This window comes from Artemia sp. Qi Xiang Cuo, chromosome 21, assembly GCF_049724085.1.
Source record: "Artemia sp. Qi Xiang Cuo chromosome 21, ASM4972408v1, whole genome shotgun sequence".
NCBI lineage: Eukaryota > Metazoa > Arthropoda > Branchiopoda > Anostraca > Artemiidae > Artemia > Artemia sp. Qi Xiang Cuo.
The window spans coordinates 42,242,294-42,351,003 of record NC_142814.1 but is presented as its reverse complement, the minus strand read 5'-3'; the positions used below and the strand labels follow the sequence as shown (position 1 = coordinate 42,351,003).

The following is a 108,710-nucleotide window of genomic DNA, read 5'->3' as shown; positions in this document are numbered from 1 at the left end:
AGAACAATATTGCTGCAATTAAGAAATGAAATGAGGTTTTTAGCTAGTTTAATGTAGGACCAATAGTTTGCATCCCCTTTTATATGGATTATTTTTATTAACTTCGTCCTAGGGAACATGGTAAAGGCTATGGGATAGCTAATAATGAAATAGTAATGCAAAAGTCTCCTAGACTTAGATTATGCTGATGATTTAAGTGTCCTAGATAAAAAAAAGTTAGCAAAATGAATCGATTTTTGGAGTTTTCGTGAGTTCAGGGCGCGAGAGCACTTTCGAAAACTAGTGTTAAAAAGACAAACGCGAAGACTAGGAATAAACGAAGGTAATATTGATTAACGAGAAGATGGATCAAGGGGACAGCTTCATTTACCTAGGTAGCATAATTAATAAAGGCTATGTATGCAGTGACGAGGTAAAAAGTAGAATAGCCCAGGGATTTTTCACAGTTGAAACAAATTCGGAAGAAAAAGTATACCAACACGAATTAGGATATTGAAAGCTATGGTGATTGCATTGGTTAAGTATGGTTCTGAAGCTTGGGCAATTCGGAAGAGTGAGGAGGACTTGTTATGTGTTTTCCAAGGGAATTGGATACGGATTGTTTTGGGTTCACTTTTCAATCAATAAGATATACAAAAAATGGGGTGATATTACACTTCTAGGGATTTGACAGAAAAAGGTCGAGATGAATAGGGAACTGTTTGCGGATAAAAATTTGCCAAATAAACGATTTTACCCACCCACCTGGGGCCAAATGAAAGACAAGTCGTCCTTGAATGGGACGGGAAGAGGTCATAAGGAAAGATTAAAGTCAATAAGAATTTCTTGGCACGGGGTGAATCCTATGCGTCTGATTGAACCTTAAAGAGTGAGACTTTGAATAGATCGGAGTGGAGGAGAAGTATATTCAGGTGTGTCTACTTTAGGTTGCCAGGTACTTCAGGTGAGCTTCTTCTTCGTAGCTTTGCGAGGTCTGTGGATCCAGTGGGATGTCCATTCACCTGTATGAAATTCAAGGAAAACATTCACTGGTTATGAAGTATTCTAGCCATATTCCAAAGAAAATTTGCTAGTTGATTACAGTCAGAACGCTACTAGTAATAATGACATCTTTCTGAGCTGTAGTTACTTACTTAGGTCCCGGCCATCCTCGTGGGACGTTTTGGGGCGACTCCTCTTGCTAGCTCATGCGTAAGGGCTTGGTACATTGCTCTATCTGAGCTGTAGTAGAAGTAGCATTAGTTAAAAAAAAAAAAAAAACTAAGTGAAGATTCGACATAATGACACATGTCTCCGTCCGTAGTCTATCAGCTCCAAAAAGAAACGCAAGAACTTATTCCCTTTTTTTGTTGGGAATAAAAAAGAAAATAAAAGATGTCAACGTTATGTAATATATGGATGTACAACAAATCAAGATAAAGGTTGCTGGATTTTGGTATTTGATTTAGATACAGTCGTTTGGATCCATTCCTGAAACCATTTTTTTTTTCAATTAGCAAATGGCTAGAATAGGAACAGCCTAGCCCAAATAGCATAGCCTATTTGAAGATGGGGTAAAATTCTACTTTAGCTACTTCTGGCTATCTTAGAATGGGGTTAGGTTAGGAAAATGAAACTTTCAGGGATAGGTCTACAGGCTAAAGTATGTCCTGGGAAGGCATTTTGAAGTACCTACCTCCACTCCGTCTCCCTCTAGAGGGTCCTGAAATTTGCCTACATGACAGGTCTATACCCATTGAAATTTTGACAAAACAACATTTTACCTTAATTTTCAGCTATCAGTCTCTTTTTCTCTGGCTTTAGCTCTGAAAATGCAATTTCATTTATTTGAGCAGAATTTTTGTGCCATATCAATGTTTATTTCCAAAATGTAGGAAATGTATTTGCATATCTTTAAAACCTTATAAATTGGGATTGAGCAAAGTTGTGAAGCTGAAAACAATTTTGTTATACTTCATTTAAGCAGAAGATCTATTTTGCAAGGTTTCACCTCTATAACTCACATATTTTTAAGGTCATCAAAGGTCAGGGCCCTCTAGAGGGAGAAGGAGTGGAGGTAGGTACTTCAAAATACCTTCCCGGGACATACTTTAGCCTGTAGACCAATCCCTGAAAGTTTCATTTTCCTAACCTAACCCCTTTCTAAGATATTCAAAAGTAACTAAAGTAGAATTTTACCGAAGATGGGACCAGGGGAAACTCCTAATCTAAAATTTTAAGTTAACTTGTAATTTCTGTAAAATGTCTATATCAGAATTAGACCTTGAAAGTTGATTATTATAAAGTTAATGTAGCCTATTATCTCAATAGGCATGTGTGGGTTAGCCTAGCCTAATGGCCCTTTCATGTTACTTAGTCAAGCCATTGATAATATTGTGTAAGGTTCTATTCTGAACCAGCTAGGCTATAATTTAAGAAAAAAGTAATAGGCCTATTATTCAATTGACCAGTAGGCCTAAATGCTTTAGCTGGCCAATTTTTACTTTTCTTGTTTAGTACACAGCAACAAGGCTATTTGTTTTCTTGTTTAATTAGATAGCCTAGGCTAGCTGAAAAATGAACTCAAGGTAATTTTTTTGTTATTCATATTGTTGACTTATGAATAAAATAAACATACCACTTGATACATTTTTTTATGTTCTTTCCAAATATAATAATAATTTTTGTCAAAGTTGAATTTCACCCCCCCCCCAACTCTATATAGCCTATACCAGTTCAGGGTATACATTTGCACATTAGAGGGATGGAGGGAAGTTTAACCTTATCTCTCATTTAAATCAGAAATAAAATTTACCCCCATCCCCTAATGTGCAAATATATACCCTGAATTGGTATAAATAAGGGTGGGGTAAAATTCATTTCTTACAAAAATGATTATTATATTTTGAAAGAGCATAAAAAAAAGCATTGAGTAGAATGTTTTCTTTATTTGTGAGTCAATAATATGTTAACACAAAAATTACCAAACTTTATAATAACTGATGAGTAGCATCATTAAATTTCCCCATGAATAGGCCTATTCTTTCCAAATATAATGATTAGCCTAGGCCTATTAGGCTACCATGACAAAAGATGTCTAGGCTTGACATCAAACTCCAAGAAAAGACTATAATCAGGTAAAGACCAAGTACTTAGTACCTTATCTTGGGCAAACATTTAAATAAAAATGTATCTCTTCTAATAATTGACTAAGGCCATGCTATTTAAGATATAGTAAAATTACAGTTTGACAGTTTCTCTGAAGGAAATGTTAATAAAGTAAAAGAAGGGTTAATGAAATAAATTCAAAAAGACACAAGATTACATAACTAACAGAGGGACAAGGTGCTACTTGATTACTTAGCAAAATTCTAGTTTAAAACTTATAACTACCAATCATGTTTTAAGAATCCAGTTTGTCAGTAGAAATCATCATGTTATCATGTTTTCTTCCACTATTATACATTTTTAAAATAATTTCAAGTAAAATTTTGGTAAATAATGCACTCAATAACACAGGGAGATAAATTATAAACTGAGAAGATAACCAGTTTAAAATACAAGCTAGAAGGTAAGACTACATTGATCAGGGTCAGATAAAGGGTAATTGAAGTGATTGGGCCCCCATTTGAAAGGGTCCAATGTTACCATCAAAATAAACAAAAGAATTGAAATTTAAAGCAAATTATTTTTGATGATAAGGGACAAATTATGAATTGTTCAAATAATTAAAAATATAGGTACTTATGTACTATCTGTAACACATGTGAAAAGTGAAGTCTGGTTAATGCTAATGAAACAAAAAAAAATAGGATAAAAATAAATATTTTGGAAACAAATTTCAGCTTTATATTTGCACATTAGGGGTGGGGGTAAAGCATAGCATATATTAAACATGTAAACATACCTAACCCAGCATAGGTACCTTTTTGCCCCTAAACCCCAAAAAACAATAGTTTAAATATTATAAACACACTAACAAATCACAGTTTCCAATTCAATATTCTATTGAAAGAAACCCATTTGACTAGTTTCTTAAGCATCTTCCCTATGTAATATATTCCCTATTTTATAGATAGTACATAAGTACCAAATATATTTATTTAAATTTGTATTTCTGGATAAGAGTTATTAATGCATTTATTATTATATAATATATACTTTATAATGTAGAAAACTGATACCCATAAGAGTTCATCAAACTTATTGAATTTATTTGGGATAGTCCTATATTAAAGAGAATTTGCACTATGTACATGAACTACTTTACATATTTAAACTACTATGCAGATATATTTTATTTAAATAGGCTATTTAATATTTAGAAAGGGCCTCCCCAAAAAAATCTTATTGAGCCCAGCATCTATCTGATCTAGGCCTGACATTGATGTGATGAAGAAAAACTGTATTAGGGCTATATAATGAATTGTCAGACAGGGAGAGACTTTTGCAAGTAAATTTATTAGTATATTTGAAAGGAACATACAAAAGGGAACCATGTAGGCTGGAATGTTGACTTTGTCCCTATGTCAATTGTGGAATCTCATAGTTATTGACCAAAAGAGGTAATCTATCATTAGATTTTGTATTTTATGCTTCTTTTTAGTATATTAGTTGTTATGCTAACAATACAAATCTTATCTAAAATATGAATTATAATATAAGAAAACATTACCCCTTCAAGTTGTTCCTCCAAAGTCATTTTTCTTCTTCATAAAAGACTAGCACATCTTAAGCTCAAAGTTGAATGTCTCTAGCATTCCTGTATTTAAAAATTAAAGTTCTGGAAGATATGCCACTAAAACAGTATCTGGCAGGCTGGACTGGGAAGCTACTGATAATTCATCAGCACATAATCCCTTAATAACACTGTACACTTATTGATCATCAACTCTGGAGCTTCACAAGTAAAAATCCTTAGATTGCCCCAAGCTGTAATTTAAGGTAATAGAAACATGTTGTATATTAAAGAGTAAGAGTTTCATTGTTTTCTTTTAGTTTGTATATATCCTAGGCCCAGGGGTGAGATGGGATGTATTGTCAGGCAGGGTAATGACTATTATGTTGAAAAAGAACATTAAATAGGGGATCTAATGGCACTACTTTTATTTTATTAACATATATGCTTCAGAAGAGTTGCTAAACTGCAATTTTAAGTAGAAAACTAATAAACAATATTCTTTGACTAGGCCTAGGTAGTATTAAGTAAGACCAGGCTATTTGGGATCAGCTAACTAGAATTTTGAAAAACTTGATTCATTATTTAAGCCTAAATAAAAGTTATTTCTTATAGCCTTATAGAAACTATGTTCCAATTTTATGATCCTGTGTCCAAGATTGAGCAGTATTTTCTAAGATTTGGCTTGAACTTTAACTGCGTGTCTACAATGATACTCTACTATTAGATGTCAGGGCATTTATTATAACTAGCATTGTGTATGGCTAAAATGATTAAATTAATAACATGCTTATAAAGAACATTTAGACAAATCTAGTGGGGAGACAATCCAATTTCTGAGTTAACTTTTGATGTGGTGTTTAGCTGTCCAACTACTGGGTATCTTACCTTAATGAAATTCTTACTTTATGATACTGTATGCAGAAATTTGATTGAAATCAGATTTTAATGTTTTCTTACATTTTTCATCCATATTTATTAATCATTTTAAGATAAGGTATTTATCCAACTTTTCAACTGTTCACACTGATGTGATGTTATTAATCAGGGTAATACAAATGCCTGTTTACAAAGAGATTTGATGATCCAAGCAGTGAAAGACAATAGATGAATATATTACTTTAAGCTAGGTCTTGAAGCTCAACCAGTTAGCCATGGCATTTAATAATTATAGCTTTCCTTTATTAGAATTTTTATTTTATTTTAAGGAAATCAGTATGGAATCAGAAGTTAATATGGATAACCCCCTTTTTAGGGTAACACCTGCTCAGCAGATGCTTTCTTCTTGCACTGGTGCATTGATGACTTCTTGTTTTGGTAAGTTCTATTTACTGGTCAATGTCTTAACTGGCTTCACAAAAAGTATCACAAACTCTAAAAGAGCTGAATTTGCTTCTCCTTTGAAGACATGAAAAAAAAAAAAAAAAAAACAGAAACAACAAACAAGCCTCAAAACTAAATAAAATTGAAACAGATGCTTTATCCTTTTATTGGTGCATTACTGACATCTTGTTCTGTTAATTTCTATGGTAAGGCCCATTTGTTTGTCATCACTAACTAGCACAGCAGATGTCTTTGTGCACTACAAACTTCTTGTTTTGGTAAGTGCTGCTTATTCATCATCAGATTACAAAGGGTATGTTTTTTTTTTATTTTGGTTCTACTACTCTGGTCTTGTTTCTAAATTTATAAATTCTCAGGAACATTCTGCTTATGAACACCAATGTTGAGCCTTAATGCAAATCAATAAAATAAAAATTTAAGTAAATTAAAATAATAATAATGAAATAAATAGGCTATTAAATTCTATTGCCAATAGGAATGAACCTATTTTATTATTTTTTTTATTATTGAAAACCATATTTATTTTTGATACTTGTCTGATATAGCGCCTGTTGCTCAAGTTTTGTATTCATTAATGCATTATAGAAACAGTTTTTTTTTTTTATAGTTTCTTTCAGCTTAGTGTGAGACAAAGAGAAGTGACAGAGTAGATGAAAAATATATAATTTGGGCTATAAAATTGCACATTATGGGGTGGGGCAGGGGTGAAGTATTTGGAAAGTGTGAAGTTAGAAAACAATTCTTACTTTATAATATGTAGAATAATTGTACCTAACACATTAGGCATGCAGACCCGCTTTACTCCCCCTCCCCCCTAATGTGCAACTCTATAGCCCAAATTTGTTTCTGAAGTATTGTATTTTTAACATACTTAGGTATATTTCCTTAGGATTGAGAGCATCAGAGAAACATATTAGAAGAATATTAGGTAGGGGCTATATCATCCAAGTCCCTTATTTTAATTTGTTGTTTACTATATTATTTATTGTTATTTTGTGATTGCTATGAAATAGAATTGGCAGAGATGCATGAAATTTTCCTCTCATTTGTAGCCTACACTCAATCCTTGAGTAATATAATTTTGTAAACCACATTGACCTGCCATCACAAAAAAAGAGAAGAGAGCAAAAATGGGCCATCATAAGGCCAACAAAAATACTAGATGCAACAAAAACGGATATTTTGAGAAGACATTTGCTTCCCTTCTTTGGCAATATTTAAGTCTTAAAAGGTCAAGTTCACATTTTGTGAGCAAAAATGGGAACAACTTAGACCTGAAAAAAGAGAATAAAATAAATAAAAAGACAAAAACAAACAACATGGACATAAAAAAAAACAAATAAAAAAGGACAGCTACTCACCCCAAATCTAACAACTAATGATGTTCCCAATTGGTCTAGATTACAGGGAGGGCACTTGTCCTGGGCATAGAAGTTTTAGGGGGCAAAAATTCAAACAAATAATCTAAAGGTTATAATTAGACAGAGGAAATATGAAAGAAAATGACAAATTATTCTTATTCTAGTTACGCCTCTGGATGTTATCAAGATTCGATTACAAGCTCAGCAAAAAGCTTTAATGTCCAATAAGTGTTTTATTTACTGTAATGGACTAATGGATCATCTTTGCCCGTGTTTAAATGGTAATGGGTCAGCAACCTCTCAATGGTACAAAAGACCAGCACAATTTACTGGTACGATTGTAAGTTTTTCTTTTTCTGTTGAGTTTCTTACTGTCAATGACATGCTGAAAAAGCCTCTATTTTTATGTAAATGATTTGTTTTTTTATATTGTGTATATCTATACGTCCCCTTCTTTTAAGAGATTTCTGCGTTGCAACATGCTGTGGTCTGATCCTAATGTTGGAAAATACTTTGGCCTTCAAACATAGCTAAAACCTTGACAAGCACCATGTGTTTGTAATATAGCAATAATAACATGTCAAGTAATCTACTAAAACCAGATGAATTTTAAAAAACATCTGGTAATTTTGGCTTAATTTTTTTTCTAAGTACTGAAGTGTTGCTCCAGATATTCATTATCCCCATTTAAAGTCCAGGGGACCTTAAAGACGTGTAAAATTTGTCTCAGTTTTAATGGGACCTACTATATAATGATGCAAACGAAGATATGCCTGACAAAAAATAACTCTGGGGCCTTGTTTGATTTAGCATCAGAGAGGGAATTTTGCTATTTGATTTGATTCTCATTAAACATGGTGGGCATTTGATTTGCAATACATTGATATTATGTTGGCATTTTGTCATCTTTTGACAACAGAATAAATGGTCTGTTGTTTTCATTGTCAATATGGAAATCATAAATCCAAGTGACAAATTCAATATGGAATTTGAACCATTAATGATGTTTATTTTTAAACAAAAATTTGTTTGTTTTATTCTAGAATGGTAAGGTAAGGAGGTAAGGTCCAGCACCCCATACTTCAAAAAGGATAGCACCGCTGAATCCATGGATGACTCCAGGTCTCCATAAAAGCTGGAAAAGGAAAAATTATTTGTGGAAGCTTTACAAGGCTTCATCATCTGTAGCTCATCATCAACCTTTCAAGACCTATAGGATTATATTTAATTCTCTGTTGGGAGGCTAGGTCTCAGTATTATCATCGGAAATTTTCTGAATGTGGAAAGGTTGTTAGGAAGACATGGTATTTAAATAATTTGATTCTTAGACCTACTCCCCCTCTACCTTCAGTTCCAACAGCGCTGATAGTCGATGGTAAAACCATCCAAGCAGAAGATATTTAGCCACAGCTTAAGTCTTATTTAGATAATACAGGAAAGACGAGTGTTTCCTATGCAAGCTATGAAACTTCTTGTTGCGATTTCAGAGCCTATCTTGGACCCTCATGTTTAAATTCAATGGTCTTGAACTCTGTTTCTGAGTTTGAGGTAGTTCGTATCGTGAATACTCTTAAAGGATCATCGTCTTCAGGGCCAGACACGAATTCCTACAAGGGTCATCCGTGCAATTCCGTCAGCTATTCTGTCACCATTGACTAAGCTTGTCAATCTGTCTTTCGAGATAGGAATTTTTCCTGAATCTCTCAAGCGAGCGAAGGTTATAGTGCTGTATAAAGGTGATTCTGGGGGTGATCCTGCTAATTACAGGCCAATCTCTCTCCAGGCTTCTTAGTTTTCTGGACGCAAAAGAGTTTTTGCATGATTTCCAGTTTGGATTCCGATTGAATCACTCTACAGAGCATGCTTGCACAGCTCTCTTGAATTTCATTCATTCAGCAATAGATTCTGGTCATATACTGGCAGCTTTATTTTTGGATTTTCGTAAAGCTTTTGATTCCTTGTCTCATCAGATTCTTCTTTGGAAACTATCGCATATTAATAATAATAATTTATTTATTACCCACTATAAAAAAGAAGCAGAGTACATCAAGAAAAAAAAAAAAAAAAAAAAAAAAAACAGCAAACTCGCCCCCTTAACAATTATTTATATAAAACGACGTAAATTATGATGCGCAGTAAGATCTGCAGATAACGTCAGCTTTCCCGCAAGCAGTCACTTTTTCCCGTAAATCATGGAGGCCAAATAGCGATATTAGATGCCGGTTCTAGAACCATGGAGGGAGGCATAAAAGGTACCGAGAAAATTTAAAATAATAAGATCGGATAGAATTCAGATACTTAGGCTTCATAATTGGAAGAAAATCAGATAAAAAAAAAGAATAGAATGATTACAAAATGAAGAATACAAATTCCCAAGTACTTTTATATTGTAAATCACTCTATATGCAAACATTTACTAATATCCAACCTGAATTTTTTTTATTTTTGCATTAGAAACTGTCAGAGCCTGAAGTGTTTTTAGATTATTAGTAATTTGAATTCCAAGCCACCGAAAAGAAGAGACACAGGGACTAGTGAAAAAAAAACACAATTAAGAGGGAGTCTCGCACTCGAATTAAATTAAATATATTTGCACTTATCAACGTTCAACATAAACCCAATCCGTCTGAACTGGTCTGAGATCCAGCTAACAGAATGTGAGAGCCCAGCCCTAGAACGATTTACAAGGAAAACATCGTCCGCATAAGCAAGATACTAGACATCAATTCCATGAGAAATGAAAGTCGAAGGCAAGGATGAAAGGATGGGACCAATACATAACTTAAAAATAGTTGGAGAAAGCACACCACCTTGACGGACCCCACGCCGAAGAAACACCTTTGAATCAGAAACTACTCCATTACATTTTACCCGAATAAAAGAGTTAGAATACCAGTACCATAGCAAAACAACAATAGAAAGGTTAATATTGTTGGAAAAAAGGGAATAGAGTGCATGTGAGTGGACTATACTATCGAAAGCTTTCGAAAGATCAAGAGCACAGATATGAAGAGGAGATTTATCATTAACAGATTGCAACAGGAGGGAAGCTAGAACACCATTGGGGTGCTGACATCCAAGCCTTTTTTGAAAGCCAAATTGGTTTCCACCAAAATTAACATTTTCTGAAATGAAAGGGAGAAGAATATATTCAAAAATTTTGCTAAGAGTGCACGAAACAGTAATTGGTCGATAAGAGCTACACTCTAACGAAGTTTTTCCACGCTTCAAAACGGAGGTGACTGTGCTACAGAGAAAACTGTCGGGAACCATAGAAGTAGATAAACATATCTGAAACAGTAGCTGAAGGTGATCTATCAAAGTTGGGCAAACTACTTTTAGATGATAAGAAATTCCGTCTTGATCAACAGAGCTAGATTGCATGTTCATAATAGCTTCACCAATATCAACAGTAGAAACTGGTAATACATTATTCTGAGAAATATGATTAGACAAACACGACTCAAGAAGTTTGCTGAAAAGCTTTTCAACTTCACGGTTCACCTTGCCAAAGATATCATTATAATAGACACCTAAGTATGAACTACTATAGAACTCTCAGAAAAAACACTACTAAGCTTAACCAAATTCATAACATGAGACCAATCCTTTCTCGACGCAGTAAAATCAAAACCAGATACCCTAGACTGCCGTAAACGTTTTTTATAAGCACGCTTGGTACTTTGCTTCAGATCGAAGATAACTCCTCGATTTGGCCGACCGCAAGACACTCATATTCGTAGCCAAAACTTAGCTTTATTCTTTGCAACTTTTAATTCTGGGTCCAACACCCATTCTGGTTTTCTAGTTTTAACTTTAATCTTTTCTAGAGGAACAGCAGTCGCCTCTGCTTGTTTTAAGCACCAAATTATTTTATCATAATATGCATTTAGAGACTGCCTATCATTTGAGAAACGGTCAGTAGCTTGAAGCAAATGGTAAGGAACTTTTGTAGAACCCAATAACGCGGACAACATAGTGATATAAAGTGAGAAATTAGCTCTACTCCAATTTTTCCTGTAAAACCACATAGAACTTTATGCCAATGGTGTAGCAGAACAAAAAGTAACAAATTAAGCATATACCGAATTCGGGAGGTGGTCAATATCACGATTGTCTTCATGAGAAAGAACAGTCGATACATTAATATTTGGCGGGGAAACTACATAGTCAATATTACACAAACTTCCAGATTGGTGAATGTATGAATAATCAACACTTTTCTTGACTATTTTATAAGCAGAAAAAGCATCAAGGACTATATCGGATCGAACTGACTGACTTGTAATATCTGTATTGAAGTCACCAACCACTATGAAAGCATAACCAGTCGATGCAACAGACGCAAGAATAGCCTTAAGATTTGCCGAGGCTTTCATATACGTGTTTAAAGCGGAAATAGTTTTTTTGTTACACGGGAGATACACATTTATCAGCACAGTATTACCAAACCGAACCACAAGGATGAATTTATCACTGTGAAAACACACTGGAGAGAGCAAACTCAGGTTATTCTTAACAATGCACGCGAGGCCTCCAGAAGGTCTACCAAAAGTGACCTCAGCATTAGTTGTAAAAACGGAATGATTACGACTTCTTTTTAACACGTTAATGCTAATAGAAGTCAGGAGGTGTTCTTGAAGGCATACTATGTCAAACTGGTCATACAATTCATCAATCATATGCTCTTTTAAACAAGTACCATTTATATTAAGCGAAACAATCGAAACAGGCACAATCATTTCTTCTTGGCAATGATATCTCTCAGCACTTTGCATCTAATGACTAAAGGAGGCATTATTTTCACCACAATTGGTACATTTTGCATCAAGCTGGTAGGGAGAATCCTTGGTGGAAATATGAGGGCCCGCACAGCGTGCACACTTCGCAACCAAACATGCACAATCAGCTACTATATGGTCTGGCGAACGGCATTTTAGACAGCACCGAGGTGCCGACAGATATTCTTTCACAGATAAATATTCATATCCAAGTTTAACATCATTTTGCATAGCCTTGGCTTTTGACAGGAGTCACAAAACTCAAGCTTAACCGTGCCAGTGTCACCGAGCCGCATAGCTTCCACCACACCTGGATATCCTTGAAAAAATGAGAGGTCTAAGTCCTTCAATATTCCTCTGACTATCCCGAAAAACCGCTTAGTGATCACCTTGGATGTAGATTTTGCTAAAATCACTGAAACGGAGTCTTTGAATTCTTCAGCAGCAGATTTTTTAACATTGATTAGCCATTTGTCACCTCGCAAACTCAGCTTGGTAACTGCATCATGACATCTCACTTTATCGAGTACTTCTTTGCGTTTTATCGGGTCATTTAGTGTTTGCGGCACTTTAGGGACAACAACAGTGGTGTGAGAGTCAGTTGACGGCATCTCACGGGCAGGCAGTGGTGGAAAGTGATTATCATACGAATCGAACTTACTTGAAACAGTCTTTAGGAAGTGTTCTATTCTATTCAATTTCACGTTCAAACTCAAATAAACCAAAGCAGGGATGACAGGTGCATCATTTGGAGAACGAATTACAAACAGCGGTAGGTCCATGTCTTCATCGTCACATTTCTCGAATATACTTAACATATCCTTCACATGGCTTTTCAAAGCCTTCGGCCCCTGTCTTCTCGGAAGTTCAGTCCCAGGTACAGCCGCATCGTAGAGGAGTTTTTTTTTAGCTTCGATCACACTCGGCAAGTCCATAAAAAAACTCCTTTCCAAATTTCAGTATTTAGTTTTCATTCACCCCATTATCACAGTTAAATTGCAAAAAATTTTAAAACCAGCGAAAAAACATGTCCATTATTCATTATTCACTGTACATATCATAAGAACCAGGTACCAATAAGCGAAGGAAGCGTAGTTTCCTGCTACCAGATCCCCACAGTTTAAGGGAGTAACACTCCCGGCAGGTACAACAGCCCTATTATATTGGTATAAGATCAAATGCTTTCTCTTGGTTTGAATAATATCTTTCTGGTAGGCTTATTTCACTTGATCTGCTTTTCCGGAGCCTTTCTGAAGTAGATTATGGCGTACCTCAGGGATCTGTTCTTGGTCCAGTTTTATTTCTGATTTATGTTAATGATCTCATTTCGTCAGTCAAAACACCAGACCTTTAGCATGCTGCAAGCTGTGTCATCCTGATCTTCCTTCATGTTCCAATACTACTTCTAATGAAGATTTTCTCGTTGCTTTTGCTGATGATACCACTCTTGGGACTTTTGGGAAGACGGAATCTGATATCAAGTCTAACCTTGTGGCAATATTCTAGAGAGTTATTTCATGGCTTGATGCTAAGTACTTGACCTTGAATGTTGGTAAGTCACGTTTTCTTATTTTTCTCGAATTGGTATAGCTTTTCCGCAGCTTGCACAACCTCAGTGTCACCTTGTGTAGACCAGAGAATAGGGTGGCCCGGTTTCTTGGTATCCTGCTTGATGAGAACCTTTCATTTAGAAACCATATAGCCATGATTGGGGTTAAGGTCTCACGGAGTTTGGATATCATTCGAAAACTTGGACACACGTTTCCTGGATCTATTCTGAAGCTTCTTTTTTTTCTACCTTGTACAGTCATATGTTTCCTATTGCCCCATTGTATGGATGTCTTTCCTTCTGCACTGCGGTCACTTTCTGTCATGCATAATAAAGCACGGCGTCTGGTTATGGACACCAACGGCTCCTCACCAACACCGCTCTTAAATTTACAGTCTATTAACATTCTTTCTTGTGCTTCTTTTGTCTTTCATCAGCTTCATGGAAATCTTCCAAAATCTCTTCAAAAAACTCCTTTGTTTATTTCTGATTCAGCTCCATATAGCCTTTGATCTTCTTTTAATATCTGCAGTCCTTCTACCCCTACTCTGCGATCGGATTTCAATCCTCTCATTTCTTGTAAATACGTTTGGAATTCCATACCTTTTTAGTGCAGATATCCCACTCGCTCGAGAATTTAAAAGTGATTCTTATGGACCATTTAGTCCAGAATAAACCAGAATAGCATCTCGTTTTTTATTTATTTATCTTAATTTAAAAAAAACAATGTTTTTTTTTCTTTTCTTCTGAGGAGCTGATGTCCCCTGAGTGTTTATTTGATGGTTTATGGTAGTCTTCTTTGCGCTTTGACTCCCAGGCCTCAGGTATGTTCTCTTTTAATCCTGTATGTTTTTTGGCTATTGTTCTTTTTTTGGTTGTTGCGTATATTGTGTTTTTTTTTTGTATCCCCCTTGTATCCCTGTCCATGGAGCCTTTCGAGGGGAATAAGGGTATTCTATTTCCATTTTGTATTGATTGGTGAATAAAAACTCTGAACTCTGAAGGTAAGGTAATGGTAAGGAGCTTTAGAATGAACTGTTTAACTGAATAAAAGCTGAATAACTGAATTGCTCAATTTAGTATTGAAGTCTTAAATCCGAAACTACTGCAAGAAAATGTGTTTTCTATTCCCTATTCCCTGTTGCTATTCCCTGTTGACAAAGAAAGGCAAAAATCGAACACTAAAGAACACAATGTTGACATGATGTAATCAAAAGCAGCTCAGGTCGCCATTGTATGGTCTGCAACAGAGGCGTAATTTGCTATGGCGTTGGGGGGGGGGGGTAACTGCCCTTCCCAGACCTCGGTTTGCTCCACTCCCGGACCCAAGTTTGCCCTCCCAGACCCTAGTTTTTCCTCCCAGCTGAAATTTAGTTTCATGAAAATTCTGGTCAGCACTAAGATAAGCCTGCATAATTCAAGCATCCACAGAAACAGGCCAGTTTTCTTTAGTATATCTTTACCTTTATATCATTGTATGGCTCCTTTTTCAGTTTTCACTTTCATTTTCACTTGTTTAGGGAAAATTGGTTCTAACTCCCCCCCCCCAAGGATTTTGACGAAATTACGCCACTGTTCTGCAAGTCACCGTATGATCTTGTATGGCCAATGGTCTCAGGCATCCAGCTCAATATAGTCAATCGGTAAGAGATATCGAAAGAGAATAATTGATTCCTATGTGATACATAAAAAATAATTAGAGACACATTTTTTTTTATATACAAACTAGAAAATTATTTTCTCTTATCATGTTTAATTCTTCTTTTTTTGGTGCAAGTTTATAATTGGATGTACTGGTTAGATTCTTAAGGGGTGGGTGAAAACGATTCATCATGAGAGGGGTCAAGAATATGGAAAAAAAAATTACAGTTTGGCTAAAATTTTACGGAGGGTGGGAAGAGATGATGTTTTTTAACCATTCTTAGTAGAAGAGAAATGCCCCCCCCCCTCCTGCGCGCTGGCATGTTCATGACAGTTAAATTAGAATTCAAAATTTTATAGAAATTAGAATTGTTCTTGATTCTATTTTTTTTTATTTTTGTTTAGGATGCATTCGTGAAAATTACAAGAAACGAAGGAGTTCTATCCCTCTGGAGTGGCTTGTCTCCAACCTTGGTTCTAGCTTTGCCTGCAACTGTGATATACTTTACTACATACGAGCAACTTCGTGTATATCTAAACGACAAATATGGAAGTTTTAGATCACAACCTATGTGGATACCATTACTAGCTGGTGGTTTAGCTAGGACCTGGGCTGTAACGCTGGTAAGCCCACTGGAGCTTATCAGGACGAAAATGCAGTCTCAAAGGCTAAGCTATCTTGGTAAGTAACGAAAAAAAATATGCTAAGAATTCTGACTAGTTTCATTACAGGCTCTTTTTGTCTCTGTAGTTAAGAGATTTAGTTCGATTCTTTCACGATTCATAAAATATGTCTCGGAAAAAATTAGATTCAATAAGTAGCAGCACCAACTCCTTCACCACCCCCCTTCCATCTTTTTCGCTCTCTCTCATTTTATCCCTTTTTCTATTTCTCCCCTTTTCTCATGTAGACTGACTTGGAAAGTCAGAACATTTTGAACAGGTTAGTTAGAGAGATGGATAAAAATTTCGATTAAAGGGAATGTGGGGATCTTTTCTTTTTGCAAATGAGTATTTCTAAAGTTATTGGTAAGTCTACCCTGTTTTGTTTCGTGACTAGGGGGTTGAGTTGAAAATTTTGAAGACACAGTTTTTTTTTGGGGGGGGGGGGCGAGGTCTTTGAATTTTCTTTCGGGGATAGGAAAATTACTTTCCAATCCTCACAAAAAATATACACTATAGTTTTTTATTCTTTTTTATGTCGCTCGTCGAACCGGCATTTTGGCTAGTAGATAATATTGCAGACGCGGTTAAATTCTGATTATCAGAGCACTATGCTTACTTCTTGAAATCTTTGAAAACCCCAAAATAAAGGGGTTTCATGGATAACTTTTGTAAAGATCATAATTTCATCTCCATATTCCTTTTAAATTTATTTTTTTCAATTGTATGGGATAACAGTTTGCTAAGCAACATTTTCAATTTAAATTGTCTTTTAATTTTCCAATTAAGTTCAAACGACAAACAAACCTATTTTGATTTTGAGATGTGACGTCACTATTCTAATTTGTGGTAGTTTCCATTCGTTTTAATTGTGGCTTCATTGTCAATTGATATTTATGTTTTGGATTTTATTAATTCATTTAGCTGTATTTACTGCTCTTTTAGGTTTAATGTCTTAAGTAAGCTAATTTCAGCTCGTTTAAGTTTTAAAAACGCTCTTTGTTTTTTGGGAATTATTTTTTTCAAGGATAAGTTACTAGGGTTCCTAGACTATGGGGGAATATTGCCTGTGTTCAGTTCCCCGTGATTGTGACACCGGGCACCAATTCACGAATATATACGGGGAAGGACATAAATTCTTTTCCCTATTTTTTACTGAACGCACCAAATAGGGCACTTTCAAAATCTAAGGGGGGAAGCAATTTTTTTGTTTTCAATTTTTTCAACGAAAACACAAAAAAGGTATTTTTAAATTCTAGGAGGATAGATATTCCCCCCTCCCTGCTACCCTTTCCAATCGCCTCTCCTAATAATTACCAAGTTCATATAGAAAAATATTGCTGCAATATGCAGTATTTCTGATTTACTTTAGTGGGCACTTTTAATTGTATCTTTGTTTATATGGGATTGTCTTTTCTCTTATAATGTTGCTTTTGTCTAGGTAAAATCTGAGCAAAAATTAACATGGCTGTTGCTGCTGCATAGAAAAAATTGTCAGAAAAATTGTACGATAGAAGCTGAGTTTATTGAATTCAGTAAATTGCTTGACAAAATGATCAAAATTGCTATAGTTTTCAACTAAATTGCTGTGACAGACGAATTTGGATTGGCATGATGCTAAGAAAGGAGTTGTGTATTTTTTTTTTATTTTTTTTTTGTCAACACTTATCTCTCCCATTGTGTAGAAATTTCTAGAAAGATTGCATAGTTGCCTGATGACCGTTAGACATTTTCAACTGAATAATTGGTTAGAAAATGTAGCTAGCATTGTTAAAGTCGGCAGGTGAATTGCCGCTACAAGGTGAATATTGGTCATGTGTGAACCAAAACTAAAATTGCCATGAATTCTTTCGCTACGTATTTATTGTAACCAGCAGTGTTGCCAATGCGGTACAACTGTGCCGTTTTGGTACAATTTAGAGGTCCTGGTGCAATATAGTATATTTAAAAATTTATGGTACGATACAAGTTTTTGTGTACATTCTGGTTTTAATTGCTCCTTTCTTACTTGGATATTTGTAAAAGTTTTAGTTAATCGAAAATTTTTTTCTTGTTATGGGAAATTTTTAACCTGATGCACAGATGGTACAAATTAATCTCTTGCGGTACGATTTTAATCAGAAAAATGGCATGGTTTATTTCAAAGTGTTGGCAGCCCTGGTAACCAGTCTTACCCTAGGTTCACATAGAACAAAAGTGCTGCAATAGGCAACGTTGATGAATTACATTAGTGAGCAATTTTCATCACTATTATACTCAGAAAAGAGTTACTGTAAAGAGCTACAGTAAAGTTACTGTAAAGAGTTACTGTAAAGAGCTCAGAAAAGAGACAGCAAAGAGTTCTTTACTGTCATCACTGACCTGTTCTGTGGTCATTCTTTTAGAGTAATTTCAATGGCTATTTGTGTTGTGTAGACAAATTTCCATAAAAATTGCATAGTTGCCTGGTAATAGTTATACATTTTCCACTCAATATTTTGGTTGACAAAGTAACTAAAATTGCTAAACTGTGTAACTAAATAGCCTTGCGAAGTCAATACTGCTCTAGTGTGAACATCTTTCCAACAGTTCGTGGTAACGACCTGTATAGTAAGAGCGACTGTCTCATTAGAAACTGAAACTTTAAAAAACAAAATTTTAAAACCAATAGATACATCAAAAGAATCGGATTTTTATCCTGATTTAGAATTTATAAGTTTCATCAAGTTTAGTCTTACTCATAAAAAGGTAGGAGCCTGAGAATATTTGCCTTATTTTTAGAACAAGGGGAAAACATCCCCTAAAAGTCATAGAATCTTAATGAAAATCACACCATCAGATTCAGCGTATCAGAGAATCTTGCTGTAGAGGTTTCAAGGTCCTATCTGCAAAAATGTAGAATTTGTTGTTTTTTTTTTGCCAGAAGAAAGATCACGGATGCGTTTTTATTTTTTATTTATTTCTTTTTTTTTTGTGAACCTAAGGCAATAAGCAAATTAAATATAATCAATAGGCTACTATTTTTTTTTTCTATTAACTTAAATTCGCAAAGAAATGCCTATTTTAATGTAATTTAATACAGATGTATTTGATATTAACTGTAATATCAGTGATAATTAACCGTAAATTATCTAAGTTCTCTCTAGTTCAATAATTACGTATGAAATTTTCTTTTCTTTTTTATTTCTAGCAATTCTTAATTAGTAAACACATGTCTGCTTGATAAAAAGGTGCGAGTACTTTATAGTAATTAATGTAATCTACTTAGTGATTAATTTCTAGGAGAAAAGTTTACATTTCTACTGAGCATTATTTTGTTATAGATGTACGAATAGCTGTCAAAGACTTAGTGAAGATTCAAGGGGTAAAGGGATTATGGTTAGGTCTTGGACCTTCACTACTAAGAGATGTTCCATTTTCAGGTATTTACTTTTTTTGTCAGTTAATTAGTTGAAATTAGTCTAGACTGCAGCCTTCTACTTATTGCCTTAACATTAATAATTTTTCTGCCATCTATCTAGTGGTCGTGAGTTTGTTGTGAATTTCTAAGCGAACTATTTTTTTAAATATAAAAAAAAACAGGTGAATGGTCTTTAAAATATAATAATTTACAAAAAGTTTTTTTTAAATACTTTTGGGAGCGCCAGTGATTTCAGTTGTAAGGGGGGCTGAGAGGGGGTATTAGTCCCTCTATATTGTGAGAAACACCCTTTTCGTGTATTTTAATTGAATTATATATTCTATTTTTTTGGAAGGGGAAGGGGGATATTTTATTGAAAAATAGAACTTTTGTTGTGCAAAGTCCTTTTCTATCAATGCTTTCCTCGATCAAAGCTTGTATATTTTGTAAAGGCTAAGCCTTGGTATCTTTACGTTTATTCTTAAACGCTTAAATATGCCAAGTGTATTATAAATAAGCCAATCAATTAGCCTACAAGGAACTTGTGTGAAAAGGATATATGCAAGGCCTAAGTCTGTAGATTTTAAACCTCTTTTTAAAGACTCAGTTGGTTTGGTGGATCAGTCCAACTGGATTTGAGCTTAGCTGAAACGGTGGTCGCGACTCATGTGGGGTAAGCCAACCTGGCTAAGTGCACCGGAAAGGCAATGAAAATGGCTGAGTTCCATTGACTTAACCTTCAGGCTATGATGAGTCGAATAAGATACATAGCAAGACTCTTAGAGATGTACTGAGCTTGAGCTACAACTAATACCTTTTTTGGCCCCTTTTTTTGGTGAAGAAGTTTTAAGGGTCTCTTTCGTTCTTAATGCCGTCTCAAGAGCCTCTTCTCAAAACCTTTATACGTCTAGCCCATATATTACTGCTGATAACTCACTGCAATACTAAACTACCTGAGAGCAACGTAGCTTCATTCAAGGGTGGATCCAGAATTTTTTTTGGGGGGGTGGGGGGGAGGGGGGGGCAAAGTAGGTTGATCCGATAAACTTGCGTTAGGAACAAGTTTAATTAACGAAAACTTGCGTTAATTAAGTAAATTATACTACTTTAGACTACGTAAGGGGGGGGGGGCTCCCCTCGCCCCTCCTCTGGATCCGTCACTGGCTCCATTTCAGTAACTAGATAGCTCCAGCCTTGGTTCCCTATCATGTAGTTTCTATTTCTGTTCAGTCTTTCCTTATCCCATTCATGACCATTCGACTTTTTTGATTGAGCTAAATTCATACTTCGCCTCAAGTACATACAAGGTAAATGCATACAAAATATTAGTACTTCTTTTTTTTACAAGTTTCCCCATCAAGTCGTATCTTTTTGGTTATTTACAATCCAAATGACTTATCAACAACTATTAAGTGCTGAGTGATTTACCTCAACAAATTTCCCAACAAACAAATTCCTAGTTGTGTTCCTAATTTTCCTCAATAAAGGACACATTCTGCGGATGAAGGATGACAGATTGCCAAATGATCGTTTTCAGCCGACTATCTACGGCTAAACGTAAAGGACATCGTCTCCAAATTGGCTGGGAGGATGTCGAAAGGAAAAATCGAAGGGAAAATTGAAACTTCTTGGGAGGGTGTAAAGAGGAAGACTTTGAATAGATTGGGATGAAGGAGAAGCGTGCGTAGCTGCGTTGGATGCAGGCTGCTTGGTGCTGCAGTGAGTTGCTAGTAGTAGTAGTATTGCGCCAGTCACTCGTCGGCAACCATGGAGGACATATCCTTTCCTCAAAACTCGGAAAGTCAATAGTGTGAACGCGAGTTTATCTGCTCATTGATAGAGCTATACCAGAATCACCGTGAAGTGTGGAAGGTGAAAGTAAAGATTGCTTTAGCCGAAATAAAAGAATGAGTATTTGACAGGAAAGTGCTGGCGTTAAGGTCATCGGAACCAGAGTCTTCTAAGTCCATATTCGAAGCAACGTTGTTTCTAGGGGGGGGGGACTTGAAGCTCCTCCCCCCGAAATTGATGTCAGAAGCGTCAAAATGTAAGAAAAATGCTTATAAACAAATTTTAATGCGTCTTTTAAAGTTTATTTTTGTACAATTTTCATTAAATGTTTTATTTAATCAATTATGATTATACAGATATCTCACAGCAGACACTTCACAACCCTAATCGAAAACTAAAATGAAAATTATTTCTAATCAAGATTAAAGCGTTGATTGAAGCGCACGTTAATTGATTGGCAGAATTACTTGATCAAGCCGCACGCACGACCGCATAGGGCCCATTTAAGACATCCTCTGCTTCTCTGCGCCATCTTTATCGACGCGTCAATTATCAGCTTAAACAAAGGCAATGAATCTTACCTTCTACTACACTCATTTTTCGTTAGTGTACCCATTGTTGATTATAGCATTAACATGCTAGTTTGCTAATGTAACTTCCAAGAACATCATCTGCCAAACTATTTCCAATAATTAATTTCTACTATTTCTACTCATTTTATATGTGACCGTCTTTCGAATCTTCCTCTCAAACCCTTGTCTTGAAGCTTATGAACGTAAATAGCTACTTAGTGGTCAGTTACTCCTCTTAAATTTCAGCTTTAAGTTAACCTTAGAACATATTAGATGGTTTAACATCAGTAACAGGATCATGGTGTTATCACAGTTTCTTAAATCACATTGCCTATTTATAATCGCAATGAATATATATAAAAAACGGGTAAAATCTTTTAATAAGGCAACGAAATAGGAAAAAGGCAGATAAAATATATTAGATCAATGTATTAGATCATTTGTCTAATACGAATGTGTTAGATCAATAGATAAGAATAGTATGTTTGGATTTTTAAAGAAATGTTCAAAAACTATGAATTCCTAAATTGATTACTTTTTGTCTTCGACGCACTTTTGTAAATTACGGTGGAGCCTATAATGAATATTATTTTAATTCCCCTCCCTCCCTCCTTTCCCTTCAAACAGCTCAAAAATTGTTGGTCATATCGTCGGTTCAGATCTCAGGATGAAAAAGGGACTGGACTGATTCAGACTGCCCTCTTCTGTCTCGCGTAAGTCTTCCCCACGGGTGTTTCCACATTTTGAATGGAAGGTCAGAATCGTAAAGAAAATTCTTTCAGGGCTACTTTTTAACAAACATTGGAAATAATCCAGTCATTACAGAGTAGTTTTTGCTGAGCATCTTTCACGAGTTTGCCCAGCCAGAACCGTGGCTGTAAACAATGCTGCAGGGTAGCCTTTTGGACTTGTGCCCCCCGAGAAAATTAGAGCCTACTAAACTACACAGTATTGAGAGAGCAAGTCTCTCAATGCTGTATAATTTATAATCGCAATGAATATATATAAAAAACAAGTAAAGTCTTTTAATAAAGCAACGAAAATAAAAATTTAACACAAAAATAATAATAAAGGTTTGAATGTTCCGCTTCACGTCCAGAATCCTTTATCAACGAAAAAAAGCTAGCTCAAAAACATATAAAGAAAAACACAACCGGTTTTTGTAAATATATTTTAATGAACATTGAACAGGTGAAAAAAAGCAGATTTTATCCGTTTTTTATGTTTTCGTTACAATGGTAAACGGTATTTCGTTACAATATCTTATCATAGTTTCTTAAATCACATTGCCTATTTATAATCGCAGTGAATATATATAAAAAACGGGTAAAGTCTTTTAATAAGGCAACGAAAAAAAAAATTAACACAAAAATAATAATAAAAGTGCGAATGTTCCGCTTCACATCCAGAATCCTTTATCAACGAAAAAAAAACTAGCTTAAAAACATATAAAGAAAAACATAGCCTGTTTTTGTAAATATATTTTAGGAACAGGTGAAAAAAAGCAGATTTTATTCGTTTTTTGTGTTTTCGTTACAATGGTAAACGGATATCCATTATTCTTTGAAAAGTTATCGTTTTTTTGTGTAGTGCCTGTTGTGTTTTTCTTATTTCATGCCAAGAGGTATGAAATTATGTCATTTTTTTTGAAAATTTTTCCATGCTAATCTCTTTAATTTTAAGTTAAACTTCCTAAATTGTAACTTTAATTTAACCGTTGATCACAGTAGATTTTAGTAATTTTTAAGCAAATAATAGCCCAGTGTTGCTATTAAAGTAAAATCAATAACACGTTTCCTTATTGACATCATTAACTGTACTTCTGTCACCATTGTGTTGTCTGTCAATCCTGTCAGTCTTCAATTTACGATAGAAGTCTTTTTCAAATTTCTCAAAATTTGTTTTTGTAATACGATTTTATTATTAAAATAAACCTTTTTAATCGGTATCCTTCTTTTTTAGATATCCTTCTTGGTTATTCAAGATAATAAGAAAAATCTTCAAAATTTTTAATCAAAAAATCTTCCCACTTGACAGTTTTTCTCAAAACGTATTTTTAAACTTCCTGCTATTATTGGCTATAGTTTGCTTTTTACTAAGCGGCAGCTACTGCTACAACCAGCATATCCGATAATATTAGCCCCATTTTAACTTTTTTCCTCCATATTTTATCAAGATATTATAGGTCAAGGCATGCGCATGAACTTTTAAATGCAGAGTCACTGTATTTCAGGCTCTTGAATGTCAAAATTGTGTGCTCCTATATCAGACAGTACCCCATATGTATCAAGTTCGTTCAGATTATTCTTGTATAAATAATTTGTTTAATCCTAAACTAATCATTTAAGGTTTATGTTCTGCTGAAGCGAGCGATTTTGCGACAATCTTGTAGCTTTAAATTGCTCCAAAAAGGAAAGTGCTTTCATAATCGGATTCCTTTGTCCCAGGTCTATCAAACAGTTCGTGGTAACAAACTGTAAGTAAGGAGCGACCCGGCTCAATGGTAACCGAAACTCTAAAAAATGGAATTTTGATACCAATAGATACATCAAAAGAATCAGATTTTAATTCTGATTTCAAATAATTAAGTTTCATCAAGTTTAATCTTACCCATCAAAAGTTACGCGCCTGAGAAAATTTGGCTGATTTTCGAGAAAAGGGGGAAAGACCCCCTAAAAAATATAGAAACTCAATGAAAATCACACCATCATATTCAGTGTATCAGAGAACCCTACTGTAGAGGTTTCAAGCTCCTATCTACAAAAATGTGGAATTTTGCATTTTTTGCCAGAAGAAAGATAACGGGTGCGTGTTTATTTTTTTTTTTTTTTTTTTTTTTTTCCCAGGGGTGATCGTATTGACCCAGTGGTCCTAGAAAATTGTAGGAGTGCTCATTGAAACTGAAATTAAAAGTTCTAGTACCCTTTATAAGCGACCCAAATTATGGAGGGCAACTTGCCCCTCTCACATGCTCATTTTTTCCCAAAAATCACCAAATCAAAACTTTTATATGGACATTTTGTTTAACATAGACGAAAATCCTATATATATTGCTTTGACGATGACTGAATACCCCCCACGTGTCATGGGAAGGACTGAAAATTATGAAATTTGGCCATTGCTTATATGTTCTATTGTCTAGTGGAAAGTATAAAGACATTTTCATGAAGAATTTTTTTCTGGTAGGGGGGGGGGGCTGAAAAAGGGGGTGACTCTGGAGAATCTGTCCGTGGAGGATGTTTCTTGGGAAGCATAGCCATTTCGATGAAAGTTGTGACGGATTTCCAAGCATTATTTAAAATACGATCAGAAATTAAATTTAAAAAAACAAGTTTTTTTCAGCTGAGAGTAAGAAGCAACATTAGAACTGAAAATTAAAAGAAATTATAACGTATATGAGGGGGTTCTCCCCCAAGTCAATACCACGTTCTTTAAGACAAAGATTTTTTTAGTACTTTCATAAGAGCTATTTATTCTAATTAACGGCCTTTTTGATTAAGCGGTCATTTTTAAAGAATTGGAACAAAATTCAAACTCTAGCTTAAAGAATAAGGTATTGATTAGGGGGCAAACCCCCTAATATACGTATTAAAAATATATGAATATAGAAGTTCGTTACGTAAGTTATTTCGTAAGTTACGTATATTTATTACTAATAAAAACGTTCGTAAATAAAATTAATCAAGTTTCGAGAAAGCCATTTAACCAAATAAAATAAAATTAATATGCAAATTTTGTTTTAATTATTCATGTACGGTGAGCCCAGATCAAAACCTGCATTTATTCAAAAATGTTCAAAAATTAAATAAAAAAAACAAGTTTTTTAATCTGAAAGTAAGGAGCGACATCAAAACATAAAACGAACAGAAATTATTCCGTATATGGAAGGGGCTTTCCCCTCCTCAACCCCTCGCTCTTTAAGCTAAAGTTTGCCTCTGTCTCAAAAAATTATTTTTTAAAACAAAAAAAAAACTTCCGCGTAAAGAGCGCGGCGTTGTGGAGGGGAAAGCCCCTTCCATATAAGGAATAATCTCTGTTCGTTTTAAGTTTTAATGTCGCTCCTTACTTTCAGTTTAAAAAACTTGTTTTTTTTTATTTAATCCATTCAATGAGCCAGGGTTTTGATAGATCTAAAATTATCTTTAAAAATAGGAAAATTCTCCCCTTTTCAACAATTTTAGACTAATGCTCAAAGTACATTCATTTTGAAAAATCATGTACACCAGATTTCTAAAATGTAATTCGGTAGATGGATAGAACTGAGTCTCAGCTGTGGAGTGATAGTAAAATTGTTGTCTTTCGTTGATACTTTAAAGCTCTAGAAGAGTAGAAAAGAGACATACTAAATATTGCAAAGCAAACATAAACTGCCAAAATCGGAGCCTTCGACACGCCGAACTTATCGCCATCTATTAATTATCGTTTAAAACTTGGATAGGGAGCAGGGTTACCAGCATGACGGGAATGATGTCTTTTTACTGGATTTCAATGCAGATCATTGGATGACCGCAAATGGTTAAATTATGACAGGATTTAATAGTTTTCCCAGGTTTTCTGCCTTATTGTGAAATTATATTGAAAATCAAATCTCACTGTTTAATTGGAAACTTACACAACCGTAATATAATTGAATAATGAGGAATTCAGTTTTTAATGAAAGAGACTTCCATATGTGATTGTGCAGTTCTTGAAAGTAGTTGCCACCAAGTTTAAAAAAATAAATGTGGGCGAAAAATAAGCTAAAAGCATATGGCAGCAAACAGAATGAGGAGTTGTTGCTTTCCTTTGAAGATGCAGTTGTCTCTGGGAATCCAGATATTTTTAACGTTTGAATTTTTACGGACAAAAATCTTGTCAAGAATTAGCCTTTCACTTTTATTATCACTATTCAAAGTGGCAAAACTGAAACAAATGCAATATTGCCTTAACTTTTGAAATAACAGCAAAAAAAAATACAACTTAGAACACTGCTATTTTCAGGTATGAAGGGACCTAAGATGGGTGAAGGGGGACTTCTACTTTAATATCGTTGGTATTTTAAATGTAGCGTAAATTTAGAGCAACAATTACTTCAGTCCTTATGCCTAAAAAGTAAATTCGTACTGTAGTTACATTGAGTTAGCTCTGAACAACCTAGAATGGAACCTGACATTTCATAAGCTTTGGCCCCCACGGCCCAACCAAATACTATGGCCTGTGTTAACTAATTTTGGATTATAAATTTTGCCCTTTACCAAGCGTTGAATGGAAAGTGAACTGGTTACTTTGTTAGCTCTTTCCAGTCCCTTTTTATAAACTAAGAGAAAAATTCTTACACAATAAAACAAGAGTTTTTTTTTCAAGCTAATTTCTTTAAATAAAGGAACAGGATTTGCATCCAGAAAAATTATTCTTCTTCTTCTATTAATTATATTGGATAGTGGTTGATCTTTACTCCTTTTCTTCAAACAAATATTGGCTGTGTTTTTATTACGGTATGTCTTTTTCGGAAAAACTTGATTAAGTACTTTTTAATTTTATCTGGCAGCTCCAGTTTCAATTGTGACTTTTTAAGGCGAAACTTTTCGCACTTTTGCCCAAAGAGCCCGCGTTTTTTTGCAATATAGAAAGCCAGTTAAGCTGCTTATTTTTTCAAATAGTGTTTAATAATATAATAAATAAGTAATAATAATATATTTACTAAACAACAAAAATTAATAGTGTGTAATTTTTAATATAGAGTTAAACATAAAGAGTGTTAAACTTGTCTCTAACTCGATGTGCAGTGTTGTTAAGTTGAAATTTATCCATTCCTCCTGCGTTAGTTTTGGAGCTTATACACTAGACAACCATACCATTACAGTCATCTTGGGAAGAGTAAATTGTTTAATTTGCATTTCCATTTAGTTGTAGCCATCGATTTTTTAAGGAATTTATCCGTGCCCTGAACGCCCTCAATTAAAGTCTTTTCAAGCTCAGTTCGTAACTGAAAGAAAATAATTACAAAAAAGACCTTATTTTTTTGCTGAATTGGAAAATTAAAGTATTTCCAATATAGGGTTAGGAAAAACATTTCGCACGTCAATCTCACATTTTCTTTGAACAGTTTCTCTTTCTTTTTCTCAACTTTTTGTTCATTTATCGATTTGTTTTCCATACCAAAATGTTCCATTTCAGCAATCTATTGGCTTGGTTATGAGTCTTTGAAAAAGAGGTATATGCCGGATCCGAATCGGTTAGGTTTGAGTTTTTTGTGTGGGGCATTGGCGGGTTCGTTTGCTGCTGTGGTAACGCTTCCATTTGATGTTGTCAAAACACATCGACAAATTGAGCTTGGGGAACAGGTGGTGATTTCAGGTAAGTCCCCCTCCCTCTCTTTTTCTATCCCTTCTCTCTTCTCTCTCTATCTTTTGTCCCCCCTAGAAGTAGGTTGGAATGGCGACTGGCCAAAGTTTTCAGTAAGGGTATCCTTCTTGGGTGGTAGTCTTAGGGGCTGCTTTTTTCCCGACACTTATTCCGATGAGACAATGCAGATTCACGAACTGTTAATCAGTCTTATTTCAAGGTCAATTGAACAAAAGTAAATGTAATAAACAGTTAAAATAATAGCTGAAATTAAACTTTTATCAAACAGTTCGTGGTAACGAACTGTAAGTAAGGAGCGATCCGGCTCAATAGTTATCGAAACCCTATAAATCGAAACCCTATCAGATGTATGGTATGAATCTTATATCTGATTACATGTTTTGTGTCCGTTCTAAACTTGACTTTCCCTAAAAATTAATAATTAATTGACTCATTTTTATCCTTTAAGGCATTGACCTATTAATGAATAATTGTCTAGTAAAATCTTATCAAACCCGGAAGCTTCATACCACTTCAAACTATTAGGCGACTTGGAAGATCCCTCTGGGTAGGTAAGGACCGTGTTGAGAGTTGTAGGGTATTATGGAATAGTTTTAAACAGACGTTAAAACAGGTGAAATTTATAACCCCAAAATTTGAAAGTTATAAAAAAGTAGAGGATTTTCATTCAGAAGTCAAAATTCCTGGGGTGGGAATTGTGCCTCGCCCACTGTGTGTGGCATGGCCATAATTAGAATATAACTTATTAGGTCCAAATAATGTAGTTCTTAAAAGTTTTAAACTTCAAGGGGAAGAAGAATAAAAAAAAAAAAAAAACAAGATTCGTTTTTAGCAAGACAATAAATATAATTAATTACAGCAGGCTATGGTTCTTCATTGAAACTCTATTCCAGTTGAAAGTAAATTCTAAAAATTATCGATAGAACAGTATAATGAATTAGTATAGTGAATTCAAATTCTATTCCAGTTGAAAGTCAATTCTAAAAATTTACCAGCAGAACAGTATAATAAAGTAGTTCGATTAAAATATTTAACTTTCATAGTCTTCATTGTGGATTTCCTAAAGAATCACCAGAAACCGATTTCTTTCACATCAACCCCGAACAGAAAAAAGAATGAGGATTCTTTAAGGGGACAATGAATTCTGCCGCACAGAGAATTAAGAGCACAATGGCACTTATTAATGGAACAACGACAAGCCGTCGTTGAAAAGAATGGCGGCTGGTTAATTTTTTGTGTATTTTGTATTGAGCTAAACTATGTTTTGTTAGAACGAATTGTTGCCTATTGAGTTCTGACGCACGATATTTCAATAGGTTCCAATAAGCCCTTTTGGAATGCAATAATTTTAATAGCTTGTTGAGCGCTAAAAATTAACAAAATAATGTCAGTAAGGCCTTATCTTGAACATGATATACACAGTATTAGATAGAACTAGGCTAGTTCAGATTAACTGACTGCAATCTTCGAAAAAATCTTTTTTTGACTTATAACCTGAAGCAAAAGTTACCTTTACAGCGTTGCCTATTTAAATACTGTTAGTCTTCTTTAAGACACTTGTCTCTAATTCAATCCAATTTGGCTGAGATACGTTGTACCAACTTCAAAACTCTTTTGTGTCTAAGGATGGGAGGCGTTTTCTAAAATTGGGATCAAGTTCAAAACGTTTATTTCTGATTAGGCTCCACTATTAACTATTAATGCATTTAAAGAAGTTAACATTTTAAAGGGTCAAAATATTCAAAAAAATGAACTTTTTTTAACGAAAATTTATCAAATCCATTTGACAGAAAATCAAATTTCTAGGTGGTATAACACAGTTTTTATGGTGATTAGCTTTCCAACTTCTGGGTGTCTTACCTTATTGATATTTTCAGGAAAGACCGTTCGAAGTAGTACATTAGCTGCAATAATGAAAATTTACCAACAATCTGGTGTGAGTGGACTCTTTACGGGGGTGGTGCCGCGGGTGATCAAGGTGGCGCCTGCTTGTGCTGTTATGATTTCTTCATATGAATATGGTAAACTTTTCTTTTGCCGGTATAATGCAAGGACATATGAAAGGACCCTAAGCAGGAAGTTTGAAGAAGTCTAGTCTTGGGATGTGGTAGTTGTTTTATATTTTGTACATGCGGTTTTACTAAACGAAATATTGAAGTATTTATTTTGTTTTGCCTTGTAGAGTCTCTCTGTCACTCTCTCCAGGGTTGCCACTACACCAACAAAAATCACCAATATTTCACAAGAAAAATTACCAACAATCATGAAAAAACAGTGGTGAATAATGATAGAATATAACATTAAAACATTATGTTTTTTAAAGGTCGTCAACCGATTCAAGAAGAAATAGAATTTATACCGAAAACAGAATTTCAGTTTTGTAACCTAAAATGCTTTTTCTGGACAAAAAAAAAGATCCCTTTTATTCGTTTACTCTGTCTTTCTCTTTCTCTGGAATAAAAATCTTAAGAAATTCAAGAAAATTTCATACTTTGGCAATGCCTGGGCCCCGAGGCCCTACCCCCTTACGAACGTCTTGTAGTCTAGCTGCAGTGTTAATTCATCTTGTCTTGAGTCAGTTCAACCTACGAATCATGTTTATGAAACATTCGAATGGCGCAAGGTGTTTGATACGTGGAGATCTCTAAGATTGGTTGGAGATGACAGGATACATTGGAGATCTGGAGTTCGCTTATAATTTGGCGTTTATGGTAATAAAAGATATTTTACATATTCCCAAATTCGATTTCAACTGGCGAGAAGAAGACTAAAAACAACAAAATTATTTTGGCTACTGCCATTATTGACCATTGACCGCTATTGACCATCGACATATTATTGACCAGCTATTAGTGGGCATTTGATTCAGCCAATAGACGAGCTTAGTAAATGTCCTATCCTTATATCAGATAAGTACATTAAAGAGAATAGTGCTATATATAAGAACAATATTGCTGTGGCTAAGGTTGGGAGGAAACTAGCAGTTGGTTTGGTGTTGAATCTGGAGTAAAACAGGATTGTGTCCTATCTTCGTTTGCATGGATCGTTTTGATGGTTTTTGTCTTAAGGAACACGGCAAATCTACGGAAAACTATGGAGTCAAATGAGAAGGTAAAACTCTCCCAGACTTCGATTCTGTAGATAATTCGAGTGTCCTAGCTAAAAATGTTACCAAAATGAATGAATTTTTAAGGTTTTAAGAATTCAAGATGCGAGAATAGGGTTGAAAATTAATGTTGAGAAGACTAGATCGCTTAAACTAGAAACAAATGAAGGTGAAGAGGTGATGTCGGAGAAGGAAATAATGGATCTGGTAGATAGCTTCATTTACCTAGATTGAATTATTTATTTAATTAGTTGAATTATTTAATTAGTTGAATTATTTAATTAGTTGAATTATTTAACTAGTTAAGATTGTGGATGCATTGAAGATGTAAAAAGTGCAATATCCTAGATTCAGGGTGATTTTCACAGTGAAAAGAGTTTGGAATAATAGGAAGATAAGTCTGCCGACCAAAAATAGAATATTGGAAGTTATGGTAATGAAAGTGGTCAAGTATGGTTCTGAAATATTATGCTTCGAAATGCGAGGAAGATTTGTTAAATGTTTTTCAGGGGAATTGTCTACGGAGAGTCTTAGGTACTAGTTTAACCGACTGTATGTCAAATGAAAAGCTGTACGAAATAGGTTGTTCTATCCCACTTTCTAGGGCTATAACGAAAGGAAGGTTGAGCGGGCTTGTACAAGTTTAACGGATAAAGGATGGCAGGTTGCCAAATATTGTTCTTTTTGGCCATCCAACTGGGGCAAGACGAATGGGAATTCTTCAAGGAAGACTTGGAGACAAAAGGCCTACAAGGAACGATTAAAAGGATATTGGAATTTCATAGGAGGGGGTGAAGAACGAAGCTTTGGATAGATCCGGCAGATGAGCGTTGTGTGCATCTGTGTTGGCCATAGGTGGCGAAGTGTTGCAGCGAGTTTTTGGTAGTAGTAGTATTTTTGTAGATAAAGGGCGAAAGTTCTGCTGTAGGGTTCTCATGCCTTTTAATTTTACGGGGTAATTGATCGCTATCCTTTGGGGATTTGTTTTCTTGTTTTTTCTAAGACTATGCAAATTACGTATCTCATGGTAATAACTTTTGTATGCGTCCTTATACTTAATAGTTTTTTCATCTGTAATCAGCGTAAAAAGCAGATTCTGCTGATGCATATATTGTACTGAAACTTTCGTTTTTTAGTTTTGTATACCGCTAACAAGGGCCGCTATTTACTTACCTTTCAGGGTTTCAAATTTTTAAATAATATCATCAGTTTTCTTCTTCCTCTTTAAATGTTGCTGTTAGTCAATTGGAATTAGGAGAAAGCTATTAGGAGAAAAGCTTAGGCATTGCTGAGAGCCCGTTCCACAGTGCTTTTTGCGATTAAGCCAAGAGTGTGCTAAAATTACAACTGTAAAGACGCGTGTTTATTTTGCGTTTTATGGACAAAGCACCAAATAAATCACCAAATATTGGAAAATCATATTGCCCCGTATTATGCTAAAAAAAAATAAAGTAAAAAAAATGAAGTTTTCTCACATTTTTATTGGTTGATTATTTTTTTTTACTTTGCAAAATGCCAAATGGAAACGCAACATAGGTACTTGAAGCCTTATCAACAGCTTCGGCCCCTACCCCCATCTATTAGCCAAGTTATGTAAAAACTGCAAGATTTCTAATCAATATTCAAAATTTCCGCAGAAAAACTCTATTTTTGAAACCAGAAGAAACTTCATTCCTTTATTCTTTTTGGAAAATATTTGCAAGTTCCTTGTCTCCCCTTGCGGTGAAAAGTTCTGTCAATGCCCATGAAACCAGTGCCTTAGCCACTTGGTTTTGCGTTACATCTCCTAACGACACAGTTCTAAGAAAAGATCAAGTTTCAGAGTTTGAAAAATCATTTTATTTTTGATGACTAGGTACATTTGGTATTGTTACTCTTCAAAATATAGTGCTTGACTAGAATACAAATATACGTAAATAATAACGAAATAATTATAATAGTTCACAAATACATAACAAAAACAGATCATTTTTGCAATTACATTTGCCGCAAAAATTCATGTATTTTTTCAAGGCTCTAATTTAAATGTCCCGTATTTATCTATCGACCATATTTCATCATTTAGTAACATCCAAAAAACAACCAGAAGTCTCCTATCCAGTGCCGATTCTGGCCCCTCTTGTGACCGGGAAAAAAAAATCTTGATTATTTTCCTGCTTTTTTTGTAATCTAAAATGTACTAAAGAACAAAATTGAATCCCTGAAAAAAAAATTAAGATGTGTTTTATAATAAACAATTAGGGTAAAAGTTGAATTTCTTGAAAATAATTTGCATTCAATAATTAGTACAATATTTTGTAATGCCTTGAAGAGTCTAGAGACTAGTTTCTAGTTTTAGTTTCTAGTTTACGTTCCTCAAATATTAAAGTTCATCCTAAGCAGTGGCGGTGCTGGCCTTTCTTGCATCCGAGGCAAAATCTTGATTAGCCCCCCCCCCTGTCTCCCAAAAATTTCCAGGCCGAATTTTAAAAAAAATTTCATTTATTAGTATTTTTTTTTAATCTGAGTTTTCTTACTTCATATGGGAAAAATGATAATTTCGAATTCAATTTGCTTATACTTCCTGCCAACTGCGCCCTCTCCTTTATTTTAATAAAAATAAAATTACAAAAGAATTATAAATATTAGATTATTTAGTTGAAATTTTACGCCCCTAAAATTTCCGCGCCCGGGGTAAGGGCCCACTCTGTTCTCCGCTAAGACCGCCTCTGTTCCTATCTATTTACCCGTATCAAGCACAATTTTTAGAATGATTTTGGCTGCGGAAAATAAATTGAAATTCTAATATGAAAGTGAAAGAGACTTCAAAGAAAGTGAAAATACGTGAAAGGTATACATGTTGCACCTTGTTTTAACCGGAATCATTGAACGATCGTAATTGTCATGATTAGATGGCCAAAGTGCCCGGTTTCTCTCAATACTGCCTTCCATTGTCACCTCTTGGTTAAAAGGTAGACAAAAAAAAAACTTTAAAGGTTTACAAAATACTTTAAAAGTGCATAAAAAATTTGCTAATATGAATTTTTATTACGTTTTTACGAGTCGGGCAAAAATGTTCGAAGGGAGAGGGGGGGGGGGCAAACCCCCACCCCACCCCTGGGTATGGTCTTGGCCATTATGTATGTAAAAAGAATGGTGGCAATAAATCCGGTAAAGAGAAACAAAACTAGATAACCGCTTTTACCTGCTTGAAACACCTCTCAAACAACATAGGAAGCTTTTGGTGGTGGCGTGGGAGAAAAAAAGTGCCAGGATCTATCCAGAACACATCCTGTCTATAGTTTACTGTAGCTCAATGCATCTACGATTGTAACATATATATATATAAACATATATGAATCTTCTCTTTTTGAGTGGCGAATAGGAACATGCAGTCACCATGTTTGAGCTGTTCAGAACTAGATCAACAAATAAACAACGAGTATTTGAAGGTACGTTCAAATCGGATTTAGGCGAAAATATGAATTTTGCATTGAATAAAGTTTGTCAATGGGGTTTAAATGTTGCTGATAATTTGACTGTAGCGGGTGGGACTGGCTAGCAGCTGCGCATGCGCTGGGTGAAGTGGACGATATCAGCTGATCTGGTCCGCTAGTTGGTCCTTCGTAGTCTTCAAATCCGGAACTCTCATCAAGAGATAAATCAGAGCCACAGAAACTATCAACAGGACTTGCAGGGAAGTCATCGTCTACAAGAAAAAAGATTAATGTAGTATTTATATATAATAATGGCGTGTGTATAATATTAATGTATTAAATTAAAATTTTAAATGTATTAAATTAATATATTGAATAAATAAGATTAACATATTAAAAAAAATATTAATTTAAAAGTTTACGATTACTTGTGTATAATATTTTAGTTTGCCATCTGAACCATCATGCAAATCCATAGAATTCAGAAATTGATTCTGTATATTTAGGTTGATCATACACCCCGGCTACCCCTCCCCACCCCTCTGCCCAGTGGCGGATCGAGGAGAGGGGAGAGGGGGCGCGCGCCCCCCTAACGTAGTCTAAATTAGTGTAGTTCACTTAATTACCGCAAGTTTGCGTTAATTAAACTTGATCCTAACGCAAGGATCAACCTATTGTGTGCCACCCCCCTCCTAAAAAATGCTGGATCCGCCCCTGCCTCTGCTTGTGCGTGTGGCCGAAATTAGTCGGAATGACTTCCAGAGACAAATAAGAGAATATAGATATACAAATGGGCGACTGTGTAGCTCGGCCCCTTTCAACTCAACCCTCATATACTCAATTCAGTGTAAATCCCATTCACTCTGTCCTGTTCGTTTCAACTCTCATTCAACAGAGCCATCATTCAACTCAACTGTCTGCAAGTCAAGTCATAACCATGCATCTAAACCTTATTGAAACCAAACTGTGTGAAAATTAACCTCTTTCAAATCAAATTTTTAAAGTTTTGTTGAAACGAATAACTCGAGCATAAGAAACAAGAATATTTGATTTTTATACCGTAAAAAGGTTAAATACAAAAATGTTGGCGTGGAGGCAATGATTTTTCAGTTCATTTTTGATAAGGACACAAAAAATCTATTTAAAATCTAGGGGATGGGAATTTTCTCCTATTTTTTCATTAAAAATACCTAAAAGGGTATTTTTCTACGTCGAGGGGGGAATGATTCTGAGGAGGAACAATTGCCTCATCCACCCCCCCCCCCAATAGGGACCCTTAGTTTATACTGTACAAAATATCGTACATTGTGTTGAGTGGCAGTAAAGAGTTAGTGGGGCAATTGTATCCCCAAGACGGCATTCGAGGGTGGATGGAACTTGAGTATTGTTAAATTATGAAGCAATGGTCTTGGCTTGTTTGAAGTCTCATCTTCGCTCTTTACTTCTATCGGGAAAACGTTCGGTACTTGTCTGTTAAAGAAAACACACTCAAGAATTATGCTGTATAAGATCTGACAGAAACCGGTTTGCCTTTCTGAGATTGGTTATGATTTGCTTATTTTGAGTGAGAAAAACTACGATGTATGTATAATTTAATTAGATATTGAATATTTTAGAGGTGGTTAGGAATTAGGTTGTGTTATGTATTTAATATAATGCGTTCTGTGTGGCCTGCTTTCCATAATTCTTTGTTGTAGTATCCATAATTTTGTTTCTACAGTATTATATTATCATCATGTTCTGGTATATTTCATTAGGATTAACTTAACTTCTTAGGTGATTTCCGTTTAGCAGATAAGTGCCAAACATTCATTTCCAAAACCTTAGTAAAATCTATCATTAAGATAATGTCCATCCCGATAACCCATTTATCTTGTATAGACTACGCAACTTTTCAGAAACGAATGCGCTGCCTCGCGGCATTACTTCCTCTGCAACTTGGAAGTTTCAGAGGATGCCACCCGGTCGTTTTTGAAAATCGTGCAAATATTCTCATATTCTTAGGTTTTGATAAGTAGGATCAAAATTGAATTTTATATATTTGGAATCATCATAAAAAGCTTATTTTTTTACGTACTTTAGAGTTTCGGTCACTAACGGCCGGATTTGCTCCTTAATTAGAGTTCGTTACTACGAATTGTTTGATAAGAATAAACCTAACGTAATATCTCCTCCGTTGCCGTTTATTTTAGTGGTATTTCCTAGCCGAACGACCGCAAAGCCATCCAACCCAGGGGATAGCCTCGGTTGCCATGGCTAGCCATTCGATAGCCTCGGTTGGAGGACTTCAAGTCTTTTGTTCGTGAGGAGTTCGAGTCCTCGTGTCCCTGGTTATTAGATTTAGAACGAAGGTCAGTAGCGTGACTCTGTAAGCTCAGCCAGAGTCGACCCAGCTCTAAACGGGATCTGGGGAAGGTAAACAGGAGGGGTGTGTGAAAGTACAGGCGGGCTGGTCCCCAACACCTATTTCACTTCCTGGCTGAAGGGCCATGAAACGGTGATCAACACCGCCGGTAGGGACTGTAAAACCCATTACCGTATTCTTTACCTTTTTTTACGTTCATGTGATGTGTGCATTAAAAAGGTGTTTTTCTTCATTGGACTGAGTTGATACCTGTCCCTGTAACAAAGGGGGACTGGCGTTTACCCCCCCCCGGAAAATATCCCCCCAAGCTCCCCCCTCCGTGGAAAATAAGGCTTTCCAAATTTGATAATTTTATTTGAGTTTTTTTTTTTTATTTCCGGAGGGGGAAGAAATTTTGGTACTTGTGTATTATACGCCACTCACTCAAGTTTACGCTGCGTAAAACTCGAGAACAAATCGGTTTCTTCGTTAGTTTCTTTCAGCTTAACGTGAGACAAGACAAAGACAAGTGACAGAATAGATCGGAAATACATAATTTGGGCTATATATTTGCACATACGGGGGGAGGGAGGTAAAGTATTTGGATAGTTTGAAGTCAGAAAGCAATTCTTACTTCATAATATGCGGAATAATTGTGTAAACCTCTTTTTAGTTCTTTATTTGTATGCCTTTTATATTGGCAGATGTAATGGTTTACGTAAATTCCAAAGATAGACGATAAACGTTGGTACATGGTCTTTATTAAATAACGTGAGAATACACATAGAGAAAATAAGGTAGCACAAGAACAACTAACTACGACGAAGGCGAAAGATGGACTGCCTTTAGAAAAGAACCAAGAATTTAACTTTCCTGTAACGGAAGTTCTAGGCCTGGGAACGACCCCTTTCCCACGAATAGCTTTAGTCTCAAGAGCCCCCCCCCCCTGGACCGCTATCGTTGACACATAAATGCCCAACTAACTAAGAAATGAGATACCCGGAAAAGCTTCTCGAATTGATGTTAAATACTTTACAATTGTACCTAAGACATTTTGCATGCAGATCTGCTATACTTTACCCCCCCCCCCCTAATGCGCAAATATATAAGCTTTAATATAAGCTTTGCTTTAAACAAGACCTTGCTCTTTACGCTAAAGTTTTGATCTTTTGTCCTAATTCTTTAAGATCGATTGCTGAAACGCAATGACCGTTTAATTAAAATAATAAACTTTCTTTTAAAATTCTGTAAAAAAAAAAAAGTGTAAAGAGCGAGGTCTTGAGGAGGAGGCATCCCCTTTCATATACGTAACAATTTCTGCTCGTTCTAAGGTTTTATATTGCTCCTTACTTTCAGTTGAAAAACTTGTTTTTAATTTAATTACTTACAGGTAAGTATTTGTTAATGGGAAAAAAAACTAAAGAAAAGTAAAGAGCCTTATTAAACCAAAAATGAGCAGAAATAAAGTAAATTAATCTTGAAAGTAAAAACTATGGAGTCTAATCGAAAAAAATTATATAAAATATTTTTTTTTCTATGAAAAAGACTATGACAGTAAAAAATGAACATTAATTAATGTAAAAACTGTTTCCGCAAAACAAGTTTGTCAAAGAATAGTTAAGAGCCTCACTAAGCCAAAAATGAGTAGAAATAAATTCAAATACTTTTTCAAATAAAAACTACCTCAAATCACCATCAATAAATGAATTAAACCCAAAACGAACAGAAATTACAATAAATAACCGATTTTCCGATGGGGTATATTCCAGGGGGTATTTTCAACGGGGGGGGGTATTTTCCGGGGGTAAACGCCTAGAACCGCAAAAAAGACCTAACAACTGAAACGATGATTTTACGCCCTATGTGTCAGCAATGGTTCTGGCGGATCTTTATCCTTTTGACTGGTTTGATTCATTTGAGGCTTCAGACACAGAGAGTGTAAATGGAAATATGACAGCTAATATCGTTTGCAGGCTTTACTGAAATCCACTAAGGCTCACAAAAAATAATCCCTCAATTACAGTCAATCACAGTGTCAGTGTCTCTTTCCCTCATAAAAAAAAGAAAAGACAGATTAACTTTTTCCCTTTTTATGAAAATAATTAATTTACCTCGGGGTGAAAATGGGCGTCCATTTGCTCCTCCCTCTCCTGTCTGTTCACCAGAGGAAACGTAACCACCTGAAAACAATATTGTTTGTCACCAGAAGAACAAAAAACTGGGGAACATGCTTTCATATCCAATTATCCACCCCAAGGGGGCTGCGAATCAAGTCTTCACCCTAACCAGAGGCAAAGGGACAACGAGATAAAACTGGAGACATTGACAAGAAGATCGATGAATACCTGGAGTCAAAGAAGGTTTGGTAGGAGCTACAAAAAATAAAGGAAGGGGAGAAGCGGGAAATTTTTTTTTCTAGAAAAGTAAGTTTTAAATATTAAAACAAAAATTTTTATCTTCCAGTGAGACCCTTGCCTGATCTGCTGCATCCTTCCTCCAGGCGGTTACAAAGTAGTTACGTACTGTCTGTCGCAAGTGTAAACCTTCTATAAACTTTTGAATGTAAGTCTTGGAACAGGAAATATGCCACCTGATTTTAATGCAATGTGGGCCAATTTTATTTTGCAATGTATAGTGGATTCTAGAACTCTAATTAGGACACGGGTTTACATAATTTATGATGCTTTGCTCTTTGGAAATGGGAATCAGAAAAACTAGGTTTATAATATCAGAAAGTGAAACTCGGACAATTTTAATGGTACTAGTGCATTATGAGGGCACCGCGAAAGAAGCCAAGTTTGGTTAATGCTAATGAAATAAAATATAATAGGATGAATATATAATAGTTTAGAAACAAATTCGGGCTATATATTTGCACATTAGGGGGGAAGGGGTAAAGCATATCATATTAAATACGTAACCTAACCTAGGTACCTTCCCCCCTAAAATCCAAAAACTAATTGTTTAAATATTGTATCTCATTGAGAAACCATGGCTTTGCAATCATTTATCTATAGCGGTTTCTTGCAAATAGCCGGTTTGACGGGTTTTTTTCAGGTGACTTCAGCATTTCCCGTTTGACATTCCCCATAAAGTATATAGCGGTGCCTGCATAATGCACCAGTACCATTTTAATATAGTAGAACGTGTTTCTAAGGACCTTGGAAATCACTTTATATACGGATTTCCGAAGTGTTTAAGTTAGTTCGTCTCGTGCAGTACTTCTGTAAAGTTCTTTTCTTGTGTTTGTTTTCAAACCATGCAGATAGACTTGGTAGAATAAATGAAAAGTTTATAGTAAAGAGACTCTTCTTCTATCTCCTCTCACGGGAACCCTTAGGTTTGAAAGATTCGGCTACTCGCTTACGAGTACACGCATACCAATATTAGATGTTTGTCAATGGAAACCCAAATATCACCAGAAGGAATAGTAACGGTTTACATTAGTATAAATAATACTTGTGTTAGATTATGTCTCCTGTACATCCAAATTTCAGCCTTTAACCTTGGTCTCCTATTAAAGGTCCTTACGCCTTTACAACTACTTTCAGAAGTGCCCATAAACTCGAGAAAATTTAAGATTTAAGGGGGGAATTCATTCCATGCGGCCGTATCCCTTCGTACGCAGTTATGTACGAAGGGGGAGGGCCATGCGGGATAATCGTGAAATGTAATATGTCGTCATTGGACTTTATGTACAATATTCAGTGCTTGGTCCTATTTACATGCCTCCATTCATTTTCTGCCTCTTTCCGTGGTATAAGGTTTCCGATACCTTTAGAGGACCAAGGGGGCGGGGGTACCCCGGGCCCCCCAAGATTTTTTCTGGCACCCTCACTCCTTGTTTTTTCTATTTTTCACTCTTAAAAAAAATCGTCAATTTGGCCAGTTATTGGCACCCTTGTTACATCCCCCCTCAATATTTTGCTCTAGATCCGGCCCTGGCCGATACAAATTTATCAGTACCCCGAGATTCTTCTGCGAGAAATCGCAAGGTTTAAAAAAAAATCCCACCATGCTCAACGATAATAGTCCATACCTACTCAAATACTAATCGCCAGGAGATTTTCATCGCCAATCCACGTCTCCTTTTTCATCTGGTGTACATAAAGCGACATAATCTTCAAGTCCCTGTAGATCACGCTTTCACGGCTAATTATTCACCCTCCCCGGTAGTATCCATTACATGCATGAAAAACTGACGACGTAATCTTACAACGCTAAGAGTCAAATGTTATTTGGGGGTGATGGAGCCCCTGGGACGATTAGACACGGGGTGATTTATTGGAGGAAGTGTATGAAATAGCCTTAATGGTCATGTTTGTGTTTGTCTTGGGCTGTGTGCTTGTGTCAAAAGGTTTAGTGGTTTGAAATTTAACTAATGTCTTCGACGTTCTGAAACTTCCAATTCAAGAGGTGTCTACTGTCTGGGTAGAGGCGGTTTTAGGGGGGGGGGACTTGCCCCGGGCGTAAAAATTTTAAGGGAAGAAAAATTTCAAATAAATAATCTAATAATTACAATCATTGTTTAATTTTTGAAATGCTGTGTTTATTAAAATTTATAGAGGGCGCAGTTGGCTATAATTATAAGCAAATTGAATCCGAAATTCTTATTTTCCCCATATCTTTTCCCATGTAAAGTAAGCCAAGTCAGATTTAAATAAATGAAAAATTTTTGTTAATGACTGAAAATGTGGTTAATACGTGATTTTTTTTTATAATTTGGCCTGAAGGTTTTTGGGAGTCAGGGGATGGGGTGCTAATCAGGATTTTGCCCTGGGCGCAAGAGAGGCCAGAACCGCCACTGGGTTTAGGCTAGAGATGTGAGGGGGTCCAGTTTTTAAGTAGGTATTTTTTTTTCCTTACAGATTCGCACTGTATTCTACATATTTTGTATGATTACTCAAGTTCAGGGGGGGGGGGGTTTCAAGATTGTAAAAAGGTAAATTATATAGAGCTTTTTTCCGCCATCCAGTTGTTAGGTAACAATGGTAGTTGGTAATTTTGGTTCGAAAGGAGAAACAGTAATTGTTACCTAATAATTCGCAGAAAAATAATTCTGCGAAATAAAATTTTCCAAAAATAAAATTTTTAGAAAATTTTAGAAACAACAAGCTTGGGTATAAACATGAAAATTTCAGGGATTGTTTGTGGGGCAAATAGGAACTTAAGGCAGAAAAAAAATACAAGATAAATTTAAGAAATATTAGCAGTCTTAAATTCTATCAAAGCTATAAACACAAAAACTAGTCATCTTGCTTTGTTGTGTTACCGTACCTAGTTTTTGTATATTGCGCTAGAAATACTGCAACAATTTTGTCCATTAATAATTTGATTTGATAGAGAAAACATTATTTTAAATTTTATAATTAAAAATTTACATTATATTTAATTTTATATCTTATTTTGTTTTTTTGGACGGCGAAAAAAATCCTTTAAACATGATCGGAACGCTGGCGCCAATTCACGATAAATTTTTTTTTGGGGGGGGGGGGGCGGGGAGGGGGGTCAAAAGGGATTTTTCAACGTCGAGGGGGGAGGGGGAAGTTTGTCATTTCTTTTATCGTACAAATCTCTCCAAAATAGTGGAATGCAAAAGAAAGTATTACACAAATCTACAAAAAATAATAAAAAACGCCCAGAAGAGCAAAAATTGCAAGACATTAATAGAAAAAATTAAAAGCCTAAATTTTTAAGTAAAAGCCTATTTCGCTCTTCTTTATAACTAATAAAATATCTTTTCAAAGGCCTTTCATTTAAATAAAATCTATATTAAATTAAAATTTTCATTTAAATTAGAATATGATGTACTATTTCACTTGGGACATAACAATGCACTTTATGCTTTGTGCATATTTATTTTTATTATTCATTTGAATTTATTATTCATTTGAATTTATCATTCAAAACAATATCTTAATTAAATTTTACATTAGAATAAATAATTAAATTAAGATAAACCTTTTCACTTGGGACATAAGAATGCAATCTATGCTCTGTGTATTTTTATTTTATTATTATATGCATCCTGTCTTTGACCTTTTTGTAATCTGCAAATACGTTTCAGTAAAATATTTTGAAAATCTTCTTAAAAATATTTTGAGAAACTTAATATCATTTGTAAGTGTCCATAACGCCTTGCCAATCAGTGTGATAGGACTCCTAGTGGTTTTAGATCACTACAAAAGAGTATACCTGACTGAGGGGGGATTATTTTTTGTCTTTTTTTTGGGGGGGGGGGGTCGAGAATCAGTATTTTTCTTTTATGCCTGGCTTCCGACGGTTTCTTTGGCTAATTTGTTTACACGCAGGAAATGCAGAAACATAATCATGATTGCAGTAGTAGCTGCTATCTAGTAAAGAACAAACCATGGTCCATAGTAGCCGAAATGAAACGGATTTATAAAGCAAGCTGTCTTGTAACTATTATTTTAAAAGCAACATTGTTTTGAAAATATCAATTTGCATTCAGATTAATTTTAACCGTGATTGGTATTTATGAGAAGAATTTTCTTAGAAATTTAAAAAATGTCCAAAACCTCTCAAATGTGATGCCAAATCCAAATAAAAAGTACATTGCTGAAATTATCATTATCAAAACCATAGAATGCAGGTCTACGCGCTCCTACATTGAGCAACAAGCAAAGTACGGAGTTAGGCCTAATATTTCTCATTTTTGTTAGTTTTTTTTCGTAAGGGTAAACATGTAGACCCAGTTGTCCGAGAACATCAGAAGAGGGTTTATTTGATCGGAAATGTAAATACCTAGTGCCCATTTGAATAACGAAAGAGGTAACCCCGTAACAAAGTACTATTTTCTGCTATTTCATGACGCGAAACATCAATTTTAGCCAAGAAAGGTTTGAAACACCCTTTCTTGGGTATTTCAGGAATGCAAATTGGGTATTTCTTGGCTATCTCAAGGTGAAATCTTGGGTATTTCAAGGAATGCAAATTCTGTGACAACCAATTGATTTTAAAATTCAAAGGTTATTTCAAAAGCTCGATTTTAAAAAGCGATTAAATCTAAAAAGTGATTTAAATTTAAAAGCGATTTAAAATTGTTTTTTTCAAAAAGCGATTTTAAAAAGCTTAATTAAAAGCTCGATTTTGAAATTAAAAGCTTAATGTTCCTCGCCTTAGAAACTGAGGAAGTTTAGTCTACACCTTAGCAGGGGTATCACAACTGTTATGTCGTGTCGCTTTTTCATTTTATTTTTCCCAGGGATGACCGTATCGAACCAGAAATTGCACGGGCTCAATTTAACGGATTTTAATAACCTTAATCTCATTTTTAGGTTAACAAAGATTTTGCCAGGTAAATTACCATTTCATGAAAAAATAAACTGTTTAAACAGTTACTACAATTGAGAATACATAGCCACATGAGCTGACTGGATAGTGCAAATGTTTGTTTATTGTGTATAGTTTAGGGTTTATATTGCAAGCGTCGAATAAAGGGATATATTTTTGCGCCGTTATCGCTGGGTAATCTAAAACTACAAGTTAGTATTTGCTGAGGAGCGTCGAGTAGCGAAAAGAGGGCAGTACTGGATAAGTGAAAACTATTGTATCGGTCTGGAATTGAGGAATGGAACCATAGGCTCCAACAGTCCAACCTCTATAAGGAGATACCTACCTATGTGTACGGAAAGATGGAGGACGAAGGACGAGCTGTTAGATGTTTTCCAGAGGAATTACCTACGGGTTCCTTTGGGTGACCATCTCACTGCTCCCATTTCAAAGGGTACCATTTCGAACAACCGTCACAAGCACTAATCGTCATTTCGTCGTCAAGGAAAACCCGTCAGAACATCGACGCGTCAGGACATCGACAGTCATAACATCGACACGTCAGGACATTGAACTGTCACAATCGCGTTTTGTGTATGTGCGTTGTTCTGGCGCAGAGTTGCCAGATGGGGCGCATTTTTGCAATTTAGACACTTTTTTTTGAGTCGGTTGGGCATTGATTTTTCAAATTGCTCATTGCGCCGACTTTTTTTTGGAAAATCGTTCATTCGGCGCGTTTTACAAAAAAATGGCGGTTTTAATACATTTTCATTTTTATGGCGGCGCAACTTTAAACCAGACATCTGGTAACACTGTTTTGGTATTTTTCAGTGCGCTTATGGCCTTAGAAAAGTAAGGTAAAAAATGATAAAACTTACTTTTTTCAGATTTCAGACTATCAGGGTCTGAGCTTTTCGAACTATTTCGATCGGCCTCAAGTTTAGCTTTCCTTTGTAATTTCTTCATTTTCGCTCTTTGATTTTGGAACCATACTTGTACCACCCTTACGCTCAAACCTGTTTCTCTTGCCAGTGCCTCTCTTACCTGTAAACCAATATGAACAATTTATTAGCTGGTTACCAAAATACCGTATCTGTATAGGGTCCTTCTCGGTGTTGCCAACGCGGTACAATTGAACCGTTTTTGGTACAATTTGGAGGTCCTGATACAATACGGAACATTTGGAAATTTTTTGGTATAATCAAATTTTCCATTACATGTTTATTGACTTGATCCTTTCTAACTCGGATATCTGTCCAAGTTTTAGTTTATTGAAAATTTTCTTCTTGTTGCGGCAAAAGTTTAACCGACTATTTAGATGGTAAAAACTAGTGTTTTATGGTTCAATTTTATTTGAAAAACCGGTACAGTTTATTTCAAAGCGTTGACAACACTGGTCCTGCTTAGGAGGAACATAAGATAGTATGCTTTTCCCAACAATCTCTTCAACTCCCCGTAGAAAAAAATTATGAAGGAGTGCCTTTGAAAACAAAAGAAAACGAAGAAGACAACGAATATCGGAGGAGGGGATAGAGAAAGATCCCTAAAATTCAAGAAATATAATGTGAAGATAATATACCATTCGTACGGATTTCTAAGATACAGCTTCTATCAGGACGACCAACAAAAATAACCTGCATCATAGTATTTACACAGATTTGACAGCATGGGGGAATAGAAAAACGAAAAAAAAGAAAGAAAAAACACGTTAGTTTTCTTGTTTGAAGGACGAAATAGCAAATGCGAAGAATGCAAATATGAATAAATATAAATGTGTTGCAATAATATAAATACAAAAAGGAAATATGAAGTATGCAATTTATTGCATCATAATATTTATATAGTTTTGATGTGTTGGGGATTATAAAAATAAACAAAAAAAAACACGTTAGTTTTCTTGTTTGTAAGATAAATCATCAAATATAAGTAAATATAATTATAATGCAAATATAGTTCAATATAATAAATATAATGCAAATATAAAGAATCCAATATATGTAAAAAAAAATATATAAAATTCTCAAATTAAGGTAAAGAAATACTGAAAACGTAAAATATGATTATTCTTAAGAAACGCTTTTTTGGAAAGTTATGTTTTTAAGCAGTCTGTTGAAAAATAAGAAATTTCATATTTTGTAGATAGAGGCTTTAGGGTTCTCGCCCATGTTGGTTTGATCTTAGATCTGGGATACCAAAAATGAAGAATTTGTTACTACGAACTATTTGATCCAAGGCTCTTGTAAATATGAAGGACATTATTATATACTGAAGGACATTATGAAAATAAGAAATAAGAAATATGAAGGACATTATTATATACTGAAGGACATTATGAAAATAAGAAATAAGAAATATGAAGGACATTATTAAATACTGTTAAAACTCGATAAAATTTACCTTGCGGCAGGGTTTAGGGCTAATTTCAAATGAGGCTTTGAACTGTCTTCTCTGTGAGGATGTAAGAATTGTGCGAGGTCGTTTTGGTCCTCTTCTTCCGTCCCGGGAGCGTAGTCCATCTTCGTCATCTAAAATGAGTATCAGAGTAAAATGAAGAAGAAATTATAAGAAGAAGAAGAAGATGGAGCGTAGTCCATCTTCGTCATCTAAAATGAGTATCGGAACAAAATAGAAGAAGAAATTATAAGAAGAAGAAGATGGAGCGTAGTTCATCTTCGTTATCTAAAATGAGCATCAGAGTAAAATGAAGAAGAAATTGTAAGAAGAAGAAGAAGATGGAGCGTAGTCCATCTTCGTCATCTAAAATGAGTATCGGAACAAAATAGAAGAAGAAATTGTAAGAAGAAGAAGAAGATGGAGTGTAGTTCATCTTCGTTATCTAAAATGAGCATCAGAGTAAAATGAAGAAGAAATTGTAAGAAGAAGAAGAAGATGGAGCGTAGTCCATCTTCGTCATCTAAAATGAGTATCAGAATAAAATAGAAGAAGAAATTGTAAGAAGAAGAAGAAGATGGAGTGTAGTTCATCAGAAGAAGAAGATGGAGCGTAGTCCATCTTCGTCATCTAAAATGAGTATCAGAATAAAATAGAAGAAGAAATTATAATGTTTAATTCGCATAAATTTATTTATTTACGCTACATCAAACAGTTCGTAACAATGAACTGTAAGTAAGGAGTGACTCGGTTCAATAGTCACCGAAACTCTAAAAAATGGAATTTTTATATCAATAGATACATCAAAAGAATGAGCTTATTATGCTGAATTCAAATATATAAGTTTCATTAAGTTTAGTGTTACCCGTCAAAAGTTAAGGGAAATTAAAAAAAATAGAAAATTTGCCTGATTTTTGAAATACGGGGGGGGGGCGACACACCCAAAAATTCAAGGAATCTTTATGAAATCACACCATCAGAATCAGAGTACCCGAGAACCCAACTGTAGAAGTTTTAAGCTTCTATATACAAAAATGTGGAATTTTGCTATTTTTGTCAGAAGACGGATCACGGATACGTGTTTATTTTGTTGTTTTTGTTTGTTTGCCTAATTTTTTCAGTAGTGATAGTATTGAAATAATTGTCCTAGAAGGTCAGGAGAGGGCGCATTCGAACGCAAATTAAAAGTTCTAGTGCCCCTTTTAAATGACAAAAATGATTGAAGGATAACTGGCCCCACTCTCACGCCCATTTATTTTCCAAAGTTATCTGATCAAAATTTTGAGATAACCATTTAGTTCAGTATAGTTAAAAGGTCAATGGTTATGTCTCTCCGGGCAAAATGACTCCCCAAAGTCCGTGGAGAGAGGCCTGTAAGTTATGAAGTTTGTCCATTTTCGACGTATAGTATTTGTTATTGGGAAGTATACAGACATATTTCGGGGGAGAAAGGGCTGTTCTAGGGGTTTAATTCGTTAGGGAGAATCTTCCTTGGGGAGGAAAATTTCCGGGGGGGGGGGTTGAAATTTCCAGGGAAAAATTAACGCTGGGGGTATTTGACAGAATTTATATGCGAAATTCTTATTAGTTGTCGTACATTTTCCTTGCCAACCCAATGTTGCCTGTGGAGATGTTCCAAGGAAATTATCCGGAGGCTACTTTCCGCGTGTTCTGATTTCCGAAAAAATTCTACGGAAGGGGGCATTTCCGGAGTGATACAGAAACTAATTAGAGATTAAAGTCTTTTTCAAAGGAAAGTGCTCTAAGGATAATTTTTCAGGCTCAATCGTCCGCAAGAAATTTTACGGGGGGGGGGGGGTTCAGCGAGGATTGAACTGTCTGGTGGGAATTTGCCGGGGGGGGGGGGGGTTGACACTATACTTTGGATAAAATTTTCACGGAGAGGTCTCCCGTGAGGGGGGGGGGGGGTATTTCATGTCTGCTGAACCGGATTTACCTGTATTATTTGAGAAACGAACAGAAATTAAATAAAAAACACATTTTTTTAACTGAAAATAAGGAGTAACATTAAAATTCAAAACGAACAGAAATTATTTCGTATATGAAGGGTTGCCCCCTCCTCAATACCTTGCTCTTTACGCTAAAGTTTTTTATTTGGTTGCATTTTGTTGGTTTTCTTTTTAAGGAGCAATCGCTCAAAATCGCTCCAAATTTGCATCTTACTGAAAAAATATAAGTGTTTTTACTTTTATAACTTTAATAAATCAAATAATATTAACATTTTAGTTACTAAATTTCAGTATATGTATATTAAACTGACAATGCACATTAATTTGTATTTTTCAGCAGAGTGCAAACTTTGTTCTGGCCTTGGGAAGGCATAGGGGTTTTGAGCCCAACTCATGTTAATTTCTGCTCGTTTTGAGTTGGACTCGGTTATTTATTGTAATTTCTGTTTGTTTTGGGTTTCATTTATTTATCGATGCTGATTTGTGGTAGTTTCACACTTGGTAGATTGTTTGATTTTATTTTTGCTCTTTTTTTTGTTAAATGAGTTCTTTACTTTTCTTTGAAAAACTTATCTTGTGAAAAAAGTTTTTTTTAATTAATTTCTGTTCGTTTTATATTGACACAGTCTTTTCAGGGAAAAAGAAAATAATACTTTAAATCATTTCGTTTTTAAGACTTTATAGTTTGGCCTGCTATTTGTATGCTGGAGAAAATTTTCAGCAATTGTCAACAACATACACCCTTTTAAAAATCTGGACACAAATGGTCCTGTTTATTTTAGTTTTATACCTCCTTTACTTAACCTGAAATAGAAAACTTGTTACCGTTGGCAAAAAAAATCTGTTTGATAACTTTGATGGCTTCGATACACTAACGTTATTTTGATTTGCTTAAATTCTAAGGTCAGAAGGACCCCAAAATGTTTGAACATAATGCCCTCATTCGTTCTTGAAATACGGATGAGAGTCCTTACTGGGAATTAGCATTATCACAGAGCATTTTGATTTAATCTTAAGGCAACATTTAGTTTTTAAACATAATGGGCAAATGGGAGGGTGGGCGTGGGAGGGTGGAGGGGGATTAGTAGCCCTCCAATCATTTTCTACTATTAAAAAGGGCATCAGCCCTTTCTATTTTCAATTGAATAAGCCCTTTTCAAAGTTCCCACGACAACTCCTTTGATACGAAGTGCTCTGGTCTCAACAACAACAACAACAAAAAATAATACATTATACCCGCGTCGATCTTTACTATAAAAATGTCAAGCCTTCCAATCACTTTCGAATATTAAAAAGGGCACTAGATCTTTAGATGTACAATTGAATAAACACTTTTGGAAATGATAGGATTTTCTATAAACACCTTATATGCCCCCAGGACATAAATTAAAACCCTTACCCTAAGGTCTGTTAGGGTGGTTGTCATCCTCTAAAACCAAATTTCCAGAACTTTAAACTACGTTAAGCAAAATGACTATCTCAAAATTTTGATTGGATGTATTTGGGGAAATGGTGGTTGTGAGAGGGGTGGTAGGCGTTCGGCGATCACTTCTAATAATTAATTATGTTCCAATCTTTTTCAACTTCAAATCAAGTGAGCCTTTTGGAAGTATCTACGGAACACCTTGACGTCAAAGTCTCTTATATTCCCTGGGCATAACTTACAATCCTTGCCCTGAGTGTTGGGGGGGGGGGTCATTCTCAAAGACCTAATTTCGTGAACTTTCTACTACGTTGAACAAAATGGCTATCTGACAATTTTGATTGGATGTGTTTGAAGGAATGGTGGGCGTGAGAGGGGGGGGGTTAGTTACCCTCCAATTATTTTCGACTATTACAAAGGGCACTAGCCCTCTCAATTTCGAATTGAATGAACCTCTTTTGAACTTCTACGACAACTCTAACTATAAAAACCTTATATGCCCCCAGGGCAGCACTTATAACCTTTGCCCTTGGGGCTCTGGGGGGTTTGTCATCCTTTGATACATAATTTCCACAACTTCCCACTACGTTGAACAAAATGGTTATCTCTAAACTCTGATTGAATGTTTTTGAGAAAATTATGGGTGTAAGAGGGGGGTGAATAACTCTCAGCCTACTATCGACTATTCAAAAGAGCAATTTGGATTTTCAATCAAATAAGCCCTTTTTGAAATTTCTACAGCAATTTTCTATATAAACTTTATATGCCCCAAGGGCATAGCTTACAACCCTTGTACTGACGGGTCTGAAGGGGTTATCATCCTAAAAGACCTAATTTCAAGAACTTTCAACTACGTTGAACAAAAAGGATGTCTCAAAATTTTGATTGGATGTGTTTGGGAAAATGGTGGGCGTGAGAGGGGCGCTAGTCGCTCTCCAATCACTTTCAACTATTAAAAAGGCACTAACCCTTTCAATTTCCAATTGAATGAGCCCTTTTGAAGTTTCTACGCTTTTAATAAAAACCTAATATGCCCCCAAGACATAACTTAAAACCCTTGCCCTGAAGGCTGTGGGGGGGGGCGGGAGGGGTTGTCATCCTTAAAGACCTAATTTCCAAAACTTTCAACTACGTTGAATAAAGTGGGTATATAAAATACTGATTGGATGTTTTTGGAGAAAAGGAGGGCGTAAGAGGAGGGTTAGTTTCCCTCAAAATACTTTCGACTATTAAAAAGGGGACTATTCCTTTGAATTTCCAATTTAATGAGCCCTTTTTCAAGTTTATACGATAAAGAATTCAATAAAAACCTTATATACCCCCAGGGCATAAATAACAACCCTTGCCCTGAAGACTGTGGGGGGAGTGTCCTGCTCAAAGGTATAATTTCCTGAACTTTGAACTGCGTGAAACAAAATGGCTATCTAAAAATCTTTATTGGATGTGTTTGGGGAAATGGTGGGCGTGGAAGGGATGTTAGTTGCTTTCCAATCACTTTCGACTATTAAAAAGGACACTAGCCATTTCAATTTCCAATTGAATGAACCCTTTTTGAAGCTTCTACGACAACGCGTTATGTGAAAACCTTGTATGCCCCCTGGGCATAATTTAGAATCCTTGCCCTGATGGCTGTGGAGATGTTGTCATCCTCAAAGACATAATTTCCAGAACTTAAAACTACGTTGAATAAAATGACTATCTCAAAGTTTTGATAAGATGTGTTTGGGGAAAAGGTAGGCGTGAGGGGCGGGTTAGTTGCCTTCCAACCACTTTTGACTATTAAAAAGGGCACTAGCCCTTTGAATTCCAATTAGCATGAGCCTTTTTTGAAGTTTCTATGACAACGCCTTCTATAAAAAACTTTACATGCCCCAAGGGCATAACTTACAACCCTTGCCCTAAGGGCTGTTAGGGACTGCCCTCAAAAACATAATTTCTATCTGGAAATTAACTACGTTTAACAAAATGGGTATCTCAAAATTTTGATTGGATTTGTTTTGGGAAATGGTGGGCGTTGAAGGGGTGTTAGTCGCCTTCCAATCACTTTCGACTATTAAAAAGGGCACAAGCCACTTCGATTTCCAATTGAATGATCCCTTTTCAAAGTTTCTACGACAACTTCTTTGATACGAAGTGCCCTGCTTTAAAGGTTAAAATTAATAAATAATACATTGTGCCAACATCGTTCTTATATGCCCCCAGGGTATGGCTTAAAATCTGTGCCGTGAGGGTTTTGGGGGAGCGCCTTTCTCTTTACATACTCCTCGTTTCTTGTCTCGTTCTCGAGTGTCCCCGTTCTTTACTTAGGCAGCGCGATCGCGCTGCCTGTGATTTATATAACAACTTTCTATATAGGCCTAAACCTTATATGCCCCCAGGGCATAACTTACAACCCTTGCACTGAGGGCTCTGAGGGGGTTATCATCCTAAAAGACCTAATTTCCAGAACGTTCAACTACGTTGAACAAAATGATTATCTCAAAATTTTAAGTTGATGTGTTTTGGAAAATGGTGGGCGTGAGAGGGACGTCAGTTGCTTTCCAATCCCTTTCAACTATTAAAAAAGGTACTAGCTCTTTTAATTTCCATTTGAATGAGTTTTTTTGAACTTTCTACGACAGCGGTTTCAATAAAAATTGTATATGCCCCGGCGCATAACTTACAACCCTTGCACTGAGGGCTCTGACGGGTTATCATCCTAAAAGACCTAAGTTCCAGAACTTTCAACTACGTTGAACAAAATGGATATCTCAAAATTTTAATTCGATGTGTTTGGGAAAATGGTGGGCGTGAGAGGGGCGTTAGTCGCTATCCAATCACTTACAACTATTAAAAAAGGCACTAGCCCTTTCAATTTCGAATTGAACGAGCCATTCTGAAGTTTCTACGACAACGCTTTCAATAGAAAATTCATATGCCCCCAGGGCATAACTTAAAACCCTTGCCCTGAGGTCTGTGGGGGAGTGTCCTCATCAAAACATATTTTATATCTGGAAATCAATTACGCTGAACAAAATGGCTATCTCAAAATTTTGATTGGATGTGTTTGGGGGAATGATGGGCGTGGGGGGGGGGAGCTAGTTGCCCTCTAATTACTGTTGACTATTAAAAAGGGCACTAGCTCTTCGAATTTCCAATCGAATGTGCCTGCTTTGAAGTTTCTACGACAATGCTTTCTATAAAAACCTTATATGCCCCCAGGGCATAATTAAAACCCTTGCCCTGAGGGTTGTGGGGGAGTTTCCTCCTCAAAAACATATTTTCTATCTGGAAATCAACTACGCTGAACAAAATGGTTGATTGGGTGTGTTTGGGGGAATGATGGGCGTGGGAGGGGGGCTAGTTGCCCTCCAATCACTTTCGACTATTAAAAATGGCACTAGCCACTCCAATTTCCAATCGAATGAGCCCTTTTCGAAGTTTCTACGACATCTTCTTCGATACGAAGTGCCCGGGTATGGAGAAAAAAACCAAAAAAAAACACATTGTGCCCATATCGTTCTTTACTTGGGCAGAGCTAGCGCGCTGCCTATGATGAAGGATGACAGATTTCCGAAGATTGTCCTTGTCGGCCAGCCGTCTTTCTAAACAGGACCATGATTCTGTTTTTATAGTAAATAAACCTTCGTAGCCTTTGCTTTCTAAGTATCAGTTGTACATAAATCCATTAAAACGGCCTAATTCCCCTTTCCAGCGAAGAGATCTGCACTATAGTTATGGAACAGTCCAAATATATTACTCCACATGAAGAAGAGATAATTGTTTAATTTAACTTAAAGTATAGAGATGGACAGGTTTATATTGGATTTTTAAAAACAAAAAATCTTGAAAAACTGTTTGTCAATTTTTTTTTTTTAATTAAAACACAAAATAAAGGTATTTTTTAAAACCTTGCAATCCATTATAGACAGCCCATTATTTGTCATCACAGTCCCGGCTTGTGGGTGCCCTTTCAAGCTTCGCCTTTCTCTGTTGTGACTGGGGATTGAAAACTGCACTTCAAGGGCAATAAGAATCTACTTACCGTGTAGCCCATCTGGTGAGGCTTGATGTAGCAGAAGAAGCTCTCGTTCTAAATCTGCTCGGCAAATTAATTGGCCACTTCGTAGTACGAACTGATCCCCTCTTCTTAACGCTCTTCCACATGCCGTGCACATGAAACAATCCAGGTGAAACGGAAGACTGCCAGCCCGCATCACTAGCTCTTGTGGCATTATTTGATCACCACATCTTCCACAGCGACAGCTGAATATCCTAAAATAATTTTTATAAAAAAAAGACGCATTTTTTTCTATAAAAAAAATAAATTTGTGCTTAAGTGCTTTGGACAACATTCAGCGTATTCGGCTCAATAGTAACAAAAACTGTAAAAATAATGGAATTTTAATAAAAAGAAATCCATCTAAAGAATTGTCTTTTTATGCTCACTCCAAATATATAAAATTCTCTGAGTTTAATATAACCCATCAAAAGCTACGAGCCTTGGTTAATTTGCTTGATTTTCAAAAAAAAAGGATGGGAATCTTCAAAAGTCAAGTGATCTTAATGAAAATCGCACCATCAGATTCAGTATGTCAGAGGACCCTACTCTAGTGGTTTCAAGCTTTTATCTACAAAAATGTGGAATTTTGTATTCTTTGCGAGAAAAATAAAATGACGGATACGTGTTTATTTTTTTCCCCCAAGGGTGATTTTATCGAACCAATGGTCCTAAAAGTTAGAGTGAACAAAAGGATTGGAGGACAACCATCCCTCCCCCCTCTTCCTCTCCTTTTCTAAAAAGACATCCGATCAAAGTTTTGTGCTGGCCATTTGATTCAGCAGAGTTGAAAGTTCCAATGACTATGCCTTTGGGGATGACATGACCCCCTATAATCCTTGCGGAAAGGGCTGTAACTTACTCAATTTGCACATTGTTCACATATAATATTTGCTATTGGGAATGCAGATTTTTTTTTTTGGGGGGGGGGAGGCAATTTCTGCAAGGTGGATTTTCCTCGTTGAGAACTTTCCGCGGGGAAGAAATTTTCCGGGGAAATTTTTAAGGGAAGTTTTACACGGGAGGGGGGGGGACTTCCTGACATAGTTGGAAAAATAGTCAAAAATTAAATTAAAAAAACATGTTTATCAACTGAAAGTAAGGAGCAACATTAGAACTTACAACTAACAGAACTTATTCCATATATGAGGGGGCTACCCCCTAATACACGGAATAATTTTGTTCATTTTCATTTTTAGTGTTGGTCCTTATTTTCAGCAGTTTTTTTCCTTTTTATTTAATTTTATGAAAAAAACAGCCTAAACGGTGTAGGTACACTTTAGGATACGTAGGCTGTATTGTACAAACAGTTTCAATGAAAAAGGGAAAATTTAAGCACTCTAGGCTGGTATGGGATGAGATGAAGAACCGGCACTGTTTCTGTTTTTTTGAAGAAAAACGACTAAATAGTTGGTCAAAAAAGCCTGTTTCAATTTTTTAGAATATGAAAATAAGTGACAATAGCTGGGCTAAAAAGAAATTGATGCATAAAACAGTCCATAGAAACAGTTTTTGTCCTCCATTCTGTTTCGAAGGGAAAATATGGTACTTGAATATTATAGCGATCACACCAATACTTGGGCAGTCGTTCATCTGCTATAAAACCGGTTTATATGTGTTCACTCGGAGATAATTAGCTAAGACTAAGTGAGATAAACTACTATGCAAGTATATTTTATGTTAAATATTTAATATATAGAATAGGTTAGATATTTAATTTAATGCTTTCTCGGCGGCCTGCTTTCCATAATTTTCTGATGTAGTTTACATAGGCCTAATTGTGTTACTAAAGTATTGTATTTTCATCATATTGTCGTGTATTTCATTAAGATTAACCTAATTTAAATTCTTGAGTGTGGTCGCTGTAATAGACAAGTACTGAAAAATTAACCAAAAAGGAATAATGCCTATGCTTCAATGACATTTTAACAAATGACTAAAACCCTTAAGGACTGACTAAAATATTGTTATTCTGCTAACTTCTGGCAAGGCCGTATCCAGGGGGTATAGGGGTTTGAACTCCCTCCCCTCGAAATATTTGTCCGACTCGTACAAACGTAACAAAAATGGATATAAACAATTTTTTATGCGTTTTATGTGTAACCCCCTCCCACCCCCAAAAAAATCCTGGATACGGCCCTGATTTCAAGTGGCTTACATATGCAAGTACTGGTGCATTATGCGGGCACCGCTATATACTGTGTGTGGAATGTCAAAGGGGAAATGCTACAGTCAAACGGGAGAGACAGATACCCGATACTAAAACAGCTGATAGAGTGGAATTGATCTAATATGAATGTTAAAATTACAATTTGGGATTTGCCAAAGACAGAAAAAGAGGCAGTTGATTTTTTACAGGATAAGGCGTTATTGCCCAAGAGTCAGCCAAATGGCAAAATAAACGACACCGAGGTTCTGCCCGCCAACATCTATCAGCTTACTTAACCGAGCACATGTGGCGTGCGAAAGTGAAGTCTGAAGGCAGAGATTATTTTTCAGCGACTGTGAAAGACATTACAGCGTTCTGGGCGCTTAATTGTAACTTGTAATTCTTGTTATTTTGTTCATAAACCATTATAATCAGGTATCTGTCTCCAGGCACGTACGCAGGAATTTGTTTCGGGGGGGGGCCAATTTGTTTCGGGGGGGGGCAAATCCTTCAAACCCCTTATTCTGTTAGAAGTATTAGAAAATTATGGGAAAATGAAAAAAATCGTGAGATTTCAGGCGGGCCAGGCCCGGAGCCCCCCTCTGCGTACGTCCCTGTCTGTCTCTCCCGTTTGACTGCAGCATTTGCCGTGACACTGACTCAGGAACGTTAACTATTATTTTGGTTCATCTTAAAAGTAAAAGTTTATTGCGAAAAGAATTTTATGATGATTTTGAAAAAAGCGACACCCCTCGAAAATGGCGTCAGATCAAAATAACAAATATACCATTGGAATCAACATGGCCAAAACCTTTTACAGGGAAGTTACATTCCCCCTCCCTGAAAAAAAAGGAAAATCACTTTTTTGCATGGGCAGCAATTATCTATCTCCCGTTTTTTTTTTTTTTTTTTTTTTTTTTCAACGGGTCTAGCGGGCTACCAGAACATCATAAAGAGATTCCTAATGTCTCATTCAAAGGCTATTTTTCATATCTATCTGCTTTAAGGTATAAGGAAATATATTTTCACTTTGAAATAAGCTGAGCTTTCTTGTCTGCAACATGGACACGCAGAAATTTATGTACGAAAATTATCTTTTAACTTTTACAATTGCTTTTTTAAAATACATTTTTTGTTAGTTTCTGTAAAGTATAAGTTTATTACAAAAAGAAATTTATGGTAATTAAACCCCTCGAAAATGGTGTCAGATCAAAATAAAAAGTGTACCATTGGAATCAGCAAGGTCGAAGACCTTGTAAAGGGAAATTACAGTCCCCCTCCTTTAACAAAAAGGAAAATTACTTTTTTTCATCGGTACCACTGATCTGTCTCCCGTTTTTTTTTCTATTTTTTTTTCAACAGGCCTAGCGTGCTACCAAAACATCATGGAAAGATGCTTAATCGCTCATTTTTAACCTATTACTGGTACTTATATCTATGTGCTTTTTATCAATTTTACAATCCAAAAGTACCATATAGCACTAAAAACGGCACTTTTGGTGCCACTTCTTAATTGAAAGAGTTTGGAAGCATAAAATGATACCATTGCAATAATTATTGTCCAAGGCCCTTAACTGGAGGCTTATAAGATCCCCTCACATATACTCCCCCTCCAGACCCTCTTAGTAAGTTTCATAAATCAACTAGTCATATTAAAAGTAAAAGATTATTGCGAAAAAAAACTAACTAAAACTAAAAAGTTTTCAAATGAAAACCTACCGAAAATTAACCGTAAATGATCAACAGTTTTGAACTGAACCTTCAAACTTCACGCTATCATGGGGCACGTGGGTTAGTTTTAGCGATGAAAATTAAAAGAATGGGGTTTTTATGCCCCCTTACTTTTTTACCTCTGCCGAGGTTTTGAAAAACACCTTTTTTGGTCATTTCATTGGAAAAGATACTTTTTTCATAAAAAAAAATGGGGGAAACAACCGAAAGTGCACTTTATGGGAATGTGCTATCAAGTTAAATTTATAAAAAGCGACTAGGTATAAATATAAGCTGTTAAATGAGCCCTTAAACAATTCTCTTTTGTTACAGTAGCCTTCTAGTTTTTGCTAGTCAGTAGGTGATTTACAAAGCCGTGTCTTCATTATGGGTTTTTCAGGGGAAGTCAGCCAAGTAAAAACAGTTTTTTGTTCATCGAAAAACAAACATTCCTGAAAAACATGTATTGTTTTGTGAAGTATGGATGATGAACTTTATGTCATAGACTGAAAGTTTTTCGTAGCTGTCAAGGTTGTTTTCAGTATTTTCTATAGGTGTCTTATCTCCCCTAGATCGGTGATAATTAGAAACTACATTAAAATAAATTTTCAACTGAAACTTCGGAGTGTCATTAAAAATTAAAACGAACATACACTATTCCGTATAAATAAATAAGATCATGGCAACGTTGTTTCTACATTAAATTTTAATCAAAAAACAAACAAAGATTAATTTAAAAAAAAACAAAGTTTTTCCGAAGGAAGTAAAGAGCAAAGTTTGAACTTAAAACGTACAAAAATTAGTATTTCACTGCTTATCTAACATATATCAATCAAACTAGTACAAATAAACCAACTAATTATGTTTCCGAGTGTTTCTAGGATTATAGAAAGCTAGTGCTTTACTGAAAAAATAAAAGTCAAGTATAAAAGAACAGGATTATTGATTTAAGAGTCAAAAGTGAGTATGTAGCCTGACAACACTAAACGAATCTATAAAGCTTTCCGTAGTCTTACACCAGTTGTGACATTGGTAACTTTCAGTATACTATTATCTTAAAAACATAAGCGTAAAACTAAATATTTTTTAATAACCGCGAAGTAATTGAACAGCATGCAGAAATATCGGATTGATTTATCAAGCAGCATTTTGTTCTCACCAGCTGTAATACCAATAGTGGGTAATATTCAGTCTTAAATTGTAAGAAATATGCTTTAGTATCACTTGAAATGAATATCAAATAAGACATAATATGAACTCTGGAAATCCAATTATTTTACTCTATACAAAAGTGAATTTCAAGCTGATACAAATTCTAAAGCTAGTCTATAGTCCTAATACTATCAAGATGACCTTACTTCGAACTTGTGTACAAACTAATCATGACAGATTGTCCATGACAGATTGTCCTTTTCAGAGCCAAAACGAAAGCCGGTCATTGAACGGAGCCATTGTGCAGAAGTGATACCAAATTAAACGTAAAAAAATAAAGCGAAATCCTAAAATGGATAGTTGCTTTATCTTAAAAGGAATTAATTCTAAAAAGATTGATAATGTTTTGATTCTGTAAAAAATGTCCTTGATTGGTTTGCTTTTACTGTCCCAAAATTCCTATATTGATTTCTGTTTTCAGTAAAGCGTTAGTTTTGTATAATCCTAAAAGAATAGGGAAACATAATTAGTTGGTTTATTTGTACTATTTTTATTAATATATGTTAGATAGACTGTATGGTAATAATGTTTGTTCGTTTTAAGTTTCAACTTCGCAATTTACTTCCCTCGGAAAAACTTCGTTTTTTTTTTTAATTAATTGAAGATTTGTGACGTGTTTCTTGTATTAATAGTATGGAGAAAATCGCAATATCATAAATGTCAAAATGAAAATTTATCACCGCGTCTTAATGCTCTTCCAAATGCTGCGCAAGTGTAGCAAATAAGTGCAGTGAAGACTGACAGCACGCGTTATCAGCTCTTATCAAGCGCATTATTTCAGCTGTTTTACGACCATAACTAAACGTTTCCAAAGAATTTTTTATCTTCAAAGTCCTTCTAAAACACTTTTTTTTACACCACATGGGTATCAATTCATAAAAATTTAGCAGGGGGTGGGGCAATTTTTTTCTTCCGAAATCTAGGCAGGGGACAATTTGTTTTTCAATTTTGTTGATGGATATACAAAGCAGTATGAAGATGCCGAAAAAGGGCATTTTTCAAATCTAGGGCGCAAAAATTCGGTACTTAACCATTACATGGTCACTTCTATATACTGCTAAAGAAGTCAAGTTTGGTTAATGCTAATTAAATAGAATAAAATAAGATGAATATATAATAGTTTGTAAACAAATTTTGGCAATATGTTTGTACATTGGGGGTGGGTGGGTGGTAAAGCCTGGCATATATTAAATATGTAACCTAACCTAGGTACCTCCCCCCCTAAACCCCCAAAAACAACAGTTTAAATATCGTAAAAGCAATGAAAACCACGCTTTGCATTGCATTTCTCTATAGCTATATCTTGTAGTTAACCCGTCTGGCGGGTTTTTCGTAACTGGTTTCCCTGCACAATATATAAAAGTGACCATCTAATGTTTGAGTACCAAAAATTCTGCACCCCTGAGACTCAGGCACCTGTACACCCGAGAATAAGTTTATAATATACATTTGGAAGATTAAACAGGTTCTTGTAAATATAAATAGGCTCCTTATAGCAGCACTGAAAGCCCAGATTCTTTAGGAGCCCTTGAAATTTACTGCCTTCCTAATATCCTAAACATTGTTCACTCTCCCTAGCCATCTTTCATGTTTAGTGCGTATAAGGCGTTAAAAGCGATGAATATCAACCTCCCAATAACAAATACTAAACATAAACAATGGGCAAACTTCATAACTTACTGCCCTTTCCCCAGGGCTCTGGGGGGTCATGCTATCCCAAAGGACATAGTTACTTATTCCTTCGATGCTAAACAAATTCACTATCTTATATGTTTCAATCGGACGACTTTGGTGAAAGGGGGGTGGGGGTGGGGTGGGGCTAGTTGCCCTCCAATCATTTTGGTCACTTAAAAAGGGCACAAAATCTTTTAAGCTAAGTACCTTGAGGGTCTCATACCTTTGAGGGTCATCCTATCTCGTCCATTATAAACTTTTTTAGTTTGTCTAACCAGACTTTTTAGAATTGATTGGGCGGTCTTGCCATAACTTGTAGAGATCCGAAAAGAGATCCGAAAAAGAGATCCGAAAAGAGATCTGAAAAAGAGATCTGAATAAATGACAGACAACTAAAAGCCAACGCCCACTTTCCCAGAAGTAACCTATTAACTTCTACTGTTTTGTGCCGGAGACAGAGATATTCAGATTCGATCAAACTTACATCATTAGAAAGTGTATATTTTGTTTTTTCGACTGAACGGGGCAGTAGTTCTTTAAATTTCTTTAAAATATCCTAGCACACCTGCTTCAAAAAAATTAAAAATCAATTCAAATGAAGTATCTTTTGGATAAATTGACAGCTATAGAAGTTCGTTGTTGTGCTAACCACATTGATTGAAAGCTTTGCCGACGCAGGATGCATATTATTTATGCCCTACGTACACTGAATAGACAGCGCTTTGCTTAACAATTAGTTAGAGATTATACGTTCTCTTTATCTGAAACTAGCTTCTCATTAGCTTTTAGAGCAGTTGATGCATTTAAGATCCTCTATGAAATTTTACCCAAATTGCTTTGGGAATTCCCTGTGGTGTGGTAAAAATTTACTAATGGGTCCTTTGTCTTTAAGACGGTCAACCGACGCTGAGACTCACAAAATGATTTTTAGGCTGTCCGCCCTTAAAGTTGTCCGCATGAAGAATGAACAGGTAGTCTAAGGGATAGAATACAGGGGGAATTCCTATGTAAAGAATTGAAAAAAAAAATCAATATTTTGCACGGAAATTGCAATAAAAACTGACAAAAATAACAGATCATTTTCGATTGCATACAAAAAAATTTGCAGTCCCTTCGATAAAATTTTGAGGAGATGTGGAAATTTTGCAGCTTAATCTGGAATCCAGAATTATATATTTTGCATTTGGTGAGAACCAAGCTTAAGCGTGAGAGTGTTTGCGTCCTTTTTGAGGCTCTATTTGATTTTTACACCTTCCGCAACGATAATTGAAATATTATCGCTTGTCCTAAAATATTCCTAAACCTTTTCTCTGAATTGAATTGAATTTATTTATAGCTAGTTGAAAAAACAATAACAAACAGAGTAAAAAAAAAGAAGAAGAAGAGAAAAAACAAAAGCAAAAGAAAAAGACAGATAACGAAAAACAAAACGAAAATAAAATTCATAGAATAATCGCAAAAGCATAGTAAAAAACCAAACAATCACACAGTATACATAAGAAGCAAAAAAAATGGAAATGGAATAAGTTTGTTGTCTGATTTTTTTAAAAGCATAATAAGGTTATACAATACCTTTTCTTCTCTTTTCTCCCCCCCCCCCTTATTTTGTACTCTGTCATTTAGGGGCTCTGCGCCCTTTTTTGTTTTGACAGGTTATAATAAATTGAATTGAATATAACATGAAACTATATTGGGAAAAACAGAATTCTCATGAAGAAAAAGAAATATAAAAATTTACAAAAAAAGATGTTAAACGTTTTTACAGGCTACTTCGAATATCACGTTACGATTATGAGAGTGAGTTTGTTCGTTGACCTTGTGAAATATTGTGAAATATTATCTTGTGAAATATTAGCTTTATGTTCTGGAATATTACATTTCAAACATGATTGCAGATGGGTTTTTTTTGACGGGAATAAGCGTCCATTCGTTTAAAAAAAAAAAAAAAAAAAAAAAAGTCAGTTTGCACTGACAAACCAATAGAAAAATATAAGCAAGTCTAAATTCCCACAGGAATAAAGAAAAATTAGAAAAAAATTATTAAAAAATAAATACAGCCAGAGACTAAAATTTACAATTCTTTGATTGTAAAGTTGGACCTTTTTTTTACTTTACTTAAAAATAATTTTAAGAATGTTTAACTGCCGCAACCTCTTGGTACGGTTTAAACAAATATATAGCAAAGTTATAAGTTACAATCATGGGGTTCTAAATTCTTGCGAAAACTTTTAAAATTTAAAGCTGATTCCGAACGGATTCTGCAAACTTTGACTTGAACAGAAAATTTGACTCTTCTGATTTCTAAAAGACGTAATGCCTGATTCTGATTTGGGGTTTTATCCAATAAAAATGATTTTCGTCGAAAATCAGTTTTCTTGAGCTTTCATTTGTTGATTTGTTTCGTGTTTGCCTCTAAAACACAAGATTTTTGTATTTAGATTCAAACCTTGAATCCTAACTTAAAGAGCTCTCAACTGAATATACATTCTTTCTTTTTAACGTAGCACATAGGCTGGTAGATAAATAGAGATGAGACGATATGGGATGGGGCCTGCTTCTTAATTAACGTGCATTTTATTTCCAGGTCTCCGCGTTCTTTTTATTTTAACACCTGGGAAAAATCCATACTGATTCTAGAAACAGAGAGAAAACTATATTTGTGAGATTTTCCTAGTTACATTTACTTTATAGACAAACGGGAAGAAAATTAATCATAGCAGCACAAGAAAAAAATTTAAAACGGAAAAGCCCTTTTTCTTACCTTTTTGCCCTTATTCCTTATCACCTTATGCCCTTATTACCTTTTCTTAGCCCTTATTCTTACCTTTTTCTTACCACATGTTTGATAAAAAAAAAACCTGGTATATAGGTTGATAGGTAAATGGAGACGGCACTACTCGAGGTGAGAGATTGATTCTTCATATGAGTGTTTTTTTTTCAGGCATTTAGGTTGTCAGACCTTTCTGGCGAGGATTTTTATCGCGCATGTGTATTTAAGAAGGGTATAGGTTACCTGTCATAACCAATTCTGCAGTAGAGTCTACCCTGTTTGAAGAAGCAGGACTGAGATAGCCTGTTGCTACAAGGGTATAGGCTACCTGTCGTAATCGATTTTGCAGTAGAGTCTATCCTGCTTGAAGAAGCAGGACTGAGATAGGCTGTTGCTACAAGGGTATAGGTTGCCTGTCGTAATCGATTCTGCAGTAATGTCTACCCTGTTTAAAGAAGCAGGACTGAGATAGCATGTTGCTACAAGGGTATAGGATACCTGTCGTAATCGATTTTGCAGTAGAGTCTACCCTGTTTGAAGAAGCAGGACTGAGATAGCCTCTTGCTACAAGGTTATAGGTTATCTATCATAATCGATTCTGCAGTAGAGTCTACCCTGTTTGAAGAAGAAGGACTTAGATAGGCTGTTGCTACAAGGGTATAGATTACCTGTCATAATCGATTCGGCAGTAGAGTCTACCCTGTTGGAAGAAGCAGGATTGAGATAGGCTGTTGCTACAAGGGTATAGGTTGCCTGTCATAATCGATTCTGCAGTAGTGTCTACCCTGTTTGGAGAAGCAGGACTGAGATAGGCTGTTGCTACAAGGGTATAGGTTACCTATTATAATCGATTCTGCAGTAGAGTCTACCCTGTTTGAAGAAGCAGTACTGAGATAGGCTGTTGCTACAAGGGTATAGGTTACCTATTATAATCGATTCTGCAGTAGAGTCTACCCTGTTTTAAGAAGGAGTACTTAGATAGGCTGCTGCTACAAGGGTATAGGTTACCTGTCATAATCGATTCTGCAGTAGAGTCTACCCTGTTTGAAGAAGAAGAACTTAGATAGGCTTTTGCTACAAGGGTATAGGTTACCTGTCATAATAGATTCAGCAGTAGAGTCTACCCTGTTTGAAGAAGCAGGACTGAGATAGGATGTTGCTACAAGGGTATAGGTTACCTGTCATAATCGATTCTGCAGTAGAGTCTACCCTGTTTGAAGAAGAAGGACTTAGATAGGCTGTTGCTACAAGGGTATAGGTTACCTGTCATAATTGATTCAGCAGTAGAGTCTACCCTGTTTGAAGAAGCAGGATTGAGATAGGGTGTTGCTACAAGGGTATAGGTTGTCTGTCATAATCGATTCTGCAGTAGTGTCTACCCTGTTTGGAGAAGCAGGACTGAGATAGGCTGTTGCTACAAGGGTATAGGTTACCTATTATAATCGATTATGCAGTAGAGTCTACCCTGTTTGTAGAAGAAGTACTGAGATAGGTTGTTGATACAAGGGTATAGGTTACCTGTCATAATCGATTCTGCAGTAGAGTCTACCCTGTTTGAAGAAGAAGGACTGAGATAGGCTGTTGCTACTAGGGTATAGGTTACCTGTCATAATCGATTCAGCAGTAGAGTCTACCCTGTTTGAAGAAGAAGGATTGAGATAGGCTGTTGCTACAAGGGTATAGGTTGCCTGTCATAATCGATTCTGCAGTAGTGTCTACCCTGTTTGGAGAAGCAGGACTGAGATAGGCTGCTGCTACAAGGGTATAGGTTACCTATTATAATCGATTATGCAGTAGAGTCTACCCTGTTTGAAGAAGAAGTACTGAGATAGGCTGTTGCTACAAGGGTATAGGTTACCTGTCATAATCGATTCTGCAGTAGAGTCTACCCTGTTTGAATAAGAAGGACTTAGATAGGCTGCTGCTACAAGGGTATAGTTTACCTGTCATAATCGATTCTGCAGTAGAGTCTACCCTGTTTGAAGAAGAAGGACTTAGATAGGCTTTTGCTACAAGGGTATAGGTTACCTGTCATAATTGATTCAGCAGTAGAGTCTACCCTGTTTGAAGAAGCAGGACTGAGATAGGCTGTTGCTACAAGGGTATAGGTTGCCTGTCATAATCGATTTTGCAGTCGTGTCTACCTTGTTTCGAGAAGCAGGACTGAGAGAGGATGTTGCTACAAGGGTATAGGTTACCTTTTATAATCGATTCAGCAGTAGAGTCTACCCTGTTTGAAGAAGGAGTACTGAGATAGGCTGTTGATACAAGGGTATAGGTTACCTGTCATAATCGATTTTGCAGTAGAGTCTACCCTGTTTGAAGAAGAAGGACTGAGAAAGGCTGTTGCTACAAGGGTATAGGTTGCCTGTCATAATCGATTCTTCAGTAGTGTCACCCAGTTTGGAGAAGCAGGACTGAGATAGGCTGTTGCTACAAGGGTATAGGTTACCTATTATAATCGATTCTGCAGTAGAGTCTACCCTTTTTGAATAAGCAGTACTGATATAGGCTGTTGATAAACGGTTATTGGTTACCTTTAATACTCGATTCTGCAGTAGTGTCTACCCTGTTTGAAGAAGAAGGACTGAGATAGGCTGTTGACACAGGCGAGGATTTTGATCTTGTATATGTACTTAAGAAGAGCATAGGTTACATGTCATAATCGATTCTGCAGTAGAGTCTACCTTGTTTGAAGAAGCAGTACTGAGATAGGGTGTTGCTACAAGGGTATAGGTTGTCTGTCATAATCGATTCTGCAGTAGTGTCTACCCTGTTTGTAGAAGCATGACTGAGATAGGCTGCTGCTACAAGGGTATTGGTTACCTATAATAATCGATTCTGCAGTAGAGTCTACCCTGTTTGAAGAAGAAGTACTGAGATAGGCTGTTGCTACAAGGGTATAGGTTACCGGTCATAATTGATTCTGCAGTAGAGTCTACCCTGTTTGAATAAGAAGGACTGAGATAGGCTGCTGCTACAAGGGTATAGGTTACCTGTCATAATCGATTCAGCAGTAGAGTCTACCCTGTTTGAAGAAGAAGGATTGAGATAGGCTGTTGCTACAAGGGTATAGGTTGCCTGTCATAATCTATTCTGCAGTAGTGTCTACCCTGTTTGGAGAAGCAGGACTGAGATAGGCTGCTGCTACAAGGGTATAGGTTACCTATTATAATCGATTATGCAGTAGAGTCTACCCTGTTTGAAGAAGAAGTACTGAGATAGGCTGTTGCTACAAGGGTGAAGGTTACCTGTCATAATCGATTCTGCAGTAGAGTCTACCCTGTTTGCATAAGAAGGACTTAGATAGGCTGCTGCTACAAGGGTATAGGTTACCTGTCATAATCGATTCTGCAGTAGAGTCTACCCTGTTTGAAGAAGAAGGACTGATATAGGCTTTTGCTACAAGGGTATAGGTTACCTGTCATAATTGATTCAGCAGTAGAGTCTACCCTGTTTGAAGAAGAAGGATTGAGATAGGGTGTTGCTACAAGGGTATAGGTTGCCTGTCATAATCGATTTTGCAGTAGTGTCTACCTTGTTTCGAGAAGAAGGACTGAGAGAGGATGTTGCTACAAGGGTATAGGTTACCTTTTATAATAGATTCAGCAGTAGAGTCTACCCTGTTTGAAGAAGGAGTACTGAGATAGGCTGTTGCTACAAGGGTATAGGTTACCTGTCATAATCGATTTTGCAGTAGAGTCTACCCTGTTTGAAGAAGAAGGACTGAGAAAGGCTGTTGCTACAAGGGTATAGGTTGCCTGTCATAATCGATTCTTCAGTAGTGTCACCCAGTTTGGAGAAGCAGGACTGAGATAGGCTGTTGCTACAAGGGTATAGGTTACCTATTATAATCGATTCGGCAGTAGAGTCTACCCTTTTTTAAGAAGGAGTACTGAGATAGGCTGTTGCTACAAGGTTATTGGTTACCTGTAATACTCGACTCTGCAGTAGTGTCTACCCTGTTTGAAGAAGAAGGACTGAGATAGGCTGTTGAAACAGGCGAGGATTTTGATCTTGTATATGTAATTAAGAAGAGCATAGGTTACATGTCATAATCGATTCTGCAGTAGAGTCTACCTTGTTTGAAGAAGCAGTACTGAGATAGGCTGTTGCTACAAGGGTACAGGTTACCTGTCATAATCGATTCTGCAGTAGAGCCTACCCTGCTTGAAGAAGCAGGACTGAGATAGGCTGTTGCTACAAGGGTATAGGTTACCTGTCATAATCGACTCTGCAGTAGAGTCTACCCTGTTTGAAGAAGCAGGACTGAGATAGGCTGTTGACACAGGCGAGGATTTTTATCGTGTATTTGTACTTAAGAAGAGTATAGGTTACCTGTCATAATCGATTCTGCAGTAGAGTCTACCCTGTTTGAAGAAACAGGACTGAGATAGGCTGTTGCTGCACACACTGCATACAACACATTCCTCATGAAAAGAACACTCGCCTATTCGCATAATGTATCGATCGTTTATGTTCCGTCCACAAGCTTGGCAAATTGTGAAGGAATATTCTGAGAGAGTCTCAGTATCTAAAAAGAAAGTTCGGATTAGAGTTCTATTTTCAAGTTCACTTTACGCGTCTGCTTCATCTAAAAATCAGCACCTAGAATCCAGATCAGTCTCCTTTAGGCTTCCAACAGCTTTTTTTTCTTACTGACACTGCCCAAATCCTATAGGCTATAAATCATGCTAATACTTCTGTATTTACCTCACTGATTCGTATAACCTTTGTTGCAAAGGGGATTATTTAAGGTTTCTCTATAATCATTTTCATCTAAAGTTTCTCAGGCACTTCATCTTTTTTCAAAAATCCTACTCAAACTTTTTATAATTATCTGTAGCTTTGCGTCCACCATTCGATTTATAATTAATTAATTCTTTAATATAAATGTACTATTTCATTTTTGTTAGATCTCATTGCCAAACTGAAATTATACGAGAGACAACCTGGTGTATCATAGACAATCTTTTGTCGAAAAAATAAATGTTCAATGGGGATAAGTCCATTTATTAGACAGTGAAAACAGATACAAAGGTCTGGATATTTCGATCATATACAGCGATCGTCATCAGCAGAGTATTTCTGCTGATGACGATCGCTGTGTATGTGATCAGAATATCCAGACTTTTGTATCTGTTTTACTATCTAATAAATGGACTTGTTCCCATTCGGACGTTTATTTGTTTGTCATAGAAAGGCAGTACGGTCTTGAAAAATGAAAAAGAAAAGATAATTTAAGGATTTACGTCGAAAATCCTTTGTCATTTCTGTGTGCTTATTGAGGCTAATTACAATGATTGCAGTATTTTGGAGGTTATTAAGATGCGAGTTTCGTTTTTTTTTTCATTTAAAGTTTTTTTTGTTCCGTTGTCTTATTTAAACTATACCCATACAGTCCCCGGGGGAAGGGTTGCAAGTTGTGAACTTTGCCCATTGTATACATATAGCATTGTTTATTGGGAAGTATACAGACGTTTTCAGGAGGATTTTTTCTAGTAGGGGGGGGGGGGGTAGGGGGAGAAGGTTACGTGGGAGGATCTTCCCATGGAGGAATTTTCATGGGGAAGGGAATTTTTCATGAAGATGGTGCCAGATTTCCCAGCATTATTTAAAAAAGATAAAAAAAAAAAGTTTTTTTCAACTGAAATTAAGGAGCAACATTAAAACTTAAAACGAATAGAAATTGTTACGTATATGAGGGGGTTCTCCACCTTGCCAATACCACGCTCTTTACGCTAAAGTTTTTTAATGCTTTCATAAGAGCTATTTATTTTAATTAAAGCCTTTGTGATGCAAGGGTCATTCTTATTAAACTGGAACAAAATTCGAACTTTGGCTTAAAGAGCGAGGTATTGACGTGGGGGTGAACCCCCTCATATGCGTAATAATTTCTGTTTGTTTTCAGTTCTATTGTTACTCCTTACTTTCAGTTGAAAAAACTTGTTTTTTTTTATTTAATTTTTGATCTGGAATGGCCACAAACATTTTATATACGTACATTTTTTTTGGAAAACCCAAGAGCCTAATGTTTAATGAACAAGACCTACATACACAGTTTTGATACTTAGCGAGCGCCAAGTTTGAAAATAAGGAAGGTATGTGAAAAATTAGCAGAAAATGAGCGAAAAAATCAGGGCCGTATCCAGGATTTTTGTTCAGGGGGGTTTTACTAATTTTTGACTTTTTTTTGGGGGGGGGGGTTTACTAATTTTTGATTCAGTTTTCGACTAATTTTACTGATTTTTACCTAGGTTTTACTAATTTTCGACTTATTTTCGAGTCGGTCAAAAATTTCCGGGGGGGGGGTTCAAACCGGGTAACTTCCCCCCCCCCCCTGGATACGGCCTTGGAAAAAATGTATATCATAACGGGGCTCTAGAAACTGTAAATTTCCTGATAATCAAAAGACAAACACTGCCATTAATTGGCAGTATACTTGGTAAAAAAAACAGTGATTGAGTGAAAAGGAATTATGCATGAATATAACCCTATAACCCTAGCACGTTATAACGAATAGGGTTATAACGTAGGGTTATAACGAATATAACCCTAGCACGTTGTTACAAAATAAGAATTGTTACCAAATAAAATGTACACATCATTGAATAGTTAAATCTCTAAGCTATGCATTAATATGGTTATTGTTAAATTACCCAATATTAAATGTTTCAAATTATTAGTTAATTGATTTACCTACAAGAACTTTTTTTGGAAATACCAATTATCCTATTTTGTTATATTTATCCCTTCAAAATTTTACCTTAACCCATGTATCAATGAAATCCTTATTTTCTTCTGATTCGATAAATGTCACTTTCATGATGTAATTTTATTATGTAAAAAAAAAAATGTCGAATTCAAATTTTCACCTCAGACGTCATGATGAAAATATCACAGGCTCAAAGTTTTGTGTCTTTCATAGCCTAATAATCTTTATCGAAAGGCAAGTACAAACCCTTGGGAGTATATACTAACCTGGTTTCAAATTACATGTGATTAACATTGGGAATAAGAATATTGAATGTGATTGAATTTTCACAAAGGAAAAGTATCGTCAAATTTACGGAATCAGTTTGAACTTACTTTTTTTTCATGATTCAGTCGGGCAACAATGGTCAAACTTTACGCAAAACTTAATAAGTTTCGTAATCTTCATAATTCTGTAACAATAAAAAGAAAAATCGTTGGAAATCACGATTTCCTGGTACTAATAGACCAAAGACGGAGCGAAGAGGTGAAAAATATCTAATTTTGATTTGCTTGGTAATTTAAGATTTTTAAGGGGTCCTTTGAACAGTCCTCACTGAATTTGCAGTATGAAAGGTAAACATTTTAAAAAGACTCTTATTTAATTTTTATATTTTAGAAGGTCAAAGTTTAATAATAATGATAATAATATATTGAAAACCAGTCGTATACAATAAATGTACAATGACAGAGTATACAAAAATGCGAAAAGAGGAAACAAAAAGAAAACATACTAAAACAATAACAACAAAAGTAAAATAACAAAAGAGTACGAAAAGAGGAAACAGAAAGATAACATACTCAAAAATTACATCAGAAATAAAACAACAACTTCTTCGAAAAGAGCAGCAAGGACAACAAATTCTGAAAGGAGAAAAAAAAAAAAAAAAAGGGAAACAAGAGGGAAAATTAAACAAGCAAACTTGCCCACTCGTGCTCTAGTATTGCTGGTTTTGTTTTTAGCCGGCTAATAAGGGTCTGAACAGCTAGATTTGGGTCCGCTAGGTTGTAGCGCCGAATCAGAAAACTATTTTTGTCCAAGGTGGCAATTTTAGTAGGTACTTGGCAAAACAGAAAAATAAAGAGCGGTTAAACCTTCAGCAAATCGATGCTAGTAATGTTACGAGTATTGGTCATTTTGCACCGTCTCGAAATGAATTTTTATAAGCAATATTTCTAGTATAAAGTGCGAATCATTAGGATCAAACATGCAAAGACTTGCTTTCTGTTGCAAAAAATTTTCCCAAGGACTAAAAAGTGTAAAAAAGGATTAAAATTACCGTTATCTAACACGTTTATTTATTTCTTTATTGGAGAGAACATTCAATTATGATTACTATATACAAGCTCAGATTCAAATAAGGTTTACTCTTTCAACAAAATGTGATTCAACAAATAGATTTCCAGTACAAAGTACGAATCATTAGGATCAATTATGCAAAGACTTGCTTTCTGTTACGAAAGATTTTCCAAGGACTAAAAAGTGTAAAAAAGAAATAAAAATACTTTTATCTAACAAGCTTATTTCTTTTTTTTATTGGAAAGAACATTCAATTTTCATTTCTATATACAAGCTCAGATTCAAATAAAGTTTACTCTTCCAACAAAATGTGACTCAACAAAAAGATTTCCAGTATAAAGTACGAATCATTAGGACCAGACATTCAAAAACTTGCTTTTTGTTGAAAAAGATTTTCCAAGGACCAAAAAGAGTAAAAAAGAATTAAAAATTACTTTCATTTAACATGTTTATTTCCTCATTTATGGAAATATCATTCAATTTTCATTACTATATACAAGCTCAGATTCAAATAAAGTTTACTCTTTCAACAAAATGTTATTCAACAAAAAGATTTCCAGTATAAAGTACGAATTATTAGGATCAAACATGCATCGACTTGCATTCTGTCGCAAAAGATTTTCCAAGGACTAAAAAGAGTAAAAAATAATTAAAAATATTTTTATCTAACATGTTTATTTCTTTCTTTATTGGAAAGAACATTCAATTATTATTACTATATACAAGCTCAGATTCAAACACAAAGTTTACTCTTTCAAAAAAATGTGATTCAACAAAAAGTTTTCCAGTATAAAGTACGAATCATTAGGATCAAACATGCAAACACTTGCTTTCTGTTGCAAAAGATTTTCCAAGGACTAAAAAGAGTAAAAAAGAATTAAAAATACTTTTATCTAATATGTTTATTTCTTTCTTTATTGGAAATAACCTTCAATTTTCATTACTATATACAAGCTCAGATTCAAATAAAATTTACTCTTTTCTTTCAACAAAATGTGATTCAACAAAAAAATTTCCAGTATAAGGTGCGAATTATTAGGATCAAACATGCAAACACTTGCTTTCTGTTGCAAAAGATTTTCAAAGGACTAAAACGAGTAAAAAATAATTAAAAATACTTTTATCTAACAAGTTTATCTCTTTCTTTATTGAAAAGAACATTCAATTTTCATTAATATATACAAGCTCAGATTCAAATAAAATTTACTCTTTCAACAAAATGTGATTCAACAAAAAGATTTCCAATATAAAGTACGAATACTAAGGATCAAAAATGCAAATACTTGACTTCTGTTGCAAAAGATTTTCCAAGGAATAAAAAGAGTAAAAAAGAATTAAAAATACTTTTATCTAACATGTTTATTTCTTTCTTTATTGGAAATAACCATTCAATTTACATTACTATATACAAGCTCAGATTCAAATAAAATTTACTCTTTTCTTTCAACAAAACGTGATTCAACAAAAAGATTTCCAGTATAAGGTTCGAATTATTAGGATCAAACATGCAAACACTTGCTTTCTGTTGCAAAAGATTTTCAAAGGACTAAAACGAGTAAAAAATAATTAAAAATACTTTTATCTAACAAGTTTATTTCTTTCTTTATTGAAAAGAACATTCAATTTTCATTAATATATACAAGCTCAGATTCAAATAAAATTTACTCTTTCAACAAAATGTGATTCAACAAAAAGATTTCCAATATAAAGTACGAATACTAAGGATCAAAAATGCAAATACTTGACTTCTGTTGCAAAAGATTTTCCAAGGAATAAAAAGAGTAAAAAAGAATTAAAAATACTTTTATCTAACAAGTTTATTTCTTTCTTTATTGGAAAGAACATTCAATTTTTATTACTATGTACAAGCTGCGATTCAAACACAAAGTTTACTCTTTCAAAAAAATGTGATTCAACAAAAAGTTTTCCAGCATAAAGTACTGGAAATTATTTCTATTAGAAATAATTTTTATTTATTTCTTTATTGGAAAGAACATTCAATTTTCATTACTATATACATCCTAAGATTCAAATACTCTTTCAACAAAATTTGATTCAATAAAAATATTTCCAGTATAAAGTTCGAATCATTAGGATCAAATATGTAAACACTTGCTTTTTCTTGCAAAAGATTTTCCAAGGACTAAAAAGAGTAAAAAAGAATTAAAAATTCTTTTATATAACATGTTTATTTCTTTTTTTTTATTGGAAAGAACATTAAATTTTCATTACTATATACAAGCTCAGATTCAAATAAAGGTTACTCTTTCAACAAAATGTAAAAGGTAATATTAAAAGATAAAATTGGCAATAATTATCTTTCATAAAGAATTGAAAATCAAATTAACAGAAGTTATTGCGAATGATTAAAAACGACTCACATTTGAGCTAGGCTACTATGCTTTGATAGTAGATTCTTCAAGTGTGGGTATTTGGCGGTCTTGAAAGTTTTATCTCTTTCTTAATTTTAGTTATTTTCAAATGAATTAGATTTAAGAGTAGACCTATTAGTAATTTCTTTTTTTGTTGAATTTATTTAATTAAAACATTTTATTTTTATTTCTAAATTTTGATATCTTTATAAGGGTAAACTTTTCCTTATTTTATGTTTATTTTTTATATCGGTCTTTATTTTATAGTTAGGTTTAGTTTGTTTTTGTTCGTTTAGTTGTCGACCTAGCTTCATTACGGTTTATATGGTAATTATATATGGTAATTATTATATGGTAATTATATGGTAATTTACATGGTATTTATATGGTAATAAATATAAGGTAATTGCTTGTATTTTGAGGAACACTACAGAGCAAATAATTCAGAAATAACAAGAAAAATCCGCTTAAAAACCTTTCTTGTTGTAATTAATAGCCATTTCTGGTACAATTACCTTAATAATATTTTCCTGCATAGCCTGTAATTACCTTTAACGTTCTTTAATAATTTTGTAGACTACACTGCTTCTTCATTTACAAAAAAATAAGCGAGAAAAACGGGTTTAATTTAAACAAAGCAGTGACAAATAATAAAAAACAAGCAACAAATTAATTAATAAAGAAAAAATTCTGAATATTTCAACTCCACATCCGGGATTACTTTAGTACTATAAAGGTACTCTATAGTACTATAAAGGTAAATATGTACTAAGAAAAACTGATCTGTTTCTGTTTATGCTTGAAATATGCTGGTTTATTTTGGTTTTGACAAGATTTCGGAAGAAACTAAATTTCAGCTGGGGGGGGGAGGAAGTCGGGTCGCGGTGGGGGGGGGGGGCAAACCGATGTCTGAGAGGGGAATTTGACCCCCCTGCCCCATGTTAAATTACGCCCCTGATGCAACAGTATTTTTCTCAGCGCCCCTGACTTCATAACCCTCCTTGAACCTTCCTATGCACCACTTCCATCTTATCTCTGCCACAACCAACTAAGGGACCAAAATGGTCATAAATGTCCATATCGTTTTGCAGTAAATCGATATGGTTTTATTATGTGTTAACAGTAGTAACTTAATAGTGGTGCTCGGAGAAGTAACATACGTACAATATGATATCTATCAGGTCCACCAATTTCATCACTATCCCTCGGGCAACAGCCCCTCCCAGACCTCAGTTTGCCCCCCTCCCCAAGACCCAAGTTTTCCCCCGCCCCCCCAGCTGAAATTTAGTTGCTTCAAAAGTCTTGTCAAAACTAAGATAAGCCTGGATAATTCAAGCATCAAGAGAAACGGACTAGTTTTCTTTAGTATATATTTACCTTTATAGTGCTATAAAGTATTTTTATAGTGCTTTTATAGTACTATATAGTACTTTCATGGTACCAAATGGCTTATTTTTTAATTTTTACTGTCATTTTCACTTTATTTAGAGAAATTGGCTCCAACTTTGCCCCCCCCCCTCTCCCCAGGGTTTTGACGAAATTACGCCACTGTCCCTCGGCCTTCCTGTGCATCGCTTTTGTCTCCATCTCCACAAACACCAATTATTTCACGAAAGAATTCTCTGACAAAACCATATTAAAATAATATTAACTCTTCTCACCGTCTCAGGTAACACACTCCCACATTCTCTTCACTCTATTCATTTCTCCTCCTCATTGGTTTAATTTTTAATTAATTGACAAACATCGGGTTTTATTTCTTTTTAAAAAGCAGAAGTTGTCATCTTCACAGGAAATTAGATCCGATGTCGCTGTTATTTTTAATCTAAAAAATGGTAGAAATATGTCACAATTCCTCCACACGACGGCAGTGCTGCTAAGCAATACTTGATTATGCTATGTGTTGTCCCTGTTCTTTCGGAATGTGTCTGGCTTTGGATGGTAAGTCGTAACGTATCGACTCGTAATTCATGCTCGAATAACTTGTAGAGCAAATTTGGTAGACTGTTTTATGTTCACAGTTAACTAAAGGTAAATCGATGAAGGGTTATTTGATTACTCTGAAACCCGGAAAAATAGTACTAATCTCTCTTTGATTATTTAAAAATTGCTTTTCTCAATATCAATCCAGGCAATGAGTTGTCCATTTCAAAAAAATGTGTTCACCGGGTGACAGGGGTCACGTGCGGTGGAAGTGTGCCATGGATGGCGTGAAGTTTGCCATGTGGGGTGCAAAAAACTGTGGCCTGGTGGAACGGCCGGTGCTCCCCAAGATATACAGTAGATGGTGAACAGTGGACATCCAGGGGGGGGGGGTTACGGGGTTTGAACCCTACCCTAAAATCTTGCTCCGACTCGCATAAATGTAACAAAATGCACATGGACTGATCTCTGATGTGTTTTTTAAAAGTTGCTGTGTAAGCCTCCCTCCCGGAAAAAATGCACCTTCCCCCTCTTAACAAATATCCCGGATACACCCTTGACAGTGGAACTCTTCGAAGCCGTGACAATGGTTAAACGTGGCTCTGAGACATAAACGCTTCAAAAAGTAGATTCAGATATAATAGATTTTTTTTTTTAACGAAATTGCCTAATTTTGTCTCTTCTTTTGAATGACCGTGTATCAAACAATAAACAATAGAGCCTAGGGAAAATGTGGTTCAATCACTCATTCTACGGCTATAATAAAAGAACGGTTAAGATGGTTAAATCACATTTCACGGGTGACTTGTTACCGAAAATCTGGCTTTTTGGCAATTCATCTAATGCCAAGGCCGTATCCAATAGGGGTCTTGAGTGTATGAACCCTCTCCCCAAAATGTTTGCCCGACTCGTAAAAACGTGACAAAATAAAGATAAACAAATTTTTGATGCGGTTTTTAAAGTTTTTTGCCCCCCCCCCCCTCCGAAAAAATTATTTTGTCTCCCCCATCCCGGAAAAAAATCTTTTGTACGCCCTTCTCCCGAAAAAAAATTCTGGATAGGGCCCTGTCTAAGACAACAAGAAAAGTGCAACATTGTCAAATGGGGGGGGGATTAAGAAAGAATTTAAGAAAAACAGGAGTTGCATCGGAGAGAGAAAAAATAAAGCTTCAAACAGATTGGGGTGGAGGAAGGACTTACAGAGTCATACTAGCCTCCGGCGACATGGTACTGCGACTATTTTTTAGTATCAATTTGCAGGAAAGAAATTCTTGTATCAGAACTATAGGTCTATTCTATTCAGAATGAGATTTTATTTACATCAAGATTGAGCAAACGCTAGTCTGAGCCAATCAGGTTTTCCAAAGAATTTTCTCATTGGCTGAAATTAAAATTGTGATTGGCTAAAGATAGTATTAGCTAAATTTTGGTATTAGAGTCTCATTGTGAACAGGCCTTAAGGGAAAAAACAGCAACACACACATTATGAGTACATGGATAAACTCTGCATTCTATTTGACAGGCGATCCTAGTTTTTTGAGTGGGGGGGGGGGTGCATAGCTATAGAATCGTCTTATATTGTCATCTTTCAATGAATGTTTATGTTATGCTACACAGTCGAGAAGGAGGTGTAAACCATTGACATAGCTAGGTAGGAAACAGATGGGATTTCACCCGCCAAGAGATGTGTTGTGACCTAGACAAATCTTAAACTGAGTTAAAATCCAAATTTTCAAGAGAAGGTTGCAAACCCTCCGTCTTTCACCAAATGACAAACTCGAGCCACAACCATAGTTCGAACCGTTAGATGGCGGCAAAGCGGTCTGTGCAAAATATGTTCGTTTATTACTATTTAAACTCAGATATAAAATCTCAATATCTACCTGTCTGTGTTTCCATAATGCGTGGGGGTGAAACTCCGATTCCCGGTCCTGAAAATATCCTACAGTCCTCGCGTACCATAATCATTACCCCCTGATTCCAGAGTCACACTCGTGCAAACTAAAGATTCTTTAAACTGGAGAAACAGATCCACTAGAATAGGAGGGGTCTGTTATATCGATCTTAGAAATTTCGAATATCTCATTGGCAAAGCAGCTGGGGAGAAATTGATAGGTCGTTCCAAACCAGAGTCAAATCCAATTGGTTCTTCTAAACCTAACTTAAATCTGATTGGTTGAAGTTTAATATCTTCTTGTGTACACATCAGTTCTTACGTTTCTCTAGGAGTTTTATTGGAATTCTTGGACAGAAAAAATGCTTCGCTTTGTTTAGCAAGGAGGGGAGATGCTTTGGGAGATCAAAAGATCATGCAATTGAAAGATCGGATGTCATCTTTGCTGTTTAAAGACCAGTGTTTACGATGGCTTGCTCTCTCCAGAGAGAAATAATGAACAACTCTGAAATGCTTACATAGTGACGTTTGTGAAGTCTACTAGCTGAAAGATGCGTCGAAGATTAAAAACAAAGAAGTTTGTGAAGTTTAAAAACAAATAAAGGAACTTATCTGTTATAGCTACAACACTCAAGTTCTTGGTCTGACAGAACCCGCTTCTTTATGTTGTTTCTTTCAGCTTAGCGTGAGAGCCACAAAGACAAGGAACTTAATAGATGGGAGATATATAATTTGGGCTATATATTTGTACATTTTTTTTTTGGGGGGGGGGGGGAAAGAATTTGGACAGCGTGAAGTTAGAAAAAATTCTTACTTCATAATATGCAGAATAATTGAGGCTAACACATTTTGCATGCAGACTCGCTATACTTTACCCTCCTAATGTACAAATATATAGCCCGAGTTTGCTTCTAAAATATTTATATTTTCATCATACTTAGGTAGATTTCATTAGGATTAACCTTACTTCATTTCTTGAGTTTTGTAGTTATAACAGACAAGTGCCCAAATAAAAACAAAAGTAAGAATAATTTCAACCTTAGGCCTATGTAAAACTAGCCAAAAACTGTCGGCCTGCACGCATAGATAGATGAAAAATTTGTTACATGTTCTCTTTTCTGAAGACGAGAGAAATCTTGTTTTAACCCCATCTCTTGAACCCAAAATTGTAAGCCTTCTTACCCCCCTCCCCTAAAGAAAAACTTCCTGAAGGCTTAAAATCGATCCCCCATCTGTAAGACAAAACAGGGTAGATTAACCAAAATATAAAATTCGCTATATTGACATCAGAGGCAACGCTATAGCGTTGCCTCTGATGGAGGCCAAAAGGCTTCAATGTTTTATTTTTTTCCACCAGAGGCACTTCATATGGAAAGGGGTGGTCGGATAAACTTTAGAGGGGGTTATCTCGATTGGAAATCGGAAGTTCTAGTGTCCTTTTCTAGAGTCAAAAGTGATCGACAAAAGAACAACAAAGTAAGAAAAACTTCAACTTTGGGCCTATATAAAAAGTAGCTGAAAAACCTTTCGGCCTACCTGCATAAAAAGAGGAAAAATTCTGGTGTGTGTGCTCTTTTCTGGGGACTGGAGAAATCTGGTTTTACCCCCATCTTCCGAAAAAAATTATAAGTATTCTTAGCCCACCCCCCTTAAAAAAGAATCTCCTGAGTTTTTCAAGTCGATCTCCTACCCGTGAGACAAAACGAGATAGATTTACTGAAATATGAAATATACCCCTGCAAGAATCATATCGGACTTCCATCCCTCGATTGTCTGGAAGCATCCTCGAGGGAGGCCGTGCACCAGATGGGCTGATGTTATAAATCAACGCCTCCTCAATCGCAACATCGACCCAAATGAGGCCCCATCCATAGCCCTGGACAGGGCTGCTTGGAGAAGACTGACAGCGCTTTCAACCAGTTCCCTCTACGCTGGCGACCCTGCTGAGCAAGAGCGTTAAGTTAAGAAAGTCAAGACAAAAAACGTATACGTTCTTTTGCCGAGTATACTGACACTTCAGGTTGGGTTGTTACATCTTTGTAAGTACTTCAGCTACCCGTTGTATAATATCCTTTGATTGTTTTCAGATGGTGATAGGCTGTCATGGGAGTCACCAAAGTCAATTAATCAAGATATTTTACTTTGGGGTTAAATCTGGGAGGTAGCATGTAGTTTGAGTACTCCTAGTCCTACTCTTCTGTCACATGACTAATCTTGATGTAGGTAAAACGTTTTGAACCATATTAGCTACAAATGACGAACGTCAGAAAAAATGAGGAATCAGAACAACCATTAAGAAAAAACAGAGGGCTGTTTTCAGCCAGCAAATAATAACTCAATAAAAATCACCCTTATTTGGTTTTATCTTTTTCTCTTTTTTTGCCTCTTTCGTTTTTGTCGTACTTATCTTAATCCCCATTCGACTAAGTTCTCTCCTACTTTTTCTACTAAAATTAATTAGAATATTACTAAAACTTGTAAGACATAATAAAACTCACTGAGAAAAACTTACTAGAACCCAAAGGCGTCACTAAACAAAATGTTAGGGGAGGGGGGGAAGTTAATTTTACCGACTGGCTGGTGATTTTTACCGACTGATTTAGGTGACATTTTTGCAACTGTTACTTAATTTGTTGTTTTTTTACTGAGTGAGGCTCACATTCTTTCATTGATTTTACATATATTTATGCGTTAGTTTTTGTTGTTTTAAAAAATAAAGTTGTAAGACTGAGTCAAATTTTAGCGTAAAAAGCGAGGCGTTGAGGAAGGGACAATCCCTTTCATATACGGAATAATTTCTGTTCGTTTTAAGTTTTAATGTCGCTCCTTGCTTCCAGTTAAAAAAAACTTTTTTTTATTTAATTTCTGAACGTTTTTGAATTAATGCAGCTTTGATTTTGGCTCACCGTACATGAATAATTAAAACGAAATTCGCATATTTATTTTCCTTTTTTTGGCTAAATGGCTTTCTCGAGATTTTAATCTGACATAACTTACGAATTAACTTACGTAACGAACTTCTATATTGGTATGTTTTTATTACGTATATTAGGAAGTTCGCCCCCTAGTCAATACCTCGCTCTTTACGCTAAAGTTCGAATTTTGTTCAAATCACAGATCTCTGAATCACAAAGGCCGGTTAATTAGAATAGATAGCTCTTTTTAAAGTACTAAAAAAACAGTAGTTTAAAGACAAGGTATTGACGTGGGGTTGAACCCCCTCATATATGTAGTGAATTTTGTCTGTCTTAAGTTTCATTGGCGCTCCTTACTTTTAAATGAAAAAACTTGTTTTTTTATTTAATTTCTGAACGTTTTTGAATTAATGCTGGGAAATCTGGCGCCCCCTTCATAGGAATGTCCCTTCCCCTAGGGAAACATCCTCCATGGAAAGATTCTCCTCCGTAACCCCTACTCCGACCCCCTCCCCCCAAAGAAAAAAAATCCTCCTGAAAACGCATGTATACTTCCCAATACACAAAACTATGTGTAAACAATGGGCAAAGTTTATAACTTGCAGCCCTTCCCCCAGGAACTTTGGGGGATTAAGAGTAGTAACCGCCCAATTAGCACTGCCCGTGATTGCGTAATATGCCTTACCACGGGTCAGTCATCTATGGATCCAGCCAGTGATTGCGTAATATGCCTTACCACGGGTCAGTGAGCTATTACAATGAACCCTATGTGGGTTGGCAGACATGTTTTTTATTATGAAATCGATTTTTTGTTTGTCAGTCGATTAGAGAAAGTTGGTGGTTAGTCCAATATAATAACTTGATTGGTTGGTTTTCTAAAAACGTTATTGCGATAGGATTACTCAATTTACATCTTAGTGTTAACTGGGACGATGATTTAGTCTAATTGCGTAGGTACTAAAGGAATATTTGAAGGTGGAGAAAAAAAAGGGTAATTAGTGATTGGATAATTTTAACAAGAAATGACTAAAGAGTGTTTTGGAGGAGATGGAATGAATGTGTACTGTATAATACACAAGTGATGATTTGCACAGTGTTGTCAATTTTAAATAGTTTAGAAATAAAAAAAATTAACAAGAAATGGATGAAAAGTGTTTTGGGGGAGTTGAGTTGCACGATGGTTGACTTGCACGAGGGTTCAGTTACATGCGGATTCAGTTACACGGGGATTAGTTAAATGGGGTCGAGTTGCACGAGGATTCAGTAGCATGGAGGTTCAGTTATACGGGGTTTCGGTTATACAGGGGTTCAGTTACATGGGGTCGGTGGTCGTTATAATACACAAGTTCCATTTGAACAGTGTTGTGAGGTCCCCTACCACAGCCCCAAAGGGCTCCGATCCCCCCACCCCAACCCATGTATTAGCGAAATTACTCTGTGGTTGTTATAATACACAAGTTCCATTTGAACAGTGTTGTGAGGTCCATTACCACAACCCAGAAGCGCTCCGATCCCCCCACCCCCACCCCGAGGGAAACCCCCGGTCCACAAAGGTTCTCTGGCTCCCCAAGGGCCCCCGGCGCTCCCATGGCTCTGAGCCTCCATTATAATACTTTTTAAGGCTTTATTATATCTTTTCAGAAACTCTAGTTTTTTGCAAGAAAATTATGGAAAATACAATTCTCTGGTTCAAATGTGAAACTTAAGTTCATTTTTGGATCGAAAAAATAAACTATTTCCGTAAAATCTGAGCTAATAAGGGTTTTTGACTGTAAACTCTAGTTTGTTGAAAGAAAATTAAATGAACCCTACAGTAGGATGTCCGCTACTATCCTAAGCTTCAGCTGAAGCTAGCTTCAAACATTGAACCTAAAAGATTCAAATTACCATAGTTACGAAGTGTTTATAGAATTGGTGGCCTTTAAAAAGACCGTTGGATAGTCATGAGCGTGATGACTATTGTAAAAATTCATCGTTGTTTGTCATCCACTCAGTATGACTCCAATCTATGTCAGGGATTTGTTTGTTCTTCTTCTTCTTCTTAGGATATCTCACACACATATTCCGAGAAGGAATATCTATTGGTACCCATTTACTAAAAAATCGAACCTCGTCCTCTGGGTTATGTATCTTACTCGGAAATATCTCACAACTAAAATCTTCCAATTTGAATAATGGTATATCTGACTTGCATTTCTCGATTAAAAGTTTGTCAGTGGGCACATTCCCTTTTGTCTACAGTGCTGTTACGCCAAAAAAACAGCATATCTCTCTGACTTCCTCCTGTACGTAGGATAAATCCTTCCCTTTGTTATAGGATGGAAGAATCATTCTATTATATAAACCTATTTTGTTTATAAGGTATAGTGTACTGCGCCACCTTTCTTCATTGTAAGCATACATATTATAGTTTATATACCAGTGGTAACAAGAGACCTCTTGATGATCAGTAGTCAACAGTAGAAATGCGCATTCAAAAATCACTCCACACGCCGATTTCTTCACGCCAATATATTCGCAGTCAAAAACCCCATACATCTTTGAAGTTTTATTGATAGAATGGTTATTCAAACTGTTTAAAGTTCCAAATTGAAACTACATTATATACTAAAGAAACTGAATATTTTAACATCTAAAACAAGAATTTTTATGTAATGATTTCTTCAAATAATAACAAGAGGATTTGTCTTTACACTGCTCACAGTGTGGAATGTGTTACTAAAATTTCGTTTAAAGAAATTAAACACAATTCTTATCAGATTCAAACGCTTAATACCCACAAGCATATGCGGTAATGGTTAATTATTACGAAAATCATACGGGAGAGGAATCTATATCTTGGGGATTAAAAGAAATTAAAGTTCTTCCTATCAGATTCAAACGCTTAATAGCCGAAGCTTATGCGACTCAAATTTCTTTTTAGAGTGCTAACGTGTATCTGTTGAAATAATTTAACTCCAGTTTCAGAATTCCTATCAAGTCGAACAGTAAAGCAAAAACAAACCTCCATGGAGAGATCCTTTCACGTAACCCCCTCCCAAGTTTTTGGGAAACAAGGTGAAAGTAAAGTGCAACTCGTATAAATGAAACCTAAAACGAACAAAAACTATAATAATTAACCGAGTCAATCTCAAAACGACCAGAAATTAACATAAGTTGGGGGCAAAACCCAATATGCTTTCCCAAGACACGAACAAAATTTGCACTTTACTGAAAAAATACAAATGGTCTTTTATTTCGCTAAATTTGGTGAGCTGTTTTTTAACTTAACTTTATAGAAACTTCAATATTTTAACCGAGATAATTTCAAATTTTTTATAGAAACTGCATTAGTTTAAACGAAAAGTAGTAAATGCAATTTAATTTTGATTTTGTAGTTCAGTCATTTTTATAGAAACTGCAATAGTTTAAACGAAATAATTTCAAATTTTTTATTGAAGCTGTATTAGTTTAAATGAAAAGTAGTAAATGCAATTTAATTTTGATTTTGTAATTCAGTCATTTTTATAGAAACTGCACATTTTTTGTTACCAAATTCTGGTCTAGATTTACCTTGTGCCCTTTTCAAGTGACCGAAAAAATTGGAGGCAAAGTAGGCCCCCTCCCACGCTCATGTTTTCCCAAAGCCACCTGATCAAAATTTTGAGATAGCCATTTTGTTCAACATGCTCGAAAAATTTAATAACTATGTCTTTGAGGATGGCTTAATCCCCCACAGTTCTCGGGAGAAGGGCTGCAGGTTATGAACTTTGTCCAATGTTTACATATAGTATTGGTTATTGGGAAGTATACAGACGTTTTCAGGGAGATTTTTTTGTGTGGAGGGGGGAGAGTCGGGGGAGGGGTTACGTGGAAGGATCTCTCCATGGAGGAATTTTTCATTTGGGAAGATAATTTTTCGATCAGAAATTAAATATAAAAAAAACTAGTTTTTTCAACTGAAAGTAAGGAGCAACATTAAAACCTAAGACGAACAGAAATTATTACGCATATGACGGGATTCGCCCCCTCGTCAATACCTCACTCTTTACGCTAAAGTTTTTTTTAGTACTTTCAAATTTATTCTAATTAAACGCCCTTTGTGATTCATTCTTAAAGAATTAGAACAAAATTCGAACTGTAGCGTAAAGAGCGAGGTATTAACGAGGGGGTTAACCCCTTATATACGTAATAATTTTTGTTCTTTTTAATTTTTAATGTTACTCATTACTTTTGTTTGAAAAACTTATGTTTTTTTTATTTAATATCTAACAAAAAACAAATTAATTTTTAAATTTTCAGGTATTTGTCTAGTTTGAATTAAATAGCTTTAGCGATTCTGAACTAAACTTAAAAAAATTTCAACTTTCTTTCATGTCTTAAAGACGTTGCTTATTTTTATAAGAAAAGGAATCCGGTAATGATTTTAAAAAATTTTCCACTTCAGTTCTTTATTTCACAAAGTCATAAAGAAATTTAAAGTTCTATTCTAAATTTTTCGGTGGAAGATAGAGAAAGTAATATCATAGTTGTGAATATTTTTCCGGGAGATAAGAAGTTTTACTTCAATTTTAAATTTTCTCAACGAAGTGATAAAAGTTCAACTTCTCTTCTGAATTTTCTCTATGGAAAAGAAATAGGTTATTAATTAACTCTATTTTTCGAGGGAAAATAAAAATTTGTCAATTCAGTTCTTTTTTTCACAAAGACATAAAAATTTAAAGATTTGTTCGAAATTTTCAGAGGGAAGATAGAAAAAGTAATACCATGGTTGTGAATATTTTTCTGGAAAATAAAAAGTTCTACTTCAATTTTAAATTTTCCACAGAAGATAAAAAGTTCAAGTTATCTTCTGAATTTTACCAAAAAACACAATTCAATTCTAATTTTCCTGGGACAATGAAAATTTTCCACTTCAATTCAGAATTTTTTAAAACAATAAAAAACTTTTTGCTCTTTCTCGAATCTATCCATTTTTTAGAGTCCTAACTCTCTCACAACCAACTTCAGACTAATCAGAATGTTTTTTGTTAGATATTAAATAAAAAAACATAAGTTTTTCAACTAAAAGTAAGGAGTAACATTAAAACTTAAAACGAACATAAATTATTACGTATATAAGGGGTTCGCCCCCTCGTTAATACCTCGCTCTTTACGCTACAGTTCAAATTTTGTTCTAATTCTTTAAGAATGAATCACAAAGGCCGTTTAATTAGAATAAATTTGAAAGTACTAAAAAAAACTTTAGCGTAAAGAGTGAGGTATTGACGTGGGGGCGAATCCCGTCATATGCGTAATAGTTTCTGTTCGTCTTAGGTTTTAATGTTGCTCCTTACTTTCAGTTGAAAAAACTTGTTTTTTTTATATTTAATTTCTGATCGAAAAATTATCTTCCCAAATGAAAAATTCCTCCATGGAGACATCCTTCCACGTAACCCCTCCCCCGACCCTCCCCCCTCCACACAAAAAATCTCCCTGAAAATGTCTGTATACTTCCCAATAACCAATACTATATGTAAACATTGGACAAAGTTCATAACCTGCAGCCCTTCTCCCGAGGACTCTGGGGGATTAAGCCATCCTCAAAGACATAGTTATTAAGTTTTTCGAGCATGTTAACCAAAATGGCTATCTCAAAATTTTGATCAGATAGCTTTGGGAAAACATGAGCGTGGGAGGGGGCCTAGTTTCCCTCCAATTTCTTCGGTCACTTGAAAAGGGCACAAGGTAAATCTAGACCAGAATTTGGTAACAAAAAATGTGCAGTTTCTATAAAAATGACTGAATTACAAAATCAAAATTAAATTTCATTTACTACTTTTCATTTAAACTAATGCAGCTTCAATAAAAAATTTGAAATTATTTCGTTTAAACTATTGCAGTTTCTATAAAAATGACTGAACTACAAAATCAAAATTAAATTGCATTTACTACTTTTTGTTTAAACTAATGCAGTTTCTATAAAAAATTTGAAATTATATCGTTTAAACTATTGAAGTTTCTATAAAGTTAAGTTAAAAAACTGCTCACCAAGTTTAGCGAAATTAAAGCGTCTATTTGCAGCATTCCCCTTCAGCTTCCAAATTGTAAGAAGGAACTGAATGTATATCATCCCATTTTGAAGGTATTTTATACGTTATATCATGGAAATTAAGTCTCGCTCTTCTTATCAGATTCAAACGCTTAATATATCAAGCATATGCGAGTCAAATTTCACCTTAAAGCCCCAACGTATCTGATGAAGTAATTTAAGTCTTAGGATCAATTTCATAGGAACACTCGATACCCTTAAAATGTCTGATTCAAATTATTATACCTATGGAAAATATTGATTATGTAATTCAGTCACTTTTACAGAAACTGTACATTTTTGTTACCAAATTCTGGTCTAGATTTCATTTTTACAGAAACTGTACATTTTTCTTACCAAATTCTGGTCTAGATTTACCTTTGATTAGGAAAGCTGTAATAATAAATGAAAAGTTATACTATTAAAATCAATTTGCTAGTAACAACTCATTGCACTACAAAACCATCTGACGTAGTCACGGCTATGTTTTATCAATAAAATATCTGATTGAATTTAAGGTATAGTATGAATGGCTTGCAAAAAAAAAAACGAAAAAAATAATAATAGTAAAAAAAAACTGCAATAAAAAAACAACAGATGTATTCACGGCTATGTTTTATCAATAAAATATATGAATGAATTTAAGGCATAGTATGAATGGCTTGAAAAAAAAAACGAAAATACTACTACTAGTAACAACTCACTTCACTACAAAACCATCTGATGTGATCACGACTATTTCAAAAAACACGAAAATACTTCTACTAGTAATAAATCACTGCACTAAAAAACCATCTGATGTAATCACAGTTATGTTTGATCAAGAAAATATCTGAATGAACTTAAGGTATAGTATGAATGGCTTGCAAAAAACACGAAAATACTACTACTAGTAACACCTCACTGAACTACAAAACCATCTGATGTAGTCACGGCTGAGTTCTATCAAGAAAATATATGAATGCATTTAAGGTATAGTATGAATGGCTTGCAAAAAAAAGAAAATACTACTACTACTAACAACACACTGCACTACAAAACCATCTGATTTAGTCACGGCTATGTATAATCAAGAAAATATCTGAATGCATTTAAGGTATAGTATGAATGGCTTGCAAAAAACACGAAAATACTACTACTAGCAACAACTCACTGCACTACAAAACCATCTGATGTAGCCACGGCTATGTTTTTGTCTATGTCGTTCCTCCATTTCTGAGGGGGGCAGGAGATTAAGAAGGCTATTATTTCATTTTTTAATTTTCATCATCATCTTCAACTAATTTTTTTTTTTTTGTTCGACATGAGGTTACATTTTGACATCGTTTGACAATTTACTAAATTTTAACGTTTTCTTATGCAAGATTCGGAACACACACACACACACACACACACACACATAGTATTACATATAGTATTTACATATAGTATTGGTTATTTGGAAGTATACAGACGTTTTCAGGGAGATTGTTTTGTGTGGAGGGGGGAGGGTCGGGGGAGGGGTTACGTGGAAGGATCTCTCCATGGAGGAATTTTTCATTTGGGAAGATAATTTTTTGATCAGAAATTAAATATAAAAAAAACAAGTTTTTTCAACTGAAAGTAAGGAGCAACATTAAAACCTAAAACGAACAGAAATTATTACGCATATGACGGGGTTCGCCCCCTCGTCAATACCTCACTCTTTACGCTAAAGTTTTTTTTTAGTACTTTAAAATTTATTCTAATTAAACGGCCTTTGTGATTCATTCTTAAAGAATTAGAACAAAATTCGAACTGTAGCGTAAAGAGCGAGGTATTAACGAGGGGGCGAACCCCTTATATACGTAATAATTTCTGTTCGTTTTAAGTTTTAATGTTACTCCTTACTTTTAGTTGAAAAACTTATGTTTTTTTATTTAATATCTAACAAAAAACATTCTGATTAGTCTGAAGTTGGTTGTGAGAGAGTTAGGACTCTAAAAAATGGATAGATTCGAGAAAGAGCAAAAAGTTTTTTATTGTTTTAAAAAATTCTGAATTGAAGTGGAAAATTTTCATTTTCCCAGGAAAATTAGAATTGAATTGTGTTCTTTGGTAAAATTCAGAAAAGAACTTGAACTTTTTATCTTCTGTGAAAAATTTAAAATTTAAGTAGAACTTTTTATCTTCCCGAAAAATATTCAAAACCATGGTATTACTTTTTCTATCTTCCATCTAAAAATTTCGAACAGATCTTTAAATTTCTATGTCTTTGTGAAATAAAGAACTGAAGTGACAAATTTTTATTTTACCTAGAAAAATAGAGTTAATTAATAACTTATTTCTTTTCCATAGAGAAAATTCAGAAGAAAAATTGAACTTTTCTTCACTTCGTTGAGAAAATTTAAAATTGAAGTAGAATTTTTTATATCCCGAGAAAATATTCACAACTATGATATTACTTTCTCTATCTTCCACCGAAAAAATTAGAATAGAACTTTTAATTTCTTTATGACTTTGTGAAATAATGAACTGAAGTGGAAATTTTTTTATCATCATTACCGGATTTCTTTTCTTATAAAAATAAGCAACGTCTTTAATACATGAAAGAAAGTTGAAATTTTTTTTTAAGTTTAGTTCAGAGTCGCTAAAACTATTTAATTCAAACTAGACAAATAACTGAAAATTTAAAAATTAATTTGTTTTTTGTTAGATATTAAATAAAAAACATAAGTTTTTCAACTAAAAGTAAGGAGTAACATTAAAACTTAAAACGAACAGAAATAATTACGTATATAAGGGGTTCGCCCCCTCGTTAATACCTCGCTCTTTACGCTACAGTTCGAATTTTGTTCTAAATCTTTAAGAATGAATCACAAAGGGCGTTTAATTAGAATAAATTTGAAAGTACTAAAAAAACTTTAGCGTAAAGAGTGAGGTATTGACGAGGGGGCGAATCCCGTCATATGCGTAATAATTTCTGTTCGTTTTAGGTTTTAATGTTGCTCCTTACTTTCAGTTGAAAAAACTTGTTTTTTTTATATTTAATTTCTGATCGAAAAATTATCTTCCCAAATGAAAAATTCCTCCATGGAGCGATCCTTCCACGTAACCCCGCCCCCGCCCCTCCCCCCGCCACACAAAAAAATCTCCCTGAAAACGTATGTATACTTCCCAATAACCAATACTATATGTAAACATTGGACAAAGTTCATAACCTGCAGCCCTTCTCCCGAGGACTGTGGAGGATTAAGCCATCCTCAAAGACATAGTTATTAAGTTTTTCGAGCATGTTAAACAAAATGGCTATCTCAAAATTTTGATCAGGTAGCTTTGGGGAAAAAGGGGCGTGGGAGAGGGCCTAGTTTCCCTCCAATTTTTTCGGTCACTTGAAAAGGGCACAAGGTAAATCTAGACCAGAATTTGGTAACAAAAAATGTGCAGTTTCTATAAAAATGACTGAATTACAAAATCAAAATTAAATTGCATTTACTACTTTTCATTTAAACTAATACAGCTTCAATAAAAAATTTTAAATTATTTCGTTTAAACTATTGCAGTTTCTATAAAAATGACTGAACTACAAAATCAAAATTAAATTGCATTTACTACTTTTCGTTTAAACTAATGCAGTTTCTATAAAAAATTTGAAATTATCTCGTTTAAACTATTGAAGTTTCTATAAAGTTAAGTTAAAAAACTGCTCACCAAGTTTAGCGAAATAAAAGACCATTTGTATTTTTTCAGTAAAGTGCAAATTTTGTTCGTGTCTTGGGAAGGCATATGGGGTTTTGCCCCAAACTTATGTTAATTTCTGGTCGTTTTGAGATTGACTCGGTTAATTATTATAGTTTTTGTTCGTTTTAGGTTTCATTTATACGGGTTGCACTTTACTTTCACCTTGTTTCCCAAAAACTGGGGGGGGGGGTTACGTGGAAGGATCTCTCCATGGAGGTTTGTTTCTGCTTTACTATTCGACTTGATAGGAATTCTGAAACTGGAGTTAAATTATTTCAACAGATACACGTTAGCACTCTAAAAAGAAATTTGAGTCGCATAAGCTTGGGCTATTAAGCGTTTGAATCTGATAGGAAGAAGTTTAATTTCTTTTAATCCCCAAGATATAGATTCCTCTCCCGTATGATTTTCGTAATAATTAACCATTACCGCATATGCTTGTGGGTATTAAGCGTTTGAATCTGATAAGAATTGTGTTTAATTTCTTTAAACGAAATTTTAGTAACACATTCCACACTGTGAGCAGTGTAAAGACAAATCCTCTTGTTATTATTTGAAGAAATCGTTACATAAAAATTCTTGTTTTAGATGTTAATATATTCAGTTTCTTTAGTATATAATGTAGTTTCAATTTGGAACTTTAAACAGTTTGAATAACCATTCTATCAATAAAACTTCAAAGATGTATGGGGTTTTTGACTGCGAATATATTGGCGTGAAGAAATCGGCGTGTGGAGTGATTTTGAATGTGCATTTCTACTGTTGACTACTGATCATCAAGAGGTCTCTTGTTACCACTGGTATATAAACTATAATATGTATGCGTACAATGAAGAGAGGTGGCGCAGTACACTATACTTTATAAACAAAATAGGTTTATATAATAGAATGATTCTTCCATCCTATAACAAAGGGAAGGACGTACAGGAAGAAGTCAGAGAGATATGCTGTTTTTTTGGCGTAACAGCACTGTACACAAAAGGGAATGTGCCCACTGACAAACTTTTAATCGAGAAATGCAAGTCAGATATACCATTATTCAACTTGGAAGATTTTAGTTGTGAGATATTTCGGAGTAAGATACATAACCCAGAGGACGAGGTTCGATTTTTTAGTAAATGGGTACCAATAGATATTCCTTCTCGAAATATGTGTGTGATATATCCTAAGAAGAAGAAGAAGAACAAACAAATCCCTGACATAGATTGGGGTCATACTGAGTGGATGACAAACAACGATGAATTTTTACAATAGTCATCACACTCATGACTATCCAACGGTCTTTTTAAAGACCACCAATTCTATAAGCACTTCGTAACTATGGTAATTTGAATCTTTTAGGTTCAATGTTTGAAGCTAGCTTCAGCTGAAGCTTAGGATAGTAGCGGACATCCTACTGTAGGGTTCATTTAATTTTCTTTCAACAAACTAGAGTTTACAGTCAAAAACCCTTATTAGCTCAGATTTTATGGAAATAGTTTATTTTTTCGAAACAAAAATGGACTTAAGTTTCACATTTGAAGCAGAGAATTGTATTTTCCATAATTTTCTTGCAAAAAACTAGAGTTTCTTAAAATATATAATCAATTCTTAAACATCATCATAAGGGCGGCTCCGCGCCATGGGCGCGCCCAGGGCCCTTGGGGAGCCCAGAGAACATTTGAGGACCCGGGGTCTCTCTGGGGTTGGGGGGGGGGGGATCGGAGCGTTTCGGGGTTGTGTTACGGTACCTCAAAACACCTTTCAATCGGAAGTTGTGTATTATAACGACCAAAGTGTAACTTCTCTACTACATGGGTGGGGGGGGGGGGATCGGAGCCCATATGGGGTGTGGTAGGGGACCTCACAACAATGTTCAAATGGAACTTGTGTATTATAATGACCACCGACCCCATGCAACTGAGCCCCTGTATAACCGAAACCCCGTGTAACTGAACCTCCATGCTACTGAATCCTCGTGCAACTCGACCCCATTTAACTAATCCCCGTGTAACTGAATCCGCATGTAACTGAACCCTCGTGCAAGTCAACCATCGTGCAACTCAACTCCCCCAAAACACTTTTCATCCATTTCTTGTTAATTTTTTTTATTTCTAAACTATTTAAAATTGACAACACTGTGCAAATCGTCACTTGTGTATTATACAGTACACATTCATCCCATCTCCTCCAAAACACTTTTCAGTCATTTCTTGTTAAAATTATCCAATCACTAATTACCCCTTTTTTTTTTCTCCACCTTCAAATATTCCTTGAGTACCTACGCAATTAGACTAAGTCATCGTCCCAGTTAACACTAAGATGTAAATTGAGTAATCTTATCGCAATAACGTTTTTAGAAAACCGACCAATCAAGTTATTATATTGGACTAACCACCAACTTTCTCTAATCGACTGACAAATAAAAAATCGATTTCATAATAAAAAATATGTCTGCCAACCCATATAGGGTTCATTGTAATAGGTCACTGACCCGTGGTAAGGCATATTACGCAATCACTGGCTGGATCCATAGATGACTGACCCGTGGTAAGGCATATTACGCAATCACGGGCAGTGCTAATTGGGCGGTTACTACTATTAAGTCATCTTCAAAGACACATTAATTAAATTTTTGACTATGCTGAACAAAATGGCTATCTCAAAATTTTGATTGGGTGACTTCGAGAAAAAATGAGCGTGGGAGGAGGCCAAGTTGCCCTCCAATTTTTTTGGTCACTTATAAAGGGCTCTAGAACTTTTCATTTCCGTTCGAATGAGCCCTCTCACGATATTCTAGGACTACTGGCTCGATGCGATGACCACTGGAGAAAAGAAAAAAAAAAAAATAAACTAAAATAAAAAAAAAAAAATAAACACGCATCCGTGATCTTTCTTCTGGCAAAACATACAAAATTCCACATTTTTGCAGATAGGAGCTTTAAACTTCTATAGTAGTGTTCTTGGATACGCTGAATCTGATGGTGTGATTTATATTAAAGTTCTATGACTTTTAGGGGTTGTTTCCCCCTTTTTCGAAAATAAGGCAAATTTTCTCAGGCGTGTAAGTTTGGACGGGTATAACTAAACTTCATAAAATATATATATTTGAAATCAGCATTACAATCTCATTCTTTTGATGCATCTATTGGTATCAATATTCCGTTTTTTAGAGTTTCGGTTACTATTGAGCCGCGTCGCTCCTTACTTACAGTTCGTTACTACGAACTGTTTGACTGGTTTCAGCCTGGAATAGTGCACTTTAACTGGGATTGAATGAATCCTCTTCCAAGATTCTGCTATCAATTTTTTTCTTTAGACACAACGCCACAAAAATGCGAACACAATATAATTATAGAAGTAAATGGTAATAAATAGTTGTTATTACTTTTATATCTATTCCTGTAAAAACTTGCTGCACTGTTTTCCCTTCCATCTATTCCTTTTCCCCAGCTCTGTTTAGAACTTTATATTTTAATATTTGGGAATTAAAGTTGCTAGGAACTCTTTTGTAAAAATAAAATGCTTAAAATCTGAAATAAAAAGTAGGTATTTGGTTGCAATATTATCCCCAGAAAAGTCCCTAAGGAGGAGGTGGGGTGAAAATATACTTGTTTTTCAGAAGGCGTGGAGGGGCCGAGGTTTAAAAATCACAGGAAAACATCAGATGTTACTCCAGCCATTCCAGCATTTTGGCTTTATGCGCATTCATTTCCTTTCATTAGGGGGAGGGTCAAGGCCGTATCCAGGGGTGGGGTTACCTGGTTTGAATCCCCCCCCCGAAATTCTTGTCCGAGTCGAAAATTAGTCGAAAATTAGTCGAAAACCGAGTCAAAAATTAGTTACCCCCCCCCCCCCCGAACAAAAATCATGGATCTGATCTTGGGGAGGGTTGACCTTCCATGTGGAAGTTCTTAGATGCTATTGTACTGCGGAAGCAACAGTTTGTTTTTTTAATTATTATTATTATGCTGTTGATTTCAGTTTGTTGCTAATGTTTCCATCTCCAGTCTTCTAGTAGAAAGGTAGCCATGCCACATCTTCTTTAAATCAAGAACGTATAATGATATTCAACATACATGATTTGAGAGACAAAGTGGGCCCTGAGCCCCTCCAACCTCCGTCTTTTTCCATTGATTTGTTAGGAGAAATTTAGTTAAGTTGTGCACATTGTTTTCAGTAAAATCCTGCAAGGATATTTAGTTTTTATGATAAGAAAACCAAATTGGGATAGTAGCTCCGTCAACATCCCTTACCCCTCTTACATCCAAATTTTAAGTAGAATTTTGGCAATTTGCATCTTGTTAAAATCTAAAGCGTACAAATATTTTTAATCTTTATGATTTGAGGCCTATAGCAGTAGTATATGGGCCACTCCTCCCTGGGGCTGAACAAACTCTACAGTTCTTGGTTAGAAGTCACTCTTTGTGATAGAGAAGCCTAGTTTTAGCATAGAAAGTAGGCATATTTTTCTCTGTTTGAAAAGGAATCATACAATAGTCTTAATCGGTATGATTGGAGACACAGTGTGGGTCCTTGGCCCTCTGAAGAGCACCTTCACTTTTCATCACTACCTTTTCAGCAGAAAGCTAGGCAAGTATGTTTTATTAATCGGCTTGAAATTTATGGGGCAAGTACCTTGGGCCAACGGGACGCAAAAATGATGAGCTTCAGAGGACTTATTCCGACTTCTAATCCGCTTGAAAGTCATGGGACAAGTAATTTTGGACAAAGCGAACAGAATAGAGGGATTTCAGAGACGTCCACCACTTCTGAACGACTTATCTGCTGCACTAAAATGACCTCGTTCACTTGAATTTTATTAGCTTACCTACAACAAAGGAAACATTAACAAAAGGATTTAAGACCATGAAACTTTACAACCCATGCCCTAGCAGGCTTCTCTATCACAAAGAGCGACTTCTAACCAAGAACTGTAGAGTTTGTTCAGCCCCAGGGAGGAGTGGCCCATATACTACTGCTAATTGGTCTAGCTTTTATTCGTTTTCGATACATTTCAGGGTAGCGATATACATATATATATATATATATATATATATATATATATATATATATATATATATATATATATATATATATATATATATATATATATATATATATATATATATATATATATATATATATATATATATATATATATATATATATATATATATATATATATATATATATATATATATATATATATATATATATATATATATATATATATATATATATATATATATATATATATATATATATATATATATATATATATATATATATATATATATATATATATATATATATATATATATATGTATATATATATTACGCATTGCATAAACTTTTCACGTTTATGCAAACTCTTCACGTTTATGTGTTAACATCCGCGAATGTTAACACAAAATATCAGTCGCTTATTTCCGCAGTGATTTTGGAGAAACTGATTTTCTACGGGGAAGTTTGGGAAAACTCCGAAAAATTTTGATGTAGTGGACGCAATGCTCTGGGCATAGCCAAATTCTAGCTTTTACAATTACCTCTCCTGGCGTAGGCTTGTCAATTGCTAGATATATAATGATCATTTTTATTGTTTCTATTATACGTCTTTATTAAAAAATCCGCACTGCAGGTATTATTTCAAACATATTCCCACAAATTCTTAAAAAACTTTGACAACAGTCTGTCTGTCCAAATAATAGGAATTTTTATTAAATTGATGAATTTGAACTATATAATTTCACCGTTTCTTCTTTTTTTTCTTATTATGGTAGTGTTATTTTTATGTATGAATGTGAGTTTCATAGTCTACAACACTAGTTTAACTTTAGTTGGACTTTTGATAAAAAGAAGATGATGACAGCCTTTCTACAATTCCTAAGCTGAAGATTTGCCCTGGTCGTCTTCAAGAAAGTCCTCTATGAGCTGAAGCTTTTGATATTATTTTGACAAAAATTTCAAAGCCTTTGCGCTTGGATATATTGTTTATACGGCTTGTGCAGGGGGTATCAGGTCAGAAGCACTATCAACAACAGCAATAATAATATATGTTGATACTGTGAAGATGAGTTATTAGTCATAGCAGATGTTTTAGCTAATGGCACTTAAGTCAAATTTCCGCTGTCAGTCTATAGCAAGAAACAAATTATTTTGTAACCATAAGATAAAAACAAAATCTCAAATTCAATAAAAAAAAAAAAAAAAATCAAAACCTGAAACACGTAACTTCCGACATTACTCGATCACCTTTGCAACAGAAACTCCAAATCGAGTCCAAAGCAAAAATATCCACGCAATATCGAATCGATACCTTCTCTTTCAAGCTTAGAAATTTTCTCTACTTTCGTCAATTTCCTTTGTGTCACAACACGGATCGCCCAGGCGTTCACATTTAGCTCATAGGCAGTATAACCTACGAATATAAATAATGACACACTTTTTTGTTTATTTACCGCCTAAGTCAAAAATCAAACCCTAGAGACCATTTTAGAGTAAACTTTCCCACAAGCCTCCCTCTATATATCCCGTACTTCTAATAGAACTCTGCAACTGCATTCTTTGTTTGTAAATAGTCTATGAAAAGCTCTTATCGAGGCAATTGCAAACAGCCGGCACGCGCTATTGTTTTGAATTTTATTGCTCGAATAAATCTGGAACAAGAAATCAAAAGGCCCGCGCCCAGTGGCCTTTTTGGAGTACTGTCGAAACAGCTGGATTTAAATATTTTATGTAACCTTATTATCGGCAGAAGATAAGGAATAATGCTTTACGTTTTAGAACTTATACTTGTGTTTTACTATTTCATTTATTATCCTTTTTCTTAAACTAAATCACGATCTCTCAATTATAATATGCTTCAGTAACTTTTGTTTACGAGAAATGCCATTGAGAAACTGTCTTGGTGCTTTTTAAATATTTTTAAAACAAAAATAAAAAAATTAATCCTAAATTTCTTTGTAAAAGGTATTTCGTTCCAAGACAAGAATAACAAAACACTCTAGAAATTTGTATCATTTTAAATTCAGATTAGATTGCAATGATATCCCCTTTTATGTAAATAAAGAACAAAAAAAACGAAAAAAAATCATAGCTTGATAAAATTCAAGCAAACTAAATTAAAATGACCTTAGAATGGAATCGTAAGGATAAGTTTTTGAAGTTTTTGACGTCTACGGCATGTTCCAGAACTCAGTATTCATCATTAATAATTAATTATTCGTCACTTTTTTCGTTTGAAGATGAAAAGTAACAAAACATTTTAGGTAATTTTTATCACTATAAATACGAAAATTATAATGCTTTCCGCTTTTATGTATCGTAATATACATTTAAAGGGTTAAAAACGCTCGCATCTAAATTAGCCAAGAACCTGCCGGACGGTGGTCATAAAATAAAAAAATTATAAAATAGGTTGTAAAATAGGTAATAAAATAAAATAGAATGGCTTGACATTTTTCCTTTTTAAAAGGAAACAATCATAGGAGGTTTCAACAGTAAGTAATTAATCGAAAAATCTTTGATCGAGTCCATAGTAACTTCAGGTATTGCAGCTACATTTTTCTTTGAAATTAAAAAAAAAAAAATTAATTAAAAAAAAAAAAAAATTTTATTTTTTTAATGAGTTAACTTGATTTCCCATAAGATTTCAAGAGATTCCTGTCAAATAGCCTTTTACTTTCATCAAAGGCACTTTCTAAGGAAAAGTCATACTATTGGAAAGAACCAGAATATGTTCATTGGAGTGGATATTTTGTTTTCGAAGCTCTAATTTGCAGTTTCAGATAAATACAGTTCCCAGAAAATATGATGTCTTGCTCTTCAAGTGAAGATACATAAACTGAACATGAGATTCTGGGATGCTCGATCTTCTAGTGGAGTTTACCATCGGTAAAAGGTCTTAATGATTTTTTAAAACACTTTCCATACAAATAAAGATAACAAAAACCACCTTAAATGTCTGCGTAGAGCATATCTCAAACATTGTAAACTAGTCAAAGTGCATGTCCATCGATAGTCATGGGCACTGTCTCGGGGGGGGGGGGACAAGGGGGGCAGTTACCCCCCAATAATTGTAGAAAACTATTATACAGCCCATGCCCCTTGACTATCTGGATATAAACCCCTCTTGCCCCCCCCCTAATGAAGATACTGGAGCTACTCCCCTATCGATAGTCATATGTTCTTTTGTAAGGACTGGATCAAAAATACTTTTCCCTCGAAATTATAGGCTAATGAGAAATAGTGGCTTGTCTTAATGGCTGGGAAGTTCAACATGGGTAATTTATATGAATGGGAACTGTCACTAGTTTCCACAGAAAAAAAAATATCAACGCCATCTAGTGTTTGGAGATACCTGGAATCTTTTCCAGTGTAATAATAACAGTAATTAATTTAATTAGTGTAATTACTAAACTTAGAATAGTTATAAGCGTCTGATCTCAGTTCCTGACAAAAAAAAAACAATTGCAAAGCATGAAAAAATACCAAATGTCGTCAAATGTTGATATTTTTTTGGTACTTTTGTCTTATAGCCACTAAATTCAAGATCTTGTATCACGAACATGAGAAAATAACCGGTTTTCCTGGTCTTTATACAAGACAGCATTAGCTTCGGCTCGGTGGGAAACTACATTGTATCTATATTTTAATTCGATATTTAGTTGGTATTTTGGTTAGTTTAGTTTAGGTTACGCATTTAATATAATGCGGTCTGGACGGCCCCCCTTTCATAGTCTTTGTTGTAGTATTCATAATTTTGTTGATAAAGTATTATATTTTCATCACATTTTGTTTTATTTCATTAGTATTAACCAAAATTCGCTTCTCGACAGAACTTGAGTGTGGTTTACTATAAGACACAAGTACCGTTTTTTTTTGTCGATACTAATGCCAGTTTTAATTCTTATAAAGTTATCCGTACTCTTTGGGCTTGGAGTTAACAATATATCCAGTTATATAATATCTTTAGGCTCCTTTTCACGTTTATTTTTTTTATTTTTTTTATTTAGGCTCCTTTTCACGTTTATTTTTTTTATTTTTTTTCTTTAGGCTCCTTTTCAAGTTTATTTTTTTTATTTTTTTTATTTATGCTACTTTTCACGTTTATTTTTTTTTATTTTTTTTCTTTGAGGCTCCTTTTCACGTTTATTTTTTTTATTTTTTTCTTTAGGCTCCTTTTCACGTTTATTTTTTTTATTTTTTTTCTTTAGGCTCCTTTTCACGTTTATTTTTTTTATTTTTTTTCTTTAGGCTCCTTTTCACGTTTATTTTTTTTATTTTTTTTCTTTAGGCTCCTTTTCACGTTTATTTTTTTTTTCAGTCACTTTTTAATGCTCATTTTTTTCCTTTTTTTATTTTAATGATTCACCCTTGCATACACCTGTTTCTCTAATCTAAGAATGACTGTCTATAGTTTGTGCAACATGTACTAGTAAACAGCTTTTTCAGTGTTCGAATATTCCGAAAATATCGTTTTAATTTGCTTTTTATGGAGTAGGGGAGGGTAGGACTCAATAATTTTCTTACAGAACAGAAAATATTCATATCTTCTATATTTAGAATTTTAGAAAAACGATTTTCTATTGAAAAATATTTTTTGAAATCTTCAGCCTTAAGTTGACCTTAATGACCATTACTCCTCAAATAAATCATAAAGTTTTCCAGCAATATAATCATTGTCATTGTAATGTATCAATACACATGTCAAGGTCGTACCCAGAGGGGGGGGTGTAGGGGGGTTTGAACCCCTCCCGAAATGTTTTATTGACTCGTAAAAACGTAACAAAAATGAATATAAACAAATTTTGTATGCATTTTTGAGTTTTTTTGTGTACCCCCCCCCCAAAAAAAAAACATCTTTGAATAAAACCCCGTCCAAAAAAAAATCTGGGTATGGCCTTGACGCATGTAATACATTATCGCTAATTGGGCTTCATCAGAGTCTATCCAAAAACCTTCTGGACAAATTGGATTTATTTTCTAATCGACTAAATGGTATAAACTAGAATCAAGATGAAGGAGGGGTGGTCTAAGCTTGATACAACCTCTGAAGGGGGTCCGTAATATATTCTAACTATCTAAACTGTCTACGCTCCGAAATTAAACTTCTGGCGGGATTTCTAGGAACTATGAAGAGGTCAATCTGCGATTCCCAGCTTCAAAATGTCGTTGCTTTTCATGAGATCTTTTATTTTGATTGAAGATTCTGAAATTTCGTACGCATATAAAACTCGGACTGAAACAAGTCAATCCGCAATCAAACTGATAAGGGGGGGGGGAGGGAGAGGGCTTTCAGAATCTTATCATACGAAAATCTATCAGAAAGGTTGTTAGATATCAACCAAACTTATAGGAAGAAGAGGAAACCGTCGAGTCGTGCCTTTTGTGTCTTCAAACGGGGTCAAGGTTTGCGTGAAAGTGGGGTCTGTTAATTTTCATTATGGGGAGATATAGTGATATAATCTGGAGAAAACTTGTAAAAAGACTGAAACCCACGATCAAAACAGGGGAGTCCGACCCAACCATCATAAAAAATGGAAAGAGCGGGGCCTAAAAACTCGTCATAAAGACACCTAACAAAAAACTGTTTCGAATACACACTGATCTTGGAGGGATTCCCTCTGAGGAGGGATGGTATCGTAAAATCGTTGTTGTCAGAAGACCTACTAAAAGGGCTGTTCGGATTAAAGATCTATTTGATAAAAGGGCTATTGGATAAAAGGGCTATTTGATCTCAATTAAATTTTGTAGTGATCAGCCGCTGACACTTTTGCTAAGCGTGTAGAGGATTCTATTCCAGCCCAACAGATATAGTCACTTGTGTTACCTCGCAACTGTGGTCTACGGGCCAGGCCTTGGTACCCTAATTCCTTAATTCAGACCATACCAATTTCTCTTTCATCACTGGTTCACAGACTATTTAAATCCTTATAATTATGGATATTAGGTCTAATTGTAAAGTAATACAAGTGTTACCGGAACGTACCAGTAAGGTACAGCAGTGGGTCAGTCGGTATACTAATTCAGGCCTAATTCCTAGGCGGCTGGTACTGGAAGTCCAGTCTTTTCCAAGGTCTCTTTATTTCTTAAAAAATATTCTAATCAATTTTCTATGAATTCATAGCTATTGTTTTCTTTCAAAATCTTCTTAATTTTGAATAAAAAACATTGTTTTGTTCATTTTTTTTACCAAGTTTACTCCTTTCTTAGTTTTGTAACCCCTTTCCTCCTAAAACACAAAAAGAATAGCGTGAGATATTCCAGATTAAGGGAACTAACATTCTGAATCTGTATGTAAATCAAGAGCTTTCAAGTTGCAACTTATCCCTACTCCCACTGAGTTAGCTTACAAACAGTCCGTCTACAGGGGGCACAATGATACGATTCATTTGACATCTCTTCCCACAGTTCCCCTTTCGTGTGCTGTCAACATTTTCCAAGTTCATAAAAGACGAACGCCTATGGTGCAGCCACGTGCTGAGCAGTGGGGCATCGAAGGATTAATAGGACATGAGTGACAACATAGATATGAAATAGAAAGTGATATCTTTGACTGAATGGAAAACAATTAAACCTGTTGAAAAGTTGACTGAAATAGAGAATATACGTGTTTGGAGAACAAACATATTTGCTTTAAATTACTAAGGACAGTGAAATGAAATCTAATACTTTGAATCTTAAGTGAAAACTTAAAAATCAGGACCATATAAGGGATTTTGATGGGAGGGGGGGTGGGAGGGGGTTAAAAAATCTTTAAAAAACACATCACAAATTTGTCTATATGCATTTTTGTTTTGTTATTACGAGTAGGTCAAGCATTTCGAGGAAAGGGGGTTCAAACCTCCTAACCCCAGGGATACGGTCAGGTGCAAAACCACATATATAGAAAATTAGGAAAAAATCGGGAATCATTTTTTATGAGAAAGACCTCCAAAGACCTCCGAAAGCTGCTATACAGCTTTTGCCTTCATACCCTTACTTCATACCCTTACCCTTCAAACTATAAAATTTTACTTTCATACACTTAAGCATAGTAGTAATAGTAGTCACAGTAGTAGTATTAGTACTAGTAGCACTAGTAGTAGTAATAACAGTAATAACACTAGTACTAGTAGCAGCAGTAGTATGAAAATATTACCTTTTGGTCAGTTGAGCATCTCCCCCGCCCATGAAGTCTAGGAAGTTTCGACTTAATACAATTAGCCATTGCCGTGACACTGACGATGTGCCCTTTTGATAGCCTGTATATTCATATACTTCCTGAAATTTTCATCTTACTACTTTTAGCCTTACAAGTTGTTTAAGTAGAAGTAGTATTTGGAGTAATACTAGTAGTAGTAATAGTAGCAGTAGTAGATATAGTAGAAGTAGTAGTAGTAATACTAGCAGTAGTAGTAGTAGTAGTAGTAGGGGAAAAATTAGTAGGGATAGTAGTATTAGTAGTAGCGTGCACATATTTTGGTCAATTGATCTTCCATTTTAAGCATTCTCTAAAAGTTCCGAATTAACACCCAAACCCACTCTTGAGATACGCCCTTTTGACAATCTGTAAGGACATGGAGGATTTTGATTTAGTTCAAATTTCTCCTCGATATTCTTGCAAGGTTTTCAACTTCATGCACTTGGCCTTATTTGTGTCATAGTAGGAGTGATGGTAGTAGAAGTAGCAGCAGTAGTAGTGTTGTACTAGTACTAGTAGTAGTAGTAAAAGTAGCAGTGATAGTAGAGTTAGTAGTATCATGCACATACTACCTTTTGGTCAATTGATTTCCCCCCTTTAAGTAATCTCTGAAAGTTCCAACTTAATACCTAAATCGATTCTTGAGATATACCCTTTTGACAATCTGCATAAACATAGTGCGTTTTGATTTATTCAAACTCTTCCTCAAAATTCTGTCAAATATTCACCTTCATATGCGTAGTCTTAATAGTGCTAGCATAATAGTAGTAGTGGTAGTAGTAGGAGTAGTAATAGCAGCAATTGTGTTGTATTTAGTAGTAGCAACAATGGTAGCAGTAGTATTAATAGCAGTAGTAGCAGGTACATGTTTCCTTTTGGTCAGTTTAATATCGCCCTAATAATGCCCCAGAAGTCTCATCTTGATACGGTCAGTCGCTCCAAAAATTCTACTGATGCACCTGTATCAGCAATTTGTATGCACATAGTATGTTTTGATTTAGTTCAACTTTCCCCTCAACGTTTCCTCAGATGTTTATCTCAATATCCTCAGCCTTGGTAGTATTCGCTACAGAAGCAGAAGTTTTAGTGGTAGTAGTAGTGGTAGCAGCAGTAATAGTGGTAGTTGTTGTAGTAGTGCTAGGGGTGTGCAAATATTGCCTTTTTGGTAAATCGACCATCTTCCTTGTCATTTCCTGAAATTACCAAATTAATATACTCAGTCATTTCTTAGTTACACCCTTTCGACAACCCGTATGCATATAACGTGTTTTGATTTATCTCAACACCCCCCCCCCCTCAACATTCTCTGAAGGGTTCACCTGAATGCCCTTCGTCCTTTTGGAAAGTAAAGGTCAAATATGCCCACGATTCTCAATAACATACACTATATGTAAACAATGGACGAATGGTTTAACTTACAGCCCTTGCCCAAAGCTGAGGGCTTTGGGGGGGGGCATCCCCGAAGACGCGTAATTGCTGGATCTTTCAACAGGGTAAACAAAATAGATGTCTAAACATTTTGATTGCATGTGTTTTGGGAAATGATGGGCGTAGGAGGGGGGGGTCTGTTTGCCCTCCAATCACTTTTGACTCTTAAAAAGGGCACTAGAATTTCCAATTTCCAATCAAATGAGCCCGTCCAAAGTTTATACGACCATTCATTTCGTACAAACCTTATATGTCCCTGGGGAATAACTTTCAACCCTTACCCTTAGGCTCTGGGGGATCGTGTCAATCCCGGAGGCATTTTTATATGTTCTTTGGGCTATTTTGAACGACATGGCTATCTCATGATTTCGATCAGATGCGTTTGGGGAAAAGAGGGTGTCGGGCGTGGGGGGGGGGGGAGGTTGGCGAATTGCCCTCCTATCTCATTGGATTCTTAAAAAGAAAGTTGAAGAAATTTCAGTTTTCAATCAAATGGGCCTCCTCTAAAGTTTTTACGACCACCCCTTCCATAAAAAAGATTATCCGCCCCGGGGTATAGTTTACAATCCTCGCCCCATGGCTCTGTTTGTTTGTATCAACCCCAAAGGCCTTGTTATATTATCTTTGGACTATTTTGAACAGAAAGGCTACCCCTAATTTCTATCGGATGCATGTGGGGAAAAGCGGACGTGGGGGGCTAGGGGCTAGTTGCTCTTCGATCACTTTTGACTTTTAAAAAGGGCACTAGAACTTCTTATTTCCAATCAAATGAGCCCCCTCCGAAGTTTATACTAACCAGCCCTTCCATAAAATCCTTATATGTTAATAATGGGCAACTATTATAGCTTATAGCCCTTGGCCTAAGGTTTGTGGAGAGGGGTTGTCATTCACAAAGACACTATTACTGGACATTTCAGCTATGCTGAGCAAAATGGGTATCTTAAAATTTTGATTGGAAAGGGCCTAGAACTTTTAATTTCCAGTCGAATGAGCTTCTTCTGAAGTTTCTACGACGCTACCTTCTATACTAAATGCCTTTGTCAGAAAAAAAATAATGCAATCTACTCACATCGCTCTTTACTTGGGCAGTGCAATTGCGCTGGCTATGAAATCAAAACCAACTTGAACCCTTCAAGCTGTAAAGTCTCCGTCTCCGTTCTACCGCTGTCAGAGGCAGTGCTCTAGCGTTGCCTAAGTAAAAAACCCATGTGCCTTTTATTATTCTATTTCCCCCCCCACTTAATATGGGGAAAATCTAGTCCTAGATCAAAATATCTAGGTTATAGATATTTTGGAGGTGGCAATTTCTGTTGAAATTGGAAGGTCTTGCAACATTTTTAAGGGTCAAAAGTTTTTGTTAGCAGCTTGAAACTGCCAACCTTAAGTTCCCTAGGGTCGAGAGAAACATAAAGTGCAAAAAAAATGGTTAGAGGTAAGAGGGTGAGAGGTCTCCAAAAATTGGACCTGAAAAAGAGCAAATACTTCGTTTCATCCAATTCGCTCGAAACTTACATCTTTAAGTCCTTAGACCATGGGAACCTGAAAAAGAGGGTAAAATAGAAAATAAAAAAATAATTTTCCAAAAAGGGAGAAAAGGTTAGTAATTTTTTTTTCTAAACCGGTTGAAACTCAAAACTGCATGTCCTTAGGACAAGGGAATTCTTTTGTGCAAAAATAATTTTAGCGTCTTTGAACACTTGAAAATTTTAATTAAATGCTTAGTTAGCCCAGAAATGGACCAAAAAACTTGTTACTACCGTTATGATTGAACCTATATATTTATAGAATATATCTTGTGTCCTAGAAAACTTATTCCCTTAAGTCTTTAGGCAAGGAAGCCCTCAATTCACAAGAAAGCAGAAAATAAACAAAAAAAGGCCAATAAAGCCTTTTTTTCTCAACAGGTTGAAAATTGTATCCACAGGCTCTTGGGCTACGGAGACTTGAAGCACACCCAAAAATTTAATAATGATAATAATAATAGTTTTGTAAACACAGAAACCTGGCGTCAGAAAATGTTTTTAAAATTGGCATTTCAGATCATTGGCATTTCAATTTATTTCAGAAATTCTTTGGGTCATGGGGATTCCAGTTTGCAAAAAACAAGATTGTAAAAAAATATTGATTTGACTGGAAATGGCGCCCTTAAAAGAGCCAGCAAAATTTCTTTTCGTAAGGGGTTGATATTTAAAACAGCAAATCACTCACCAGCTGAATCTTATATCCCTAAGTTGCTGAGCAAGAGGAGCCTAATATAAGAAAAGTGGGCATTTCGCCCACAAAAGTGGGCATTCTAAGGGGCATTTCACCTCCAAAAGTGGGCATAGACTCCATTGGACAACAAAAGTTATTACCCCCTAAAAAAGGCTTAACACAAGGGCGTAACAAAAGGACTACAAAAACGAATGCTTATGATTAACTCAACCATTGCTAAACTTCTTGTATTTCAAGCCAATATTTATTTTCCTTTGTATTTTCACTCAATTTTTCAAACCTAAAAGTCAGTTCATATGATTATGAAATCGTTTGTTCTTATATAGTGCGTCACGAATCGAAGCAGCCAAGATTGGTTTTGTTCATAAATTATGATTACTTTCTTCAAAAACCAAACTAAATCTCAAGTACTTACTGTAATACCTTATCGAGTAATTGCGACTTAGGACTTATAGGAATTTATAGCTTTCATTTAATCTAAAGCGCATTTCAAGAACATCTGAATATACACGCGAAATACTATATCGGATCGTAGAATATAGGAGAAACAGAAATTTATTTCGTCTAGATTCTGACTTCACAATTTCATGCAATGGATTTTTTTCAACATTTTCGTCTCTATTAAGGATCTCACAATCCTTTCTTTGTGTAACATTAAAGCTGATTTGTAAATACCTATCTGTGCGTATACCAAGTTCAGCGTATTGACAACTCTACTGTAAGCCAAGTTCTTCTCTACGGTGCTGAGACCTAATCTGCTGCCATTTCGAAACGCCATAGACGTGGCTCAGACCAAGTTTCTCAGACGAATCGAAAGGATTAAGTGGTATGACTTCATCTCCAACGCCCAACTACCGTCACTTACCAACCAAACACCTACCTCACGTCAGCTCGCTGCACGAACTCTTCAGCCACCTAGCCCGCATGCCAGCAGAAACGCCAACCAGAATTGCCTTAATTTTGATCCTTTGACGCACGGCTGGAAGCGTCCAAGTGGATAGCCTTGTTCTAGATAGAAGGACAGCCTTGGTCAATTTCTATCACTGATCGGCAGTACCCAAGACGTAGCTATCATGCTGGCACAGGACCGTCTGGACTGGAGGCAACGAGTGACTACTTTCTCTGCGCTGGACCACCAGCAGGATGATAAGTCAAGTAAGATCTATAGCTTCCTGTATCTCCAATAATAAAAACCAGTTTGTCGGCACACTTTTTGCGTGAATTAGGATAGCCAGTATTCTAAAGTGGTTTCAAAATGAAATAAACAAGACATAACATCAGAGCAGTTTCCCTACATATTTTGAGTGAACATAAGGTAGTAAAAAAGAAAGAGGTACAGATCCCTTTTGTTAAAATATCCCTATTTTTATGGACTGTTGGATTTACAAGTACCTATATTGTTTATTGCCACTCAATTGCATTCCGCGAAGTCCTACATCACCTGCTTCTATTTACTCAGTTCTAAATGGAGCGGATGGCCGTAGAAAAACCGCTTTTGAAATTCGTTCATGCGTGAACTTTGGTGAAGGACTTTTTAAGAAAGTGGTAGATATTGAAAGTCAAGCTTTTGTAATACTTTATTTTGCGCTGTCATTTAAAACTGAAGTGCGTTATTAACGTTTAGAAAAAAGGCGTTGAAGCGATTCAGATTATGGGATTTAAAGAGCAAGTTTTCTTGTCTTAAAGTACTTATTCTCTTAAAAATCTTTGAAGCGTTATCATATTGACCACGATGGTGAATAGTAAAAAGAGACTGAATATCATCCTTAGTAAATAAAAAAAATTAATAAGATATAATACTTGACGACCAAATATCGCAAGTGTTAAGTTTAATGTAACATTTGACACTTTTATTTGTCTGAAACAATTTTGGTTTGTTGAACTAAACAGTTTGCTGAGCTGCATTAAAAGAAAGGCCCAGCAGGACAATGCATGTTCAATCGCACTTCTATCCTCCTAATCTAGATCATCTCTCTGATCTTGGAGAGCAGCTTAGCAAACGGCTTTGCAATTATCTAAAAAGTGACAAAATATTTTTTACCAAAATGATATGTTGATTCCAAATTTCAATTTCTTTAGTTTAGAATTACCAATCAGAAGTTACTAGTCAAGGAATTGTTTTATGATATTAGGAAAGGGGACCCCCTAATACTATCTTTGTAACATTATGCTATTTAAGGTACAGAAGCAGGAATCTAATGTTATTTAATGTAACATTGAAGCAGGAATCTAATATTTAATGAAGCAGCAATCTAATGTAACATTATGTTATTTAAGGTACAGAAGCAGGAATTAAGGTACAGAAGCAGAAGATTATTTAATGTAACATTGAAGCAGGAATTTAATATTTAATGAAGCAGGAATCCAATGTAACATTATGTTATTTAAGGTACAGAAGCAGGAATTAAGGTACGGAA

At 35.2% G+C, this 108,710-nt stretch overlaps 2 protein-coding genes across 4 annotated transcripts; one reads left to right on the top strand and one right to left on the bottom strand.

The window, feature by feature from the left end:
- Nucleotides 1-1,295: 1,295 nt before the first annotated feature.
- LOC148939575 (mitochondrial glutathione transporter SLC25A40-like) lies at nucleotides 1,296-30,243 on the top strand. Of its 2 annotated transcripts, none has more exons than XM_089106671.1 (7): nucleotides 1,296-1,421; nucleotides 5,866-5,974; nucleotides 7,527-7,702; nucleotides 15,739-16,015; nucleotides 19,299-19,397; nucleotides 27,895-28,074; nucleotides 29,961-30,243. In XM_089106671.1, the coding sequence occupies exons 1-7, from the start codon at nucleotides 1,395-1,397 to the stop codon at nucleotides 30,176-30,178; spliced, it is 1,086 nt and encodes a 361-aa protein (XP_088962797.1). In that variant the 5' UTR covers nucleotides 1,296-1,394; the 3' UTR covers nucleotides 30,179-30,243. The 2 variants fall into 2 exon arrangements, with proteins under 2 accessions (XP_088962797.1, XP_088962798.1); XM_089106672.1 differs by having other exon boundaries at nucleotides 1,327-1,435.
- Nucleotides 30,244-33,019: 2,776 nt separating this feature from the next.
- LOC148939574 (LIM/homeobox protein LMX-1.2-like) lies at nucleotides 33,020-77,906 on the bottom strand. Of its 2 annotated transcripts, XM_089106630.1 has the most exons (7): nucleotides 77,812-77,906; nucleotides 67,919-68,114; nucleotides 54,051-54,280; nucleotides 46,640-46,767; nucleotides 45,121-45,286; nucleotides 39,061-39,129; nucleotides 33,020-34,877 (listed from the first exon to the last, which is right to left on the bottom strand). In XM_089106630.1, exons 1-7 carry the CDS (start codon nucleotides 77,894-77,896, stop codon nucleotides 34,627-34,629), a joined length of 1,125 nt encoding a protein of 374 aa, XP_088962756.1. In that variant the 5' UTR covers nucleotides 77,897-77,906; the 3' UTR covers nucleotides 33,020-34,626. The 2 variants fall into 2 exon arrangements, with proteins under 2 accessions (XP_088962756.1, XP_088962757.1); XM_089106631.1 differs by lacking the exon at nucleotides 39,061-39,129.
- Nucleotides 77,907-108,710: the final 30,804 nt, after the last annotated feature.

Bases quoted from the DNA above. Each gene is read 5' to 3' on its own strand.
- LOC148939574 (XM_089106630.1), bottom strand. From the start codon at position 77,896: ATGATTATGGTACGCGAGGACTGTAGGATATTTTCAGGACCGGGAATC. The intron at 68,115-77,811 runs GTAGATATTGAG...CTTTCTTTTTAG, and splicing joins CATTATGGAAACACAGACAG to ATACTGAGACTCTCTCAGAA. The intron at 34,878-39,060 runs GTAAATTAATTA...TTTTTCTTGTAG, and splicing joins ACGCCCATTTTCACCCCGAG to ACGATGACTTCCCTGCAAGT.
- LOC148939575 (XM_089106671.1), top strand. From the start codon at position 1,395: ATGGATGTACAACAAATCAAGATAAAG. The intron at 7,703-15,738 runs GTAAGTTTTTCT...ATTTTTGTTTAG, and splicing joins CACAATTTACTGGTACGATT to GATGCATTCGTGAAAATTAC. The intron at 28,075-29,960 runs GTAAGTCCCCCT...TGATATTTTCAG, and splicing joins GGAACAGGTGGTGATTTCAG to GAAAGACCGTTCGAAGTAGT.